We start from the raw sequence: 122,308 nt of genomic DNA, 5'->3' as shown, positions 1-122,308 counted from the left end.
TCATGCATTTCATTTACTTCAAATTCAAATGTGTGAATCATTTGCACATGAATAAATCCCATCTACACACAACACAATCTTAATGCCTTCTGCAGTGTGTACTCAATAGCACTCAGAGCGAGGCTACCCATATGTATGTAAACGATCTTGCTGCAAAGTCTGGGGCGAATAAAAGTTGAGTCTTTCCCGGAAGAACAGTGATAATAATGACGAGTACACAAAGCAGACAGATTGTGAGGGTTTTTTTTGTCAGCCTCATAACAGAAGCAGGGATCAGTTGTTGGAGCCCAGCTGAAGGGCCCTCCATCTACAAATACAGCCACGGCTCGATTCCTCTCAACTGACCCCTCCACCGATCCTCTCTGAGGGCCATGTTATCATGTGCACAGGCTAACGGCAGAAGCAAAGAAGAGAGACATGCATTGTAATGAGTAATGGGTATTCATCCCTCACTTAACAAAATTTTCCCCAGGCTCTGTGTAAAAAAGCATGATGTAAGGATCTGTCTTAGTCTGTCTCACACACATACAAACACACATACAAACACATATACAGACAGAGAAATCCAATCCAGAGCCAATAGATTGCAGTCAGCATTCTGCCCCTTTTCTACTGTCAAACTAGAGAAACTTACCAAAGCTACATTACTTTTATATCCATTATTCAAGATTGGTGTAAGATTTATGCAAGATTATAAAAGACCTTTCTTGTATTGCGCTTCACATGACAGTCAAGCGCTTTGAGTTGGACTTCAGTTTTGGAGAAAGCCTTTTCTGCAAGCCTCCTGATACATTAGTAATTGGCAGTGACTTTTAATGTAACATTAAAAGTATCTGCAATCGCAATAAAACTCTGAACATCAAACAAAATGTTAAAGTCACACAGCATAGAGCAACCTTACTACATCAGTTACTGGCTGGTGCATAAGGAATACTAGGAAAACAGGTAATTTACCCAAAACTATAACAATACATTATACTGCATTGTACATCAGCACAATCTGGGAAACCCCTGGGCCTTCAAATAGTTTTTGTGATATTAATAATTAATGATTTTAATTTTAGTTCATCCCTTATTCAATATAATCATACTTACTATATTAAAACTCTAAAAGCATTTTAAAATATTCTCATTTCATCATTCATTATTGCTTGGAAAAGGGTTAAACTCTCAGAACATGCTTTGGAAAATTGTCAAATCTATATTTTTAGTCATTGCTTGCAACACAGCCAAGTTATTTCTCCTATTGGTTAGGACTTCAGGAGCTGAACTGATGGAATAATGCATCAGATTTACCATCATCATTATTAAGGTGGGCAATGTAATCAACAGATCAATTGTTGGTCCCCTCTGTTTAGCCATGTAGCTCCAGTACAAAATTAAAGAAGCCAAAGCCATCATCAAACATGTCTTTATAAATCAACATCTGCGGCAAGTGGGAGACTATGTAAACTATATTTTTAATTTCAAAACATTGATTCAAGGTCCATCATACTTATTTGAAGCTGAGTCAAAATAGTGGTTTTGTGGACTGTTTGTTTTGGATCCTGACTATAAATATACAAGTGCTGGTCATAAAATTAGAATATCATGAAAAAGTTGATTTATTTCAGAAATTCCATTAAAAAAGTGAAACTTTTACATTATACTCATTCATTACACACAAACTGATATATTTCAAGTGTTTATTTCTTGTAATTTGATGATTACAACTGACAACTAATGAAAACCACAAATTCAATATCTCAGAAAATTAGAAGATTGTGAAAAGGTTCAATACTGAAGACACCTGGTGCCACACACTGATCAGCAAATTAACTCAACACACCTGCAAAGGCCTTTAAATGGTCTGCTGACTGCTGACTTGACAGTTGTCCAAAAGACAACGATTGACACTTTACACAAGCAGGACAAGACACAAAAGGTCATTGCTAAAGAGGCTGGCTATTCACAGAGCTCTGTGTCCAAGCACATTAATAGAGAGGTGAAAGGAAGGAAAAGATGTTGTTGGAAATACTGTACAAGCAATAGGGAAACTGGAGAGTTTCCCTAATCCACCCTGGAGAGGATTATGAAACAAAACCCATTCTAAAATGTGGGAGAGATTCACAAAGACTGGACTGCAGCTGGAGTCAGTGCTTCAAGAATCACCACACACAGACGTATGCAAGACACGGGTTTCAGCTGTCGCATTCCTTGTGTCAAGGCACTCTTGAAGAAGAGACAGCATCATAAGCGTCTCGCCTGGGCTAAAGATTAAAAGGACTGGACTGCTGCTGAGTGGTCCAAGGTTATGTTCTCTGATGAAAGTAAATTTTGCATTTCCTTTGGAAATCAAGATCTCAGAGTCTGGAGGAAGAGAGGAGAGGCACCGAATCCACGTTGCTTGAGATCCAGTGTAAAGTTTCCACAGTCAGTGATGGTTTGTGCTGCCATGTCATCTGCTGGTGTTGGTCCACTGTGTTTATTCAGGTCCAAGTTTAACGCAGCCATCTACCAGAACGTTTTAAAGGACTTCATGCTTCCTGCTGCTGACCAACTTTTTGGAGGTGCAGATATCATTTTCCAACAGGATTTGGCACCTGCACACTGTGGCAAAGCTACCAGTACCTGGTTTAAGAACCATGGTATCCCTGTTCTTAATTGGTCAGCAAACTCACCTGACCTTAATCCAGTAGGAAATCTATGGGGTATTGTGAAGAGGAAGATGCAATACCCCAGACCCAACAATGCAGAAGAGCTGAAGGCCACTATCTGAGCAGTGCCACAGACTGATCGACTCCATGCCACGCAGCATTGCTGCAGTAATTCAGGCAAAAGGAGCTCCAACTATGTATTGAGTACTGTACATGCCTATACTGTTCATGTTCATACTTTTCAGTTGGCCAGCATTTCTAAAAATCCTTTTCTTGTATTGGTCTTAAATAATATTAAAATTTTCTGAGATACTGAATTTGGGGTTTTCATTAGTTATAATCATCAAATTAAAAGAAATTCATTCATTCATTCATTCATTCATTGTTTGTAACCGCTTATCCAGTTCAGGGTCACGGTGGGTCCAGAGCCTACCTGGAATCATTGGGCACAAGGCGGGAATACACCCTGGAGGGGGCGCCAGTCCTTCACAGGGCAACATACACACATTCACTCACACCTAGGGACACTTTTGAGTCACCAAGCCACCTACCAACATCTGTTTTTTGGACTGTGGGAGGAAACCGGAGCACCCAGAGGAAACCCACGCAGACACAGGGAGAACACACCAAACTCCTCACAGAGTGTCACCCGAAGTGGGACTAAAACCCGCAACCTCCAGGTCCCTGGAGCTGTGTGACTGCAACACTACCAGCTGCGCCACTGTAAGAAATAAATAGTCTGTGTGTAATGAATATGTGTAATATACAAGTTTCACTTTTTGAATGGAATTACTGAGATAAATCTACTTTTTCATGATATACTAATTTTATGACCAGCACCTGGTGGATTTATTGTGAATATCTCAGAATATATAACACGTTATTTTCAGAAACATGTGTATGTGTGTGTTTGCCAGGCACTGTGTATTTGGGTGTGTGATTGTAGGTGTGTATTCCCATAGGAATTCATGTCTCTTAATCATTTAAACCAGACTCTGTTGACTAAATCGTGGCTTCAGAGCAGTGATAAGCTATTTTTACCTCTATGACACATGCACAGGAAGATAGCGACAACAGTCAGTGAACAGCGAGGACAGATGAAGGAGAAATGTAGAAGAAAAAGAGAAAGCAGATAAGGGAGAACCAGTGAGGGAGTGTAAGGATATGGATTCTTGTTTCTTTCAGTTGACAGTTGGTAAAATAAAAGAACAAATTTGTTATGTTTTAAGTTAGTCTTAATATTAACATACTGTAAAAATGACAGCTTGATGTACTTCATATGATAACATGGTATGAATATAATAACTCAATTATATTTAATATTCTCAATTAATATTGCATAATAACCAGACACTGTATCATAATTCCTTAGATATAATATCTATGTAATTCCAATAATCTCATTAGCTTCAGATTATCTTGCCATATTTCACAGCATTTCAGAATCTTATCTATAAAGTGGACCAACAAGCTAGACGTGTCCAACAGTGTCCAGTTAGTGGGCTCTGTGTTGAAAAAAGAGAGAGTACAGAGGGAAGGCTGAGAATGAGATCACACCATTATACCGATAAATGTATTTTCTGTTGATTTTTCCATACAGCCATTTTAAATTCATGTGGTCAATATGTGGCTCCCTGCCCCAGGTCTATGACCCATTCAAGTGAAAAATGCTCAGCGATTGTGAAGGTGAGGTTCAATCGATATGACCTGCTCTTTCTAATCTCATATGCAATAAAGTGGAGGAACACAGGTCTCAGAAATATCTAAAGCAGAAGTCTGATATCTCTGCAGTGGAGGATCTCAGAGCACCTCATACCCAGCCCCTCCAGGAGTGAGAGTGTGACACAGTGAAAGAGTTAAAGTGTATCAACACCAAAATAATAATTGAATAAATAGTTAAAAGAAGGTTAAATAGCATGCTCTCTTTCCTCCCTATTTAATATCTTGCATTCCCGATGTCACAGGGAGGTAATCGTACCTACTGAGGTGGATGAAGTAGTTTGTGAGCTGAAATAATGTGTGTTAGAAATGCTCTGTTGGACACAGACTATCAGCAGAAGGCTGAGTGTGATCTGGTGAGATTTCTCTAAAGTGAGGGGCACTTACATTACATCAACAAAGCTTTTCAATAGTTTAGGATCATGTCAATTCATAATAGTATAGTTATTATAGCCTACATAGTAGACCACACAATTCATCAACAATACACTACAATAACAACAGTCAACACCCAAAACTGAGGCTGAGGCCTCGGAGGTGAACTCAGAGAAGATGGTGGAGGACCTCTGGGCAATTTGCTGTGGGCACAGGACCCCATTGATGGGGAGGCAAGGGGAAGTGAAGTTTTTGACATGGGAAAGAAAGAAAAAAGGACTTAGGGTTTTAAACGTGTAGCAGGATTTGATTCAGGTTTTGTCCTTCACCCAAGCTGAAGTGATTTCATAACTCTTTCATTACAAGCATATTTGAACTGCTAAGTTCTGCTTGTGCTATCACAGATCTCCCCCACTCGACTCACACCAGGGTCAAGCACAAGTCTTGTGCCACCAATGGCAAGTTGTTGGCTGTTTCATAAGATTTGTTATGCATTTGGTTATGCTTGGGTTCTGCAGGGTATGAAGCTTTCCCTCACCTAAGTGCAAGACCACAGTGAGTTTCACAGTTCTACTGAGTATGGGGGAGTTTGATCTGTGGCAGTATAGGTAGACCAGGGACACCCCACACATAAATGTATGAATTCAGTAATTACTTGATTAAAAATATTAAAAACTTTTTAAATCATCTACAAAACCTAGATTTCTAGACTACTGTTAAAATTACTTTATTCAAGTTTAATTTCTGTCTAGCCTTCTAAGGACTGAGATCACTGTGTGGAGCATGTGATGATTAGTGCTCACCATACACAGCCCAAATATCAATGTGGATAGCATCAGTGTATAGAGATTTAGTTGCACCGGAAGTGGGTTTTCTGTGGGTTTTTCCTGTTTTTGCTTATAATCGCTGGTAAGTGTCACTTTTCCACCTAACTAGTGTTAACATGGGCCTTGCACATTGCCACATGTAGCTACAGATAATAACAGAACCTCTGCCTACAATGGTTTCCTTGCCACTGACAAACTGACAATGGAAAAAAAAAAGACAAAAGCAGTGTTAATCAATGGAGAATATGAAGCTTCTTTTGTTCTTTTCCTAATAACTTCTATTTTCTCTCTAAATTGGTTCTCAACTGGAGTCCTGTGGGATCCCTGCATTGTACTGTCATGTTGTTCCTTGTTCAGGTCATTTGGGTTTCATTATTAGTTGATGAAGCAGGTGTGACTTTATTAAGTGCTTTTCAACAACATGTAAAGAATTCAAATGCATAACCCAAACCTCAAATTCAAAGACAGGCCGTAAATACACATAAATAGGATTCAGGGAGGCTCAGAGATAAGGATACCAACCACATTGTCATTTCTAGACAAAAGTGCTATAGGAGGGTGGGAAGCAATGAAGTATAAGTTTGCTAATGTACTTAAGCAGAAAAGTACATCAAAGCAGTTTCAATTTTGTGAAACAGATGAAATATTTTTTTTTGTTCATGGCATGCACTCTAAGGGAAAAAAGTATAGTAGAAGTTCATTAAAGGTATAAACAATGTAAATGTACATTTAAAAAGGTACAACAGTGCTTTTAAAGTCCAGTTTTGTTCCCTAAAGCTCCGTTAGATTCTCTTCTCCAGAAGGTGAGGTGAATATTTGTAAGATTTCATTATAGTATAGTAATAGTAGAATCCTGGTGATGAAATGGGACCTATGTTATGAACACAAATGAACACAAATTTAAAATTTACAATTATAATAAAGTAAGGTACAATTATGTTCCCTATTTACAGGTACTGAAATGCACCCTTGAGGGTTTCACCCCTGTGACAGCGAAAGGTACCATCACAGTGACAGTTTTTCTGGCAGTGTACCTCAGACTTTTTCATTTCTAATTTTAACTAACCTGGGAGCATGTACGTTTATTTAAGTAAAACTATGTACAGCATATTCCAGCTTTAACAAAAATGCTTTTTAGGCAAACAATTTATCTGCCATCTCTGGTATTAGGTGCATGGTTTGTATCACAAGTAAATAGGCTGAACATACTAAGGAGGCCTGGCACTTTTTTGTGTGTGTGAATGCAATTTCATGGAAATTTGAATAATTTATTATGTAAACTTGAACTGAATCTGTGAATTGAATGCAGCTGTTCAATTTTTATAAATCACCCTCAAAGACAGATGCAAGACAGTTACGCAGTTAATCAATATCCATCAATAATTAGATCTGTATTATCCCTACTGTCATGTTCATGAATTTGGATTCATTTTAACTTGAATAGGAATCGACATTACACGGTTTCACACATTGCACTCTTCAGAAAAAAGGGTGAAAAGGGCATTTTAGACATTGTTTTCTCTGTAAGAGAACCATTTTCTTAGTGCTATAATATATCCTCAATATGGTTTCCATCAGCTGGAAAAATCATTGACTTTGGCAAAGAACCAGTTATCCTTTCAAAATTATTTCTTTATTGATTTTTTTTGTTTCTTTCTACACAGGGTCACTGCATTTACTAATGAAACTTTGAAGAACTATTTTAGGGTGAAGTCATTTGAATATTTCATTTATGCCCTGTTGCTGAACAAAAATGTACATAATTTCATGGGGCCAGATAGAACAAGACTGTCTTGGCACAATTGTGAGGCACACTGGATTAAATATGGGAGAGAACATATGTTTTGTATTGTGCATTCTCAGACGAGATCACCTACACTCTCAGGAAAAAAAGGAACAGTACTTTATTGTCACTAAAGGTACAAACATTGCAAATGTACAGCAGTAGTTTTAATGTCCAGTTTTGTTCCCTAATGGTATATTACATACTCTTCTCCAGAAGGAGAGGTCAATATTTGTAAGATTTCATTATATATCTGTGTGAAATAAAATAAGTCCTGCAGATGAAATTGGCATATACAGGGTGTGCCATTTATATGGATACACCTTAATAAAATGGGAATGGTTGGTGATATTAACTTCCTGTTGGTGGCACTGTTAGTACATGTGCTCACAAACAGGAAAATGTGTTCAAAGTGCTGCCCATTGTGTTGGATATTCACAGCATAGACAATTGCCTTCAGATGACCCCAAAGACAAAAGTCTAAGTGGGTCAGATCGGGAGACCTTGGGGGCCATTCAACAGGCCCACATCAACCAATCCACTTTCCAGGAAACTTTTCATCTAGGAATGCTCGGACCTGACACCCATAATGTGGTGGTGCACATTTTTGCTGGAAAAACTCAGGGAACGTGCCAGCTTCAGTGCATAAAGAGGAAAACACATCATCATGTAGCAATTTCACATATCCAGTGGCCTTGAGGTTTCCACTGATGAAGAATGTCCCCACTATCTTTGTACCCCATATACCACACCATACCATCAAGATGTGCAGCACCTGAAATTATGGATACTGGAAGCCTGTGCTAGCATTTCTTCTGTGGTGTTGCTATCAGTGTGTGAAGAGTGGGAGAAGAAGTTTGCATTGACAATCCAACATAATGGGCAGCACTTTGAACACATTTTATAAGTGGTAAGAAACTTGTAAATAACTAATGAAATAATAAAGTTACGTTAAAACCAAGTACACCATAGCTTTTCTTGTGAAATTCCCAAGTAGTCTGATATGTCACATGACCCTCTTTCCATTGAAAAAACCAAAGTTGGATCCAAAATGGCCAACTTCAAAATGGTCGCCATGGTCACCACCCATCTTGAACCCCCCCAGACTAATGTGCCACAAACAGGACATTAAAATCACCAACCATTCCAATTTTATTAAGGTGTATCCATATAAATGGCCCACCCAGTAGAATCAACACAATTTAAAAAAAAAAAAATACAATTATAAAAATAAGGCTCAAAATGTTCCCAAATTAAAAGTACAGCATACATACCCTTGAGGCTATACCACGGTGACAGTTTTTCTTTCAGTGTAGTTATGAATATACCTGGAGACATGTTAAATTAAAAAAATGGCAGTACTGAGAACATCACGTAATTACACAACAGTACTGGACCTGTGTTTATGTGAGCAAACAAAGCTGAGGTTACAAACATGTTTGTCACTGTGGTGTGGTCACATTGGTATATAAAAAGGAACAAGAACTGAAACTGTTCTGGACAGGGCTGTTTAGACAAGGGGAGAACAGTGATGTTTGATCCTCGTAGTATTTTGACCAAAACATGTCACAGACATTTCATTAAGACCCCAGGGAACTGTGTTAACTTGTGGAAAAAAAGAGTATAGTATGTTGCCTTTAATACAGAGGGATGGACTAAAGACAGCTAAATTAAGGTCCCTACAAAAGCACTAAGTAGATCCAACAGCGTATTATTGACCTACTTATTAAATATACCAATGAAATATACCATTTCATTTTAGTTATGTTATTAGTTTTCGCAGAATTACAGAATTAACACACCCTGTGATCCCTTGTTTTATGATATTTTTCCAGTCCTGGTCATTCTCTGTGGTTTGTCTTTATAGTTTCTTTCTCTCTCATTTTCATTCTTGGGGTTTCCTGTACATTTTATTTACCTGTGTTTAATCTTGTTGAACAAATCTACACTTCCTTCTTTGCTTCTCCCCATACAACTATGCTACTGTTGGTTGGTGGTTAGAGGAGTGATTAAAGTATAATAGAACATTAAAGGATTAAATAGTTATCAAAAAAACAAAACAGAAATCTGGCAATTTGTTAATACAGATGAAAATTTAATACAGCCATGAAAATTCATGACTGATGCAGTACTAATTATTCTGCAATAGCTCAGTATCAGCAGCAGCAGCCACATCACCATCATCAATGATATTGTCCTAATCAGCTCTTCAGAGAGACCTGATTCTCTAAGGGTCTTGATTGGGGGGCTTTTTGTTTCACTGCAACTCCAGCTGTGTGGACACAGCTAATCTCCCCCATTTCATCCTCTGAAGTTTTGGGAAATAGAACTCTTGGAAAACATTCCACAGCAATCCTCCATCCACTCTGCTCTTGTTTCAATTCTCTTTCTCTCTATCTTTTTGTTCCTCTGTTTCTCCTTCTTTCTTTACATTTCCTTCTCTCCCTCTCCCTCTCATCTCTTAATCCCAATGCAATCTGTCATTCCTTCTTCATGTCTATACTCACTCTCTGACTCTCTGGACTCATCTACATCACTTTCTCCTTCTGTCATTTCATATCCCTGTGTCTCTACTCTTTCTCTCTGCACCTGCTTCTTCACTCTCTCTTCAAATGCTTTACTCACACACAAATACATTTTCTATATACTCTCTTTCTCCTCTTCATTTGTGTTGGTCAGTTTTTTCTCCTCTCCTTCAGGCGGAGTTGGGGATGGCAAGAGTCAGTGGTCTGTGCTGAGTCATGAGGAAAGAAAAAGGAAAAGCAATTTCTTCATCCTCAAAACGATAAACACACTTACTTTTGCCCTTTTCCTTCAGCTGCCAGTCTACTTGGCATATGCTCGCTCTCTCCCTCTCCCCCACCCCTCTCTCTCTCTCAGAAGGGCCCATGTGATTATTTTTATAGAGTCCTTGTTAACATGCATTATGGCATCTAAGACAGACTCTCATAAAAAATACACACCCTGCTCCATAGACGCACAAACACACACAGACAAAATAGCACACACCTACACATACACATACGCATACAAATTCATACTCAGATGTATACACACAGCAATGAGCCAAACTGAAGTAGTCTTTGATGCATACATTACACATCAGATGCTTCAGAAGGCATTATCAATAAAATATTTAATGTGGCACAGCTTAAACAGCTCTATGAGTGCATTCTTTCTTTCTCTCTCTCTCTCTCTAACTCATTTTCTTTGTCTCTCTTCTATGTGGTAGTGTAGCAGGGTTAAGTAGGAGTTTCTGTGACTGGAGGTTTGCAAGTGTTGTTAATGAAGAGAGACTGAATGTCCAGGCTTGATCTCTCCACTCCTACACTTCTCTTCTGGGGAATATGGCGCAGATCATCCACTCTCTCGCATATAAATTCCACTGTACACACTGAATGAATATTGATGTTCATGCTCTTCATCACCACCAGATCTGTTCAAAGTTGAGCGTTGCTACGTCACCGGATGTGTGTGTTTATACAAGAGGGAGGGAGAGAGAGAGCTAGGTAAATTAATATTTTGTATGCAGGGATGCCAGTTCAAATCAGCACCATGTACATATTCATATATAGATATTGTTTTTCCCTTCTCCTTCAGTATTTCTATTCATTAAGCATTTTATTCATTGCAATTAGCTTCAATTGTTAATTACAATACATAGCGAGGAAGAAATTGGCAATGAGTAGGAGAGACAGAGAGAATTCAGAATGAACATGAATACAAAATAAGATTCATATGTTGTGGAATTATAAATAGAACATTTTGTAGGTCATGTATTGATAGGAACAGGAAGAAAAAAGTAGGAAAACAGCATAAAAAAAATGCTGGGCTCTCTTTTGTGATTCCACATCCCACTGAGCAGATGTTAAATTTCACTGGTGCAGTCTAGTCAAGTCTGGATGACTGGAGGAGTCTCAGATGAAACGGCAACTTTTAAAGAGCTCATGAAAAAAACATTAACAACAACAGTTCAAACAAAAAAAAAGTGCTTTGTTATTTATAGCTGACTGTAAAGGAGGAGTTTTTCAAGTATGTCTGATCTTGAGAAACAAAGGCCTTGAGGCTCGAAGTCAGTGAGTCAGGGAAAAGTCAGTTCTGCTGAAGTTGTGATTTGTGTCACTGTAAATTAAAGCCTTTTCGTTTAAATCTGAAAGAAGGTCGTTTTTTTTCCCCCTGGACTCTGGGTGTGAACACAGCCCCAGTGCTATGAATAGAGCTGTAATTACAGCGCTGAGTTAACGTATGCATGAGGCATCGACCGGCAACGGCAGATAGAGGGGTGTATGTGCAATTATAGGACTGCTCAAATCAATAATCTTGAACAAACATTTCTATATAATGCTATACATTACACTTCTCCGAACGCTTAGCCTGCAATTATGCTTCAGTACACAAGGGCAGGCAACACAGATGCTCAGTTATAGATTACATACTGTTTCTGTCTCAGATTTGCACGGCAGTGCTGACCATTACCATCATCATCATAATCATCAGGACTGGATTAGTATGTTATCTCCTCTGTTTTGTGATAACAAACTGATACCCAAAACAAACCTACAACATCCTTTGCACCTCTTTAACTGTAAATGCATCTTCAGTTCATATAGTCTCACAAGGGGGTGACCTAATCTCCTCTAGTCAATCTACTGGTAATAATAGTTAGGAGTCTGTGAAAACTTCAGTATAGGGTGGGCAGCTCCAAGGCACTTGGTGGTGACTGGAGCGTGGGCAGCTGGTCTGAAGCGTGAAGTGGCGGGATGACAGCACCAGCATCTCAGTTTACTGTAATTCCCTGTGTCCATGGATCCCCTGGATCTGCTGCCTTTATCTATGGGGGAGCATTAACTACCAAAAGCTAAAGTAAACAAATGAATTTTTAGCCTAGATTTGAAGATTTCTACTGTGTCTGAGTCCTGAACATTTTCTTTAAGATCATGCCAGGAACAGCTTAAGAAAAAGCTTTTCCTCCAGCTGAGGCCTTCTGAATTCTGGGAAACCTAGTGTCAAAACTGGTCTAAAATGTGACTACAGTAGTGTGTAGGTCCTGTTACATTTTGAGTAATACCAATAGAGTCTAGGATTAAAGTAAATGCCTTTTTTAGTGGGTCATCTGCCTTCTCAGAGTGGATATCGATATCTTATTCATATGGTTTAACCCACGTTTCTATGAGACAGAAAACGTCAAATTTATGATCACTTATAATATCATTTATGAAGACTGCTTTTGAGTTTAGTGATCTTATATTGATTAACATAAATTTTAGATCTGAAGTGTTGCTGCCATCATATGTGTATGATTCAATATTGATTAGGTTGTTGAAATGGGCTGATTGTGATTTTCGACTTTTACATTTGATTCAGGGGAAAGACACAGTCTCAATTCAGTTGAACCTAGGTGACGCCTGAAGGCATTTTGCAGATGGTCGGTTTAGCCTGTCTGTCTGTGGCCTGGTCCCGGCTCTGGATGGTCAGCTGCTGTTTACACTACTCTGCTGACTAACTAAAAGACTATGTACTATGCTGCAAGTAAGTAAGGCAGCACACTCCTGCGTGGGGTAGATACCAACCCTACCTATAAGACCAGGCTTGCCCTTGAAATGTAACCAATTGTCTATAAAGCCCATTTGATTTTTGGAACATCACTTAGACATCCAGCAGTTTAGCACTGAGAGTCTGCTGTAGGCTTTAGCGCTGTGCCCCACTGGGATGGGACTAGAGCAGATTATGGCATCGGACATCGTCTGATCCACTCTATAAATGATGCCCTTTTCCTTGGGCACCTCCAGCAGTAACACAGTGGGTAGAAATGCACTGTTACTTTAGAGTGTAGGCTATTTTGCAGAAAACTGTATAATATATAAATATGTAAAATAAACAAAACATACACTCAATGCTTTGTAATGGACAACACAGGGAAATCAGCATTTAACAAACTGGCTATTAATGAATGCTGCTGCAAATAATCTATTCCAAATACAAATCTGTTTCCTACTTTCCTACAAAACTGTTTCCTTCTATATATCCCAATGTTTGTGGACACTTCTTCTAATGAGTGAATTTAGCTAATATTTTATTGTTCAATTGGATACATTTTATTGTTTTTCTTATACATGTTGCAGGCCTCAAATTCAAAATGAGTGATTTTTTGCAAAAAAACAATATATTTTATCCATTTAAACATTTAATATCTTGTCTTTGTATTATATTCAACTGAATATAGGTTAAAAAGGATTTGCAAATCATCGTATTGTGTTTTTATTTATGTATTACACAACGTCCCAATTTAATTGGAATTGGGCTTGTAAATATATTACCATAATCACATATTTATCATAATTAATAAATATATTTTAAAAACAACCTTCATTTTCTCTGTCCTTTGCTCTGTGTTTTCAGTGGTTTGCAGTGCTGTATGGGAATGCTATAATCACTCACAGATAGATGTACATCTTGCCCACTGACATGGAGAAATAATGGCCGGTTCAAATCAGTAGAAGCAATCTTACACTCGTGAAGATTACAAAAACAAATAAAATATTTCAAGTGATACAAACACGTATTTTGCAAGTTGCACAAGTTTCACAAGAATTGTAGTGTTTGCTTTATTAAAAAAAGGAACAATAAGGATTGCAAAACCCAAGAAACAGTCGAGGTGCTGGGTGAGGGTGCACTTTCATTGCTGTCTAAAAATCTCAGACATGCCCCCTAGTTACTATTCTGCATTTATTACATAAACAATGTTGTCCCTTTCTGTAGTGTTGTGCCTTGTATTGCAGAATAAATCCTCATTGCACCTTTTGCACTCACTCATTCACCCAGTTACATTTAACAAACACTCCCCAGCCAAACATCATGCTAGAATAATTTTTCTCTACTCCCACAAAGGAATAAAACATGAAATTACATCAAGAGAAGGTAATTTCTGGGCTTTTCTTTGTTAATTGTGTGCTGTTAAATTCATTCAATATTCTAGCCTAAACATCACAAGATGCTTTAATACACTTGTTAATTGGATAAAGATGTGCTGATAATATAAAATCAGATTCTTTGAATTTTAAACACACTTCACACACATGTTTGTTCTGCTGTAAATCTACAAAACTACTGGTGCCTGCGACTAATTTCTGTTGTCACTGCTGTAAAAAAAAGAAAAAAAAAGAGAGTGAATACTCTCTAAATTGCTCTGGTTTGCATCAACACTGAGAACAACAGGTCAGTGCTAACACCCTGGGGAACTTAAATATAGATATCTGCTTTTAGATACAAGTTGTTAGCGTGTCTTGAAGAAACATTTAATTTCTTCTTCAACACATCTATGGTGACTTAAGTATCTCTTTATTTATAAAAATCACATTAGATAATTTCATAGAATAAACAAACTATTCTTATAGATTAAGACATATATAGGATACCTAGCCTCCTAGCCCCTTAATTATGTACCAGCACCCCTAAAAATAAAAAGTAAAATGTAGTTTTGGTGTTGTATTTAACAGCTGAAAAAATATTTAAATCATACAAAATATATGGTTATTCAAAAAATAAATAAATAAATGAATAAAAAATAAAAAATACAGCAACCTCCAACTTTGCATGGCAAATACTATGATCTACTTTTTCTCCCTCAAACCACTACACTCATTAGCAGAAATACTAATTGGTGAGTTATTGGTTATTTGGTGAGTTAGCTAAATCAAGTGAGAGAAGCTTGCTGTTGTGACATTGATAAGCCTGTGTTGATAGATGCTGTGGGTTCGATTCCCGCTCCGGGTGACTGTCTGTGAGGAGTTGGTGTGTTCTCCCCGTGTCCGCGTGGGTTTCCTCCGGGTGCTCCGGTTTCCTCCCACAGTCCAAAAACACACATTGCAGGTGGATTGGAGACTCGAAAGTGTCCGTAGGTGTGAGTGTGTGAGTGAATGTGTGTGTGTCTGTGTTGCCCTGTGAAGGACTGGCGTCCCCTCCAGGGTGTTCCCGCCTTGCGCCCGATGATTCCAGGTAGGCTCTGGACCCCCCGCAACCCTAAATTGGATAAGCGGTTACAGATAATGGATGGATGGATGGATGGATGGATGATAGATGCTGAACTGTAATTTTCTGTGTGTATATGTGTGTGTGTGTGTGTGTAGATAACTCCTAATCAGCCATGTATATTTGGTTATTTTTTTAAAGAAAAGTAAGTAAATAAGTAAGGTTTCAGTGACAGAATAAGTTAAAAATTTAGTATATTCATTGCCCACAGCATTGTGACCAGATGTTTTTATCTATTGTTTAATCCCTCATTATGTTTAACTTTTTGTCCAGTTTCTTTTGTAATACATCATTTTTTTTGTAATCCATCAATATATTTTGTAATAAACCAAGTGATTGCTCAGCACTAAAGGAAGCTTTCTCAGATTTGTTTTGTCTGTCCAGTCACAGTGTTTCCTCCAAATGTTCCAAAATGTCAGATGTTATTCTTTGTAAGTATGGAATTCATTCATTCATTGTCTGTAACTTTTTATCCACTTCAGGGCTGCAGAGGATTCGGATCCTACATGGAAAAACACTGGGCACAGGAACACACCCTGGAGTGGACACCAGTTCTTCAAAGGGTAACACACACTCACACCTATGGACACTTTTGAGTCATACCAATATGTGTTTTTGGACCGTGGGATGAAACCAGAGCACCTGGAGGAAACCCACATGGACACATTTTTTAAAATTTGATATTAGACCTTTGGAAGTCCTAGACCACTATGGTCACTGGTGCCAATAATATGGACAAAGAGTGGAGAAACAGGGAGGTGATTGGAATATTTTGTCTCACTGGTGTATACTTAAACAAGAAAATATAGCCACCTGAATCATAACCTCAAGAAAGAATAAGCACATTATAATTCTGAACCCTATACTCATATTAAAAGCAATCATGATGCTAATACAGATGCTTTGGATTCCATGCATTAATTAAATTAATGAATACATAACCTCTAAAAACATTTCATGGTTGTTTTCACACTACTTAGATATTTCTTCTGGAAGGCCTAAAAGGGCGTAAGTCACCAGTGTTAATGGTGTGGACATTTAAATGGCCTCTGTATGCTTTAGAGCTCTGTCCTTTTGTTATGTAACGTACTAAAGAAAGACCAGTGAAAATGCAGCCTTGTTAAGGGTGACAAAAGGAGCAGTGTTCATTAAAAAGAAAAGAAATAAAGCAAGACATGGCAGTTATGTATTCCTCTTCTGTTTCAGACACAAGTAAGAAGCCTTCCTTCAGCTCGACCGAGTTCAGTAATTACTTATTGTCTAGTTATTTTTATCCCCTTTTGTCCTTAATCCCTATTGAATTAAATTTACATTGTCTTTGCTGTAGGTCTAGTAATTAAAAGTATCACACTTAGCACAGATAGCGTGGAAGCTATGGCAGGCTCATGTACTGACATTTTTGGAGGCTGGTGCTCATGGAAAAAATGACAGCAAAAATGCAAATTAGATTATTCTTTTTTTTTTTTTTTGCATAATGTGGATGTGTTTATAAGATTTATCACATTTTAAATCTAGTATTAAGGGTTTTTCACATGGCATTAGTGCCAAAGCAGGGAATCCCAATCTCCTTTTTTTTTTATTTGCCGTATTGATACATTTATAAGGTAAAACGTTTTTGGACCTCATTTCAAATTCCTTTTTTAAATACAGGGCATTAGTGATGCAGCCTTGAGATTATTAGTGAAGTCAGGAACTTATGTGGGAAAATTAGTTCAGGGTTTCAAAAGCCACTTATTTTGATCCAAAACTTACTAGATAGTACTCCACATCTACACAGGGGTCCCACTGTTCCACAGCCTAGTGGTTTTATATGCCTTTAGTCTACTCTTGTCATGTGCAGCTTCTCCAGAGCATTCCCATTTAAATTCTTGTTTTTCTATGAAGATTATATAAAGAACAGCTGAAGGTCTGCTACCTTTAGTGTATATCATGTATATCATTACTATAAATTTATGCTATCTTTAAGAGCATTACTCTGTCTGATATGATATTGTGTTTTGTTATTTCATATTTTTCTCTCTGTACTTGATCTGTTTATTTATATAATTGAGCTTATTTAATTAGAAAATCCAGAAGTATCTTGACTTGGATTTGCATACTACTTTTCATTAGCATCTAAGGTCTACAAATCTATTGTTGTTGAGTTGTCAAGTGACCACAAAGTAGGCAATTAATATGCCAGAATATTAGATTTAATGAACAATTTAAAGAAATCACACCAAGAAAATATTTAAGACCATCACATTTCATACCCAATACACTTTGTCAATTCCGACAAATATAATTGTAGGCTAAAACCATAGTTCCACTTAAACACAGAGTGCATGACGACACATTTTTACACTGACAAAGCCTTTGTTACTTCAAATTCTGACTGCTTTGTTTGCGTAATATTGTGGCTGTTGGCCTAGGCTTTGCCCATTGTCAAACAATTTTTTACTTGTTACCTGATTTTTTAAAAATGTAAATATTTTTGAACGTTAAATATCAACCATTTACAAACTAGGCAAACTTTACAGATTTGTACACAGTTACTGCAACTCAAAATAAAACATAAGAATATCATAAAAATGAAGAGTGTATAAATGGTTAAAAATTAAAAGGATATCACATAAATAAAAAAAATCAAATAAATAAGTAAAAAGAAAGTAATAAGTGATAAAAACTACATCCATAAATGGTAATACAAATAGTATAATCATAAAATTACAATAAAATATAGCAAAAAACAAACAAACAAACAAACATACAAAACATTTAAATAAATAAATAAATAAATAAATTTTCTACAAATCTTCTTTTTCAAGTTATGACACTTTGTATCCTGGATGAATTCAAAACTCTGTGCTAAACATAGAGGACCAACTATGGAGTATAAACTGCTTCATTCAGAGCCTATGAAGCAATTTGATTCTTAACTTTAGTTTAATAGAAATATTATATAAAAAATCACGTTCTTGAATAGTTTTGCAACTTTTAGGTTGTAAAAATGACATTTGGCTCCTTTAATCTTCATTTAGACCTGAGGGGGTTCTTTTTATAATATTTTATATTATAATATTTATATCTTGGGTTGTTGACCACCATGCCATTAGAATCTATTTGGCATCTTACATCACATGCCATGAAACATAAATGCCACAAACAAGAAAAAAAATGTTAGAATGCCTCATTTGGGGTACATATTCTTTAAGAATCCAAGAAAACAAAATGTTTGATTTCAAATCAAAATATTCATTCATTCATTAATTTTCAGTAATCATGTCATCCTTATCAGGGTCACATTGGATCTAAAGTTTACCTGTCATTACTCACACCTGTGGACAGTCACAGAGCCAATCCACCTACCAACATGTTTGTTAGGTCTGTGTGAAAACATCAGATCCCCTGGAGAAAACCCACACAAACACAAGGAGAACATGCTCACAGCCAGTGACCTGAGGTGGGATTGAACCCACAACCCCAGGACTCTAGAGCTGTGTGTCAATGAAAACTGCTAATATTCTGAATGAAAGTCAGTGAGAAACAGTTTCATTGACAGCTCTTGCTTTCTTTTACTATGAGCAGAGATTAATGATTAAAGAACTGGAACCAAAGAGCTCTCTGACCAGAGAAAACAGTTATGAATATCTATAGAATCTTACACCTGATAAAATTATTACAGCATAAATTATAATACAGTATCACTGGCCCTAAAAGGTTTTATATATATATTACACTCTGTACACTGAACTATTTCATCTCACATTAAATAGATTAGCTCATTACAGTCACATTCTCCAAGTATCTCCAGAATCAAATATGCAGCTGCTTCAAAAATACAGTTCCCCATTCCAACCAAATGACACCAAAATATGTCAGTCCAGCCAAAGTTACTTTTTTGTTGAGAGAAATTAATCTTAATATATAGTGAAATATCAAACAAAATATCATATCTCCAAAAGGTAACTGTACAAGAGAAGTTAAAGCTTAAATATTAAATTTTATGTCATCTTTTGAATTTCTATTGGCCCATTCATAAATAAATAAAACATTTGTGTTTTGCCAAATTCTCAAAATATGTTTAAAACTTGAAAGGTGCCCAGGACAAGCATCTGCCAAAGGACGTAAATGTATATTTTGACTACATGTTTACCATATTTTTAGAAATATTTTGTTCAAGTCGTAAAAGTTTAAAGTTTACAAAGGTTGCCTACTTGAGGATAGTTAAACAATACACAAATGTAGGTAAGCAGAGGAACAGAGGAAATGTTTTAGCTGCTGCATTATTTTAAATAGAAGGAATCTAAGAGTAGTATTTCAGGCTTAAGAAGTGTTTACAAAAAAATAACACATGTGTTTCTTTGTTGCAAGGGCTCAGTTGACAGTTTCATTAGCGTCCTGGGATGTAAACAGACTTGTATCTCTCTAGCTGCAAGGCACTAGCGAATAGAGCAGAGAGGAATATTTGCACCATGCGGAGTGGACAACTATTAGAATCAAATCATCCACATCATTTGTTGCTCATTGTAGGAGCAGACGAGGTGCATCACTGACTTAGCATAAGCATTTCATATTCTCATTTTTTAACAAAAAAAAAAAAAAGCTTTCCAGCTTTTAGCTTTATGGCATTGTGTGGCTGTGGTGCTTATGAGGTTTTTTTTTTTTACCCATAATACACCTGCTAAGCTCAGAACCAGGATCTGAATTGTCTTCTGGAAGAAAACATTAACAAAACTACTCGTTTTCAAGAATATCCTACCTACAGACACTTTTGAGTCACCAATCCACCTACCAAAGTGTGTTTTCGGACTGTGGGAGGAAACCAGGGAGAACACACCAAACTCTTCACAGACAGTCACCTGGAGCAGGAATCAAACCCACAACCTCCAGGTCCCTGGAGCTGTGTGACTACCTGCTGCACCACCATGCCACCCTCTAAAACATAATGTCACATCAAATTACAGATGCACATTAAGAGACATATTGGTGTAAACGGGTGTTTAGATTGGTTAGATTTTTAATCCAAAAGCAATATTTCATGACATAATCTTTTACTATATCTGTGAACTTATACAAATTAATTCCTCTTCTGCAACCACTTCAGTCTTTTCATTGTCACTGTGAGTCAGGAGCCTACGAGCCTTCATTGTGTGCAGGGCAGGAACATACACTGAATGAACAAGGCACCTGCCCATCACAGGGATATGTGCCTAAAAATATCAGTAGTCACTTGAAAGCACATCTATATTTTTACACTGGCAAAATCATCCAAGATCCAAGTGACAAGTACTATGCAAGCCAACAATCCAGTATTCATGAACAGCCTGGTTTAATAAATCCTACTTCTAACACTCGAAGAATATTGTTTGGAACACATGTAGGTGTGAAATGCTGGGTGCTGTATAATGCAAGTTTTCTCCTAATAAGGAGTTCACACTGGCTTTTTAATTTCATCAGGCAGATTGAATGTGGTTTGTAAAAGCTGTTAAAAAACTAAATACAGCTAAATCTCAAAGTGAAAGCCATCAGAATAAAAAATTAATCAGTTTTGATTTTGCCTCTAAATGATTGCCAATTTCCAAATATATATAAATTTTATGTTGCTGCTGTCCAAGAAAATTGTTTAGCTTCATTTTTTCCATTTTTTTTAACACTGGAACCCACCAGTTGCTCCTTACTTTGTGGAGAAAATTATCACAAACATGGACCAATAGAAATTCTACTAAAGATACCACTGAGATACTGAATATGGGACATTTGATCAAATCCTCACAATGAATATCCTTACAACTTTGAGAAAGTCATCCCCACACGTGTCCGTCTCTTTTCAGGGCTTGACTCAAGCAATACTGAACATTCCTTTAGTGACCCTTCCTCCAGCCTGGTCAGAAAAGTTGACCCTCTTGGCAGAGACGCTGTAGGCACTCACTTCCTCCTGTTCGGTTTCATACTCTGGACTTTCATGGGAGGAATCCTTGATGACGCTGTAGTAAACAGGGGCGCTGTGTTTGGCAGCCTTCTCTGTGCTGGAGCCAGTCTCGCAGTGGCAGAGCTTCTTGAAAGCCGTGCGGAACTTCTGAGACATGGCGTTGTATATGATAGGGTTGATGGCGCTGTTAGTGTAGATGCTCATTCTGCAAAAGAGCAGGAACCAGGTGTTGAGGTAAGGAGGGTCCATCAGAGAGTTGACCACCACCAGGGTGCGATAAGGCATCCACAGCAAAGCAAAGAGGACCACCACCACTGCCAGCATCTTAGTCACCTACAGCAGAACAGAAGAGCAATGGACAGTAATGAAATTCAGGCAAGATGTAACCTTGGAGTAGTGGTCATTTTCTTTATGTTGTTAAGAAACAGCCATTATACTGACTCCTAGTGGCCTGGATGTGCCATAGATTCTGTATTAAACCTGTTTTATTTGCAGCCAACTCAGATTATCCTCTCTCCATTTTTGAAAATACCCATTTCCAGACGAATACAAAAATGGTTTCATCATCATGCCCTTCCAGTAGGGGCCATAGAACCTAAGACATCAAAACAACTTAAAGCATGAAACCAGTGGTGGACAAAGTACACAAACCATGTACTTGAGTACTTAAGTCTTGAAAGTTAAAGGACCTTGGTATTATGGTTCTAATGTCCAATAATAATTTTTGTAACAAGACTCATGTTTAATCAACACACAATAGGTGAAAAGACTCCAGTGTCACTCTTTGTTCACATGTCTTTTAACAGAATGTCATTTATTAGACACCAACGAACACAACAGAAACCACCAAAGATTAATAACAATGAATGTATATCAATTATAAAACCAAAACCAACAGAGATCACTATCTCCTGAGTATTAAGACTAAGTTATTTTATTAGAATTCAAATAAGATTCACTGAGCTTGCACACAGAGGAAGTTGTACTCCACATTTAACCCAATCCGTGCAGTGAAACACACATTTACACACACACTAGTGAACACTAGGGGGCAGTGAGGACACATGCCAGGAACAGTTGGAAGCTTGAGCCACGGCCCCCAGGGACAAGTTGGGGGTTAGGTGCTTTGCTCAAAGGGCACTTCAGTCATGACCTGCCAACTCTGGGGATCGAATCGACAATCTTCCGGTTACCAGCCCAGTTCCCTAAACACCAGGCCACAGCTGCCCCCATCAAACCTATGGCGTAGGGATCAGTTCAATGTGTTACCTACGGTGAAGGTTTGATGCAGAATTGCACCTCTCCAGAAATGTAGCTAACTACGCGCTGCAATGACTGTTATTGGTCTGCAGTTAGACGAACATAGATCAAGCTGAACTGAGGAAGCCCAAAAATATGAACTCCACACTACAGAGACTGCACACAGCTGCAAATTCACTGACAGAGACTTCCTCAGATATTGGTTTGGAAGTCACATAATGAAAAAAAAGGTTAAACAAAGGAAAAATACTCTAAAAAAAACCCCCAAAACTTCCTCCAAAAGTATAGGTTCTGCAGTGTTGAGCCAGGATTAGCATTGAGAGAGACTCCCTATTACAGCTCAGTGAAGCATCACAATAATTCTGAAGCTGTAATAGGGTCAAAAAATATTACAGTTCCCTTTAAGCTCTATGTTTTGTTTTCATATTTGGAAAGTAGGTTTTTTATTATTAAATAAATTTTAGTTTTTCTGGCATTTTGCTTAAAACTTGGTTTTGTTTTTTGGATTTGCCTTTTGGATCTGTTTATCTCGCTGTGCTAATTTCCGTCCGTCTCCTGGCAACGGTGCCTCGCAGAGAGCTGTGCGGAGCCCAGAGATTTTTTTCAGACATGTTACCATTTTACACACACATACACCAAAAGGAATGGCAGATTTTCATAATGTAGTGGTGTAAAAAGTAAAATATTTGAGTTTGAAATGTAGTGGAGTTAAAGTAAAAAGTCGCCCAAAATGGAAATACTTCAGTAAAGTACAGATACACAAAAAAAAAACACTTAAGTACAGTAACGAATTACATTTACTTTGTTACTGTCCACCACTGAAAGGAATACAGAGGTTTAATCCCACATACCTCCATACTCTCTATGTAGTGCACCACTCAAGTAATTAAATTATTGAATCTAGTGCATTATTATTTCTAATACATCATTTCATTTTATTCATTATTCATTATATTTATTCACTGCATGTATACAGTGTAGTTTTATAATTTATGTAACTAAATATAGAGAAAAGGAGCAGTTACATACATTTTAGCCAGACACAGACACGCTGTGTGATGTCAGCATTTCCAAAAAGATGACAAGAACATTGACAATGGTGTTTTCAAAAACCTTAATTTTCAGAGACCTAAAACACAATTCTTTGTGTGGATGCAAGTCCAAATCTCAGACAAAAACCTTTTTCTGAGATATAAATTAGTAATATTTTTAGTACAATAACTGAAGAATCTCCACATGTATTGCCAATATACATAATGAATTTGTTTTGCTTGTTGGCTGATAGAAATATGTTCATTCTACAGGCACATGTTGGCTGTTCCTGTAATTGAGAACATAATGAGAGAATCAAACAGTTGCTGTGTTACCCGTTAGAGACAGACATTCCATTAGCAGCTTTTGGTGGAATACTGCATCTGTCATGTTTGATGTCATGGTCCCTTGCCCCCCAGTTCTCCCCTAAATTCTTTCTGCGAAAAATGCCTGTCTAAGTCATGAGACAGCTTTTGTCTTAATTTACTATTTGTTATTATATAATAACATAACATTATAAGGTAATGTATGTGTAATTTTGAGCTGTGAAGTGATGTTAAAGCTAATCTTGTAAACTTGTAAATATACTTGCTATTGTGTATCTTGTAAATTATATGCGATTAATGTAGATGAATAAAAAAAGCAATCCACATATTTGATTGTTCAATTTTGACATAATACAAATCATTGATCCAGTTTTCCTGGATATTGGCTCTTCCAGTAGGTCTTTGGAAAATAGGAATTCCATTTCTCTGTAATAACAGCTTCTCCCTTTCTGGGAAGGCATTACACTGGATGGTACTAATGCTGAGTTAATGCTGGGTTACAAAAAGTGCTTCAACTCATCCCACCGATCTGGGTGGAGATCCATCACACCAGAGAACACAATTCCATTACAGCAGATGTCAGTGCCTGGAGGAAGCTTATAGCCCTGGAGTTGACACTTGGCAAAGGAGTCAAGCTACTCATGCTTCTATATGGAGACTATACAAACAGTGTGTTGATGAATGGTAAAGAGCTGAATTCTCTCTTTCAATTTACCTGTTTTCTAGAGGAAACTGCACCCTTGTTGGGTTTGCAGGAGACCTTCACCGTGCTGTTGGTCCGTCCCTGGTGAATGGAGTCATTCCCTCTTTCAGACAGATTTGAAGGGAGTGGGTTCATAAACAATATTCTAGCGATCAGCCCATAAAGCACTGTGGCCACAATGAGAGGAATCACATAGAACAAGGTGAAGTCCAGAAAGTAAATAGGCATGTAGAGGTTTCTGGACACCCGATAGCCACATCGGACAACCACTCCATCGGCATAAACCATCTCATGAGTATCAACGAGGAAAAACCACATGATGCAATAGAGGGAGGTGAAAATCCACACACAAGCGATAATCTTCTTGGCTCTGGATACAGTGCAAATGAACTGGGCCTTGATTGAGTGACATATTGCTATATAACGCTCAACAGTGAAAGCTGTGATAGAGCAAGAGGAGACATTGATGCCCAGATACTGCAGGTAGGTAATGCACAAGCAGCCGGCGTAGCCATAGATCCAAGATGAAACGACCTCAGAAATATTGGGCAGCCCTGCCGCCAACAGAACAATCAGATCTGCAATGGCCAAGCTGACCAGATAACAGTTGGTAGGAGTCATCATGTGCTTGGTTCGGAGGACCACCAAGACCACCATGATGTTGCCAGCTATTCCCACCCCACAGATCAGCAGAGTGAGGAATATAGTGATGACCTGAACTTCCAGAGAGTTCTGAGGCATCTTGGCCAAAGGTTCACTGTTGGTGAAGTTCATGATGGAGCTTAGTGTAACATTCTCCATTGTCGGTGGAACTGACCACTTCTTCTCATGTACTGAAGGGTCTCTGGAAGGATTTTTTTAGGATCAGACACAACTGAGAACCTGAACAGAAAAAAAGCATTAAAAATGTTTAGAAGTTCAACAAATATTTGAGAGACCCACTATGACCTCAAGTTAGCATTGGACAATATGCACATTATGAATTACTATGTCTATATTTTGGCAATGATATTGTTATAAACAACATTTCAAATAATGTCCTATACAGTTAAACAGGACAAACCATGCTGAAATGAAATAGGCAAAGGTCAGTTTAAAAGGAGCAATGATTATGAAAACGAAATATTCATTCAACATTTCTGCTGACTTTAGGTGTATTAATGATTAAGCAAGTTCCCTCTTTGCTGCAGTAACAACATGCTTCTGGAAAGGTTTTGCTAGATGCCGTAAAACTTTTATGGGCATTTATTAGCATTTAGTCCTGTGAACATTAGCGTGGTCAGATACTGATGCTGAATTATTAGTTGTGAATCACAAAAGCCACACAGTCCACTCCAGAAAAGACAGAACCTGATGCTTGGGGTTTTATACCCTACTAGTCCACCCTTGGTATTGAGCATATTGACCTGTTAAGTTGAACTGACAGCCAAAACCTTTCAGCGCTCAATGGGTTTTCCTACTGTGCTCCTATTGGACAAGTTTGATTTTAGGAATAAGTAATCTGTCTAATTGAGAACTGTCATGACGGAGGACTAAAAAAACACAAGAACAAATATGGAACTATGGAACAGAACTGATGATTCTGAATAGTTTAGTCTAACTTTCAGGCAAACTCTATTGGATGCTCTTGGCACTGCAGTGGTCATCAAAGAAGTTAAAGAGGGAACAGAAGGGTACTTACCATGACTACATCTTTTTCATCTGTAGCACTGAAGCTCCTCTGGTCTTGTGGAAAGGATGAGGGTGCGAGGTCAGGAACTGACCAAGGCAGTGTACAGTTCCTCAGTGTGATCTTCTCCAATGAAGTACAGCAGCAGCTCCTAATGAGGCAGCAGCATGCTGCAGAGTGCCAGCACTGTCTCTGCTCCCCTTTTTTTCCTCTCTCGCTCTCTTCTTCTAATCTATTCCTCTCTCTCTCTCTCTCTCTCTCTCTCTCTCTCTCATATCATCCAATAGCTACCCCTCCTTTTTTTTACCCCCTCTCTCTTATTCCTCACTCTCACTCCCACTCTTACTGTCACCACCCTTTCTTTTCTGTTGTCTCCCTCTAACAGTCCCTTTATTATCAAGCCTTATTTAAACTGTATTACAAATACCCAGATAAATAAAATGTATTTCATCAACCTATAGATTCTGCTTTTTTAAGCCATACATTTTTGGGCACCTTCTTTTTCAACCTTTTCTTTTCTGAAATCAAGGGTGAATTTAAAGAGCTTGTCCTCCTTTGAGGCAGTAACTGAGTCTACTCTTCCACAAATTATTTAAACTACATATCAGAACATTGCTTTGAGCATTTGGTGACATTGTGCCATGAAAATGTTGGTAAGGTCAGGTACTGATATTAAATGATTAGTCCATTTCATCACAAATCACAATCCATTTAATCACAAAAGTATTGGATGGTGCTTCATCACTCCACAGAATGCAGTTCAATAGCATCACAGCCCAATGCTTTTGGACTTTACATCCCTTCAGCTGACAACGGATATCAATTGACGAAAAGATGACAAGTGGTATGAGATTGAGATATGAGATTTGCATAGTTGTCTATATCAGTAATTGGGGCAATTGTAATTGTAAAATTAGCATCAATATACTATTTACAAATTCTAACATAGAACATCACCATATATGAATCATCTAAACCAAAAGATTTCGGACACCATATTTTCCCCAAGAACAGAACAAATTGATGCATATACTTTTGCAGCCCTTTTCCTTGATGGAACACATAACAAATGCAGTGATAAATAAATTCTACTTGCTACTACTTAATTTATAGGTTATATTTTGTTGAATAAAATAACAATTGCGTGGCGCAGGAGGTAGTGTTGCAGTTACACAGCACCAGGGAACTGTATGCCTGCTCCGGATGGCTGTCTGTGAAGATTTTGGTGTGTTCTCCCTGTGTCCCCGTGGGTTTCCTCCACATCAGTGGGTGGACTGACTACTCCAAAAGTGTCCGTAGGTGTGTAGGTGTGAGTGTGTGTCGCCCTGTGAAGGACTGGCAGCCCTCTCCAGGGTATGTTGTGCCCAGAGATTCTGGGTAGACTTGGACCCACTGCAACCCTGAACTGGATAAGCAGTTACAGATAATGAATGAATGAATGAATGAATGAATGAATGAATGAATGAAATGATATGTTACACCAACACTGCTTTAAAATGTATTTGCACACCTAATGTTTTACTGCAGTTATCTTCAATCATTTAGTTTTGCAGCGTAGTTGCTAACGAACCCGTTTTAACATTTAATACACCAATGATGTTATGGCTTTATACATGGAAATACCTCATTAATGTTTGAAAATATATATAAAAAAAACTCCCAGCATTTAAAGGTTAGTACTGCTTGATTGTGTTTTCACTGTTAAAAATGTAACTTAATTATAATTAGTAGGTACTGGATTTTAATGAAACCAGGGTGACATATCGAAAAATGATTTGCCAAACAAGAAACCAATTATACTGACTTCCCTTTGTTCCCTCCTTTGTCATTCCCTCTCTATCTTCTACTCTCTCTTTATCTGCCTCTGGGTGTCTTCACTTTCAGTGCTTCTTTGTTTCTTCTACTTTCCTCTGCCTCTGCGTGATTCTGTGAGCTGACCTCTCGCTCTGACTCACAGTCTTGCTCTAATTTTTGTGGGTCTGTACTGGTGGGCACTGAATTGCTGTTGTAATTTAGGAACCACACTTGTGTTTGTGTGTGTGTGTGTGTGTGTGTGTGTGTGTGTGTGTGAGAGAGAGAGAGAGAGAGAGAGAAAGAGAGAGAAAGAGAGAGAGAGAGCGCCTTTCATTTGATGTGTGAATTTGAAAAGATCCCACTGGCCATTCCATTTATCTTGTGTACACCTTCTCAGTATCCCACTCATTGTCAACCCCTTGATGTCCACTCCACCGTTAATGAGACTGTCACTCCAACGTTTGTAACTGATACAGATGTAAAGAAATGAACAGAACTTGTACATGCATCAATTTTGTTCTCCTGGTATGTAGCTTCAAAAGTACAAGGTACAATCCTCTTCACACAGGTGAAGAAGAATCACAGGAAGGGAATGAGTGTTCATTAAGGGAACTACTTCATTATTTTCAGCATTAGAAGATCAGACGGAGAAGTGCTGCTGGAGATTTTAAACAGTGTCTACTCACCATCCAGTCTTTTAGACACACCTACCTCATTAGTTCAACTTGTAGATGTAGCTCGCTTGTTGTCACACAGTGAGTGTTGGTCTTCCTAGTCTTTCATCAGTGGGCACAGGACACTGCCCACAGGACCCCTAGAACTTCAGCAGTGTCACATTTATCACTCAGAGCATTAATATTCAGACCCAAAGAGCAGAAACTATTGGGAAGCCGATTGCAGGTTTCGGCAAAGAACATCAAAGGGAGACCAGAGCTTGGATTAATATAGCAGCCCCAAAAATAGATGAATACACGTCTTTTTGGACAATTTGCAAACAGAGTGCAGAGATCCTGAGGGACTTTGGAGCTTTATCCCAAACAGGATCAGGTGCAGCAGTAGCTCCAGGCACAACTGTGAGGGGAGTGGGAAAAGGGACCAAAAATAAATAAATAAATAAAATAAATCCAAGCCTTTTAGCAGCTCTTCACAAGAATCGTACAGAAGAAGCGTACAGAGTGATCTGAGTTATGTACTGAACATAAAACTGTAAAATTGATGGTGCTGGTGATATAACTTATCTTTGTTGAACCATTAAAAATGACCCATAGAGGACAGAAGATCTAACACCTAAATTTTTTAACAAAATTACATTATAATCAATGCACTAGTGTTGACTAAAATCATAGATCAAGCTGTAATTAATGATCTAACTGATTCATTGTGTCACAGTCACACAGTCACACACCTCCAGGAACCTGGAGGTTGTGGGTTCAAATCTTGCTCCTGGTGACTCTCTTTGGTGTGTTCTCCCCATGTCCGTGTGGGTTTCCTCCGGGTGCTCCGGTTTCCTCCCGCGGTCCAAAAACACACGTTGGACTGGCGACCCAAAAGTATCCATAGGTGTGAGTGAATATGTCGCCCTTTGAAGGACTGGCGCCCCCTACAGGTTGTGATCTGGCCTGGCGTCCAGTGATTCTGGGTAGGCTCCGGACTCACTGCGACCCTGAACTGGATAAGCAGTTACAGACAATGAATGAATATTTATGCCAAAAAAATATAAATATGACTTTCTTTTCTGCTACAGCTCAGTAAGTACTGGGCATTAAACAGGTATTTATGGGATACAATAAAATCTAATATAATATATAATATACAAGCTATTTTCCATTCCCCAAAGAAAATTTTTACTCACAAAAATAAAAGCAGCATTTTGGCTTAACATATAAATACAGCTGATCTGTCTCACTTTCTCTCCCTTTTCTCCTCTATTCCACTCTCCCAGCCCTGTATACATACATAAACACACACACACACACACACACACACTCACACACAGAAACACACACACACACACACACACACACACACATATAAACTAAACTATCCTATATTTATAAGGTACAGTTACCTGGCTAATGCCTACAGCTTTGTGAATTGTAAGAGGAAATTTTACCAACATACACTTTGTTTCTTTAAATCAGTACTTTCCAGTGATATTTGCCACTGAGACATAAAGACAAAAAGACTACCATAACAAGAGGCACTTGCCTAATGAACCGAATAATCAGAAGAGTATCATTATCATTTGCATTTCCTATCATGCTGTTTTGATTAATCTACCCTTCTCTCCCCACCTTTGAGTGGAGTGTGAATGCCATTCAGTTTAGTAAAATTTGGTTCTCTTCACTGCTTCACAATGTGGCTCATCATGTTTAACTATCTCTCTTTTTCAAGCATGAAGAACAAAAATAAATAAATAAACAACTTAAAGTAAAGATAAAAGATAAATGTGTTCTGGAGCCTAAATTATTAAGTCACTCAGATTCTCCCCAGACTCACTCAAAGCTCAGTGGCTTACATTATAATGGATAACTTATTATATTCATGTTAAAATGTTTTTAATAGTCCTAGTGAGAACAGAAAAAAACATGCATGCATTTGCTTATTTTACAATATTTTAATTAAGTCAAAAACATATATTATATATATATTATCATTCTGTAGTTGTTAAAAAAAGAAAAAGTAAAACAAATGTAGAAGTAAATTGTCACCCAAGATTATCCATCCATCCATCCATTATCTGTAGCCGCTTATCCAATTCTAGGGTCGCGGGGGGTCCAGAGCCTACCTGGAATCATTGGGCGCAAGGCGGGAATACACCCTGGAGGGGGCTCACCCAAGATTTTCTGTAAATATTTCCCCAAAATTTCTGTAAACCATTTTAGACTACATACAGGTCTTTATTAATGTCTTACAAACTTATGGATTTTGTTTAGATTAGATTACATATTACAGTAAATTATTTTCTTTAAAATTCAATTCTTTGATTGCCATTAAAATTCCAATTATTTTATCCAATTATGATCCAGGTCTATTTTTATAATGAAGATGACAGGCCTTATTTGTTTTTGTGGATATTTTGTAGAGCACTGCTGTGTCTGATCCATTATTATCAGCACAGCACACTAACATACCAACACCCCACAAACGCATCAGTGTTTCTGCAGGGCTGAGAATTATCCGCCACCCAGATGATACCTGTTTTGTCCTGTGGGGGTCTTGAATGAGGTTAAATGGTGTTAAATGTTTGCAGAACAACAGATGAATAACAGTCTATGATTATAGGAAAACAAAGTGACCCTGTATGGACACAGGAGCAGAGAGAATAGAGAGGGAGTGTAGAAACTAGGAAGTAGTAGTAATATTATGGCTGGTTGGTTTATAGAAATTAAATGTCTCCTTGTACAGCTTATGACTACATTGTTCTTGGTCATGACAGCTAGAATTAAATTTGCAGCTACTGTGGTTTGAAAATAGCACTCTTTGCAATTTCAACATAAAAAGTATTAATCTTTCATCATCCGTCTCTTTCTCTCTCTCTCTCTCTCTCTCTCTCTCTCTCCCATACACACAAAACCACACACACACACGCTATCACATTATCAAAAAAAAAAAAAAAAAAATATATATATATATATATAAATCTTAACGGAATATCTATGATTGTGGGCAAATGCAGTTCTCAGGTTTGTTGATGTTCAGAAGCTGAAGGGTATGTTTGAGGGGGAAAAATGAGAGTTTGTTGGTGGCTGAAGTTTAACTTTTTTTATGTTTGTAATCACTGTTTGATTTACTACAGAAACTCATTTGTAACCCGTGTTGTTTGTGTTGTGGAGGTGGTGGACACCTATAAGTATCTGGGCTTACACCTAGACAATAAACTGGACTGGTCAGCCAACACTGAAGCACTCTACAAGAAAGGGCAGAGCAGGCTGTACTTCCTGAGGAGGTTGGGGTCCTTCAATGTCTGCAGTAAGCTCCTCAGGATGTTTTACCAGACTGTTGTTGCCAGTGTCCTCTTTTATGCTGTGGTATGCTGGGGAGGAAGCATAAAGAAGAGGGATGCTGGGCGACTAGACAGGCTGGTTAAGAAAGCTGGCTCTGTGGTGGGGGCTGAACTGGAGTGCATCACTTCCATATCAAACAAGAGGACCCTGAACAAACTGATTAGCATCTTGGACAATGAGTGCCATCCACTCCACAGTATCATAACCAAGCAGAAGAGCTTGATCAGCTGGAGACTTCGCTCACTGCCAGGCTCAACTGACAGACTGAGGAAGTCATTTGTCCCCAGGGCTATTGAGCTGTTCAATGCTTCACTAAAGGGGAGAGGAGAGTTGGACTTCTCTGCATAGTCTGTCTGTCCATCCAACACCACCACCACCTCCACCTCCTCCATATTGCACATGTGTACCTAACTGGACAATAGACAGGTCAACCACTGGACAAGTCAACCAACTCATCTACCTCATGTGTACCTTAATCTGACAGCTACAATAGTAGGTGTATACTTAATACAGGTACATTGCACTAAATTGCCTTGCACTATTTTATTTAATATATTTATTTCTAATTCTGAAACTGCACTGTTATTGCACTGTACTTATATTGCACATTCCATACCCATTGCATTATCCACACCTTTTCAACTTTTAAATCATATGCTGCACAAAAGAGATCATCCCCAGCTGCTCACAGTATCACAGATTCTTGCCAGGCTATGTTTGATTACTCTGACGATTGATTGATTGATTGATTATTCTTAAGCACACTGTCAGCTTCTTGGGTATTTGATTTTTTTTTTTTTTTTTGTTTTGTTTTTTTTTTTTTTAAACTCTATTAGTCCATTGCTGTTTAGTGATTCGTGTACGTGATGTCTAAGTCTGTAAGCTACTGAGACCTTTAATTTCCCCTGGGGATCAATAAAGTATCTATCTATCTATCTATCTATCTTGTTTATCTTTGTAGCAAATTCTTCAATGCAGGTAGCCGTCTCCTAAATTTGGAGACATTTCCACTAATGATCCGTAACAGTAAAAATAAATAATTATTACTTACCTATGGAGCAGGAATACTTCATAAACACATTAGACTAGTTTAGAGCAAGTAAACATGGTGAGAAAACCACTTCTGAATTTGTTTAAAAGTGGTTTTTGATCAATATAGTGAACGTTGTCTTTAAATATCACTTTCAAACAGGCATTAATTATGCAAAAATTATACTGGTATAAACACTTGTTCAGTTCTTGCTCTCTCTCTCTCTCTCTCTCTCTCTCTCTCTTTCTCTCTCTCTCCTGTACATCTACAGTGAGTATACTGACACCAAGTGGAAGTTCGGCAATATAACATTCTGCATTTTGCTCTATTGCAGCAGAAATCACAAGAAAGATACTTACTACATTACTACTATATAAAAACATATACATTTGTGAGATGATTACAAAATTTAAAAAGCTCCAAACCTAATGAGAAAAATGCTCTCAGAGGAGCATCTGTTCTAGGAAGGGACTAGGGAGTTAAAAAAACAGGATATTGAACAGACAACTAAAAAAGAGGCTAGACAGATGGTGGAAGCAGAAGTGGACAGTGGAGCAGGAGACTGGCCCTAAGACCAGGAGACCTAGTAAGCAAGTGACTGGGCCACAGTCTAAAGGTGAGGAGATGACAGCTTGCAGTAGGACAGTGTGGATATGAAAGCTGGCAATGGGACATGAGCAGAGTTGGAAATACTTAGATTTGCCACAGGTAGCACTTGCAGAGTCACCACTTGTTCCCACAAACTGTAAAAGTCTACAGGCCCTTGTTTGATGTTTTCTTGCCTGCAAAACTGCCTTGATTTCAAGGCTTGCAAGCCACAGTAAACCCTGAATCAGACCACAGTTAAAGTCCTGTTATTCTTGACTTTTCTCTTACATGCTACTAGCCTCTTTCAGCTGATATTTATACTGTTGTGCCTGAGGTTGATCTACCAGTTCCACTTCATCATATCTCTGCATCTTCACCTTTACACTTCCGGTTTCTGCCTCTGCAGGACACCTGCTTATTTGGCTCAACTTCTTGGTCAGAACTTTCTCAATTAGGAACTGGATTCTTTTCTCTTCCTGCTGCTGGAAGAAGGAAGAGGCCACTTTCCTGCGGAGTCGTCGGCTATAGACCTCCAGGAAAGCAAGACAATAGCTAAAGAGATAGAGCAGAGCTAATGAGACCAGCTCATCAGGGTTCAGCTCGCTGGGCTTGGCCTTGCACTGAGCTGCGTCAGAACCCACAGTGGCTCTGTAAGTTCTCCTGAAGTCCACCTCCACTGATTTACCGCAGGAAAACACCTGGCAGATGCTGGACCAATAATCAACCTATTAGAAAAGAAGAAGATAGGAGCACTATTGTTTATATACTATACCCATGCCAAAGGTTTTGTGTGTAATTCTATACTGTCGTAGGTAAATGTTTGGACAAGCCAGTCGATTTACATACTTTGTATATTTTCTAAGTGAAAACAAGTTAACACGTCTTTTACAGGGAGCTGAAATATGTCTTTTACCAGTTTGAGTGCATATTTACAATTTATTTGCTGTGATTAGATTCATGAAAATACATTTAAATATTTGCATAAGCTATGTGTAATATTTGTTTTCCAAGTATTGCAAATTGTGCATATTTTGTAGAAATATGTTTCTCTTATCATTAAAAATATGAACATTTTTATCTGACTGCATTTCCTATGCCCACAAAAACTTCACATGATAATTGTCCCCAAAAAACATGTATCTCAATTTTGTCCATTTTTAGTTTACTACATCATTTGAATATAGCAGCTGTCCTTCACATTGTGTGTAAATGTCACAGAAATACTCCAAAATGTCTTTTACCTTGATGTCCATTGAAAGTTTTTTTCCTTCTCATGTAAAGTTATTGTTTTTGAGATACATGTTATTCTTGGACTGTCACGATATGGATAACAAGCAATATTTGTTGCAAGAATGATGGAACCTACCTTAAAATGGACCTGTACACTAATATCAGTTGATGGTACATCCAAAAGCCATGTTCCACCTGTTACTACACCATAAAGCACGATTTTGTCGAGCATTATCAGCATGACCGTAATCAGCACATAGAGTGTGATGTGCAAAATGGGAACTAGGCACCTAATCAGTTCTCTTTTTGTCATTCTGAAGCTCGTCGAATTCACCCCATTCTTCACATCCTTTGCTTCTACTTGGATCCCTCTGTCCTTTGCAGTTCTTCGAAGCAGCCCCGTGATGTAGACATTATCAAACCTAACTGAGGTTAGGTAAGACTTCAGGTAAAGGGTGGACTCCAGGAAAAGGTAGATTACGAAAACAGCAGCCAATATTCTGCTGGACTGCAGTTTCACTCTCTCAAGTTGCTGTTGGGCCTTTGAGAAATCCTCTTCAATGTGTTTGCTTAAGTTGTTCAGACTTTCCCTCAATGTGTTCACTTTAATATCTGTGGTGTGGTTGAAGTTCTGAAGCTTTTCCATAAAGCTGATTTCGTGGTTTTTAATGACCTGAATTTTGCCAACCATATCATTCTTTATGCTGTTGCTGAGTTGAGATGAGTTGAGAAGACTATGAGCGAGATTCTCCGAGGTGCATTTCATAAGGTGCGTGATTGTGGCTATGTTGGCAGCAATGTTTGGAAAAATGTAAAGTACAACAGTCATCGCACACATGGATAGAATGAGTTTGCGTCCCTGTCTGGTGCCCAGTGTGGGAATCATCAAAGTAAATGCACAGCGGAAAGGGTGAACGAGGAAACATAAGATGAAGACAGCTGCTGAGTAGATCCCTGAGGAGATGCCTGCGATGAGGCGGTCATACAGCAGACGTTCACTCAGCCAACGGAACAGCAGGGCACCTGTACCCACTGAGATACCAAGACACATGAACAGGAGAGTGAAGATCTGTCCGGCATTTTGTGGAGTTGGAATGGAGTAGGAAAACCAGAGAAACTCCATGCTGTTTCTTATAGACCCTCTGCCAGAAACACCAGAGAGCATCAGTTAGATGATAGATGTTAGAGGACGTGGACCCAGGGGATTGCAAAAGTGTTTCTACAAAGAACATATCAATGCAAACCATTCATAGCCCTCCTAGACATGTTGGGTTGGATGTGTAGCTAGATGCAACAACATACATTGTACATCCTTTGCCATACATAATCACATTATTTACGCTTTTTTTATTATTATAAATTAATGTACATGTGAGTGATGCCCTTTGTTTTTTACTAAATAAAAACAATATAGAAATATTGTAACTGATCAGGCATACTGAAAAAACCCCAAATAATTAAACCAGATGGAGGCTCACAAATTTAAAAAAGTGTCACACTATGAAAAGGTTCAAGAGCCACTGAGTTAGATGCTAAAAATGATGAATAATGCGCTACCATTTCTAATTTGTCTCTCAATGTTAGTAAAAGCCAGTTCTTCACAACACAGATAATGAAACAATATCATATTTTGTCTTAACAGAGTCAACAATAAGTATCTTAAAAAGAAAATAATCTCAACTGTCATACAGCTAAACAGCTAAACATTTTCAACACAAAAATAACTACTTTTGTTTGTATTCTGAAGACATTTTAACACAGGTTTAAGTCAGGGCTATGTTACACCCCATGAATAATGTTACTGAATTCATAAATTTCCTTCTGAGATCAAGCCGAGAATTTTTTAAACATACACGCAAGTATAGATGCCAGAATAAGAAGAATGTCTTGGTTAAAAGAACCATTTTTGGCTCCTTAAAAAGCCTTTCAGTGTATAAGTAACTGAGATGTGCAAATAACCTTACATTTTAGAGAAATCATATGTCCATGTTCAATAATCATTATTCATTGTTATGACAACAATGTCAAGATATGACTGGCAAACTAATCAATTATAATTAATTTAATAACTGTAAGTATTTAGGGACCAGTCTCTTAAAATGTTTAGTTAATTGAACTTCTAATAATATGTTAATAGAACAATGATCTATAATTTTATTATTAGAAGTCAGTTTAACTACAAATTTAATAGAATTTAATAGTTATCAGTAAAGTAAAGGAACATCTAAACAACAGTAATAAAATAAAACAACACTCAACCTGAATGTGTTCCAGAAATTCCACAGGGACATTTTTTGCTGTAATTGCTGATGGAAGGTTAGAGCCATTTGATAAAATGCAAATAATCCAGTCATATTTGTCAACATCTTATGGAAGTAGCTACTGCCCACAATCACACACCACTTGTTAACACACCCACTACGCACACACACACATACACACACACACGCAATGTCATGAGTCACATTGTTGCTCAGATTCACATGAATATTCTGTGTTATCTGACACATTTTACACCTACATGCACTTTGGGTCTCAGGACAAGTAGAGAATTCTTTGAATCCTTGTATTTCTGTGATTTGTTCCTCTGTCCTGCTAGCTCTAGCTCAGAGGATAGAAATTTTAAGACTTCAAGTCCATTTCTATTCCATTCCCTTTAAGGCTTCCTCAGTATAACCTCTGACTTCTCTGAATACAGGGGACACCTTGCTTTAAGTCATGAAATTGTTGTAGTAAAACTTAAATAAAATTCAACAAAATTCTATAAGATCAAGGATTTGTGTTTGCATCTCGTAAAAGGGAAGTGTGACACATACACAGCTGGTTTAGAACATGAACTTCTCTAAGAGAAACTGGAAGTGGATTAGATGGTTGTTTGCACACAGCTACTTTTATGGTAAAATGAAGATAAGCTAATGATAAACAAGACTAATTTCGCATGTATGGCAACTTTTCTTTAAAGGAAGTTGAAAATCGGGTGTTGGAGCTTCATAATGCGAAGTGTTGGCATCTGCATTATTAGTAGCCTTAAAACTATGATTAACAATGAAACAAAATCTGAATAATACAAACCGGATTCCAAAAAAGTTGGGACACTAAACAAATTGTGAATAAAAACTGAATGCAATGATGTGGAGGTGCCAACATCTAATATTTTATTCAGAATAGAACACAAATCACAGATCAAAAGTTTAAACTGAGAGAATGTACCATTTTAAGGGAAAATATGTTGTTTCAAAATTTCATGGTGTCAACAAATCCCAAAAAAACACTCCATTTTAAATGACCCCTGGCCCAGTGCAAACGTCTGAGCTTGTGGAGCTTGCTTAGAAATGGCTTCCTCTTTGCACTGTAGAGTTTCAGCTGGCAACGGCGGATGGCACGGTGGATTGTGTTCACTGACAATGCTTTCTGGAAGTATTCCTGAGCCCATTCTGTTATTTCCTTGACAGTGGCATTCCTGTTTGAGGTGCAGTGACGTTTAAGGGCCTAGAGATCACGACCATCCAGTAGAGTTTTACTGCCTTGACCCTTACGCACAGCAATTGTTCCAGATTATCTGAATCTTTTGATGATGTTATGCACGGTTGATGGTGATAACTTAAACGTCTTTGCTATTTTACGCTGGGTAACACCATTCTGGTATTGCTGCACTATCTTTCTGTGCAACAATAGTGGAATTGGTGATCCTCTTACCATCTTGGCTTCAGAGACACACTGACACTCTGAGAAGCTCTTTTTATACTCAATCATGTTGTCAATTGACCTAATTAGTGTTAATTGGTCTTCCAGCTGTTCATTATATGCTCAATTTCCTTTTTCCAGCCACTTATTGCTACTTGTCCCAACTTTTTTGGGATTTATTGACACTGTGAAATTTTGAATCAACATATTTTTCCTTTAAAATGTTACATTTACTCAGATTAGACTTTTGATCTGTCATCTATGTTCTATTACGAATAAAATATTGACATTTGCCATCTCCACATCATTGCATTCAGTTTATATTCACAATTTGTTTAGTGTCCCAACTTTTTTGGAATCCGGTTTGTACACTGATTTTTTAAAAAGAAATATTTAGTCTATTATGTCCAAAAAGCCATTGAAACTGTATAGAAACGACTCAAAATTTTAACCCACGTTAAAAATGAAGATATATGAATATGCATGAACACTGAAAGATCACTATCTACACTCATTGTCCATTTTATCAGCTCCGCTGACAACACAGGAGCACTTTGTGGATCTACAATTACAGACAGTAGTCCAGCTATTTCTCTGCATACTTTCTTATCCCCATTTCACCAATGGTCAACACCCACCAGAGTACCACCACAGAGCCACCAGATGACACTGGTGATGAATGTTTTTGGTTGGTGGACTACTGAACACTGAAGGTTTTAGAAGTCAAGCAGCACTGCTGTGTCTGATCCACTCATGCCAGCCCAGCACACATTCACCTCATCAGTGTCACTGCAGCTCTGAGTATAGTTCACCACCCAAATCATACTTGCTCTGTGGTAGGACTTATTGCATATTCATGAAAACAAAGATGTTAGCCAGTTTTAAGGAATTAAAGAGAGAGAGAGAGAGAGAGAGAGAGAGAGAGAGAGAGAGAGAGCGTGAGAGAGAGAGAGAGAGAGAGAGAGAGAGAGAGAGAGAGAGAGAGAGAGAGAGAACACACGCAGGAAACAGATCATAATATTTATTTTATTGGAGTTTTATTGCTTCTTTTTGACTGGAAAATATATATATATTACTAACTTTGAATTGAATATATTAAAAATTACATATGACAATGAGAGTTTCAAGGGCATTTTACTTCAGGACACCTTTCATAAGGCCACAAAGGTACATAAGTTTTTCTTAACAACTAACAACAGTTGTACACCCACTTAAATAAGGGCATATTCCAACAAGTTGGAATCAGTTGACATGTGATTTTTGTTCAAAATAGGCCTTTGTAGAAGTGTATGCAGATTTAAGTCATCATAAAAGGGTTATTCAGGTGTGAAAGATGACCTATAGTAATGTGTAATTGAAGTTTCTGTGTCACTAACATCTTACAGTTCTACACTTTATATAAAATGCAATTAACATCACTTCAAATATTTTACTCTGCTGGCTCTTTTAACAAGTGTACAACCAAAAATTATATTACATATATATATTTACAGAACGTAGCATTTTACCCAGAGCAACGAGCAACTTTGAAACTTAATCAGGTTAGATGTAGAACAATGAATTACAGAATCCTGCTCGAGCTAAGAATCAAATCCTAACATACTACAATAAGTTCCACCTCCAGTCCCTCAATCATGGCATCTAACTACTGACACATTGAAAAAAAGCAAATATTATCTTCAGCTTTTGCTTTTAAAATCCTTGGCCTAAAGCACAAGTATGATTTCAAGTTACTGTTGCAAATACATAGTGTTTTGTTTTGACAAAAGTATTTACATTCACTAGCTTTTTTAGAGATACATGTTTGTTTTTGAACAGTTATAATACAGCAATCATTTACACTGCATCTTTATACACACTGACACTGTTGGTGTGTGTGTGTGTGTGTGTTTATGAGAAATTGTTATATTGGTTTTAGTGGTCAGCAAAGCATACAGCTCATGACCTATTACAGTTCACATCATTTTTTTTACAGAGTTTCCTCTTTCTAGTCCATTATAACTTTTCTCAAACTGACTCAGACTGAAAAATACCAAAATAAAGAGCTGTGATTGTCTTCATCATCAACTCTAACAGAGTGTCACTCACTCAAACAAGAAAATCACAGATCACAAGGCGAACATGTCAGACTCTCGGGAAAGTAGAATTAAATCATAACCAACAACAAAAACATCAGCTAACATAAGCTAACACTGATTCTAATATACTGTACAATTATTTAAACGTGTTAAGGCAATTACAGCTTTGAATTGACATGAATCCATGTCTCAAAAATGTATAATTTAATTTAACCAACATTTTCTGTAAGTTCCTGCTTGAAGCTCTAGTGGGCACTGTTCTATAGGTTTTGTTGTTCACAGTCAAACAGTTGTGATTTTGCTTCATGAGTGGAAAATGCAGATAAAAACACTTAATCTGCTTAAAACAATGGGGCATGTGGAGGAAATGGGAAATATTAATAGGTGGGGAGTAGTTCAAACGTAGTTTAAATGACTTTAAATGTAAAATTTTGAAATTTGTAAAAAAAAAAGTCAAAATTTGTAAAAAAAAATGACCTCAGAGAGAGAGAGAGAGAGAGAGAGAGAGAGAGAGAGAGAGAGAGAGAGAGAGAGAGTTTAATTTTGTTACATCAACTGCAGTTCTACTATGCAGTACCTAAAATAATTTTGTAGCTGATATTTTGTACTTGCCCAAGGGCACTTTTAGATTTATTTGCCTCATGATTGGTTTGCAATTCACCAAATTACTCATTCACATTTCACAAAAAGGCCACTATTCAGTGCTTCATGTAAATGACACCATGTGTCCTTGTTCATTCGCTTTATATAAGATATTTAGAGTGTCTGTAGGTTAAAATTTTACAGAAAGAAGATATATATATATATATATATATATACAGAAGAGAAAGGGTTGAGTTACACAACAGTAATTTTACCAAAATATTATGTCATTGTTTCATTGTGTACATTCATTACATTCATGTTATTAATTTCATAAAGACTTAGTCTCATATAAGATAAATAATAAAAAGCACAAATAAAGGAAAAAAAATTAACATGTTATTTCTTTTTGGCATAAGACACAGGAATCCATTATCAACAGCCGTGGATTCACTATGCCTGATAATGCGAAAATGAACACAAAAGTTTGGCAGCACTGTTGTTTTTCTAAGAGTACACATTTCTAAACAAAATTTATTATGCCTACGTCATATATTTTCCTGCCTTGCACCAAAATATTCTTGGTATGCTCTGAAACCACCATAACCCTGATCTGTAGCAGCTATAGACAGGTGAATAAAATAAAGATTGTTACATTTTAATTTTCACACAGAAAATCAACGAATTCTGACAAGTTTTGTCGACATGTTTGCCACATAGCCCTCTGCATATGTGCTCTCTATCCAGTAACATTAAGTGGATGTAAAGTAGGTATAAGTTCTGTAGTATTAAGGGGTCTGGCCCAGTCTGGGTAGGTGTGTAAGCTGAACATGTTAAGCCCCCATGTGTTCATGGCCAGAGACACACACACAATGCCCAGAATGTTCATCATAAAACCAGTCTTCACCTGTAAAAACAGCAACATGAGATGTTTATCAGAGCTGCAGCGGCCTCCCAAGTACTACAACTGCATTTGCAAACAGCAGGAAAACAAACAGCAACAATTCTCTATTGACAATGGACATGGACCAAGGTTTTTCTTCATTAACAATAACTGTATTTGAAGATTTTCTAGAATTGCTAGAATGACTAATGAGAAATTGTTGAATGAGATGACGGAGAAATGAAAAATGAAAACTGTATGTATTTCCTTATATAAAGGTTCTAAGGATGTGAGTGCATTCAGAATACGAAGAGTTTACTTTAATGTACAAGGACACTGTATGGACTAGATACTGGATAGACATTCTGTAGAGCATGTATATTCTCCATAGAAAAGAAGAAGCCTAAGGTCACCATGCTGCTTAGTGTGGGCTCTGTATAAAGCCCCACATAGTTGGTCTTTGAAGGAATGGAACCACTTTTTCTGCATGTTGGAGCTCCATCCAGAACCTTTGGGATGATTATGAGTGCTATTTCCTATCCATAAATAATCCAAAATCACACCTCCCTAATATTTTTGTGGCTGAATGCCTTAATATCATCACATTAATTCCTAGTCTGTTAGTCCATTCTAATTATTATAATTAGTCTTATAATAATAAGTCTTAACCTTCCCAAAAGTTTTAAAGCTGTTACTGCAGCAATATATCTGGTCTAAATGCTATAAATGAAACATGAACTAATGGCCAAAATGTGAAAACTAGCATTAAGCAAAGGTCAGCATAATCTTAATTGTATTAGGTTGTTGTTTTGCTACTCACCATGTCTTTAACCATCAGGTGACCAGAAGCGAAGGCAATAGAGTTAGGTGGAGTTGACACAGGAAGCATAAATGCATATGAGCAGCCGACCGTCGCAGGTATCATGAAATACAGAGGGTTCACTTTCACACGAATGGCCTGGAAAGAACCAAAACAGGAATTGAAAATGGAACCCACAAAACTGGCTCCTCAAGGGTTGTTTAGGAAAGCCAGTGGATTTATAGAACCATGACTCAGAGAACTCAGAGAACCACCTGAATACTTCAGGAAAAACTGGGCTTGTAAAGATAATCAGTTTAATAGAGGTATACATGGTCTACCTTCATCAAAAGTCCTAATAAAGCAGTGAAATTTCTTTTTATATGTGATATAAAACAACACCCCCCCTCTCAATCCCCTCCAGGGACATGAATCACTTAAGATCATATAGGTCAGAGAGCTTTCAGATTGAGGTGTTCTCAGGGTGAGACACAGACCACACCTGGTGTTGTAAAACCATTACATTTTTCTTTTTTGTTTAACTTATAATGTCTCTTTAAAACTAAGATATGTAGAATGTAACCTTTCAGAGATTATAAAATATTAATCACAAATTCAACAAGCTGAACCAAGGCTCTTTCTGTAGTGTAAGCATTATCACCAGAAATTTATTGCTAACTTATTTTAACATTGCATTTAATTAGTTTCACTTTAATTAAACACAGATAATGCTAATATCAACACATAACGGAGGTGTATTCAGTAAATTGACCTAAGCAATGATTGCAGCTATAGTCTGAGTTCTGACTAACCAGTTCAGCGATGACGGGGAGAAAAATGATGATGGTGGCTGTATTGCTGGCAAACTCAGTGAAGCAGGCAATGAAGGCTGTGATGAGAATCACAGCCACAGCAGGAGGAACCTGAGCAAGTGGTTGTAAATGCCCCCCGATCCAGGCAGCTAGACCAGACTCCTGAAGAAAAATATACAAAACAGACTGAACTGAGCAGAATGAAACTTAGCAGAAATCAGCTGGATTGAATAATTATGAAAACAGGTAGGATGATATCTATTTTTTAAATAATGGTAACTGCTAGTTTTAGACTGGACTAGTATTTAAAGCTGTTAAATTGCTGTTTAGACTGTTAATGTTGTTTAACGCTCTTATTATGTCTTATGTATAAATTTACATTGTGTGCATGTATAACTCAAACACTCTCATCAAGTTTTATATATCAATAATTAAATATATATTATAATTCAAGAAATGTATACATAAACCATAATTACATTATTAAACAGGCCACCTGACCACCACTAACACCCTGTCCATCCAACTGTGTAATTAGATTCAATGCCAACACACGCAAACACAACATATGTGATATGGTCTGTACGCACATGATGCTTTACTATGGACTGTTTCTTTGCAATAGAACTATTTAGATGGATGCCTTATTGTGCCTTTACTATACATGTTATGTATTTATGTTTGTTTTTATGTTATGTTTTTCAGTATTCGTACTTTTATATTTAATCATTATACAGCCAAAATGGAAGGACTAAAGGATAAGAAGCTCATTGTGCAGTGTAACTGTGGTTGACTGCACACACGACAATAAAGCTCTTGTATTTTGAATCTTGAATTTACCAACTCACTGTGTGAGACCTGATCACACTGAAGACCACACATCTCACAGGGTGGGGCAGGGTGGCTGACCTGACCACATTCCATTCACACGCATGTGCTGTTTGAATTTACACTTTGCTTTAAGATTCTTTTCCCATATAGAGATTGTATTTTACAGACAGATTGTTAAGAGGACCAGAAAGGTAGAAAGAGCGGGTCAGCGTACCTCACAGCCTTTAGCCATAGCGAAGCCTCCACCCAACAGAAGGATGATGTTCCAGGGCACACATTCCTGAACTCTTTTCCATGATAGCAGAGGCACATAGGGAGTGGTAGTAGCTGTAGGGAAAAGTGGTGGGGAAAAAAATAGAATTAGGTTTCGTATTGAGCCCCTCAAATATACTAACTCTGTAATGGGCATTGTCATTTTTACAAAATAAAATCAATTTAGAAGGATGTACAGTTTATTTTGGGGTGCTGAGATATCAAAACAGAAAAATAAATAGATTCTATTTTAGGTTCAACAGATAGATGCAATATTCTGGAGCGGTTGCACGGTTGAGCCTGAGTTCACTAGACACAGCACCAAGTGTCATCCAGAGAGGTATAAAGCCCCACCAGTGGGTTGTGGAGTAACATTAACCACCGTTAAAAATCATTAAGAAATATCTATTCATACTAAATCAGTATGACCTCCCAAATGCTCTGGTGGCATTATGCAATGAAATCCTCACAACAGTGTCCTGACATCTATTGCTAAACCTTCCCAGATTAGAAACAGAAATGTTAGCAAAAGGGGCAAAAAATGTCCTTAATGTCAGAAGAAACATGAGTTACTTCTGGACATTTACCATGTTTATGATTTTAAGGATTTTAGTCCCACAATCATAAGTAAATAACAAAGGTCACTTGTTTGTCTGTAAAGTGTTATGCAACATTTGCCGTAGCATAGCATCTGAAGCTAACTCAGAAATAGATTTACAGAAAATCTTTTTAAAAAATAACTAGGAAGTCTGTTTAACACTATGAAATATTGGGACGCATTTTTGCGAGATTACAGTAATCTGTAAGAACAGAGGAACTACAGTGTGAGCTTTCAGCAGGACGCTCTAAGCTAAATCATTAACATTCCTCACCTTATTTACTGAGCCCCATAACACTGCCCTGCAACAGCACATTTAAACAACCTCCAGAAACATCCCCAAGACAACCTGTTTAGCCCCTGCTCTAGGCTGCGATTCATTGTGGAAAAGTACTGAGTTAGCAGTGACCTGGACCTTTTCAAAGCTGGATTTTAAAGGAGCAATCAATTGTCTTTACCTCCATAAAATTAGCAATCAGTATTGAACTTTATAGATAATGAATGAAATGAGTATTGAATCTTCTAGTTGTTGTTCTAGATTATGATTTACAGACAGACAACACTTGGCATTTGCAGTTGCTCCAGAGCTCCATGTTTTACCTAAAGTGCTTCTTTTCAGATTTTACAAGCTGTGTGGACAAGTGATCATGTGTCCAAAAGGGGTGAATTTTAAGTAGCTGATTTCACTAATTATAATGTTTATCTATGTATCTTAATAATAAACTGAGCTAGATTTCAGCAATTTCAGTGAATAACAGACCTCGAGGGTTGAACCACCACTGTAATGAGGGACACTGGGAGGGAAAGAAGAAGAGGATGGAGATAATGATGACTCCAGTGACGGCATCTGACACGTACCTGCATCCACAACACAGCCAAGAGGAGTAAAACAATTGAGGAGAGAAAATAAACAATAATAAACAATATGATTTACATTTGTTATTCGAGCCCCTGCTGAATGTCTGCAAGTCGATCAGTAAGTGAACACTGTTCTCACACTCCGTTTTGCAGTCCACCTTCATTATCCAATATTGAAGCTATTATCTTTCATGTTTTCCAGCTCAGGCCTCATGGGCTGATGATGCTCCAAGTTAATGCTTGAGGGAGTAGATTTAGCTATTCATATTAGTCACTGTATTAGTCATACTGAATCAGGATTCTTTGAAAATGTGGTAATCAACAGCCTCTGCCTTTGTCCAGAAGTTTTTTTTCTTCAAAGTAAGCTCATTAGGGTGTGTGTTGTGTTTCAGTGTTATTGCAGCTGAGGATCTTGCTGGGCCAGTGCAAGTTCAAGTTCAAGTTCTCCCACACTCTCTCTTTCTCACTCTCCCTGTGTGTGTGTGTGTGTGTGTGTGTGTGTGTGTGTGTGCATTTAGTACTCTTCTAACAAGTCACTTCAATAGCACTGTATTTACACCTACTCTATGAACACGAGAAGGGGCTCTGCTGAAGAATAAGTATGGCTATGAGTGATTTCTGTGGCACATTTTTTTCTGAGCTGAACACATCTGTTTAGTGGCAATACACATTATTTAGAAAAGCACAGTATAAATTTATATTTCTTTCTTTTAATTCATCATAATAAGTATCATTAAAGTCTGTAATTATATATCAGATTACACTAATTTATATTATAGGTCATTACATTATTACAAATTATACTCATTAGATGAGTGTCATAATTGCATTTATTTGTTTTTTGAAGGCCTATTTATACTGAAGCTCATATTTCTCTGAATATTATGATGATCAGTAATAATAAGGTAAGTAAGCTTCTCAGCTCCTCACAATGCAAACATCACATTACCACCTTTTATATATAACAATCTGACATTTTGTATAAGTATAATGTATAATCCTCGTGCTTGCTCATCCTAGAGCTAGCATCACCACAAACAAACAGTTAATTTGCTGTGTTAAATCTGTGAAGTTTTCTATTTCTCCCTCTCTCTGATGTAGTCTTCTCTCAGGGTGAATCAGGCAGAGTTAAAGCATGGACAGACACCCTGTGGTCACAGAAATGTCAGTTTATTGGAGACTCTGAAACTGAGAGCTTGGCCGGATCCCTGCACATCGCTGTCTCTGTGCATTAGAGTGATGAGGAGAAGAGGAGCCGAGGAGACATTAGTGATGACACTGACACACTCTGATACATTTTCAGTCCTTCCCTGACTGACACCTTCCTTTACTCTCTGTATCTGTTTCCACATTCATTTTATGAAAATTGTAACCATAGCAAGTTCTGAAAGGAAATGTGTAATCAACACTGGGTTGTCAAGTTTGGTGGAGGGAAACCATCATGAAGTAAATGAATGCAATTAGAGCTACTCTATATGGAATTAAATGGGACAACTATCATCATATGAAGGGACAGCTCATGGCCCATGGCTGTGGAATTGGCAGGTATGATTGTCAGGTGTTCAAATACTTTATGCACATAATGTAACATGTTGGTAAGGTCCAAGAAAATGTGTATGTTTATCCTGCACAAATACAACAATGCATTAAAATATAATGGGGAGAATCTATATTAAAGCAGTAACCATATTCACATTTTAATAAATGTCTTTTTGGAAACTAAGCACAAATAAACTAGGACTAAATGTCAGCCCGCCAGTAAACATCATGGTAAGAATAAGCACAATAGACAAAATTCGAGGAAATAAGACATTTGCTTTATAACCTGCTTTTTTCAAATGGAAAGGTCACTAAAGATACTTTAATTTAATAACAAAACTGAAAGCTGGTTATTTGCTAATGGAAATACTCAGTTTGCTTCAGTGCTTCAGCTGCTGTTTTTAGCCTCCATCACCTTGCCATTAAAAACACCTTTTTTTTTACTTGAAGAGGTGACTCAATTATTAAATCTCTCCAGCTTCTTCTTCCCTATTTAATCACACATGCAACTAGGCAATTGCACATGTGTGTGTGAAACAAATATAGAGACGGAGTGGCTGTAAGTCATGTTTATCTGGGTTTAAAGTTCTGAAGTATGTTTGACTTGGATTTTATGGCCTGTTGTCAATATAGCAAACCAGTTTTACACCGTCCACAGTCCAGAGAAGTGTTGGTAGCTCTGTATGGCATCAAAATAGGTTCTATTTTGAGTTTAATATTCTTGAAGAATTTGTTTTTGCTTTCATTCTACCTTTTCTCAGTTGCGCTTCTCTTTTTTATTATTTTCATTTTCTGAGCAGTCTTATTGGTTGAGAATATCTACCTTAATCTCATCATAAACCATTTATTGTAATAATGTCCTTAAAGTCCCCCTTAAGTTGAATTATACACATAAAAACTCATCACTCTTCATTATATTTAGATATATACAAGTTATTTTCAGGACTAAAACCTCTAATGTCTTTAAATCAGTTTAAATATATTTCCTTTATGTTAATTCAGTGTGACTGGAGATACAGATTCAATTCACTTATTCTCTCCTCTATCTCCAAACACCTCTCCACCACTGACCTCCAGCTTGAAAGTTAATAGGATTTTTTTTAGGTTTATGATGTAAGAAACCCTTGCTGCCTGAATCTTTGGAGCTTGGCAGTTTCAAAGCAGACATGCTCAGCTATGGCACTGACTGCTTTTTTCACTAATAATATGTCTTTAGGCATTTAATAATAGTACTGTTAACAAGGCTAAGAACTTGATTTTCACTGGAGCGTAAGGGTAAGTTTAAGGTCACCATGCCCCCAGTGTAAAATGTAGATTAGAAGGGTATTAAGCCCTTTAAACCATGGCTCTGGAGCACTGGAACTGTCTTTTCTGGGAGGCTGGGAAAAAAAACATCTTTGGGATTGACATTGGTGAGGTTTAATGCTGACTACACCTACATTTCAGAAGTAACATATGTGCAGTTGTCCACCAACATATGGCTTGGTCATTTTGAAATAATCTCATCACATACTCAAAGTGAGTATATTGTAATTATAAAGACTGCTGAACAGGAGGAGAGCAGAAATGTGAATTTATAGAATTGTGGCTGTTTATTTTCCTTTCTGTATCCCAAGAAGAGCCCCTCAAGCTTTAAATTTAAAACTGATAATTGCAAACTCAAAAGGCCTGATAAATGCAAACGCAATGGGTAAAATGTAATATTCTTTTGTGACATTTATGAAGTTTTTACAAACCACTTTAAGTAAGAATGTTAACTGTGTTACATTTGCCACATAGAACAAGAAGTGGTAATGGAGGTTTATCATGAACATACTTGAAAAATGGATCTGTACTGGGATTTCTTACCCTTTGTTGAAGAATACGGACCATCCAGTGACAAATTTGGGGTCCCTGGTGAAAAGGAGGATGGCGAATAGAATGAAAAAGAATGAGATCGATACCTCTGCAAAGCTGTAGATAAGAGGAGAAGAAATAATGGGTGGGGGGAAAGTCTGCATCAGTTCAGTAGAAAAGCAAGCATCAAGGGACAATGCTCAAACAATAGAAAAACCAAGTTTCCTGAAATGGTGGGAGCCTACAGCAGTGTAGGCCAAATTTCACTTCATTCTCAGTGTATTGTTCATCACACTGCAAAAGTTTGCTTTTTGGAACTTTCTGGAATATATGTTGGCTACAGTGGGGCAAAGGCATTTGCAGATTTCTGAACACTGATGTTCTGATTGCATATTCATACCAAATATGCATTACATATCTGTTTTCTATGTAAAATAATAGAACAATATGTAATGTTGTAAATTATATCAATTCAATTTGTAGCATCATATTTGCAATATGTTATGTTCTACATAATTTGCAGCTCGCAGTAGAAACATTAAATATACAGACAATACTCTAAAATTCTTCCAGGCTTACTTGATGGGTCCAAGCTTTTTGTAGTCCTCATCAATGACCGCTCTAGCCTTGGCCTCTGCAGCTGCACGGTCATCCTGTTTGTTTATACACAGTCTAAACACACACATAGTGACAGTGGATGGAATAATTGAGTGCACATTCTACATACCAACACAGGTTTATGTGGATGTACATTTACAGTAGATTGTTATTTGTGTGTACCGTGTGTTAAGTCCTCCATAGAGAAAGGAAATCCAGATCCATGAAACAAAAAGGAACACAATCATGAGCGGGAAAGCGAAGACAAACCATGATCCGAAATTGATCAAGTCACACTCTGGAAAATAACTGCAAAACACACATAGTTCAGTCTAAACATGTTTAAGGATATTGTAAACCTATGTACATATACTTATGAAAATGTATATTATATATTATATATATTAAATACAAACACACACACACACACACACACACACACACACACACACACACACACACAAGATTGTCATAGAAATCCAGTGCTTTGTGTATAATGAATATCCCCTTCAATTTCTCACTAGTCCTTTATATTCAGTCCTTTTAAAAAACTTGCTTTAAATGGAACAAAGTACACTGCAAGTGTTTGTTCATGTGAAGAGTGAGAGTGGTTTGTCTGGAACTAGACCAAGATCACTGAACTAATTATTTGCCCAGTGTTAATGGGGAATATTATACATCTTACTGGGGTCATTGGGATCAAAATGTAGAACACCAGTCAGTAGAACCGCAACTGTGTTTGGTGGACTGGTCATGTCCCTCCTCCTGGAAATCTATAAACACGAACCATGTGGCTTGCATTTCTTTGAAAAAAACGGACTCTGGGCCATCATTGTAATAACCCCTCTGACATTTCAGCACCATCCTGATTAGTCACCAAATAGATGATAAGGTTCATGATCAGTACAAGTGACCTTACACATTACTGTTGTACAGTTAGTCTGTCATGCTGTTTGTAAGAAACCAATGGTACACTCTGTTCTTCAGGTTCTGGAAGCAGCAAATATGAGACAATTTATTTCTAGAAAACAGTCAAATCTAACTGGACTAAATAATCATATAAAACTACAATAATCACTGTTTTGAACACAGACCCTAAATGCCCCTATACAAATTGGTTTGCTGAAAACTAGCAACTGATTTCTCTCGGTTAGTGCTCAATGAATGCTAATAAATGCTGATCAAACTCCAAAAGCCAATGCTCACATCCATTGCACTATGAGGATATGACTGCTAGCGTATTTAAAGGAATACTGCAGAAACTTTCACTCTAATTGCTATCTGCCATATCTCTGCAGTGGATTACCAAGAACAATTATTTACATGGATTTCCCTGTACTTTAAAAAAATCCTCAAAAGCTTGTTAAAAATCCCTCACACATTACAGAAGTCTGTGGACAGTTGTTTTGTTAAATCTATATGATAATCACAAAATGTAATGCTATTGAATATAACTATAATAGAAAATAATATAATTATTTATTTATATATATATATATGTATATGTTATATTTCTTGTAATTCATTGATATAAAAATCAGTATAAAGTATAAGACTATATAAAATGCAGAAGTGACGGGAAGTCCTTTGTACTGTTTAACTCTAGTGTTCGACAGTGTTCGATTAAACTTTTCAGTGTTAGCTTTTGATTTTATGTTTTCTTTAATTAATTTTATTTAGTTTACTTTGTCTTGTGAATGAGCAGTCCTCAAAGCATGTCCCTGCTAGTTGTACTGTTATGTGCATGTATGTGACAATACATTTTGATATGATTTCATCTGCAGCAATGAGTTTACACTACAAATAGAGCAGAAAAGATTAGGAAAAAACTCTAATAGTCCTTTAATTTCCTCATCCCAAACGTACACCACCAGTCAAACTAACCTCTTCAGCTGCCCAACAAGAATGAGGTTGGGAGCAGTTCCTGTAAGGGTGGCGGTTCCCCCAATACTGGCAGCGTAGGGAATACAGATGAGGAATCCTTTCCACACTTTAAGCTGATATTCTGCTTCTTTCCTCACCTCCTCTGGACTCTTCTGATCTCTGTCGATTCCATCAGCCCTGACAGGTCAGTACATGGACACTTTATCAATAAATTACAGTATATTTACGACATGTGGCTTGTGGTGTTATATAGAGAAACTCGCAAACTCACACATTAGACACAGGTCCTGATTGCAATTCTTGGCATAATATTTAACACAGATGATGCAACGTGTTATGCAATTATGTCAACAAAAACTTGGATCATTGGCAGCATCTGTACTACATTCACAGTCACTGACTGACAGATAGCAATTTTGATCTGAGGTTCTGACTTGACTAGAATCCATAGTATTAGAGTCACTATTCACAGAGCAGTCTTCCTAGATAACATCCTAGATTGATTCAGGGGTTTATCAGCAGTGTCTTGCACACTCTTACCTGTCTTCTCTGGTCAGTGTGTGCTTCTCTGAGGGCAGCACATGAAGCTTCACCTGAGACTGACCTGCAAAATAACACAAGATAAAGTTTTACTGGTCTTTTTGTGTCCTCAAATATGTTGAGGTTTTAGGTTTATGTCCAATAATGTTTATACTTAAAAGTTAAATAATAATAATACTTAATAATAAAATGCAAGTGGAATGATAAATGATTAATGATACATAACATGTCTGAATCATAATACCAATGCTATATTATGATTCACACCACCTTTAATAGAGAAATGAAAACATTTAAAAATTTGTCATTACACATGTGTATTTTCTTATTAGAAAATTAAAAGTGAAGGGCAAAAATATCATAACAGGATAATTAAAGGCATTTTCAAAATATTTTGACCCAAACACAATACAATATTAGAGTCATGATTAAAACAACCATTAAACATGTCCTAGATCCAATTACTAAAACCAACATTGTTTACATTAACAAGTTACAATTAGTTTACATTAACAAACACACTGTATAAACTAAAATACATGTTTAAATAAACTACATGTTAAAATCTGATATAATTCTAGCATTGCATCAGAGTACGGTGTCTATAAATATTTCAGGATACAACAAAGTAGAGATTGCATGTAGAATAATCCACTGACTTATGGCAAGGGACTCCACAAATCAAATAAAAAATTATTCACATATATAGAGAAAACTGATCTCCGAAGTCAGTGGGGATAGTCTTCCATGGTTTTGAAATCTGCTGTAAACAGTTCCAATTTGATTTATGTTTGGCCCTAGGAACAGTTTATTGCTCCTGGTTTAAAGACCGTTGAATGTTCACCTTAATAACAAGACGTAAGAGCTCAGTAATGCATTCTGGGACTAAATGAGCATTAGAATGCGTGGATCACAAGCAGCCAACAGATATTTTGAATAAATTGCAGGTGACTCAGGCTGGTGAACATTTATGACAATAGTCCATATAGGAGGAAACAAAGGCATACAATGTTTCATAAAAAATTTTAACTTAAAAAGACACGATGCGCATTGCGAAACTTGCTGGAGGGGAGTCAAAATTCACATTGATTTCTCAACAAAAGGGCTTAACTTTTAACCCCACACAATCAAGAAATAACAGTACATTTATGGATCTCCTGAACCATGTTTAGAACTTATGTTTTGTCTTTGTTCAACCTGACGAAGTTACAAGGCATCCACATTTTATTGGCCGTCCGATCACTAAAGCCATATATCTGGCTTATCATCATGAAAATGAAAAGTAACATTAAAAATTTGAATAAGATTGTCTTATAAGCATGCTCTAAAAGAGAGATGCATCATGTGCTCCAGGGTCTACAGATGATAACATTTTTAAAAAGACAGGGGAAAACTGCAAACTATTTCCTAATCTGTTAAAAAGGCCAGCCTGGGCACAGTATATTCTCAAATATCCATCCATCCATTATCTGTAACCGCTTATCCAATTTAGGGTCGCGGGGGGTCCAGAGCCTACCTGGAATCATCGGGCGCAAGGCGGGAATACACCCTGGAGGGGGCGCCAGTCCTTCACAGGGCAACACAGACACACATTCACTCACACACTCACACCTACGGACACTTTCGAGTCACCAATCCACCTGCAACGTGTGTTTTTGGACTGTGGGAGGAAACCGGAGCACCCGGAGGAAACCCACGCGGACACGGGGAGAACACACCAACTCCTCACAGACAGTCACCCGGAGCGGGAATCGAACCCACAACCTCCAGGCCCCTGGAGCTGTGTGAAATATGCACATTGTTATACACATAAAAAGATCTGAATGTTGGCAATAGTGTTTTTCCAGAAACACTGTTTGGAGATACATCAAAGCTCATGTGACATGAATCTTTTAATGTGTAATACTACAGAACTGTGTCAGTACTGAGGACAATGTGACTGCAAGCTCATTGCTCAAAGTTCACAAACTGGTTTATGTATTATTTCACCATGTCTGAGGGTCTCTGGAATTGTTGCTTACTGTTTGACTCGAAATCAACAAAACATTCTTCATGGCAAAGGAACAAACCCATTAAATGAATGCCATTTTGGTTTTTAGAAAGCTATTAATGAACAAATTTGCTGACGATATTATGATGCTAGTTTTTTTTGTTTGTTTGTTTTTTGTTTGTTTGTGACAGTCAAAAACAACAATTTACTAACAATTTACTAACAACTTTTTTGAGGAAAATTTGTGTTAGTAAGCTATCTGGCTAATATGCAAGTAATACAAATTACCTTACATTATGTTACAGGTAACAATGTCCACAACAATGATCCACATTCTGGCTGCCTGTTGTAGTAGCTAGCCATAAAAGCTAGAAAAAAATTAAACTGAGCTAGAAAAATTAAACTCAGCCCCACTTTTGAGTCTATTCAGGTCTCAGAGTTCTTGTTATGTTTCAAAACCTATTCAAATTTAAACCTTGTTTAGTAAGGACCCTGTCACACTATATTTTGGTTTACCAGCTCTTTTCAGTGGAAATTCTGCATTTCTTTGATTTGAAAATGGATGACTGAAAAATGTAGACTGAGTTTGCTGTTCTGATATCTCCATGCTCTTGTATTATGTGCCTGAAAAACATGCAAGATCCTCTTTTAGTGGTGGCACATGTACGTATGAAAGACGTGACATGGCCAAAAACCTTTTGCCTTAAAAAATTAAGGTTATACAATCACATTTATGTTCTCTATAAAAGGAAACTGTATGAAGTCTAATGGGTGAAATAACTCAAATAAAACTCAAATGTTCACAAATACTAGCAATACTATAGAAACATATGTGTAATATTACCTGTTATTTCAGACACCTAAAATAGTTTTATTCATAGGCAAAAGGAAAACAATGCACTGTAAGAATGTTATGAGATGAATGAGAAAAATATTGATCTCATAAATATGTGAGTGAGAATATCTCTCCTGAAAACCTTAATCCCATATGTGCGAAAGCTTGTTATTCAGTAATTATACTGAATGCAAATTGAACTGTGGACCTCATGTCAAAAAAAAAAAAAAACACAATCATAATAATGTTTTCCCGACCATACAATGGTTTAAATTAGCTTTAATGCCTTGTATGCAAGTTCCCCAGAGCTCTAATTAAATGACATTTTGTTGAATTTCTAAGTACAAATAAGCTTAATCATCCACTTCATTAATTCATTCATTCATTCATTCATTGTCTGTAACCACTTATCCAGTTCAGGGTCACAGTGGGTCCGGAGTCTACCTGGAATCATTGGGCGCAAGGCGGGAACACCCCTGGAGGAGACGCCAGTCCTTCACAGGGCAACACACACTTACACATTCACTCATACACTCACACCTATGGACCCTTTTGAATCACCAATCCACCAATCCTCCAGGAAACTGAAGCACCCGGAGGAAACCCATGCGGACACAGGGAGAACACATCAAACTCCTCACAGACAGTCACCTGGAGCGGGACTCAAACCCACCACCTCCAGGTCCCTGGAGCTGTGTGACTGAGACACTATCTGCTGTGTCACTGTGCCAACCTCATCCACTTCAACCTATCCAATTTCTATTTATTTGCAGAATTTAACATAATAGAGAAAAACTAAACAAAATATCTACAAAATGACTTTTAATGAAGCCACATTTATCCAAAATATGAAAGGTATGTATAGTGTTGTATCCTGGCCAGTAAGTGTGAATTCATTCATTCATACATTCATCTTCTGTATATACTTTGTTCTGTTCAGTGTCATGGTGGGTATGGAGCATACCCAAAGTCATTGGGAACATAGCAGGAACGGAACCTTGGCAACATTTAGGAAATTAACAATGTAAATTCACAAGGAGTGCCACAACTTTTGCACAGAACTCTACATCTGTGTCTGCACAAAAACACCCAGATCTATAAAGACAGAGCACAAAGACACACACCCACACATCTCTCACTCACCCTCTGGGTCTTCCTTGACTTTGCAGTTCTCTTTAAGGGTCTCCAGGTCACCGAACAGACTTTCAAGAATGGCATTAGCAATGGGCAGCATCATGGCCGTGGTGGCAGTGTTGCTCAGCCACATGGACAAGAAAGAAGATGTTATCATCATCCCAAGAATCAGCCTGGAAAAAGTAGACACCCATGTTTATCAGTGACTTATAATGGACATATAAGAACACAGCATAGAAAGAAATGAAGGACTGGAATATTTAGATATGTCGAAATGTTCTACACCAATCTCTGTTCCAGCATGGGCCGGTAGGGAACCTAAACGATTCTTCTATGGCATCGCTTAAATAATGGTTTGTGGAAATGTATACCCTTTCCCGTATTCTAAAATATTTCACTGGAAATAAAAAGATAAAAAAATAAATAAAATAAAACTAAGGATCCAACATAAATATTACTAAAAACATACGGTGAGTAAGTCAGGCTCTTAGTGTTTCTTAATGTTGTACACACCTTTAGAAGAATTTAAACTTCCCACCCTCATGTGTCAAGTATTGTACTGTGCAAAACCACAGCAGCATATTCACAATGGAATTCAATAAGAGTGAATTATAACTCCACTGACAAAGTGGTGTACCATAATATAAATGAATTATTACTGTATGATCACATCATCTGTCCAAACCTTTCCAAATGATTACGCAGTCAGCATGTGACCAGCAATATGTGTTAAGATCATAAATTTTCAAGGTTGACTGTTTACTTTTTTAATGTGCATTATTTAAAGACTTTGAAATTCAGAGCACAGTGCTCTGTCTAGTCACAGTGAATTCGAGTTGAAAAGCTCTGGCTTAAAGTCTGGATGGCAAGAGGTTTCTAAAGAGGTGCTTTGGTGGGCATGGCAACCAGGAGAGAGAAAATTCACTTTAAGCTGCAGTAGCATGAAATTCATTGCAATACCAATGTCAGATAAGGCAGAGAATGAAGGTGTAAACTTAAAGATCACTACACATTATTGTAGTGACTTGAGCTAAGGCACCTGAGGCCAAGGCATCATCCCTAAAAGGTTTTAATTTTTCAGTTTTTCCGTTGACTAAAAGATTTCAGATTACATCTTTCTCCTGAAGAGATTGGGCCATGGACTATAACCTTTTCACTAAAGAAACTGCTGAACAAGGACAGCATCCTCTAAGTCACATTGTGAAGTGTTCTACAGAGATTTCTACAGTACAGGTCTGTCCGAAGCTGACCTTCTCCCAAGGAATCACAAACTGCATCTCAGACAGGTTTAAATGCCATAGTTTTCTCAGTGCCTACTGACCAAGAGATGATCACAACTTAAATTGCTCATCTGCTTCAGTCTCTTCCAGCAAAACTCTCTCCATGATTTTGTATACATTAACACATTGCGACTACTACACCATCTGTTGTTAGTTCACCCATATTTCACATTCCAGTTCGTGAACTAAATTTGGAAACATTCAGCGCATTTCCACCGACATAAACCGGTTCATGACCCTGAAAATTCAGTCCCAGCTGGAACCAAAGAACAGTAGGTTCTTCAGTGCAAACTATGGCTGAATAAAAGGAAATAAAACAGGAACACACTCCATTTGTGTGTGTTTCTGGGGCTGTGTTTGGCATAACCCCACGTGCGTTGGCAAGATCCGCGACTCGGCGTTGGTTAATTCACATTCTCAACAGGACGGCTCAAAACTCTGCAACATTTACACATGTATTATATGTCACAGAGAGAGGAGGACTGCTAAATGTATCTTATTTCACATGAGTGTGTGTATTTGCCTGAAATATCGTAAAGGGAATTGGTGGGGAGACATTTTGTGGCGTAGTGTTTTTATAAACTATATATAGCTGCACACAGCCTCCTTAAAGTTCATGTGATTTAACCTGTTACGTTGAATAAATAAGTAATTGTAATTCTTCAAATCAACAAAATGTTCTTGATCTTCCTTGTTCTTTGGTGGTAGATCATCTAGTATTTATTTTGAAATAAACTGAACAAGAAAAACACAGAAGCCGGTGTTATATGTTATGAACAAAACTTTGTGCTCCTTTTGTCATTTTCCTGCACTCCATATTTTCTGTGCTTGCCTAGTTTCTTTTTTCCTTGTTTTGCTCGTTATGGTTTTAATTGTTTCAGGCAAAATTGAATACTGTATAAAGAGAAGACGGAATAAACATAAAATACAGTTTTTATTATTTTATTCATTAATGAAAAAAGTTACCCAACACCAATTACTTAATTACCAACACCAGATGCTTAACTGAATTGTGAGGGCAAAATTCCTTCAAATGAACATGACGGGATGTACTTCAGTTATAGAAAGTGTTTGGTTTTTAAATATAGGACAGCATTTTCTCACATTCTACTTGTCTTATTTTACATTATAAGTCAGCTGTTTTATTACAGACTTATATGAATGTTTACCTGCAAAGCCAGAGGGAATCTGAGCAACTTTCTGCCATAGGTTCCTGAACAATAACCCATGGTTTATTGGACATCTATCCATATAGGTCTAACGATTCTATATATACTTAAGTACTCTGAGAAAGAACTGAAAGTATTAGGCTGACATACGGAGGCCATATGAATGCCTCCATAATCAGCCCATTACAGCTATAAATAATATGTACAGACAACAGTACATTTTTTTAGACTGTCAATCTCACCAGGCTGGTTTCACTCCAACAATCTTAAGCACTTTGAGGGCAATGCGGCGATGCAGACCCCACTCCTCAATTGCAGACGCCATCACCAGCCCACTCAGGAACAAGAAATTGGTCTCCAAGAAGTACTGAGGGCACACCTTCTTGGAAGGCAGGATGCCCATGGTGGGGAAGAGACACACAGGTAGCATAGCTGTCACTGCCAGAGGAAGAGCTTCAGTACACCAGTACAGAGCCATCAGCAGAACCACATAAAGACATTTACCCTCCTAGAAGATACACAACAAAAAGATATGGGTGGTGTTAAGATTAGAAATGTGGACAGAATGAATTGAGAGACAGATGAATGGAAGAATGGCTAGATAGACTGATTGCTGGATGAATGGGTGGATGAATGAGCAGATGTATGTATTCATCTATTCGTGACTGAACGGTAGATGGAGGGTAAGGGTAAGTTTTATCTTAACTGCATCAAGGAATGAAACAAAATGCCACATGTCTAAGGTGTGTGTGTGTGTGTGTGTGTGTGGGGGGGGGGGTAATGTTAAAGTAGAGTGGGTGCAATTTTTGATTGTCACTCATAAGTCACACATTATTGACCCACAGCCAAGTCTGGTTACGTGGTGTCTGGTTACATGGTGTATCCATGTAATCCATGTGACTGGCTGGTCAATCAGGTAATGTGTGACTTATGGGTGACATGGGAAAACTGAACATATTTAACATTTAACGACAGTTTGGTATACACTAATCCTGATACATACATTTATAAGTCTTGTCTTTGGTAAAAATTTAAAAATCTTATGAGTACTTAATATTTAATCACATCTAAAATACAAAAAACAACATAAATATAAAAAATGATTTTATTGACTTTTCATGTCATGCATTCTTTGTGATGGTGTATAAACACATACACACACTTATAGTCCTTATAGACACTGACATGCCCAAACACACATGCCCAGAGTGATCCGCAACCATCCTCATGCTTGGAGAACGTCTCGGTGTTAAGTTCCTTGCTCATGGGAACCTCAGCCATTGAAGTTGAAGAAGTAGACAGTGCTGTTCTTTAACCAAAACCACCCACCTTTCTTCCCAAGTCTCCTTCTCTAACTTTTAGTCCATGACTACCCCCAGGTCACAGCTGACCTTTTAAAAGGGAAATATTGTGAATACCTCAATACTTTATTGCATTAGCAAATCCCTTTATGTCTCTGGAAGGCTGACTAAGTCAGAAAACAATGGATAAAACAAGACATTCTGGTATTGCTTAGGCAAAAATACAAGAGCACCAAGCAGAAATCACCAAAAAGAAAGCTTCTGCCTGTTCGTTTCTTGCTGTTGTTCTTTTGATCATTTAAATGAAGAAGGTGAGGGGCTGGACAGGGCTGTTTAGACACCACAACATAATGGTGTTGTGGTGGTTGATCCTTTAGTACTTCTGTTGTTTTGACAGAAGTACCAAAATATCAGATTTCCTTAAGACCCCAGGGAACTATGTTAACATGCATACAAAGGATAAAATATGTTATATTTAACTGTAAAAAAAAAAATGTGATCACCCCTGGGGAAATATAAAATTACTCTAATTTTGTTTTACAATTGATTTACTTTTTCTGAATTTAATAAAAAGTAAAATGCCAAGATTTTCAAATATTATACTTTATAATACTTTGTTTTCCTCTTTTCCAGATTGTTTAACTCAGCAAATAAATATAAATTGTGTAGTAAAACATACAGAAATTTCTGTAATGAAGTTTGTTTCCTGTACAGGTTGTTTAAGCATTTATATTCACTAAATCAGCAAATCAAATAAATTGTCCAGAGTTACTCAGACTGTGCACATGATTTTGTGTGCTCAATGGTTTAAATTTACTAATCTACAGTACTACTGAATTAACGACTGATGCCAAATTTTTGTCAAGACCTTTTAAATAAATGAACTGAAAAAAACAAAAACAAAAAAATAAAAACAAATACTAAAAAAATCTTTTGAGGCAATTAACCCTGTTAATGAATGTAAAACTGATCTCAAGACATCAAAGGCCATATGTAACTTCCTGCTTAGAGGTCCTTACTCACTCCAATCATTCATTCTATAAGCAACAAATACAAAATGAACACTTAATTAGGTTTTATCGGGAAGAAAATATGAAAGATGCCAAGGTGAACAGAACAAATTCATATTCATTATTATATGCATAAGCTTTGGTGGAATCTAAAAACGAAATTAAATTAAAGAACTAAAACTAATTATAATACAGTGCAATTAACCGTAATGGTAATAATGAATATTTATGACACAAATTTCAATTCCTAGTTGTATACAACAGTTTGAAAAACACTCTGGCTGTTGTACAGATTTTACTGATTTAAAAAATGAATCAAATTACAGGCCAGTAACTGTCCTGAATGAATAAAAAATAAATAGCAAGCGTGCGTTAAAAAGCCCTTGATTCTCGTGGGCGTGGAGCAACCCTGGAAACGTGTGTTTGATTACATCCTCAGTTGACTGACAGACCATAATGATTCAGATTAGCTTTGCTCTACAGATAAAACAGAAAAGGCTGAGGTAAGAAAACAATGGCATTGGTTGGTGAAGGTTGTGTGCCATTGGGATGTGCTGAGTACGTGTTGTTATCGATGTTGAGCTGCTGGCTGTAGAACGTAAGGCCATATCACTCATGCCCTCGCGCGCTGTTGTCTGGCGTTAAATACTTCGTGACACGGAGAATAAGTGCGCTCGTGAATGCAGCTTACCTTCGCCGGCAACACGAAGAGCAACGGCAACAGCAGTAGCGGCGCCATGAGCAGCACGAGCTGCTTGCGGACACTCCATAACTTCTTGAAAAACTTGACGAAGTCCATCACAGTTACTATTCTATCCTCTGGGGGAAAGGAAACGCGCTTTAAAGGATCCAGGCGCTTTTTTCCAGCTTTATCGCGTTTTCTTTGTTGATTTTTAGCGCGCCGGGAGAAGATTAACCATTGGTTTACAGGTTAACTCCTGGTGCGTAATCCACGACTTGAGTTTTCCTCTTTTTTAACTGTGGGCAAGATTCTAAGGTCCAAACAGACCACTCTAAGTGACCATAGATTCTCACCTGAGCCTGAGAAAGTAAGGATTCATTCATGTAGCTCTCCTTCGTTTAGGTTCTGCATTGGTGTCCAATCAGGGTGGGCCATAGGACTGATTGATGGTAAAGATTGCATAGACGAGAGAAAGTCATTGTTGAAGCCATGTCATCAGGTCTAACGCCTAAAAGTGGTCAGTGTGCATAAAATTCACACGGTTAGTTGGTGTTTCGTGTTTACATAAAAACCCTATTGATTCCCTTTTAATGGGAACATGGAACATTCACACAAACACAATGGAACATTCACAGAAACGCAACCGACCGCCAGACAGCCACAAAAGGGAAACAGGCATTCAAGCAGAGAAATATTCACACAATATAAGAAATGTGCTAATATACAGAGAAACAAACAAAAAGTATTGTATCCTAAGAATAAGTATGTGAGGGAGTTATAAGTGAGTTTCATGAAATGCCTCAGATCAAAATATGTATAAAAAATGTGAGATGAGATTTAATTCTGAAAGGTATTAAGTGTCCATTACAGTTTACAAAATTGTTTCTACTGATGATGCACCTCTATTCACACATACAAAAAATCAACAGTATGTATTGACCAGGGCCAAAAACATTTGCACATGATATCACATGTGTACTGTAGCACACATGCCCTCTGTCCCTGCCATAATCTCTGTGATGATTAGCTCAGTTTGTATTGAGTGCTACAGTGTGTGGTGATGAGACATGGGTTTTCACAGCCTCAGCAGCTCATTCGTTTCACCCAGGAGGATTTCAGCTCATAAACCCTTAACCACATTAAGAATAGAAGTTACTAATGGTCATTTGGGCTGACACCACAAGTAAAGTGGGCTGGCCCTTAACAGTGGCTGGAAGAGGATATTGAACCCTCAGCTTTCCCACTGATTGTTAGATATAAAATAAAAGAAATAAAAGAGATGAAACAGCTCCAAATACTGACTTGATTAAGTAGGTCGGTTTAGTAGAGATATAATGTGGATATATATTTGACATTCATCCTAAGGGTGGACCGTATTGTTATGGATATTATTCTGATCAGCAATAGGCTTCTCAGACTATTGTTTTTTTGGACATGAATGAAGTGTGTAATATTTATAGAGCAAACATTATTCTGGATATAATACAGGACTAATGTGAAATCCCTGGAGACAATCAATTCTTTGCTTGTCTGAGATGGTTTAAGCAGGTTTAGTTGGTCATACTGGTAGACCAACATACCAGTTTCTCATACAGAACATTTTTATTGGTGGTAGTTGGGTGGGGTGTGGGGGGTGCTTTAAAAACAAACAGTAATCTGTACCTTGAGATCTATATCAGAAAAAAAAAACAAAAAGAAAAAAAACACTATTATTCTCTACGATCAGGTATACGCCTTCAGCTGGAGGAAAGTGTGGAGAGTAAGACCTGTTTGAATTTGGATTGAAGGCGAATGCTCTCTATTTTGTATCTTAGCTGCATTACACCCTCTACAGGGCAATCAGTTAACACATTTCAGGGAATTTTAAGGCTGTGTTATTTTTAGTTTGACATAATATTTAGAGTATATATATATATTATTATTATTATTTTTATTTTTATTTTTTTTACCTAAATTTTGATTTCTAAACAGTATTTTTATCCTGGGTTTCTATGTAGAATTTACTGATTTTAAATAGTATTGATGTAATTAACATTGTAACATCTAAATCATAAATTAAATCATCTCATTAGCACATGTTTATTTATGTATTTATTGCAATATAGAAGAGCAAAACATTATTATTTATTGATATAACAGAAGCAGCCATTTTGTATATGAATTGTTAGATGTCAATATCAGCCCAGGATTCTCATATTGATGAAGCCTTTTTTAATTTTACTGAATTTCAGTACACATACTAGTGCAAAGAAAATGACATTTCTAGGTCTACCCTTACATTAAAACAGTTTATTTCTTATTTATGACTCTTAGCAACATGATGGAATATTATTGTTTCTTAATCATCTTTCATTCATTTTCGCAAATGTGATTGTTTATCCCCTGCTGTGTTATGGTGTGTGTTGCACAATTACACAGTTATGCAGTGTGTAATGAAACCTGATTTTACAGTGACATTATAAAATAAACCTAGGCTACATGTTAGGGTTAAACCAGTTACGTGATTTGATTTGGAATGATATAAGTACAGATGTGTTTTTAGTGTGTGTGTGTGTGTGTGTGTGTGTGTGTGTGTGTGTGTGTGTGTGCGTGCGTGTAAACGTATCTATCAGACCATGGTGTAGCACTGTATTAACATCTCCTTGACAACATATTCAGTAATCCTGCTAGTGGCAAATCATAACTGTGTTTGTGTGTTTGAACCCACACGAGGGTTCATATCATAGCAGGCCGATAAGTAGTGAAAAAATAGCCATTTATATTTTTAATTATCTTCAGGTCCTTTAACATCATTGTGCCTCCATAATTACTACTTTGCTTTAGTTGCTTGGTGATGAGAAAGAGAATTGGATACATTTCTAAGGCATCTCTCAGGAGAAACAGTTTCACTGTAGTTGCACATATGCAAAATCTCCTAAAAAAAGAACTTGATAAGAAGATAAAAGGTTTGAGTCAGATGAATGTCACATCTGGATGAGGACATGCTGATAATAATATGTACTTCAGATGGAGCCTATTAATAAGCCTCCTCATAATAGAGCTTTAGAAACAATTAAAGTAATGCTGAAATGTAAAAATGTAGTCATGTTTATACCTAAATTATGAATTAATTCATTCATTCATTGTCTGTAACTGCTTGTCCAGTTCAGTGTCGCGGTGGGTCTGGAGCCTAACCAGAATCACAGGGCGCAAGGTGGGATTATACCTAAATTAAGCTAATATAATGGATTTGTTAGGGATTATTTTTTACTTTGTAAATTTTTTTAATATAAAATGCGACCATTATGAGATGGGGACGTCTTTGTAAATCCTGAATGAGGCAGCATTTGGTCCATAAAGCAGGCTCCCCATAGAGGAGCAGTAATGTTTTATTATTATTATTAATATTATTGTTATTGTTGTTGTTATTATTATTGTTATAAAAAACAGCACAGATTATCAACAGCAAATATGAGTCACTATCCCACTTTTACCACCAACTATAGTGTAAATATTCATGTTTTTATGTCTTGTGATTATGATCTCAGGTTGATAATAGAATCTTATATTGATATCAAAAATAGACCCTTAAAGTGTCTAACAAATACGGTAGTCATGGCTGTATTTTAACATGTTTTCTAACTGTGATGCAGATTTTATTCTCAGAGGCACACATGAGAGAAACTATATGATCTGTTTGCAGTTTCATGTGACCCTTTTATTATACCCCTCAATCCCATCCCCCGTTCCCACCAACCATTCCCCACCTTACATGATACCGCTCCTCTCACACCTTTTTCTCCCCTTCCTTTTTCTTTCTTATCTCTTTCTTTCTTTGATCATCTTCCTCAATGCTCTTACCCCACCTCAAACTCCTCTTCTTCCTCCTATTCCCTTCGCCCATTTCTCCAATGTATATAAGGCCCTTAAAATATTTGGTGTTAGACTGACCACAGTCACAGACTGAACTGAGAACAGACTGGATTGGGTACAGAATGAACTGGCTATAGACTGAACTGGTGACAAACTGATGACCAAGCTGTGCCCGTGCTTTTCTGCATGCATGTGAGGAAACTTCTGAACCACAAGTTTCCAACCTTCAGATCATCCTGAGATAGAATGCAATCACCCAGTTGTACTCATACTTGATCCTGTGTATGTGTAAATAAACTCCAGTCAACGCCGAACTCCAGTCTCCTGACTATTCAGTGCCGAACTTGGTGCCATGACCCGGATGGCATACTGAATCCTTCTTGGTGAGTAACGTTATTACGAACTAAAGACAAATTCGGGCAGAACCTTCTCCTATGCAGAATAGGATATAAGGAATAAGAGTCATTAAAGGTATCCTGAAATTGTAACTGTGTTGTTACTGTTATCCCCTCAGGTGAGAGAAGACCAGTAGTTTGTAACTGTTGTTACTGTTATCCTCTCTATATGAGGGAAGACTGGTATTTTATAACTGTTTAGATTTTCTGATCAAAAGAGGCCTGTGTGTGTGTTTGCTGAAACACTAGCATTTCACTGGTAAAAAACATTTTTGTGGATGTCTTTATATATTCTGATTAGAGGAAACAGTACTTAAGATTACTGTTAGCTTAACTATTGAGGGAAGCTTTTGTTTTGTTTGTTTGTTTGCTTGTTTTTTTTGTGTTGCCTCACCATGACCTCAAATGGCCAAAATGCTCATAAATATTGTAAAGACTCCTAGAAACCTGTTAACTACAGAAACAGCACATTAGTTAAGGGTGGGACCGAAATGCCTCAGTGGACCGAATCAGATTTTGAAAAGGTAATTGACAGCATAGTCAATAAGCACATCAATGAGCAAAAGAGCAGTCAGTACTTTTTATCTAAAGGCTTTTCTGCAGACACAGAATGGAATCTTGAAGAATGTAGATCAGCTTTAGGATATGGTATCAAACATGACTCTGCTAAAGAGTACCTTTATGTCATTAAGCAGTACTGGAAGTACAAACTGAAGTCCATGGAACACAAGCTATTAGAATCTGAGGGGAAGACCTCTGAACTAGCTGATGAATGTAAAAAGCATAATGCACAGAAAACCTGTGAAAAACATCAGAGATCATTGAAATCCCTTGAACTGCAACATGCCAAATGTAAAAGTCAGTCTTGTCCTTCACCAATAGGCCTTCTACAAAAGACGTCTAGCTATTCAGATTTAATTATTCCAGCAACAGCCAGATTGTATCCACAATTGGCTGCAACCAGCATGGGTGAAGAGACTGGCTATTCTGATGGCAGTGACTTTTCATCTTCTGAGGAGGACTCTGAGCATGGGCCAATTAATAGCCATGGTAAAGTGACTGTCACAAGGAAAGCTCAAATGAGGCCAGTGACAATCACATCCTCTGAGGTACTTCACAAGAGAGGTGAAGTTAACAAAATGAGGCTAGACATTAGCCATGTTCCTTTAGATGCAGCAACCCTGGACAACCTGTCCAAGGAGTTTAAACCTCCAAAACATATAGGTCTTGAATTTATAGATCTCATGCAGAAAAAAGGATGCTGTACTCTCTGCACCCCAGTGATGCTGTGGCCATAGCAAGCCAAGTCCTCAACTTAACAGTCAGCAGATATCTTGCTAAAAAGGTGTCCGATGGTTTGGGTGACAAAGGCCAGAATATTAAAAAAGGCTGGAAAGATTTCAATGACTGGATTAGACACAAATGCCGCAAAACTACTGATTAGGGGCAAATAACTAAATGCAGGCAGAAAAAGGAAGAATCAGCTGCAGATTTCTTTGAAATGTTTGGAAGAGTTTTCTTGCGTCACTCAGGTATAAACACAAACAATAGTGGCAACTTTGATGATACAACTGAAGGTCCTCTGTTTAGACAGCTGGTAGAATTTTTGAGACCAGATCTTAGACAGGCCCTGGTGACATCAATTTCCAACTGGCGTAATGTTAAATGGGGTAAAATTAAAAGTGAAATTGACAGGCTGGACCTTGACTTACATTCAGCCCATGTGCCAGATTCCATACATGTCCTCTCAGAAAACAGTTCTATCTTAGGTTCCAGTAAGAAGTTCCCTAGCCAGAAAAAGGAGTGCCATTATTGTCATAACAATGGCCATTCTGTTGCAAAAAGCAGGCAGATAACTCCAAAAAGGGTGTGGGGTGAACATGAATCTTAATGGTTTTTCACAGGGCAGCACAGCAGGAGCTCCTTTTGAGGAAACTTATCCCTGATGATTAAGATAATGCATGCAGTCACAGAGAAGTTGTCTTTGATATTCAAAACTCTGCTAGGAGTCACAGGGATATCAAACTGACCAACAACAGCTTAAGATCATCTGTGTTCTATAAACTTTCCAGAATCGTTTCATTACTTGAGGCCACAGATGAAGAGTTCCTGATACAGATGTAAGGGCGCTTTCTGATTTAATTTGCAAGCACAACTTTCAGATATTCTGGGTTGATGTAATTAAGGCAAATGATAATTAAGAAAAGCTTTTTGAAGGACTTTGCTTTTTTGCATGCATGTGAGGAAACCAGTGAACCTCTAGTTTCAAACTTTAGATCATCCTGGGATAGAATGCCACCCAGTTGTACACACCCAGTTGTACACATACATGTGTACATCATCCTGTGTATGTATAAATAAACTCCAGTCAACGCCAAACTCCAGTCTCCCGACTCTTCAATGCTGAATATCTAACACACATCAAGGATCACTGTAAACAAAAAAAGAATGTATAGATTACCAAAATGTCCAATGTTTTTCCTGAACTGGCATGAGCTGACATGAGTTTGCATGTTAAACTTCTATCATGACATAATGTTCGTCATGTATGGATTGTAGGCAATTGTATATCATATCCACAGAATTCTTCTTTGTTAGAATTCAGAATTCATGTTCTATTTGTTTTCAAAAATCTTTGTTTTGAATCATGTGTAGTGCATTAGGTAGGGAAAAGGGATATGAGAATCATCCATAGTCAACAACACAATCATCATTTTTAAATATGGAAAAAAATGGATTAATGACGTTTTCAAGACAGAATCCATGACTGGCTCATTAGCATTTTTTTAACATACAGTAGGAACACACTGAATTTTAATTGACTGCTTTAAATATGAAACAAGAAAAAACAGCCCAGCCGTGATGTAATATGTGCAAACATAATTACACCTGAATTTTTTTATGCTCAGTTTTTCTTCAGTGTCAGTCACTGCCAAAGTAATGATCATTTCACAGTGATTGAATATATGACTTATATTGTGAATTGACTGTAAACAAGAAGTGAACAAAATGGGAAAAGACAATCTTTGAAAGACTTTGATTTAAGTAAACAGTTTTGAGCTTCAAATTTTAAGGCAAAATTACTGAAGATGTCTGGCTGTCCTGTGAAATTGCCCTAAAGAAAGTCACTTAAATATCCCCATGCAACTAGAGAAAGGAATGCCAAGAATGTTTTGAAACACACAGGAAAGGACTGCTATGTAAAGGTTAGGTCATTATGAACAGCAATCTGTTATGACAGGTATGATGAGAAGAAATACTAAATGACATCATGAAGTAACATTCAGGGTCATGCATGAAATAAGACAGATAAACTGTTTAAAGTGCATACATTGACCTTTATTAGAGATTACAGATGGAAGAGCTCCTGAATTATATGCACATCCATGCTACTTCAAGGTTTTAACATCATTCTTAACTGTACATGAAATTTGTGATATGAATAGGTTTAATTAACTGGTACCTTTATGTAATAGCATTTTCTAATAATGTCGTTAGCAGCTAATACAAGGATCAGATTTAGTCTTGCCTGAAATGTCACAGTACACAGTGTTACGCTCATTATTATATTCTATCACACTTCATTCATAAAATTGTTCTAGCAAATCAAATCTTCAGAAGAGGTTTTAAAAAGTGTAAAACATGCAAATGAGCAGCCCAGTGGATCATTGAGTATTATTATTAAAAATTGTTTTTTTTGTTTTTTTTTTTTAATTATTTAAATCAGTTATCTAAAAAGATGGAATAAGAAAAAGAAAATATTTTTACACTTTTTATATTACACAATAACTGAATGGAAAATATGAACATTACAATGAAATAGTGACCGATTTGTGGAATTGGAGACAATTTGAAGGGGAAAATTTCTTAATATTGATTGCTTAGTTTTGGATGATCTATGCAACTTCATGACATAACTAATATGAGGCAGGTAAGTGCATTTGGCTTGTTTGAATAATACTGAACCTATACCAGCATGTTATAGTGTGCCACATTGTGGTGAACAGTAAGTTCCCTCTTACTTTGATTCACTCGTGTACTGACCATAACTTCATCCTGCTCATGGTCACAATGGCTCCAGACCCAACCCATCATCATCATCATCATCATCTTTTCTGCTTATCCATGCAGTAGACCCAACCCAGTGACAATGATCAGAGGACAAGAACACATCCTGGACATGGTACCTGCCCATCACAGGGTATCATTCACTGAACCAGTCACTCACATACACCTGTGGACAGTTTTGCACTGCCAAACCACCCACAACGTGTTTTTAGTAACATTATTTCCCCCAAAGGGTTCTCTCACTCATACAAATAATTTAATTAAAGTGTTACAATCATTTCCATGGCCACGGGTATATAAAACCAAGCACCCAGACATGCTTCTAAAAACATTTGTGAAAGAATGGGTCGCTCTCAGGAGCTCGATAAATTCCAGCATAGTACCGCAAGTCGTGAAAATTCCTCCCTACCAAATATTCCACAATCAACTGTCATTGGCATTAAAATAAAGTGGAAGTGATTCTACAGGAATTCTGACACAAAGTGGTAGGCCATGTAAAATGAGAGAGTTGTGTCTGCAGATGCTGAGGCGCATAGTGCTTTCAGCAGAATCATTCACTATAGACCTCCTTAACTCAAGAACAGTGCATAAAGAGCTTTGTGGAACGGGTTTCTATGGCTGAGCGGCTGTATTCTATCTTTATATCACCAAGAGAAATGCAAAGCTTCGGATTCAGGGGCATAAAGCACGCTGCCACCGAAATCTACAGTGATGGAGAGGTGTTCTCTGGAGTGAAAAATCAGGAAAACAGTACTTCTCTGACTGCATTGTGCTGTGGGGTTGTTTTTCAGGAGTTGGTCTCGGCCCTTTATTTCCAGTAAAAGGAATTCAGTGCTTCAGCATACCAAGAGATTTTGGACAATTTCATATTTTCATACAAGTTTGGCCTTCCTGTTCCAACATGGCTGTAAAGAAGTGCACCAAGCAAGGTCCATAAAGACATTAATGAGTGAGTTTGGTGTGGAAGAACTTGACTAGGCAGTCTGACCTCAACCTGATAGAACACCTTTGGGACGAGTTAGAGGAGACAGCTAGCCAGGCCTTCTCATCCAACATCAGTTTTCATAAGTATATAAGACAGGTGCTGACCTCACAATGTACTTATGGAAGAATGGTCAAATATTTCCATAAACACATTAAACTCAAACATAATTTATCCATCCATCCATTATCTGTAACCGCTTATCCAATTTAGGGTCGCGGGGGTCCAGAGCCTACCTGGAATCATTGGGCGCAAGGCAGGAATACACCCTGGAGGGGGCGCCAGTCCTTCACAGGGCAACACAGACATTCACTCACACACTCAAACCTACGGACACTTTCAAGTCGCCAATCCACCTTGCAACGTGTGTTTTTGGACTGTGGGAGGAAACCGGAGCACCCGGAGGAAACCCACGCAGACACGGGGAGAACACACCAACTCCTCACAGACAGTCACCCGGAGCGGGAATCGAACCCACAACCTCCAGGCCCCTGGAGCTGTGTGACTGCGACACTACCTGCTGCGCCACCGTGCCGCCCCCCAGCTCAGTATAATTATACAACATGTATACAATGTATAATTATACATGTAATGGAACTTATGGAAGCCCATCACATATCAATATATTCTGCTTTGAATTTCAAATTTGACGCAGAATATGAGGCATCTACTACCTAGATTGAGAAATTGAGTCATCTTATATATATATATATATATACTTAAATCTTTGCCCTACAGTATCCATAATGACCTTTCCTTGCTCTGGTCTTTCACATAGTCTGGATAAGGCAGAGGTTCTTTTAAATGTCACGTCTATTCCGGCTTCATTTCAGTGTAAAAAGGTACATGAAAATAGTTTGGGTTTTTTTCCAGAGTATTACGTGCTCATTTGTTCACCTGAAGTAAATGATTGTTTCACATTCTAGAGCTCTATTTTCCCTGATCAAGTGGCTACAGCTGGACTGGGCCAAAACAATCATTTAGATTTGCCGAGCTCCATCAAACCTGTCACTTAGATTGGTGTATTTGTTTAAATGCTGGATTGTTTCTTTTTTGGGTGTTTTTTTTTTCTCAGAAGGCAGCCAGTAGGAATTAGCTTGATGAGAGATGGATTGTGCAGTGAAGTGTGCGTGCAGTATGGACTTGATGGGTGTTTGTGAGACTGATGCTAAAGCCATGAGCTTCAGAGGTGAGAAGTGCATGTGATCAATAACCTAGTGGTTTGTACACATTAACTGATCTGAGACAATGAAGAAAAGGGCAGTTTAACTAAAAATGGGCAAACCTTTGTATATATATATATATATATACTTTACAATCGCAGCTTCAAAATCATTGTGATGCTCTGCAGAAATTGCCCTATGTAACTTTTGGAGGAGGGTAGGAAACCAACTTCCTCCTCTGATACACTGATTTCAGTGCTCTGTGCTCTAAAAATGGATTCCACATAGTATCTAAAGCACTGCTCTCTTCAATTTTTTTATTCAATTCTGGTACACAGATAAAACTAATAATAATATCAAATAACAGACTAATGTCTTTAACCCACCAAAGAATAGTGAGGAATTTACAGATAGGATCTTTTTAACTGCATGCTGGGGTAATCTATTTCTGTCACTTCAAGGTCACAGTCATATAACCTTGTTTTAAAATGACTCTTCTGCACTACTTTATTACATCAACACGGGTCAGGACTTCTGGGTTTCATAGACATTGATGCACAGAGTTCTCTGTACTAGTTTGTGCTTTTTAAACTGCTCCGGAATGAAGATTTTCTACTGAATACTTGGTTCATAATAATGAGTCATCGGTCTTATATATATAGCCAGAGACAGAGAGAGGGTATTTAAGATAAATCACAGTAGTTGGAACAGAAACTTTGGAACAGTAAACTAATTTATGGAGTAAAGGAACACCTTTTGGATCAGGTAGAGTGTTGTTTATGATCCAAAATGTATCATCAAAAAACAGCACCTGGTCTCACCTGTTCATGCACACATTTATGCAGATGAATGCAATCAAATTCTTGTTGAAATATGTAGCTGAGTGTCTTTCTAGAAGAGATGAGGCTATTCTTGAAGCAGTTCCTATAGCACTCGTGAATTCTGAAGAAACATTTGTTGAGATGGTGTCTATCAACTTGTGTACTGACCATTTTTATGTCCTTTATTAACTATATTCTTTCACATTTTATAATATATCAATTTATTTAACTTACTCACCTGTACACACATTTCAGTCTATAAAATTCAATGCATAACTATCTTGTTAAGGTTTCTGAGGGTTTCCGCTGAAATAATATCATATATCATCAATCCATGACATTAGAATGAGCTCCTTTATGACAAGAATTTCATAATTAACGTTTACTCAATGTATTTTCACCATTCCGTTTTTCTCTTTCACTCGCAAGCATCTGACCAAGGACACACGCCCCACCTCCCTTTCCTATTCATCACATCTCAGAAACACACATTCAACACACTCACATGACCACGGAGGAAGAAAAAGCTACAGGGGTAGTGTGGGGTGGGGGGGGGGGGTTCACACTCAGTAGCGGTGGAAGAGTCTGAGGCTTTAGAGCATCACTGCATCTCCTCAGGAGGACCAAACAGAGAGCAGCACAAGGGGATTTCTCTAAAAGACCACTGGACCAATAGCTGATTTCTTACATTTTAATTTCTATTTCTACCGACATCAACTTTTCTCTTCCTCTCTCTTGCCTTCACTCTCTTTCTCACTCCTGCTTGCTCTCCATCAGTCTTCTAAGTTATTTTCTGCCTCCCTCTTTCTTTTCTTTTGTCTTTTCTTGTGAATGGTTCTTCAGTCATTCTTGTACTACACAAGTTCCTCTCTTTTCTTCCTCACTCTATTTTCCATATCTCCCTTGTGCTTCTATTTACTTTGTATTTGTCTTCACTGTGTCCTTTCTGATCTTTCTGCTTGTCTGTTATTCTATCTTTCACTTAATCTGTCTTATCCCACTGGCCCTCTATTCTTTCAATCTTCTCATTCCTCTACATTGTCCCCTCATTTCTCTGCTTTTCACTTTTGTTCATTCTTGTCCATTTCTTCTCTGTCCTTAATTTTCCACTTTTCTCCAAACGTTTTTGGATCTGACTATCGCCCTGTAACTCCTAATGAACGGATCTTACGGTTACATGCTCCTCCTGCAGGGACGCTCTTCAATTAACCTCACAGAAGGAGAACTTGCCAATGGAACTACAACACCTATGGGCTCCAACAGCAGTACCTCCTCTCCACCAGCAGGGGCACTGTGCCAGCAGGTTCAGATCCAGGCAGAGGTTTTCCTGGCCCTTGGTATTGTCAGCCTGCTGGAGAATATCCTGGTCATCTTGGCAGTGGCAAAGAACAAGAATCTCCACTCCCCAATGTACTTTTTTCTTTGTAGTTTGGCGGCAGCTGACATGCTAGTCAGTGTCTCTAACTCTCTGGAGACCATTGTGATCACCATCTTGAGGAACAATCTCCTGGAGCTGAGCGATTCTTTTGTGAGGCTGATGGACAATGTCTTTGACTCTATGATCTGCATATCGCTGGTTGCTTCCATCTGCAACCTCTTGGCCATCGCTGTTGACCGCTACGTCACCATCTTCTATGCCCTGCGCTACCACAGCATCGTGACTGTCCGCAGGGCATTGAACGCCATTGCTGCAATCTGGATGGTGTGCATCATTTGCGGAATTGTCTTCATCATCTACTCTGAGAGCAAGACAGTCATCATTTGTCTGATCACTATGTTCTTTGCCATGCTAGCCCTGATGGCCACCCTATACGTGCACATGTTCCTCCTGGCCAGGCTCCATGTCCAGCGCATTGCTGCACTGCCCCCTGCAGCCATCCCCAGTGGCCACCCAGCGCCGCGGCAACACACATGCATGAAGGGGGCGGTAACCATCACCATCCTGCTGGGAGTATTCTTCTGCTGCTGGGCTCCATTTTTCTTGCACCTCATCCTGCTGGTGGCCTGTCCCCAGCACCCACTCTGTGTGTGCTATATGTCCCATTTCACAACTTACCTGGTGCTCATCATGTGCAACTCTGTCATCGACCCCATCATCTATGCCTTCCGCAGCCTGGAGATGAGAAAAACCTTCAAGGAGATTCTCTGCTGCTTTGGCACCGGTTGCCAAGCACCAATCTGTGAGAGTGAGCAAGAGACGGAGACAGAGAGGCAGGGAGAGAGACACCAAGAGAGGGAGAAGGAGAGTGAGACAGAGTAAGATATGAGTGTAGGCAGGAAGAAAATGACATGGATGCCTTGAAGAGGGTGCTATTCAAGTGGATGATGGTGTAGCATATATTTGAAAAAATCAGAACTTATGTTTGGAGACTATTGGAGGTCAAACATGTGGGATTTATTATTCACTTCAGTACTGACAGGGTGATCATGTTTGCTTTATTCTGATGATGGCTTTAGAATTAAAAATGAATGTTAAATTCTTAGCGAACATTAAATAATATGGATTACACACATACCTTTGTTTATTTATTAATTTAAAGTCAAAACAATAAATTATTATTTTTATTTATTTATTTGTATCACTGAAAACCCTACAGAAAGCATCATCAAAATCTCACGTTTTTCATTCTGTGATGCTGAGGTCTGGGCCATAGGGCAGTCAGTCTATATTTGTGTGGGTGTGGGTGTGGGTGTTTGTGTGTGTGTGTGTGTGTGTGTGTATGTATGTGTGTGTGGGTGTGGGTGTTTGTGTGTGTGTGTGTGTGTGTGTGGGTGTGGGTGTGGGTGTTTGTTTGTGTGTGTGTGTGTGTGTGTGTGTGTGTGTGGGTGTGGGTGTTTGTGTGTGTGTGTGTGTGTATGTATGTGTGTGTATGTTATATGTATATTTGTACTGTCTGCCTTGTGAATCCACCCCATACATGTCCTCTTTTTAAAAACCCAAAAATGGTCACCCTAATTAAGATACACTCTTTTTATATATATTATGCATTACTGTGAGCCTCTACTAAAACTTTATGCTAAAAGTCAGTAATTCTTGTCCTTTTTCACAATATTGTTCCATGAAAAGTGACTCTTGCACAAATGAGAAATGCATCTTGCCTTGTTTTCATTATGATTATTATTTTATTTCAAAGGAAGTGTATGTTTATGTGATTGTATGCATCTCATCTGCCTCATATTTCTGGCTGTTTTCTTCTATTTATAAGATATATTTAATTGTAGCTTTCTACCAAGAATGTGTGCTCTGAATATAATGTTCTGTTTGTGTGCACTCAATTTCTCAATCTCATGTAAAACCCACTAAATAAATCATGTGAATATAACACAATTAAATTCATTCAGCTGTGTTAAATAATGTCATGACACTTTAAATGATGTTTTCATGTCTGTTTTTGTCTTGTTTAAAATGTTTAATATGGATATTAATATTTAATTATCCAACTAATTTGGAGTTTTATTTGTGCCTTTCATTAATGTTTGATATATAAATAATGCAGAAATAAAGCTTAAAGACTTGTATGAAACTTTGCTGAAACGTGTGAAGATCTGAAGATGGCAGCAGTTCACTGATCTTTTTTGTGTGAACAGACAACAAAGGATAATAACAACTGTGCTCAAAAACTAGTGAAGTCTGAAATCAGTCGCGTCATACACTTTCAGAAAAGCTGTCATGGTGTTGGTAACATCAAGGCTACATATTTAGTACCTATTAGTATTCTAATACCTTAATTAGAGAACACAGTTGTACCATTTTCTAATATAATTGTAGATTTTAAAGTTCTGTTGGCAGCACAGTGGTGCAACAGGTAGTGCTACTGTCACACAGTTCCATGGTCCTGGGTTTGTGGGTTTGAGCACCACTCTGGGTCACTGTAAGGAAATTGGTGTGTTCTTCCTGTGTCAGAATTGGTTGCCTCCAGGTGCACCAGTTTCCTATTATACTCTTGAAAAAAATATAGTAGAAGTACATTATTGGTCACTAAAGTAACAGACAGTGTAAATGTACCTTTTAAAGTACAGCAGTGGTTTAAAGTTCAGTTTTGTTCCCTAAAGTTGCATTACATTGTTTTCTCCAGAAGGAGATGTGAATATTTGTAACCTTTCATTAAAATAAAATAACATAATATAAGTCCTGGGGGTGAAATGGGGCATAAAAATTCAACAGTTTATTCATTCATTCATTCATTGTCTGTAACTGCTTTTCCAGTTCAGGGTCACGGTGGGTCCAGAGCCTACCTGGAATCACTGGGCACAAGGTGGGAACACACCCTGGAGCAGGTGCCAGTCCGCCACAGGGTGACACACACTAACACATTCACTCACACCTACGGACACTTTTGAGTAGTCAATCCACCTACCAACGTGTGTTTTTGGACTGTGGGGGGAAACCAGATCACCTGGAGGAAACCCATACAGACACAGGGAGAACACACCACACTCCTCACAGATACCCAGAACAGAACTTGAACCCACAATCTCCAGGTTCCTGGAGCTGTATGTGACACTACCTGCTTTGCCGCCTAAACAAACAATTACGTTCCCTAATTAAAGTTACAGAATAAGTACTTGAGGGTACCACCACAGTTTTTCTGACAGTTATTTAATTAATATGTCCTTTTTTTAGACAGTTCTATAATGAAAACTTACAAATCTTCACCTCTCCTTCTGGAAAAAAAGGGATGTACAGTGCCTTTAGTGAACACAATTGAACTCTAAAACCAACGTTGTACCTTTAAAGGAGCATTTACACTGTTTGCAGCTTTAGTGATGATAATGTATCTCTACCGTGAGAGTGTACCACGTACAGTGCACAAACAATATATGAGTTATATCCGATTAACCTTTAAAATAGCAGAACTGTCAGTAAACTGACTGTCAGCAGAATTTACTGGCACCAACTTAAATGTTATCGATGAAATATGGCATAGCTGCTGCACTGCTTTGACTGGAATGGAAAATTAGAACTTAACGATGACCAAGTAAGTTTCGTTGTAAACAGAAGCTTTCCACCCTTACCTTCTCATCGAGAACACATGGTTTACAGTAAGTGATTCACCCCAAGTAGAATCTTTTCCAAAATCACTAAAATTGATCACTGGGATTCTGGGATGTGTTCACACTTACAATATTTCATTCAACATCTAATTGTTATAACACTTTACACAATGTACAAATCAGAAAGCTAATGCTAAAGTACAGCCTCAATATGACAGAAGTACCGCTAGTATACGTAAAAATTGTGACGCTGTTAGTCTCTTCCTCTTGTCATATTTTGAAAATATAGATGCTACAAAATATAGATGTGTTGGATTGATATTCGATTAACTGAATAGAAGATGTTTTCATCATTTTTTCTACAAACTGTCCCTCAATAAGTCCTGTCAATAGGAAAATTGTTGATTTCAGAAGAATATTTTAACAAATGTTAGTTGTTTCTGGCAACCTTTCACATTTTGCTCAAATTTATGTTTTTGAGAGCAATTAACAGCCTTGTTAAAATGTGTTACTGTTATTATTTAATACACAGAAAGACAAACAGGAAGAAAGATAGATACATACATATATTCTGAGCTACAGAATGTAGCTGATGGATTCATTCATTCATTCATTATCTGTAAGAGCTTATCCAGTTCAGGGTCGCGGTGGGTCCAGAGCCTACCTGGAATCATTGCGCGCAAGGCGGGAATACACCCTGGAGGGGACGCCAGTCCTTCACAGTGTAACACACACACACACACACACACACATTCACTCACACACTCACACCTACGGACACTTTTGAGTCACCAATTCACCTACTAACGTGTGTTTTTGGACTGTGGGAGGAAACCGGAGCACCCGGAGGAAACCCATGCAGACACGGGGAGAACACACCAACTCCTCACAGTCACCCAGAGCAGGAATTGAACCCACAATCTCCAGGTCCCTGGAGCTGTGTGACTGCGACACTACCTGCTGCGCCACCCCATTCTGAGCCACTCTGCTTTAATTAATATAAACAAATATCTGCCTTCATGGTACTACAGCTAGCTGACAATTGTCAGAATGGGATTTCATTAAGTGATTTTTGATTCTTAGTCACGTTTGCTCTTAACAGGGAAACTAATAAGGAAACTAATCATTCTGGCTAAACACAAGAAACTGCTAACATAAATGTGTCTGACCATCACCTCCATGACTACAGTGTTCTTTAGACCATTTATATCTATGAGCCAGACATAAAATGGTGCTCAATATAAGAGGAAATATACAAAATAATAGGCCTAAACTGGCACTGACTTCATGGATGTCACGTTGAAGCATCTGATTTTGTATCTTCCCAATCTCCCAGGTTTTTTCCTATAATACACAGTCTTATTACCAGAATGATGTACTGTGTTAGCGGTTTATGATGACGCAGACAACCTATTCACTCGCTCTGGATCTAATGAATCATGCGGATGGCCCATTATTTGTTAATTCCTTTTCAGTGAGTTTTTCTGCCATGTTTCATATGAGGTGAGACATCACTATTTAAAATTTATATATAGAAAGACAAGGTTTTATGCCTCGGGAATTGCAGGTAAGAGTTTTTTCAGTGAGAGATTTGAAAATATATTTCAAAAACTGTAAACAGATTCCAGATTTGTATTCTCACAGTATCCTTGGCTTTGCATGTTAGTGGGGGTGAATCAAAGTGAACTGACAGCAATCCTGGTATGGTAATATTCATTCATTCATTCTTCATTGTTTGTAACTGCTTATCCAGTTCAGGGTCATGGAGAAACACACCCTGGAGTGGGCACCAGTCCTTCATAGCGTAGTGTGACACACACTGACACTTTTGGGTCACCAATCCACCCACCAACATGTGATTTTGGACCATCGAAGAAACCCATGGGGACACGGGGAGAACACACCAAACTCCTCACAGACAGTCACCCAGAGCGGGACTTGAACCGACAACCTCCAATTACCTGAAGCTGTGTGACTGCGACACTACCTGCTGCACCACAGCGCCGCCCTGTATGATAATATAACATTAAGAAAATATAAACTTACATGCCTTTTATTTGTAATAATTTTTCCCAGAGGGATTTTACCTCGTGCATAAAGGATTACCCCTTTTTCTTGGGGCTTCCGTGTGATCATGAATAGCAGTCAGCACATGGGGGCGCTATTGAGTATCCTTTATATTATACACTCTTAGAAGGTCAAGCAGCGCCTGGGTTGACTGATAGGATATATTTGGCCACTGGATAGAGGTAAGAGTCCAAACACCCAAATAAATGGGTCCATCATCCACACATGTTTACCTCCCTACTTAAGAGCTGCTTTCAAATTTTGAGGTGCTCAGTTTTTGTTTTAAAGTTCTGGCAAAAATTTCTCTGGTGATTAAAGGTGGTCTATGTTTTCTGCACTTGGGCACCATGGTACATACATCATATATTTGGTCAAACCTATCAGGAATTAGCCTCCTGCAAAACCCAGTGCTAGATTTTTAACCATAGATCTTGGGCAAAATGCAGTAAATAAAACACATGAAGAGCTACTGAATCTTACCAACTTTTTCTTAAGTAAAATTAAATCGATTGATGCTTACCACTTTTTGTGGACTGTAAATGCAAGCAGTACATGCTTTGTAAGGATTTGTTATTATGAGATGATACTTTATTTTTTTTATAGAAAATGTATTACTTACTGGAACTTTCTTTTATATAATGGGATTGTAGCCAAGGCTGCAATTTGGCTTTAGATACTAAAAATTAAAGACAGCTTTGAAGAAGTTATCAGAAATAGCCAAAGGGTGGATCAGTGTTTGTAAAAAAGGAGATCACAGATAAGTTGGGGAAAGGCACTATAAAGGTGAGATATTTGTGCAAAACACAGAAAAGGGGAACTTCCTACCTCATGACCACTGAGAGTGATGTTGTGGTGGCTTAGAGGAAAAGACTGGGCTGGGCCCTGTTTGAGACTCTAATGGACAGCCGTAGCATATTCTACAAAGTATCTTGTATATGATTATGATTATATGACAATACTTTGTTCAGTATTTACTAAATGTAGTCTGACCAGCTCTCATTAAATAAAAGTTCATCTTTACTAGTGCGTCTCGAAATAGAGACAAGACTAGTCAGGTTTTCCAGACAATAACGTCCAATTATAGAAATGCAGAGCTTAGCAGAAACATGAACCAAGAACCGCTCAGAATATGTTCTTTAATGTAATGTTCACCCGTAATAATACAAAGTCTTTGAAAAAGTCCAGATTAGTAGTATTTAGTACGGTTCATAGTGTAATGTGTTGGAAAATCTCTGGTTTATTGCCTCTGGGTCTTTTTTCTTTAATCTGTTTTCGAAATTTCCATTGCATTACCATAATTCTGCAGATGTGCTTTTTTTTAGGATAAAGATAAAATCTTCATTTTTGTTTTTTTAATTTGTGTCATCATTTGACAATATCATCTAAAGTTACATTGTGTCAAGATTCTATGAGGAATGGATAAAAAAAAACATACACATTATATAAGCATTATTTTAATACGTCTCTTCCTTTATTAAATAACATATAGGTTCTTTAAACTTTTGTAATGTTCTTCACACAAATTTGCAAATAGATGCAAATATGTATCTCTCATTAATATGCCATTTTAACACACAGGGGTTATTCTGCGTGAATGTTCAAAATATGCAAATATAAATAATATAATTAAAAAATAATAATAATAATAATGAAAAACTGTACAATTAAAATAAGTAAAAACAATGGTCCAGGAAATCCACTCATCATAAAGAAAGCTTTAGAATAAATAGGCCAGGGGAAAACAGCTGACAGTGTTTTTTTTTTTCTTTTACAGACCTGCTGAACAACAACCATGGAACATGTGAAAAATGTTGTTACTGTTCAAATGTGCAGAATAGAAACATACATCAGTTGATTTAGTCATCAATGTTGAGTGCAACATTTCTGTTTTCAATTCCATAAGTTTCTGCTTCTTCTGTGTTTCTTAATCGCCACCACAATCTATTCACAAAAACAGTAGACATTTATCATTAGTTTTAGTAATGTCAGAGTGCCAATTGTCTCTTTTTGTTCAGCACATTCAGCTGCAACTTTCTAAAAGGAGGCCCAATGTAAGTAATAGCATTATGAATACAATGAGATGGAAATATTCAGAAACCAAGTATGCCTACAGAGAGTCATGGTGTAATTCATATATCTCAGAGTGGGTTTTTAAACATTTTATTCATCAAACACATCCTGCCACACACTGCACTGTTTTACACACATTTTCACTTAGGAGGAAGTGAAAATTTAAATGGAAAATATAAATATTAAAAGGTCAAGAAAATTTATCCTCAGTTCCTCCTTCAGTGGAAACCAGGGTTAGTGTTATGGGCGAGGGGATTTCCTAACTGAAAAATATTCATTCATTGGTCTCAGCACTTTGGTAGTGGAATTTGAAGATTTTCTTTTCCATATAGAACAATAAAGAGTTAAAGAAACAGACTAAAAGGTTTGCACATGACACATCATCTGTAGAAGTATTAACTTTAAAGTTACTGGTGTTTGCCTAGCTGATTCAGTACTGTACATATGTGCAGAAGTTTAATTCACTTGAAGAATTTAACATAATGGAAAAGGAACACCTGAAACAAAATATAAATTATGACATAAACTGTGTGCGTGTGTGTTCTTTGTACATGCACACACTGGTCATATTAATTAATAGACATTGAATAATCTCTGGAATTTTCACTTACAATTCTCAACAAAACATTACAGTTATCCAAGTGTCCAAATTATAGGATTATATTTAAATATGTTTAAGAGAAATAACTAAAACTCCATATAGTGTTTAGTATAGGGTTTAGTACCACTCATATAAAAAGGCTGCAGGCTTTGAACCAAACTATTTATATATATGAGACAGAAAACGGTTCTAACACTTAATTTGTTTACTCTCACCTTTTCGTTCTTCCGTTCTTCACATTTACAAGCATTTAATAGCTGGTGTTTTCACAGCCCTGCAGACACAGTTCTATTGTAACAAACCTTGAGAATTTAATGAAGAACTTATTCATTCATTCATTATCTGTAACCGCTTGTCCAGTTCAGGGTTGCGGTGGATCCAGAGCCTACCCGGAATCAATGGGCTGAAGACAGGAGCACCAGTCCTTCACAGTGCAACACACACACACACACAAACGTTTTGAGTAGCCTATCCACCTAACAATGTGAGTTTTTGGACCATGGGAGGAAGCCAGACCACCTGGAGAAAACCCACGTGAACATGGGGAGAACACACCAAACTCCTCACAAACAGTCACCTGGAGCAGGATTGAACCTACAACCTCCAGATCCCTGGAGCTGTGTGAATGCGACACTACCTGCTACGAGACAGTGCCGCCCTTTGTTATATATTAATTTATTATGTATATTCTAAATATTAGAGGCAGTGTAAAACATTCTCCAAAAGAACCTAAAGGGGGTGAACGGCTCTATTAAAAATCTTAGTTTCTGAAGAAATATAATGTAAGCTTTCAGATCATGTAAAGTCTTTACCAATAAAGAAGCCCTAGCTTTTAACAAATTACAAATGTTGTATGCAGGGGGAATTTTCAAATGTTACATCCCTATAAAAGTATGTGAATGTATAACACTTACCGACACACATAGAGCACAGAGCAGAACTTTGATCAGGCCTATAGTCCCAAAGCCCACAAAGGCCAAAAGACCGTTCACCTCCACTGGCTTTAACCGAGAGACCTCTGAAAGGTTCCTCCCAAGACTTGTGGACTGAGTAACAATCTGAGTGGTGAGGACTGGAGTTTCTGTTGTCTTAGTAACACACTCTAGAAAATGGAAAAAACAAACAATGTATGACCCTTCTCAGACTAGGGATTAGATGCCCTTTCCAACATGGTCATATCAGTTCATATTCACAAAAATCCAATAATACATAATGTTAATACCTGGAGGACATCACACACAATACATTCTTTCTACTTGGAATTCTCTAGATAGAGCACTGAGCATTCATTCATTCTCATTTAAATATATATGTTCGTGTACTATTGTATAAGAAAAAAGGTAGGTCATAAATATTCAGGGGCAATGCAGTAACAAAGCTTAACATATTCATTCATAGAGAAATTAAAATAAATCTTTTCTTAGAACCTGGGACAAAAAAGGAAAAATTATGTATTGAACTACTTTAAATTGGTTCACACTCAAAAATACATTTATTACGCCCCAATTATGTAGTAAGAAGAGTAACTATGGTGTGTAGGTGAAGGAAGAGCAATAAGTGAGGCATGGCAGGATACTAAATCACTACTAATATGTAATTTACATTATATGAATTACACTTAATATATAGAGTATACTAGTCATGTTATTTTTGTCACTCTTCTAAAACAACAAAAATATATTTCTCTGATCTGCCTGCCTGAACTCCATCCATTATCTGTAAGCGCTTATCCAATTTAGGGTCGCGGGGGGTCCAGAGCCTACCTGGAATCATCGGGCGCAAGGCGGGAATACACCCTGGAGGGGACGCCAGTCCTTCACAGGGCAACACAGACACACACACATTCGAGTCGCCAATCCACCTGCAACGTGTGTTTTTGGACTGTGGGAGGAAACCGGAGCACCCGGAGGAAACCCACGCGGACACGGGGAGAACACACCAACTCCTCACAGACAGTCACCCGGAGCTGGAATCGAACCCACAACCTCCAGGCCCCTGGAGCTGTGTGACTGCGACACTACCTGCTGCACCACCGTGCCGCCCCTGCCTGAACTCAATGAGTTTAAATTATTTAAAAAATGTAAAATAAAAGTCACTAATCTAAACAAACAACCAGGCCATGTCAAATCACTAATAAAAATTATGCAATAGCGCAATATATACCAATATATAGTATTACAAATTAACATACTTGTAAATGGTAAGAATTTAACTTATGCAACAATAAGCATATGAATATTTTTAAAGTGTACTTACAGAATTGCGGAAATAACATATGACTAATACACTTAGTATATATTAAGTCTAATTAATGTAATTTAAATGACATATTATTAATGGTTTAGTACAAATTAGTGGCTCAAAAATAGTACACTTAAAGTACACTTTCTTTTTCCACAAGGGGTGGTACCTGCCGTACTTCCTAGCGTGTTTAATACAGACAAAAAATACCTATGTGTGCACAATGTATATGCATGCACCTCCTACTTGTTCTACCCTCCTAGGGAAGAAGGACAAACCTATCAACTGGCAAAGCAAAGTGCACAAAGGGACTAAACACCATCAACAACACTAACAAACAGTGTGTGTTTTCAGATAAAAAAAAAAGGACACGGCTATAATAACTAATACAAATGGGTCAGAAGAATAAGAGACAAACAAGAACAAGGTATCAAAACAACAAACTTCCAACAAACAGCCAAACAACTGAAAAAGATGAAATACCTGAGATATTTAGAAAAACATGTGACTGATTACTTTTATGTCCAACGCTTGCAGTAATCAAGCACTTGTACATTCCTGTATGGTTGAAAGTAACATTTTTCAGGACAAGAGCATTCTCCTCTGTGAGGGACACTGTATTGGCATAGCCTGAATATGGCACTGGTTCATTGGTCCCTTTTTGTCTCCTAATTATACCCTGTTCAGGAGTGCCCTGAAAAACAAAAACCAGAGAAACCACTTTATTAAAACCGTTATATTACAGCAGGAACATGCTAAAATAGACTTAATTTAAGATGAAAACTTACATAATAAAGCATGTATCTCAACTTTTGTGAATTTTGAGTTTACTGCATCATTTGAAAATATGTGAAAATATCAATGACTCACAGTGTAAGAGTGCATGGGTATGTATGTACCACACCCTCTCAAAGTAGGAAGAAGTTGTCTTCCCAAACAGGGTTGGTGTGTTTACATTCATTAATTTATTTCATATTCATTCATTCATTCATGGTCCATAACCCCTTATCCAGTTCAGGGTCGCGGTGGGTCCGGATCCTACCTGGAATCACTGGGCGCAAGGGAGGAACACACCCTGGAGGGGGCGCCAGTCCTTCAGAGGGTGACACACTCTCACAAATTCACTCACACACACCTATGGGCACTTTTGAGTGGCCAATCCACCTGTTTTTGAACAGTGGGAGGAAACCCACATGGACACGGGGAGAACACACCAAACCTCTCACAGACAGTCACCTGAAGATGGATTTGAACCCACAACCTCCAGGTCCCTGGAGCTGTGTGAATGTGACACTTTATTATATATACATTTATTCATTCATTCATTCATTCATTATCTGTAACCGTTTATCCAATTCAGGGTCGCGGTGGGTCCAGAGCCTACCTGGAATCATTGGGCACAAGGCGGGATTACACCCTGGAGGGGGCGCCAGTCCTTCACAGGGCAACACAGGCACAGACACACATCCACTCACACACTCACACCTATGGACACTTTTGAGTCGCCAATCCACCTACTAACGTGTGTTTTTGGACTGTGGGAGGAAACCGGAGCTACATTTATTATATTTTAATTATTCCTACTTGGAAACCACTTCATTTTGAGCAGGTCTAGATCCTACCCAGAATCACAGAGCATGTGACAGGAAAACAACCTGGACAGGGCACCAGTCCAATGCAGAGCATCACACTTTTACACACTCACTCACATACACATCTGAGCAGTTTCACAATATTTTACATATATAAAATATTTTACATATTTATGTTTTACATGTTTATAGCTGGGTAGTAAGCTTCGGCGCATGCTTTTTCATAAATAATAATTATTATTATTTTATACTTTATTGCATCAATTACAATGTTTTTAAAACAATTCAATATGCTCCCAGTTTAAAGTGCTAATTCCAGGTGTTTGGGTGGAATTACCTTGTACCAGGTAATGGATGTATATACATGACTATAAGACTTGGCTGTACAGGGCAGGACAGCTTCACTGTTGCAGTCAAAGTGGATCACTTGTGTGTCTTCACTGGAGAAACTCAGATTTGTACAAATACCTACAGAGAAGACTGGAGAAATACCAAAAAAAAAACAAAAAAAAAAAACAGGGAAATTAAGTTCTAACATTAAGTTAAACTTAATTTAACTCTAAAAAATCAAATAAATGATTATTATTTTTATGCTTTTCATTATAGCTGTATGCAATTGTTGATAGTTCCTGGTCAAATGGAATATTTAGTTGATTTTAAGAGGTGAAAATTAGTTAACAAATCGTTTTCAGTACACACAAGTGTTTACCCAAATTTCTATCTAAACTAAAGTAAAAGCAAACAAATAAATAAACAATAATGTTGAATTAAAATGTGCCAAACTGTTATCTGAATGTGAGCTTTTTGGCCATTGCATCTTTTTTAACTGCTACAAAATCCATGTAATTTTGACAGCTCATCACACTAGAGGAGAACACTAACAATAACCATGGTTTAACATCATGCTGAGTGATGAAGTAAGAGTGATACATAAATGAGCCTAGTTGTGCTCTACTTTACTCAAAGCCTGGTAAATCCATGACACTGTCGGAGGTGGAATTCACAATTTCCTCATGATATGACATATATGTATACAGTAAAGTTATTCAGGTTCCACATTTATTTAACGTATATTTTTAAGTGTTATTTGACTAAATGTGCCAAGCATTTTGTACACATCCTGTTTACAAGATGGTAAAAAGAGAGGTTTGGCCTGACACCCATTCTGTGGAAATTTAAAAAGTAGGCTGTGTAACCTTTTAACATTTCTAATTAAAAACTCATTCCTTTCTGTGAATTGGTCAGACCACAAAAAGGAAGTGAACCGTTCTTCCGCAGTAGGATCTTTTAACTGTAAAATGCATCCCAAAGCCACAACACATGCTAAAGACGAAACACTAAACTTTCACTTTTGTTACGGTTTTCTAGTACACAGTGTTGTATTCATGACTTACACACTTAAATCTGGATTCCGCTTTCTCACTACATTACTTCAAATGTATTGGGTTAAGAGGTGCACACACATCACATAATTTACATTTAAATTGTTTTCTGTAAATGTGTTTTAAGAAAGTCGACTGTATTTCATTAAATTCATGTTCACCTGGTTCTAGGCCTAATCAGATCTTGATTTCCAGAGGGTGTTCAATAAGTTCTCTGTATAGGTATGATAGGTATAGGTAAACACATGAAATTGTTTATGTTTTTATTTTCCTATGTAATCACCCTCAACCTCCATACATTAAGCAATTTGTCTTTTCTCGAAAAATGATGATTTATCTAAATTCTTCTTTGAGATCAAACTTCAAATAAACAAAAAAAAAAAAAAAAACACGGGTAAATATCACTATGGGTTGAGTCCAGGCTGTAGGGTGAAGGGCTGAACAGTCACACAAAGTACCACACTCAATTTTCATCAAAATACATAGTTTCTTTATATATCTTTATAATTAATTTTTACAATTACCTGCAGGAATAATAGAATGCATCAATACAGAATATGTATGGAATACCCCTTATAAATGTTCTTTCTCATACCACGTTGGGATAACCCAAGCAAGTTCTCTAGTATGTAACTCCTTATTGTATCAGATTCCATTCCAATCATGTGCATGATTTTGGATCATATCAGCATTTTATGTCCTGTTTGGATGTATGCCAGTGACAAAGCTTATAAAAATGTTTGTTCCAACACAGTTATGTTAACAGTGGATTGATTAATCTTAAGCTCAGCAAAGTAAGTTTGACTTGTCAGCTTTATTTCACCTTGAAGTTACAGCCATCACAATTTCATGCCATTACAGCAGTTTCAGTTACAGAAGTTATAAACATTTCATATTTATTTTTAAAAAATACTAAAGTGACACCAAGCTCTGAGCTGACAACAGCGTTTAAATCTATGCCTTAAAAACATGGACAAATAAATGCATAGAAAAGCACATTACTGAATCAATATTCTAGGCAATGAGAGTAGCTGCTCACCCAGTATCTTCCAGTAGCCCATTTTGTTGTTATTTTATCGAAAGATTGTCCTCCTACAGTTCACTTCAGTCATATTTGTTAGACATGCGGTAGCAGCGAAGTAGTGGGGGTGGAGCAGTTATGCAAGAGCACACGATTAGAGAGATCCCCTTTGCAACGTATGTTCAAAAGCATTTAGAATAATTAGTCTTTATTTGGAAAATTATATATTGATACATAAAAAAAAATCTTCACATTAAAATGTAATGATGAAGTTGTCTAAAGACCACTATCTATAAAATATGAGGCTATAAAAAGGTTCTTTTAGTTTGATATCTCTGCTGGTATCTTTGGGACATGCAGGAAGGTTTATTTTATTTTTATTATTTTTAAATAATTGTTTTAAAAAATTTTTCAATGTATTATTTTTTCACTTAAAAATATGGATGTTTTCAGAATCAAGAGGGGTGCCTGACTGTCTCTCTATAATAAAAGTGACACTTTTAAATAAATTAATATATTGTTGATTTAAAAATTAAAAACAGACAATGTATAAAAAGACAATACACAACATTTTTCAAAACTTTTAATTAATATTAAAGAAAAAGTAGCTGTTAAACTGGAGCAAAGGTAAAAGCTGTGATTTTGTTAATTAATAAAAACATAAACCACCATCACTAAACCTTCACACTGAGCAAGACTTCACCACTGCTGTGGACTGAATTTCTTTGAAGATTTTTTGTTTTTCTGTTCCACTTCGTCCTTTTCCAGCAAAGATAAACAATGGCTATACTAACAGACACAAGCAGAACTGAGATTATAAGGAACAAGGGAATATTATTTATTGGTGGCCTAGTCATCTCACCCACTGTATTCCACTGAAGAGGTTTTGAACAGCCTGGACACAAATAAGAAATGAAGAAAACAAAATAAGCATCACATCAGTAATAAGCAAACTACCACGTAAAGTAAATCGTATGCCTGATCTGATCTGTCTGATTACTCTAAACTGCACTGTACACTTCAGTGTAGTAAAACAATAGCAGGTGCAAAAAAACAATTCTAGGAGGGTAAAGTATTTTTAAACATTTTCTCTTGAGCTACTTAACACATCTAGCATCTATGGAAATAAAACAAAGTGCTAAAAAATTGCTAACACTCTAGAAATTCGTGTCATTGTAAACAGTCAAAAAGAAGTAGAATCGTGTGTGTGTTTTTTCTCTTAAGTCCCGGAGTAAATGGTTATTTATTCATCTCTATTTATCTATTACAGAATATAGGACATTTGTTGCTCTGCAACCCTTTCCCCATTTCACCTTATTTTTCTATGATCAGGACTCCAACAGCACCACCACATCTGTGTGGTGGATCATCCTTACAGCTGCAGAGACATTGATATGGTGGTGGTATGTTATTGTGTCCACAATGATGGTATGAATGGATCGGACACGGCAGTGTTGCTGGAGTTGTTAAATACCTCAGTGTCACTGCTGACCTGAGAATAGTCCACCAACCAAACATATGCAGGCAACAGCGTCCTGTGGGTGGCGTCCATTGAATTCTGATAAAGGACTAGAGGACAATCAAAACAAACCACGCAGCAACAGATGGGCCAATGTCTCTGACTGTTTATCTGCAAGGTGAGCCAAGGTTAGTTTGTATAACAGAATGGATAGTGAGTGTACACCGTGTTTAAAAAACTTCAGCTGCACTGCTGTGTCTGATCCACTCGTACCAGATCACCACAGACTCATGCACCACCAGTGTCACAGCAGCTATGAGAATGATCCACCACCCAAATCATTCCTGCTCTGTGAGGGTTCTGATCATTGAGGAACAGGGTGAAACTGGGCAAACAATGTGTTTTCATCCAAAACGATTGCCATTGTACCACTGTTATTGACTTTGTTATGTATTCAAAGAGATGTTTAGGCTTTTTTGCTGCCAAAATTTCAGCCCATCCCTAGTGCACACACAGACAGTAGAACTATGAAAATCTCACCAAGTGGATAGAACCCAAAATTTCCATCCTGAATTTGATGACCAACTGGAGGCCACAAAGTGCAGCGGTAATTGCCACAGTCCCTCTCTCCAAACTCCGGGATCAGCAGAGAATAATCCTCACCCACTTCATAAGAATGTTTGGCAAATTTATAAAGAACGGTCTCACTGGTACGTAAGTCTTTAATCACAAGACCTGTTAACTCATTAGATTCTTCTTCAACCTATCAGAAATCAAGTACAAGTAATAAGTGCACTGTTCATTTTCTTGTCTAAATGATTGAACTGTATAGAATATTATTCCGAAGAACTGAATAAATAAATATTACTGTTCCTGCAATTTTTAAAATCTTCATATTAATTTCATTACTTTTTTGTAATTTTATTACAAGACACCAAAATTGTAAGAGTTAACATGAATAAAGGAAACAAATCAATATTTTGATTTCAGTATTCAGTAAATTCATTTTGTGCTTTTTAATTATTCCTGCTTGAATGATGAGCTTCGTCTTTGGAAGCAAATCTGTCTCATCAGACTTTGAAATATTACCACCTTTGAATTTGTAGCACTGCATTGTTTTGCACTGAAATTATGCATCTGAATTTTGTTGCTTTTGAATTTAAGTCTTGGGATCTTTGGTTCAAGTCCCATCTGGGTGGAGTTTCCATGCACAGTGCAAAAACATGGAGGGAGGGGAGTTTCCATGTTCTCCCCGTGTCTGCGTGGGTTTCCTCCCACAGTGCAAAACCATGGAGGGTAGGTAAATTGGCTTCTCTAATAACTGTCGCTGTGTGTGAGTGAAAGAGTGTGTATGTGAATGAATGTCTGTATGTGTGAGTGCCCAGATATGGATTGACGCTTTATCCTCGGTGAAATCCTAGTGTCCGATGCAGTCCTCCGGGTGGACGGTTATTCCTGGTCGAGAGTACGCTGTGGCTGCCGCTTCTCGCCAGTGTGTGTGTGTGTGTGTGGTCTGAGCAGAGTGGATTGTAAAGCGTCCTTGGGTATCTAGAAAGGCGCTATACAAGTGTAACGATAGATAGAGACAGATTTGCTTCCTTATTCGTCCAAGCCCCCATCACAAGCTCACCAGAAGAGAAAGAAATGCCTCCATCTTGTGGATTTATACAGAAAATTATTTTTAAGACTTTTTCCATTTAAAATGGACTTCTTGTATACACTTCTACGTTGCATTTTAGTAGTCCTCCGAGCTGTACAAAACAGGATTTATGAGTTTAGTTAATCAGCCCAGACGTGAGTAAATACACACCTTATACCAGCTTATTTTCCGGTACTGCAGTCCCTTCTCAGTGTTTGCTGTGCACGGAATCCTTGTTTGTTTAATGCGTTGACCATCGTGTACCGACACAGTCAGACAAACAAAGCTGAAAACTGTAGAGAATAATTCAGAAAGAGTTTACATTTTAGAATACGCTCTCTGTCGTCATACTTTTATGTATTTCCACTGTATTCCCTACATTGAGTAACACATATGTTACTTTCACTTTTTGTTGTTTGTTTACGTCTGACAGGGAAAACCCTTCTGCAACAAAAGTGGACATCTATATCATGTTTACGGTTAATGACGCAACACGGCGACTTACGTATAACGAGGCCTACTTCGTGCATTTTCTTTTCTTCACTTTTTGCAGCAAGTTTTGTTTTTTCGCCAGCTGGCAACATAAAACTTCGCTTCCTGTTCCTCATTGGCTGATCGCTGCAGAATTTAAAGTAGCAAAACATCACGCCCCCATGAACTCAGAAACAAACGAAGGAATTTAAAACTTAGTTTTAATATAGGAAAATACAAAAATAATTTAACAAACAAATGAACACACAAAAGAAAAAAACAAAACCAAGTTATGAAAATAACTGACCTGATCCTGCAAATTTTCAACTCAACAATGGTAGTTCTGACGTAGCAATAATTATTTCAGTTCTTTCCATTGATTTTGATGAATCAATCGGTGGAATATCCAAAAAAGAAACAGGCTGAGTTTAAAACAATTTTTTTATTACAGGGTAAATATTTCAGCAATACCATCTTATACTCCTTTTCAGATACATACACACAAATTATATATATGACCATTGGACAATAAGATTCCATGGACATAATTCCATAATTATAATACAGAATGCATCAAGTTATACTAGCAATCTGGATTTTTTTTTTACAATTACTCATTATTCTTCAAGTAGCACAAATTTAACACAAATTCTGTGATAAACCAATTTTAATCTAGGCTTCATGGAATAAACAATTCCAAGGAAGATGTGTCACAGTGAGATAACTATAACGCTATATTTATATAACGCTATCTGTATTTGACAGATATGTTAAGGAGTAAAGCTAATAATAAAATGTTAGGAAAAATGAAAAAGCCTAGACGATAAAATGTAAAATGGTCATCTAAAAAAAAACAACAACAAACAAACAATATATATACACACACAATTTACTGCAACCATTTAATGTATATAGACGAAAAAAACAGTGATAAATATTCACAGAAAGACACAAGGTAAAGAGTTGAAATCAACTATTTAAAACAATATAAAAAAAACAAACAAATTTGCATAATTTGTACCTCTAAGAAAAGCACAAACCATAAGCACAGCACACCAGTCCTTAGTCCACATGTCAGTGCTACAGAAAATGGCTTCGTACAGCCTCTAAAATGCTAGCCACGCCTCTTCCTGTGACAATGGCTCATGGTCTTTGAAGTTGTGTGCCTAGGGAAATTTCAACAGTGCCCAGAATGCAAGTTTCATGGGACTTCCTCTTTATAGAACAAAATATACTGGTCATGCCAATAAAACTTATTGAACTGAATATAATACATAACTGCATGGCGACAAAGAGCCTGAAGTGTGCATTGTTAGTAATTACTACTGCAAGTGCCTTCTCAGTTTTTAGAGCTCAGAATGATTCATCTTAGCCTTAGTGCTGGCCTTGCAGCAGTAACACTATTGAACCTGGGTAAACATACTGTCTCATTTCACTGTGTACGTACAGTATAGTTGTATAGTATAATACATTTTTGTTGCTGTACAAAAATGCTTTCTCTAAAAAGGTAACATTTCTAAGGAAAAAAAGGATATAATCCATGTGCATATTTACAGAAAATTCAGAGGAATGTAATTAAAATGAATAAAAGGAAAATTACATTTCCAACAATCATTCAGTGATCAATATGTGTATATTTTAATTATTTGTATATTTTTGTATTTGGTCTGCAGCAGTTGTTTTGGTCTGTTCATTATGAAATTCATTCATTCATTCATTGTCATTAACCGCTTATCAAATTCAGGGTCGCGGTGGGTCCGGAGCCTACCCGGACTCACTGGGCGCAAGGCAGCAACTCACCCTTGAAGGAACACCAGTCCTTCACAGGGCGACACACTCACATATTCACACCTACAGACACTTTTGAGTCGCCAATACATGGCACGGTGGTGCCGCAGGTAGTGTTGCTGTCACATGACTCCAGGGTCCTGGGGTTGTGGATTTGAGCCCTGCTCTGTGTGAGGAGATTGGTGTGTCTTCCCGGTGTCTTCATGGATTTCCTCCGGGTGCTCCGGTTTCCTCCCAAGATCGAAAAACACACTGGTAGGTGGATTGGCGACTCAAAAGTGTCCACAGGAGTGAATGTGTTACTGTGTGTTGCCCTGTGAAGGACTGGCACCTCATCCAGGGTGTGTTCCTGCCCATGATTCTGAGTAAGCTCTGGAGCCACCGTGACCCTAATCTGGATATGTGGTTACGGACAATAAATGAATGAATAAATGAATAATAGATTTTATTATATATATATATATATATATATATATATATATATATATATATATATATATATATATATATATATATATATATATATATACACAGACACAGGGGTTGGAAAATGAAACTGAAAAGGCCTCCTTTTGCGGGTAATACAGTGTCAATTCGTCTTGGGAATGACATATACAAGTCCTGCACTGTGGTCAGAGAGATTTTAAGCCATTCTTCTTGCAGGATAGTGGCCAGGTCACTACGTGATGCTGGTGGATGGGAGATGTTCAACTTCACTTTCATGTTCATCAAACCAATCTTTCACCAGTCTTGCTGTGTGTATTGATGCATTGTCGTCATGATACACGGCACCGCAATGTTTGAACCATTGGATGCACATGGTCTTATTGGTGCAATGTGCAATTAATGAAGATTGGCCACCAGGCTGCTCCAATTTATCCATGAAACCTCCCACACTAAAATGACAGATGTTTCAGTTTCATTGTCTAACCCCTGTATATATATTTTTATTATATAATTTCTTTTGACTATTGAGAAAAAATACATATATTTTAAAGTGCATGCACCTGTCATGAAAAGCAGGTACAGGAAGTGAAATGGCATATAAATGTAGAAATTGCATAACTTCTTCCTGTTTTAATCGTACATTGAAATTTTATACTCCGAATGTCGTTGTCTTCTGTTACTTCCATTTCTTCTGAACGTCTTGCAAACCTAAGCATTTGCAGGTGCAAATAGCAAGCAAAACAAAGATTACTCACCTACACAGGAAAAGGGGCAGGGGTGATTTATGTTACAGGCTTTCTTGTAGTAAATGTCAGCTCATGTTAGTTTGTCAGCTAATTTTAAAAAACTAAACAACTTATATATTTTACTGCTGACTTTAATGGGAATAAGAAATCTGCAATATTTATATTGACCATGCCAGTAATGCTGGTTGGCACAACTCTACAGAATAAAAACCCCTCTGTAGACATGTAGTTGATTCAGTTCAGCTCAATACATTACAACACAAGCCTGAACTGAACATATCACTGTCTGTTTTGTTTACAGTATATAAAACAGAAAACATTTGCAGTACAGCATCCAATACAATGTTATAAACTTTTATATAATTATGATTATTAAAATAAAAATTTGTCATGAAGGTTTGTTTTATTCTGTTTGCAGGTGAAGTGTATTTTGCATTAAAATGTGTCAGAGTGTACTGAGTACATAGTGTATTTGTTACTGGGAGTATGCAGCACGTAAGAATGCCTAACTCTATTAGGTCTACACATATAGTTTCTGAGTCCATGGAAACGGAATTTGGAGCACAATATTTCTGGAAGTCAAAGGTCCTCCAGTTCTCTCACCCCACTACCTATAGATAAGTTATTTTAAACAAGAGGCAGAGGTTTGGCCTTGTTTGGACTGGGAGCAGTTTATATAAGTTGGATGTTTGAGCTAAAGAGGAGAGAGACAAATTAGCGCACTCTCTGTACAGGTTCTTCTGAGCTTGTAAAGACACTGTTCTTTTGTGTATTAAATAAAAACTTTATTTGCAACTCAAGATGTGTCTGCGGAAAATCTTCGTCACCTTCAACACACCACTCCCGAAGAAAATACACAACACAAGCACAAAATGTATATTTATACATATGTGATAGTCAGCCAAAAACCAGAAATTGATCAAAGACTGGCCCACAGGAAGAGACCACAGATCAAGAACAGGCCTATACTCACCAGGATACTTATAAAGCAGAGTCCAACTTTAACCAGGGAGAAGAGAAAAAATGGCAACATCACCCACAAACCAGCAAACTCCACCACATTGGGATAACATGAAGGCTTTATGTCTACAGTGGTGGCACAGTATGGAGCCACAGTTGTACACTCTGAAAATTAGAGAATATTAGGTCTTAGTAAATCTTAACACTGTAGGATCTTGTCATGCCCACGCATAAACAATATTCAAAAATTTGGACACTCCCTAGTCATATTGTCCATGTGAAATTAAGGTACCAGAGGTACCTATAAATATGCATTTTAAAGTATGCTTATTTAAAAATTCTTTAACTATTACCCCCTGCTTTTTCATTTATTTGCACTTATTTGGTATAAAACTAAAACTAATGCAGAGAGCACACAATAGTTTACCAGTATGAAATCAACACTACCATTAATTTGAACAGGGGCACACTATATAGTGGTTGGGATTGTGGAGCTAAGAGTATTGGCAATGCTTCTTTCACACACTACACTATGTCAACCATTTAATATAAAAATAACCAAAAGATGCGAAAAAAGATTTGCATAGTTCTTTCTATACTATGAATATACTATGAGTTTGGTCATTTAACTAGTACAAAATTATTCAAGTCTACTGTAATATAAATTAAATGGTGAAATCACACATACCTGATACATTGAGTGAGATATATGACTCTGCATCTCTAGCTCCTATATCTGCTGCCAAGAAACACTGATATATTCCAGAGTCATTGGGCTGAACTGCCTGAAACACCAGGGCCTCGCCCACTCCCAGAGATACAGATGATGATTTGTTATAAAATGTCATATCGTTGTTCTTTCTTTTAATGATGGCAGTGTTGTCTTTATACCAGACAACGTAACGGTACTTGTACGTTTGATCTCTTACAGCACAGGGCAGTGAAATATCTTCATTGCAATTTGCATGGATTTGGTCCACACCCTCCAACATCCCACAGTGTAAAACAATCACCAAAATCCCTGCTGGAACAAGAGTTGCATTTTAATTATGTAAATGATAAAGCTGTTCCAAAAAATATGTATTTAAATATTTTACTGTTTAAAAACCACTGATGCAAAGTACTAAAATGTTGCACTTTAAAGTAGATTTTGCTAGATGTGAGTGATGCAAAATCCTGAAATAGTGCCCCATATGGAACATTTTGGCAAGTGACTGAATGAGTGATTGGGTAAGTGAATTTATGGGTGGTTTGGTGGCAAACCAGTTCATTGAGGTACTTAAGATCTAAAAACATGCCTCAAATGATGCAGGGAAGGAAAACACTATAGGGGGTGCCAGTCCCTCACAGGGCGACACACACTCTCACATTCACTCACACACTCACACCTATGGACACTTTTTGAGAAGCCAATCCACCTACCAACTTGTGTTTCTGGCCCATGGAAGAAAACCAGAGCATGTGGAGAAAACTCAAGCAGACACAGGGAGATCACGCCAAATTCCTCACAGACAGTCACCTGAAGCAGGACTCAAAACTCCCAAACCCAGGATCCTGGAGATGTATGTCAGTGACACTACCTGTGCTCTAATGATCGTACCCAATTTTATTTGAAAAATAATCATTTCACTGATGATCAGTCAGATTAATTATATATATATATGCACATATTATGGTTGGAAGTAATTTCATCATTGAAATCTCTGCTACTGCCTGAAATCGCTGCTACTGTTCGCTTATCTGTTCAGGAGAAAATAAACATCTATGAATCTGTACTAGTCCTGCTATGCTCTGAGCTCTATAATATTTGAAATGCATCAGCAAAATTTCTCCTTATTTTTCCAGTTGTTTAGAGTGTTTTAAAAGGATGCAGAGGATATTTAGGTCCAGCAGAATATAATATTTCCTTTTTCTTGCTTGTTTCCATGGCCCCGGACACGGCGTTTGTCTACAGGGTGGGTCATTTATATGGATACACCTTAATAAAATGGGAATGGTTGGTAATATTAACTTCCTGTTTGTGGCACATTAGTATATGGGAGGAGGGAAACTTTTAAAGATGGGTGGTGACCCATCTTGAAAACCATTCCCATTTTATTAAGTTATATCCATATAAATGGCCCACCCTGTACTATTTCATACATGGCAACCTGGGGTGTGGAAACTGGGAATTGGGCAGTGGTGGCCCAAAATATAGAGAGATCCGGTATGAAACAGATACTTCATAAAGATGAACATACGTGCTGTAGCACTACTGTCAGAGATGCCTGTGCTTTCACTTTACATAGTTCCTAATCTCTAATGAAGTATCCTAGTCATTATTTTGATTTAACACAGTAAATATATTACATATTGCTTCTTTAATTAAAAAAAAACAATAATTTATTCAGAGTGATTTTAGACCATATATAGTGATCTAAATTATTACCTTATAAATATAAAACCCAAAATTTGAAATTATTGGTTCATCTTTTTCATAAATAAATCTCAGTAAGTTTTCTTACAATGCCCAATCTCACAGGACAAAATTACAAAAATAGTTATATTCTCCTTTAATTTTTCCTGCTCCAATGCACATGATTTAAGAGATAAAATGCCCAGAGCAGGGGTCTTTAAAATTAGACTTGGAGAAACATATTTTCAAATTGCACAAACGGAAAAGGGCATGTTTTAAAGCAGACACTGAAGTTCTAACGAACAGACTGACCACATCCTGTTTCAGTGGAATCAGGTGGGCTTATAGCACTGCATGAGAATCAACCAAAAGAGCATTAACCTACTGCATACACACTAAAAGGGGTAAATGGAAAGTATGATGTAAAATCATTCAGAGTGGTCTGCTGTGAAATGTGTTTTTTAATCTGTTGGTGATGCCTGAAAACTTTAATCTGTTGGTGATGCCTGATATTCAGTCTTCATTTAATTTACTCTTCAGAATTACTTATTAATACTGATTATGATCTATTTGGTCCTTACCTTGGCATGCTCTTAACAAATTATTTTGTGGACATAGCTGTTTAGTTGTGAATAGGCAGCTTGTATAATCACCACAGAAGAGTATGAAATGGAATGAGATGCATTGGAGCAGCTGCATGTGACACTCATTTCAGCATTACTCAAATTTTAAATAGAGGGGTACAACGCCACCCAACATGTAGCTGTGTAGCAGAGGAATCACATTTTCTGAAGTGATAAAATACTTTTCAGAAGAAATGGAATGAGTTGGTGTGAACCAGAACTAATTAGCCATTGTTTAATTCACTAACGCTTTTGGGAATGAAGTCCATCAAATTCTGAGAGTAGTGTTTCTGCACCTAGCGTCTAAGTTTCTGTATCTAGAAAAGTGGAAGTTATTACTGCAGCAAAGGGGGACACATTCTCAGTTAACATTGTTCATATAAGAAATCACACTGGACTGGACAAGCTGATTTTCACAAAACTTTTGACCTTTTAAGTTTATTGTTTGTGAAAAATATACTGGACCTGTTTCCAGTCAACAAATATATTTTGTAGCAGATTAGGGGGTATTATTTTGCAGAGTTTGTGAAGGCAAGGCAAGTTTATTTATAAAAACACCTTCCATACAAACGCAATTCAAAATGCTTTACAGAAGAAAGCAGAAAGTGGAGAAACAAGGCACAGTCCTTAAGACATGCAGACATTTAAATCATGTTTAGATATCATTCTTCTTGCATAATTTTGGATGAAAATAATCACTTAGAGGTTTGCTGCTGTAGCTCATGGTTTTAGAAGTGTGACAATTTCGGAAATGGAAAGTGTACTTCCATCTTTCAATATTACTTCTATAAATCAGGAAAATACCATGCCAAATGCTCACACACACACACACACACACACACACACAAAGTAATAATGGCAACAAACTTGTTCATGACAAAATTTAGGCATTAACTTCAACATCAATTTTATGTCACTTTGTCTAAGTATAGGTGTTGTTTCTAATTATACACGAATTTGCCATAACATTGACCACCCCTTAAATTTATACCCATTCTCACAGCTCCATTGACCATACAGGGGAATTTTATAGTTCTACATTTAAAGAGTGGTTCCATTTTTGCCCTGCATACATTGTGTGCCTTTATTCACTCTGTTCTTTAATGGTCAGGAGTCCTAAATGACCACAAGGGAACAGGTATGGTTTGGCTAGTGGAATATTCTCAGTGCTGCAATGACACTGATGTGGTGGTGGTGTGGTTAGGGTGTGTTGTGTGGAGTGGATAAGACACAGCAGTGCTGCTAAAGTTTTAATCCCCTTAATGTTATAGTTACTGTTACAGTCATAGCATCACAATACACACCAACAATCACATCTTCTGTGTCACTGCAGTGCAGAGAATGATCCAAACCCAAAATTATATCTGATTTGTGACTGTTCTGACTATTGGAATTACAGGGTGAAAGAGCCAAACAAAGTACACAGTGCAATAGGTAGACTAAAGCCTGTAAGGTCAGTTGAGCGAATGGACAGTGAATTTTAGCAACAAGGACGTTGTCATAATGTTGGCTGATGAGTGTATGTACACACGGATTGTTCATGGTTTATAATAGACTGTGCATTAACTGGTTTGGGTAAAACTATTCTATACAACAAAATATCTATATTTTCTTACAATTTTATAATTATTTCATCCTTTTAATACAATTTAGGTTTATCTTTATTTTCCATGCTTTATAATCTATTACATGGAACAAAGGAAATTATTTCTAAGTATAACTACAGTTTATTTTATTGGTTAATATTTAAATTTCAATACTTACGACCAGATGTTCACTCTTAAACTTTGTTGACTAATACATTAATATTGAAATAAATGTCAAAATAACTGCAATAAAATTGAACTCACCCAGAAAGCCTTGATGCATCATTAGTTCTTCTAATTTATAAGATATCTAAAGATGATCAATCTCTCTCTATATAAATGAATAAAACTAAAGTTAGAATCTACATTTTGTTCCTCAACTCCCTGTTAATTTGGAGGTCTGTTAAATTTTTGTTGCTAAAACACATTATCTATGAACAACCTCCCATAATAAAGACACTGCTTGGTCCCTATTCCTGAAGTCCCACCTAGTGGGCTTTTGAACCAGATGGACAAGCTCTTCACATAAAAAGAAAGTTCTTTAGTATCCGTACTGGAGGCCTAGCTTAATTTCTTTAAGAGGCTAGGCTCTTTGGGTGCGCTGGAGGAAAATAAGCCCTTATTCTTATTTTGCAGAACTAGGTATGACAAACCTGGCAGGGGGCGTGGCTGAGACACTCGCATCAAAAGCAAAACTATGTTTTGTGCATTTGTATATTTGACTTCCTCCATAGTAAGTTGATTCATAAATATGATCTCACACAGCACAGAGGAATTTGTGTGTCACAACATTCAGAATTAATGATCTAGTTTATCAAGATAAAGAGAACACTCTAAACTGAGAGTGCTGTGCAAAACACTTGAGCACCTGACAACATTATTTAAAAAAGTTATTTAATGTTTTAAAAGCTTTTACAAGGTGTCATAAGAAAGCATTATAATATATATATATAAATACATATACACACACTTTAAAATGGTCAGTAACACCTGAATCATTTCATAAAAAGTCATTTTTCAGCTCAAATCATTTGAACAAACTTCAGTAGTTTGAAGTAATACAAAACTCAGAAGAACTTTAACTATTTCGCTGTTTCATTATTTTTAGAATCATAATTTTAATACTACAATTTGGCAATCTATGAGGACTATTTAAAATAAATTGTGGCCAAATTAAGAATTTTCCCCAAAATATGATTAAATTTCTTTTGTTTCACCCTCGGAATTTTGGAGGATTTTGCTTCCTTTTTGCACAGTAACTCAAAACCCCAAGAAGCATACATACAGAATTCCAATTGTTATGAAAACCCAAGTATGTAAAGCAGACCCATGAGTCTTCATGTCCACTGCCTGGCTGGCAAACCGTGCACTCGGTTTAGCATTTTTGTTTTGGATCATTTCTTCTTTTCTACTTTGGCAACCTGTAAGACAAAGAGAAAAAGAGGACGTAATGCAGGGCGATACAAAAATGCAAAGTTAAAAAATGCAATGTAATATGCAATCAAATACTTCTACTAATATCTAGTTTTTCATAATTGTCCTATTATGACAGTCATAATAAACAAATAATTATATTTTAAAAATATAATACATCTATTGGCCTACAGGTGTCAAAGTTTTTTTTTAATGGACGCCTTACAGACCATAAATATTATTTAGATAATTATTATTTAGTATTGTTTAGATTTTATTGAAACAAATCAATTTCCTAAGTATTGTTTACTACTTTTACTGGTAAAATGAGTGGTTGTTAATTTCAGCTGTATAAATGTAGTCTACTTTGGTTCTGACCTTGAGGGAGACTGTAATCACTGGCCTGAATTTTAAAGCCTACAGGTGGCCAAAGAGTGCAACGATATTTCTCACAGTCAGTCCCTCTCTTCTCTCTGGTCTCTTGATGAAGTCTCAGGGAGAAATCATTCCCAATTTGATATGAGTGATCAACATTTTTGTATAGAACTGTGACGTTTTTGAGGAGGTCTTTCATAACAAGACCAATGACAGAGCTAGAATTTGATATCTGTAAACAGAAAGATGACAACAATGAGGCAGATTAAAGGATTTGCAGTGGATGTATGTTGTTTTCGTTATTAAATGCTAATACTGACCTTGTACCAAATTATTTTATGATACTGAACGCCATTTTCCAATTGGGCTTGACAAGGGATTTGAAAAGACAAAGACATCTCAACATAAAAGAAAAGCAGCAGGGCTGTGGAGGGGGGAAAATACATGATTGAATATTTGGAACATAGTGTTTTAACCTAAATAAATAACACAGCTCTGCCTAGCAGTCAGAAAGTATAAATCATTTAGTTATTATTATTTGTAGCTGGAAAGAACAGACACCCTGATATATGCAGGGGACACACTAGAGTGGAAACCTACTTACACAAACGGCGTCGCATTTCGGTTATTTTCGTCAGTTTACACGGAACGTCTTAACAAGAAACTCACAAAACCTTTCAAAATGAAACTGAAGGAGGGGATTTACATCACATCAACCGCTGTGTGCTCGTGAATCAGCTGCTGACTCACTGGTCATACTGAAATAAAAGTACTTTTTAGCTTACGGAAACACAGCTGTAAAGAGTTTTTTGTATTGCTCTTTTTTAAAATACGAACTTTATTCAGATCTCCCGATCCTCAATATTCCGTCAACACTTTTCAGCCGTGTAACCGTGTAAATGTTTGTTTTAGCCTGTTTGAATTTAACCATGAAGCACAGCGAAATTAGATCTTATTTAGATAAAGTTGGGTTTGATGAAAAACAATGTGTGCTGTTCTCATTACCTCGAGTGTTTTTCCTGTACAGTTTATTTATTTTTTTCTAGAATATACAAGAAGAATGCACTCCTTCTTAAAATGAATGTCAGATAATGGCATGTTATTTTTGTAACTTTAAATTTGAATGAAACATTATATTGTAACATTTTTTTCGAAATACGATTAGCTTAGTCGCTTCTAACATCAAATAAAAAATATAATATATATAAAAATAATATCTTCAAATAATACCAATTGATTGTTTAATACATCTTTAAAGTTATACTGTAACATGGCCTTGGGCAGCTAGTAGAAAGAGTAGTAGATGTTTGCACAATAAACGTGTTGATTGCTAAGTAGTTTGGGATGTAATTATTAAAAATCCCTGTAAAGGATTTCTGTTTGGACCTTCTAATAATCAGCTGCTTTTGGCGGGTCACAGGTCTGTGCTGGAGTTCCTTCCTGTGTACTACCGAAATCGAACCCTAGATGGAGCTGTATAGTTGGATATCAGAGGTTGCTATCCGAAGTTCAAAATAAAAGTCATTTAAAAAAATGACATAATTTTGAAGAAAAAATACATCAGAGAACGGGACAACAGAGCAGCCAACAAAAAATTGTAGAGTAGATTATGTGTATAGTATACTTTTACAGCACAACACAATTTGGTTTACAAAAGGTAATCACTGTTTTGAGCCATAACATTGTTATCGAATTTTGCATCATTTTAATATAAATTGTGTTTTAACTTCTAGAAATGTATTTTTAACCTTGGCTTATTCGAGTTTGTAGTTAAGGAACAGGAGAGAGCAGGGATTCCTCATACAAGTTCTAAAAACTCCACAGCCTTCATGTTTTTGAATTTCCACAGCTCTGCACACAAATGTTTCTTTTGATTAATGGAACTTCAACTGAATGCTTGGTTGAGCATACTCTTAGAGATTAAATATTGTTTATTTATTCTCTAAGAGCATAGTGTTCAGTGAAATGTTCCCATTTAAAACTATGGAATAAAAAATTAATAATGTAGCATATGTTAATCTTTGTAGCACATTGATTGAATGGGATTTGACTAAATAAATGATTTATTCATTCAGTCATTATCTGTAACCGCTTATCCAGTTCAGGGTCACGGTGGGTCTGGAGCCTACCCAGAATCACTGTGTGCAATGCAGTAACACACCCTGGAGGGGGCGTCAGGCCTTTGCTTTTCAGGGCAACACTAAGTAAATTAGATAGAATTATATATTGATGTTTTGTTATACTGAATGCTGCAGTTTGGAACATATATAAAATTTTGTATTGTTCTTTTCTTGGACCACAGCACTAGGAATTGAGGAGCTGGCGTTGAAGATTTGCCTTAACTGTAATACACAGCCAATCCTATTCACCTACAATTTGTTCTGCAGAAGAGTCTTCCCGTCTTCCTCTAATATATCTATGTCTAGCTACCCCCCACCCCTCCACCCACACACACACACACACCCACCCACACACACACACACACACACACACACACACACACACACACAACCACCACCACCAATTCCAACTCTCTGAAGTTACTGGTTTCCTCTGAGCCCCATTTGTAGTTCACAAATGGTTAAAGCACACAGCCGTAAACCCGTGTTTCCTCAGTAGTAAATTACATGGGTATCTGTCTTATAGGTGAACTTTCTCCTCTCTTCTCTTCTGTTCTTCCTTTTCTCTTCTGTTTACATTATCATTCAAATTTCTCTTTTCTTCCCTTCCCTTTTACCTTCTTCTATTTATTTTTTCCTCTGTTCTGTCTTCTTTTCTCTCTTCTCTTCTCTTGATCCTAAGGAAATATTCACTTTGCTGTTCTGGGGGGTATAGTCTAAAAACATTCTGATATCCATCCTGTTGTTCTCCTTTTTTGGGGATCCCCTGATCCCCTGTTTTGTGCATGTCACTCTTGTTGACAGAGAAATGAAGGATGAGAGTTATTAATAGAAGACTGAGCAAATGGAAAGAGGAAGAGACAGAGCAGCATGATCACACCATCTGGATAAAACAATACCTGCATTACTGCAGGATGGAGCACAATGGGGGAGAGGGGGATGAAGAGGGGGTGGGGTGCACACAAGGAGAGACAGTGGTGGTGGGGGGGGGGTCTGTTTGTTGTCAGTCAGAAAATGCTTCTTTCAATTGCTTACACACAAAACCTGATATTTAATATAGCTTTTTTAATATTTCATGCAGATTTTGCTTTTTTTGAGTGCAGTTGTACAATGTATAATGAAATATGTCTTCTGCATTTAACTCTGGCTGTGAACACACAAACACACACACACACACACACACACATTTGATACTTATTCATTATTAAACACTTTATTGGTCATTAATAATCATTTGTAACACAGAGATGTGGGTTTCATATTGATTTCATATGTTAAGGTACACCATATTATGTACAAAATGTCACTCTGCTGGTGGGTAATTCATTAAATGGTTAAACATATTAACAAATATGGGCTGAAGCTGACAGGCTTAATGTTGATTGACAATGTAAGGTCAGTATCTTTTAACATTGTAGATGGATATGGGTTCACCGTTTGGCAAACAACAGGCCACTGTTGCCCTTTCTATTTATGTGTAATAACTGATTATTAATATAACTACATTACTTAATGACAACATATTTATTAACAATTAATGCATTGATTTTATACCATTTATAAACATTTGTAAGTGTAGTCCTATTCTAAAGTGGTACAGAAACTGAACGTTAGAAAAACAAAAAACAAATAAATTATTATTAGACACCTGTCAGTAAGAGCTTGGTCTTGTATCGGTGGTATAATTGCCCAGAGTCAATGGCACAATGGTTGCGAGGTGACAGACTCCTCTAAGTTTAATAGATACAGCAACTAAAAGTGAAATGCAACTTTTAAGAGTTTTTCAAATGGTCAGTTGAACTCTGCTCACTAGGTTCTGCTGTGTTATTCTCTCGGTTTGCATTCCTTTTACACCATTGATATGCACAGGTGCTTTTAAAGACACACTCAGGGTGTGTTTTCTACTAACATGTGCAGGTGTGTGTGTGTGTGTGCAGCTGAGATATTTATCACTCTTTCCAAAAAATATAATGATTTTTAAACTATTGTTATGGAATTGTGTTAATGGTTGTGTTAATGATTGTGTGCGTGTGTGTGTGTGTGTGTTTGTGTGTGTCTGAGAACATGGTGGAATGCTGTTTGCAAGACTGCAGGATTAGGTCCCTGAGGCTGTTAATATGGGTGTGAGTGGGAATATGTCTGAGACAGAGGAATGAACTGTGTGTGTCAATAGTATGCGCATAGTGACTTTAAAAGTAACTTGAATGTACATGGAGTATGCAATTAGCTCCTGCTTCTTTCTCCAATCAACCCTAATCCATCAAAAAGAGGTTGGAATCTGTGTAGGTTTATGATGTAAGAAACCCTGGCTGTCCACATAGCCTCCCATTTGCCACTGTCTTTGAAAAACTGCCATTTCAAAGCAGAAATGCTCAGCTATGGTGTTGATTGCTAATTTGTTACATTTAATAACTATTCTAACATAAATACAGCATAAAACCCAGATTACTAGGTGCACATTTCTATCAACATATAATTATTGATTATATGAATATAATTTAAAATTATGTATATTTTTATGAGATGGGAATGCCTAGGAAAATTATTATGCTTTGAAATGTCCTTTTTTATACAATAACACTAATTATCATATGCAATTCTTGCAGTGGGTCTCCAGTATGTCCTAAGTATGAGCCTGGGTATGATTTCAGCTACATGAACAAGAGAATGTAAAATGTGTGGCTGTGTAAGTGTAAAAAAAAATTGTGTGTGTGTGCATACATTCTACAGTAGGTCCCTAAGGTTGTTAGTAGGCTCAGCTGTGTTTGTATGTGTATGGATCCATGTTTCTGTCAGTGAGCTTGTTCAGAGTGCACTCCATGGCCCTTGATTGAGGATATCCTCTGGATGATGATTCCCTACACACACACACACACACAAAGTGAGAGAGAGAGAGTGAGAGAGAGAGAGAGTGAGAGAGAGAGAGAGAGAGAGAGAGAGAGAAACGCCCTGAACAGTTCCTTCAGGATAATCACACAGCCTTTGCACAGCTGGGAGACTTTCCCATGTGAAAACATAGCAACTATTGCGTTTGCACACACACACACACACACACACACAGACACACACACACAAAAACACATAAAATATATGCGTTGTGTGTGTATATATATATATATATATATATATATATTAGAAAAGTATTACATTCTTCAGTGTTAAGTTTAGGTTATTCAAATGATAATAAAGTGTACACACATGCATGTGACATCCCCACCCTTTGCAGCTATAGTAGCTTCAACTCTTCTTGAAAGGCTTTACACAAGGTATAGGAGTGTAAATGTATGTTAATGGGAATTTTTGACCATTCTTCTAAAAGTGCATTTGTGAGGTCAGACACTGATGTTGGATGAGAAGGCCTGGCTTGCAGTCTCCGTTCTAAATCACCCAAAAGTGTTCTATAAGGAGTTTGGGTCAGGATTCTGTGCAGGCCAGTCAGGTTCTTCCACACCAAACCCACTCATCCTTGTCTTTATGGACCTTGCTTTGTGAACTGGTGAACAGTCCTGTTGGAAGGGGCCATCCTCAGACTGTCCACACAAAGTTGGTAGCATGAAATTGTTTAAGTGTTCGTTTCTCTGCAACTAAGGGGCCAAGGCTAACTCCTGAAAAACGGCCACACACCATAATCTCCCCACCCCAAAAAACTTTGCACTTGACACAATGCAGTCAAAAATTGTTCTCCTCGTCCTTCGGATTGCCACACTGGGATGCGTGACTGCTCTATAGTCCAGTGGCAGCATGCTTTACATCACTGCATCCGACACTGTGCATTGTGCTTGGTGATGTAAGGCTTGGATGCAGCTGCTTGGCCATGGAAATCCATTTAATGAAGCTCTCTACGCAGATTATTGACCCTCTTCTGACCCTGCTCTGTTATTTTACATGGCTTACCACTTTGTGGCTGAGTTGCTGTTGTTCCCAATCACTTCCACTTTGTTTTAATACCACTGACAGTTGACTATGGAATATATGGTAGTGAGGAAATTTCATGACTAGATCTTATTACAGTACCACACTGGAATTCACTGAGCTCCTGAGAGTAACCCATTCTTTCCCAAATGTTTGTAAAAGCAGTCTGCATGCCTAGGCACTTGGTTTGATACACTTGTGGCCATGGACGTGATTGGAACACTTGAATTCAATGATTTGTATGGGGTTTGCTTACTCTAATTTTGTCTCATAGCATTTAATAATAATGTAATGTGCATAATCATAATGTGCAATTATTTGTCATTGTACAATGTACAATGATATGTGCATTTAACCCGTCTGTGGCAGTGAACACACACACACACACACACTAGTGCACTAGGGGCTGTGAGCATTTGGTGGGTTCAGTGTCTTGCTCAAGGGCACTTCAGCCATGGATGTTCCCACCGGTCCTGGAGTCAGAATCGGCAACCTTATGGTACCAAGCCCTGTGCTCTAACCATTAGGCCAAGGCCTTGATAAATAAAATGATGTACTACAACTACACTAAATATTCAGCTTTGTGGTTCACAAGGTTGTTCAGTACTGCATATATTAGAATACCTCACAAAAAACTGAATGTGACTGACAAGTTCCATGAGTTCTTGAACAAAATCTAACACAAGGTGGCAGTGAGAATTATTTCATTTTGAACTGTTGTCAGTTGGTTGTTACTAAGTGTCTGCACATAGGGATAAAAAATTTAAAATATAATCATTTGTATTTGTTGACAGTTAATTGTCAGTAACAAATGTGTATGGATCAGGTTCTCTGTCCAATCCTGCAGTTTTGGCAGTTTTGGTTGACATCAACCCAGTACTCATTTACAAACTGAAACATCACTGGGTTCTGTTCCTAGTAAACGAGTTGGTTTGGTTGTAATTAGGAGGACGGTATGATGCTAAATGGATGAAAGGTAGTGATGATGATGATGATGATGATGATGATGATGGCTGCTCTTCTCTCCCCACCCTCCTACTGCGTGTCTCAATTGTTCAATTGTTTTCTTTCGGAAGCTTTGTCCGCACGATAGTGTAAGTGACTCCTGACCTCAAGGTCAGTTGTGTGTGTGTTTAATGTTTGAGAGGGTCACGTCTGTACACCGACGGAATTCTGAGCTGATCACAATGTCCCGCAATTCCCAACCCAGGGAATTCCTCTGGCACTTCCCCACCCTTTAGCATACAGCATAAACAATGTTGGTGTGTGTGTGTGTGTGTGTATGTGTGTGTGCATGTGGAAGAAAGGAAGAGACACAGAGAGATTGCAAATAAGTATAGTACTACTTTCTTCCAAACTCCCTCCTTCTCTTCGTATCTCAGAGGATCCTGAAAAATCGGAAGTAGAAATGATGCCAAACCTGAGAGAGAGAGAGAGAGAGAGAGAGAGAGAAAGAGAGAGAGAGAGAGAGAGAGAGAGAGAGAGAGAGAGAGAGAGAGATTTACAATACAGTTCATGTCTGTAAGCCATTAGCGTCTGTGCTGTGCAGGTTGACTGAATGGCTATCCCCTGGTTAATGTGTGTCTGAAATATGGTTTTGTGTGTGTGTGTGAGTGTGTGTGTGTGTGTGCGTGTGCGTGTGCGTGTGTGTGTGTGTGTGAGATTCTTTCATTGGATGTGATTAAATTATTCCAATTGTTAGCAGCAAACTCAGCCATAGAGCTGCTCCTCATTCACATGTTTTGTCCTGATGGATCTTCTCAAAATGAAAAAATGTCTAATCCCAGAATCTATTATTGGTAAAGCACACACTAGAATAATAATTGTCAAATGGTCATTCAGAGCGAGTTTTCTGGGCAGTGTTGACACTTGGACCTAATTACATTATATGGAGGTCCCTATAGAAGAGCATTTGTTAGTGTAGAATGAAGCTTGATCTCTGTCTGATGCTGGTGTTACAGACATAATAGTGACAACTGTTTTTTTGAATACAGCTTATATGCATAGTATTGTTGTAGGAGAAGACAAAAAGGGATCCATGGTGAAGCACCAGAAACTACAGTAATACTAATAACATGTTGTAGGGAACTGTCATCCTGCTGATCATGGGTGAGTGCATTATAGGCCAGATATAAGAGGGGTTTCATATCTATAAAAGGCTTTACGAGATTTTCATATGAGAGCCACAATGTATTTTAAATACCATTTCCTTTTCTATACCCAAAAATGTAGTTTGCTTTATGTTTTCTCTTCAAACCCGGGGCAGTGTTTAATCACTAGAGGATAAGGTTGTGTTCCACACCCATACAGTGAATGCTGGGTTTACAAGTTACAGACTATAGAAGGCAAATATGACCAACTTCCTGTCTTGTCACAAAATAAGAACAGGAAGTAACCTCCACTGTTGGTCCAAGCACTTACAGCAGAAAAATACATTTTCCCACTTCAAGCAGTAACATGAACTTTAACTTCTTGTTGCCATGGAAAATTCAGGCCGAACAAATCTTTCAGCATCTCACTCAAATATGCATTTTATAGATTAAGTGGCCAAAAGACTATGTGGTATTAGAAGAAGAAGAGGGAAATTACTTCTCTGCGTTTGACCCATCCATGGCAATGAACACACCAGCACACAATAGTGAGCAATTCTTCACACAACCAGTGCAGGGGGCTGCCAAACACCTCGGTGCCCGGGGAGCAGTGCCTTGCTGAGGAGCACTTCAACCATGAATACATTTTCTTTTACCGGCCCCGGGAATTGAATCGGCAACTGGTTGACACCTGCTCATCTTTTGCAGTCAAGGATATTGAGACAATAGTGACCCTTGCTGTAGTAACAGCTTCTATTGTCTTGAGAAAAGATCTTAATCTAAAATGTAATGCAAAATAATCCCTAAAGAAAACTGTTATTTTTCCAGGTTAAACATATGTTTACCATGTAGTCCCATATCTGCCATATATAGTAAAGTTACACAATATACTCGAAAGTGAGCTTGGGACTCCCCATAAAAAGCAGAAATTACAAAAGGACAAAGTCTTAAATTTGCTTAAAGAGAAAGTCCATCTTTCCTAGATTTCTATAGATTTCTACATGTTTATCTCTTTCTTTTAAAAATTTGTTTCTGTACAACATACTATTTTTCATTATAACAATCTGAATGCTGAATGACTTTGTTTACATCTTATCTGTTGAATTCTGCAGGAGAATATCTGCAGAAATCTAGGAAAGGACTTTTCCTTTAAGCAAATTTAAGACTGCCCTTTTGTAATTTCTCATTGCCTAAAGAAATATATATATATATATATATATGTATTTTTGTATATCTACCAGCTGTGACAGCTGTGACCTGGGCCCTCAACCTGCAGACAGAATTGGCTGTTTGCAAAAGGGGGAAAATGAAAAAAAAATAAAGCAGATACTTGTCTTGCTTTCTTCCTCCTTCTCTACTTTTTTCATTCATTTGTTCGCTGTGGTTTGGCTTCAGGGAGCTATCCATCTGCTGGGTCAGGCGGATGATGTCAGGACTTCAGTTGACCCACAGCAAGGTATGTGAGCGTGTGTGTGTGTGTGTGTGTGTGTGCGTGTGTGTGTGTGTGGTGCAGGGATATGTCCGTGGTGGGGTCGGACATGCATGTTTTGCTTTCCTGCATCTTAGACTTCTTCCTGCAGAACAGAAGCCTCAGGGAGTCATCACAGATCGGATGCTTGGGCCAGTGGTACACCCACACACACGCGCACACACACACACACCCAAACACTCACCCACACACACACTGATATGCATCCACATGCAGCAAACAGACAGAGAGAAGATCCTCATTATTCCTCTCCAGTGAAAAGTAATGGAGTTTCCATACACACTTCAGCACCAGGGAGTCTCCCTCAGTTCTTCCTAAACCATTTACTCCACAGTCTGGTTCTTGTCTGACAGGTCCCAAACAGGTCCAAGCTGTGTGTGTGTGTGTGTGTGAGTTCTCTGTCTAGAGGAGACCACAAGGTGACCCTGACAATGTAAGGCATTACATTTAAAGTTGATGTTCTACAGTTAGAAGTTGGTTTAGGATTATGTTTATGGTTAGCATAACATTGCAATTAATTTATAGTATGTTCCTGGATGCTCTTTTTATTCCTGCAACAAAATTTAATCATATTGTATTTTGGGAAAGTTTTACAGTAGTCTTTATTTTTGCCTCTTTCCGAGCTTGCAACTTACATTTCTTATAATTTCTCATAACTTTTGTTTGTATGTAGTGTATATAATACATACCGGATAAAAATATAACTGCACGTCCAGACATTGTATTAAAAACAAGTGTGTGTATGTGGGTGTGTATGGTGCCTCTGAGACCATCTATTGTGTATGTGCGTGTGTGTGTGTGTGTGTCTTCAAACTGGCTGGACCCACATTTCCTTGTCATAGCTTAAGCAGTAAAGTCCTCCTTGGAGACGAGTGTAACTAGGCAACATTTCAGTAGTTAATAAACAAATGGGAGTGGGTGAGAGCAGATAATGTGCTTCCAATCACGTTGTGGTTACAGGAGAACAGTCCAGACAGAGTGTTTTCTTCAAGTGTCAAAAAGCATGATTTAGGCCTTTATCAAAACTCCTTTGAAATATTTTCCCATATTTTTGGAAATTATTCTTTGTTTTTGTTTGGGACATTATTCAGGAAAATCTTTCCCATGTTACCCATATTTATTGCAGCTGTAGATCTGTTATTGAATCATAGCACGAAGGCGCCCTGGTCAACATGTGAGGTGAGACTACTGATTTTTATGAATATTAGGTTCAGCTTTATAATTTAAAAAATGTTGATCCTATCAATTATTTGCATTTTAATGATGTGCAATTGGTTCGATTTAACTAAGCAAGATTTCACTTTTTGATAAATGACATGCCATAATTTAGAAAGTTCCATGAAGTATGTGCCTTACTTTATCAATTTTAATGGTCCATAACATGGAAAAACAAACATATTGTTCAGTCCCCAAACATAGCATTTACTCCCCAGTGAAGGCAGTCCATTTAAGGAATCTAACCTTCAGACATTGAATTCACTGTTTTTGTGATGTCACAAAAACAAGTTTGCTTGCATACACTATATTGACAAAAGTATCACGTAAATATGAACTTAAAGTATAATATGATGTTGGCCCACCCAAATGCAGGGAAGGCTTTCAACAAAGTTTAGCGGCTTGTTAATGGAAATTTTTATCCATTCTTCCAGAAGCGTATTTGTGAGGTCAGACATTGATGTTGGACGAAAAGGCCTGGCTTGCATTCTCTGCTCTAACTCATCCCAAGGATTTTCTGTTGAGGTGAGGTCAGGCCAGTCAAGTTCTTCCACATCAAACTCACTTATCTATGTCTTTATGGACCTTGCTTTGTGCACTTGTGCGCAGTCACGTTGGAACAGGAAATTGTTCGCACAAATTTCTGCACATTAAATTGTCCAAAATCTCTTGTTATGCTAAAGCATTAAGTATTCTTTTATCTGGAACTAAGGGGCCTAGCCCACCTCCTGAAAAACAACCCCCCCACCAATGGTACTCAGACAAGTACCATTCTACTGGCACCACCAAAAACCTAGACTCATCGATCAGATTGCCAGATGGAGAAGCGTGATTCGTCAAGCCAGAGAACACATTTCCAGTGCTCTAGAATGCTGCACACCACTGCATCCAACACTTTGCATTGCGCTTGGTGAAGTAAGGCTTGGATGTAGCTGCTCTCTACACACTGTTCTTGAGCTAATCTGAGGGCCACATGAAGTTTGGAGATACTCAGTCATTAACTCTGCAGAACGTTGGCAACTTCTGCACATTATGCACCTCAGAATCCACTGACCCCTTGTGGCTTACCACTTAGTGGCTGAGATGCTGTCGTTCCCAGTCACTTCCACTTTGTTATAATACCACTGACAGTGGAATGTGTAATATTTAGTAGCAAGGAAATTTCACGACTGGACTTGTTGCACAGGTGGCATCCCTTCACAGTACCACTCTGGAATTCACTGAGCTCTTGAGAGTGACTCATTCTTTCACATATGTTAGTAGAAGTAGTCTAGATGCTTGGTTTCATAAACTCGAAAGTGGTTGGTACACCTAAATTAAATTATTTGGATGGGTGAGTGTATACTTTTGGCAAATATTGTGTACATTCGATTATGCCAGCTACAGTCTTGTGCATTGAAGTTCTAAGCAGTGAGACACAGTACAAGGCAGGCAATCAAAAGCAAGCACATTTACTGCTGCAGGTTGGAAATGGTTCTGTAAAAATACAATATTTTATAATACATAGATTTACTAAAAATGTAGATGTGGGTCTGTAGGAAAATGTAGCATATGGACCCTTAATTTGAATGGTTTACGTAAATATGGAATGTGCAAGCAGTTGTTTTCATCAATCACAAACAAAAGTAGACATCATGGAGAAAGAGGCATGTTTACTCTGTAGGGAAGCTGGAAGTAAGGGCATGGTTGCATTTGCCAATAAAATCTCATAATTCTTCAACATCCTTTCATTACATCAAAGTCTTTCACTTAAAGCCATTCCGCTTTGCACATCCTTCCTTTAATTCTGATACATGTGGAATAAATGCAGCAGACAATGGACAAAGCACTAAACATACATCAAGTGAAATGGGGTTGAACTGAAATGACCCATAAGGCCAATCATGAATTACTGAAACTGTGCCATGAGCCTTTCACAACTGGATCTGTGTGAACTAGCAGATAGAAGGAGAACCTTTATTATTTAATCTTATTAAATCTTGATGACAACAATCTTATTATGGTTGGTATAGTTAGTGCATAATGCCACTAATCTCCACTTGACAGATGAGAGTTCAGTTATTAGCTTCATCAAGAACACTACCAACTCAACAAACAATAGACTACTGCAAACTCTTAATGTCACATTCGCCTACATATGTAATATGATTAATAGTTTGCTCTGGATATAATTATGTGAAATGATGTAAATATAAAAGTCCATGTGGGCAGAACACAGAGTGTAGTCTGCTGGATGCATAAAACACTTCAATTAGTTCAAGCTTATTTAAGGCATCTGATAAATTTGTTAATCTTAATGTATTACATGTAAAGCTTTACCAAATATCATGAAACTAACATGTGATTAAGTTATCAACTCCAGCTTGGAAACTTTGTAAACGTGGGCAGGTGGGGGTTGGCAAATATTATTACTTTCCATAGCACATTATAGCCCATTACAATGGTTTCTATGTTAATTCATGTCTGATGTAGGTTGTACTGATTGAGTAACGGCAGATACAATATATTGGAATTAACCTTTAAATCAACACACTCTGTGCCAGTGTTCTTGTCGGGAAACTGTGTTGAACTGGGTGAGTGTGCTGTGAGTCATAGGATGCTGAAAAGTGTTTTTCTGCGTCACTATAGAGAAAAAGGCAACCTTTTCCCTGCAGTCAGTTCTGGTGAAATATTATCATATCTGCTTCCTATATCATATCAGTTCCATGATTCTAAAATATATTTCATCTACTGGGCATATGAGAATAAATCTATGTAGTTCAAGCTAAGGCCAAGCACACTCTCCCATTAGTTAGGACTTCAGAATTTAAAAAGAAAGCCTAAAGTGTCAGGATAACTCTAACATAATAGGACACTGACAGTAGAATCAACCAGTCATCATGTTTCATTCCCAGTGGCTTCCAATTTCAGGAGAAAAACGGCACTCTAGTCCTTCTATTAGTTCTAGATCCATCATTGTGAAAATGGCTGGTATTGTAAATACAGTCAGTTATGTAGTTGCAGCTGCAACATACAAAATTTATTTATGCCTCAAGCTTAAAAAAGCATGTTTTAAATATATTTGTGTGTTATTCAAAAATGTATAGCGCCAGATCTTTCATTGTTGTTGAACATGCTTTGACAAATGTGGACAGATCTCATGGACTAGCACTAAATGTCATGTTCCGCAGCACCATTATTGTCAAATGTATTTGTGTTGTAATACTATAGATTTAGTGTAATATACTGAATATTCAATATATGAATTAATTAATCTTTTTTTCATATGGAACTGATGTATGAGTGTGTTGATTTCCACTTTACTTGTGGACTGATTATCATTACTGTTAAATCTGCTTCTTTTGACATCAGAATGTGATTTTACATTAATACAAAAATAAAAGTGAAGCAAAATTATAAAAATAATCTAAATGCCTTCACACATAAAAATTAACATTAAAATATTTATAAAGAAAATCATTATAAGCAAATTTGTTATTCTGACTGTGTCTGCTTTTTTTTATCAATTTTTGAAGTCTTGAAATTGGAATAGATATTTAATGGCACTATTTATAAACAGCTATCAAATTCAGAGGTTCAGTGACCTTGACGTTCAACCAAGATCTTCCACTCTCAGCCCATGCTCCCATAGACCTTCTTCCACTACAACTGTACCAAGAACACTGTCTTACACTCTCTCTCTCTCTCTCTCTCTCTCTCTCTCTCTCTCTCTCTCTCTCTCTCTCTCTCTCTCTCTCACACACACACACACACACACACACACAGTGCAGCAATACCCCCTTTCTCTTCATTTCATCCCTTCATTTTTTCCTCTCCCTCTCTCACTCCCAGATCCACTAGTGATTTATACTGCTCACAGACACACAGCTGTGTCAGAGTCCACACAATGACCAAGGGCTACTATTTACCATGACTAATCCATCCCAGACTTCAAACGAGAGAGAGAGAGAGAGAGAGAGAGAGAGAGAGAGAGAGAGAGAGAGAGAGAGAAAGAGAGGAATGAGTTAAAGCGTGAGATTTTAAAAAATGCACAAGTCATTGACATTTGAGCTCATGACCCCACTGACTCACAAACACACTTGCAAAACAAGTAGTAAGCACTTTGTAAAACTAAAAAAATGCATGATGGTAGAATGGAAAAGAGGTAGAAAAAAAGGTAAAAAGGGGGGCCAGGACTGGTATATTACTGAAGCAGAATAAATGAAAATAGTTAAAATATTTCAGAGTCTGATTTCTAACAACTGCATTTCACACTGACACTGCTCCAGCGTGGCCATATATATATTAAAGAAATAATCTTGCCTTTAATATCTTAGGTCTCTCTCTGCCCCTGCTATACTTTGGAGTTTTAACCATTTTCCTTGCATTTAATAACACATTTAAAAAATAATGATTACAAGTCATACCATGGGCATGTGCTGAAGCAGGTGTCGATTGAATTTTTTGTTGCATTCTGACCAGAAAGGGTTACAGAGGTGGCAGGTAGGAATTAGACTGAAAAATGTGTTATTCCTTTAATGCGAGTTGTTATTTGTATAAGTATAGCAGCCACAGCCGTAATTCATCAATAGCCTTCTATCCGCAGTTTTTCATGAGAAGAAAAATAATACATATTTTACTTTTATGAATTCAGTGTCAATACATTTTGGACCATTTCTATTTGTCCATTCATCATTAAATTTCACGCAACATAAAGTCAAGCTGCAATGTCCATGTCATGCCAGAAAATGAAAAATGGAGAAAGACAGTTTTGTTTTGGCAGCAATTATATATAAGCTATAAACTGTACAAGTGGATGCGCATCACTTATTGGAAAAAAAAAAGAAAATAGTGGAACATATATTGTTTGGGGTTTAGCTTTTGGGATTAAAGTAATCAAAATATCCAGTACATGCATAAAAGCCTGAGAGTTTGTCATTTAGTAAACTTAGTGCCATCACATAAGGTGCCATCCCATTAACCAATAAATGTGAGAACATTTTTCCATAACTGTCATTATTATAGTGGTTATTCCATTGATTTCCATGATTTCTGCATCTTTACAATATTAAGATAAAAGGTCTGAGAAATCCTCAGTGTTATCTGTGGTGGTAGGAACCAGACATCTGGAGCATTTATTGCCTCTAAAATCTACTTCATAGAAAGCTATTGGAAATGGTTATGAATGTGTTGCATAAGACATTGTTTTATGTTTGTATTTAACTTTTGCCTGAAACAATTTTTTAAAATGCATTAATAATGAAGAAGTCCACATGGATATTATTATTTTTGTTTTCAGATTTACTATTATTTTACCCCTACAATCATAACCATTCATTCATTATCTGTAACCGCTTATCCAATTCAGGGTCGCGGTGGGTCCAGAGCCTACCTGGAATCATTGGGCGCAAGGCAGGAATACACCCTGGAGGGGGCGCCAGTCCTTCACAGGGCAACACAGACACACATTCACTCACTATGGACACTTTTGAGTCGCCACCTACCAACGTGTGTTTTTGGACTGTGGGAGGAAACCGGAGCACCCGGAGGAAACCCACACAGACACGGGGAGAACACAGCAACTCCTCACAGACAGTCACCTGGAGCAGGACTTGAACCCACAACCTCCAGGCCCCTGGAGCTGTGTGACTGCGACACTACATGCTGCGCCACCGTGCCGCCCCAATCATAACCAACCAAACTATATGTTTAGGTTCACTGGTCATTTTATATAGCAAAGTAAATGGCTATTTTCCATTACAGAAGTTGTGATACCTGGTTCCAGCCATTATTAAATCTAGATAAATGATGGCACATTTCTCTGCATTTAACCATTTCCTATCAGAATTCTCCAAATAACCCATACACACCAAAAATACTCTCATATAAACTTTCTGAAATTATTACATGTCAGTTAATATTATGTAATTATTTCAATAGCTCTATAAGAATATCGACAATCACCATTAACGTTTATGTAATCATATTAGGGTATTCTAACAACCTTTATTCACCCTCAGCCACATGGCATTTTACTGGACTGCCCAAGCCCTTTTAGACCCTGCCAATCTTCATGCCCCAATACAAAAGGAATCTTACTGTTCTTTTCCTGTTTTTCACTTTTGTGCCCGCAGCCAGTGAGAAGAAAAAAGCGGCATGACGTCTTACATATGACTTACACTCACAGCTAAACAGACTCATCAGTAGATATAGTTATACAACCTTATATCATTACTCAACAAAGTGCAGATACATGTATTCCATCTCTAATTCTACTCGAGTAAAAGTACACAGAAATACAGAAGCACTTATGTCTCAGAAGTAAAAAGAAAAATATGTTAAATCACATCATTTTGAGAAGCGATTTCTAATAAGAAGACTGCAGTTTTAACTTTAAATATTAATATATATATATTAAACATTCTACATTAAAATGTGGAGTTAAATGAAATACATTTTTAAGTTTATAGAACATGTATAATAAGTTAACTCATTTAAAGAATCATTTTTACAGCAGTGTCTGTGACTACAGATATAAACTGTGGTTTCATGACTGCAATCACACATATGAAATGTTTAGTGTGAATCAAAAGTCACAGGAAATGCTTTTATTTCTTTGATATGCTACATGACCACCTTCCCATTGGGAAAATTGCCCTTGATCCAATATGGCGGCTTTCAAGATGGCGGCCATGTTCCAGACATAGCCTAAAGGATAGGTCCCCTCACCCATTACTTGCTGGGATATACAGATAAAAGTGTGTCCTGCGACTTTTGACTCACTCTGTACTATAATTTAGAGTGATTTTACTTTTTCTATTTGAAAGTACATTTACGTGTAGAAAAAGAACATTTCAGAAAGTCAAAAATATTCTTTTGTTACTCTTGTGTAGGTAGGAGATGTATTCCAAGTCAGTATTATGTTAATATTCATTATTGCAGTAATACATTTCATAATTGTCAGTGGAATGTCACAAACCCATCAGCTGCACATTGCACTTAGTCCACAAATAGTTTTATTATATCTCAGAGCCACTGTGAGAATTCTTGAGCACTTCAATGGTTGGCCAAAAAAAGCTCTCCTCAAGGGGGTAATAATTGTATAATATTTTCATAACCTTTATCATTTACAGCAAACTAAACCTTGAAGGAAAATGCTGTACCAGCCAAAGCACAGTAAATTAAGTTAAATAGCAAAAATGAAATATGATTATACCCATATTTACACCTGGCATAGATGAAACAACCGTATACAAACATATGAATCTGTAGATAATTACAAATGTAGCCAAGCTGAAATACGCTTGCAGCTATAACATGACGCTTAGATATTATTCATGATACACATCGCACAACACAGACTTTTATTCAGCGTTTTACATAATGGTACTAAATAAAGTTAAATTGTATTAATTATGCTATTCGTGCTCTGCATGTACCAAATATATAATAAATAAGATTAGCTGCAAACCTCTGAATTATGGCAATCAGCCATGTATCTTTAAAAGCCTGAACATTAGTACTGTTAAGTGTATATAGATATATTTATATTTATTATATATATTTTTTAATTGCCATCCAATTAAAGTAAAATAAAATTAATACCGATACATTTTCAATTAATCTTAACCTTGGGAAAAAATCAGGCTTAAATTCCTCTAAAAAAATCAGAACCTATCTTTTAATATGTTTATAGCTATATGAAAATGATAAATATGTTGTATTTACTGTGTTAACTATTAAAATAAAAATGGTGTACTGTGTATAAGGACTCCATTAAAGCATATTTCTCAGCCTCATGCTTCAGTAGAAAGAAGAAATTGGAAGAACGATGAAAAAAGAACAGGTCCTGCAGGGAGCATTGTTTTTATGATCACTTTTGGAAACAGCTTTTAGAAAGATGAGAGTGATAAACAATGACAGGTCGTTTTTTCCTCTTTCACTATAACAGTGATCATAAAAACTGCAGATGAACTTATAATAAAAACAGGGGGAGTTATACATCTGATAAAAATATACTTTATTTTTATACTGGGATACAAACCTCGTGTTCACACAAATGTACAAAAATCCATAGATTCTCTTTTTTTAATGTTAATGCACTGCATGTTTAAACACAATAAACACAATAAACAATAAACAAACCAACAACAAGAAGGAATTCCCCTCAAGAGCTGTGTGTGTCCTGCATCACTTACGGCTGCTGTAAGTGTCAAAGTTTGAGCCTCTGCTCTTCTCATTGCGCGCTACTGTGCGCGC

General features: G+C 37.4%; 7 protein-coding genes across 8 annotated transcripts in view; 1 reads left to right on the top strand and 6 right to left on the bottom strand.

Annotated features, from left to right (window-relative positions):
• Nucleotides 1-21,100: 21,100 nt before the first annotated feature.
• LOC136666408 (thyrotropin-releasing hormone receptor) lies at nt 21,101-25,401 on the bottom strand. The gene is made up of 2 exons (XM_066644578.1): nt 24,613-25,401; nt 21,101-21,612 (listed from the first exon to the last, which is right to left on the bottom strand). The coding sequence occupies exons 1-2, from the start codon at nt 25,399-25,401 to the stop codon at nt 21,190-21,192; spliced, it is 1,212 nt and encodes a 403-aa protein (XP_066500675.1). The 3' UTR covers nt 21,101-21,189.
• An 8,553-nt stretch (nt 25,402-33,954) lies between these two features.
• Nucleotides 33,955-37,223, bottom strand: ocstamp (osteoclast stimulatory transmembrane protein). Its single transcript, XM_066644941.1, has 3 exons — nt 37,178-37,223; nt 35,055-36,060; nt 33,955-34,413 (listed from the first exon to the last, which is right to left on the bottom strand). The coding sequence occupies exons 1-3, from the start codon at nt 37,207-37,209 to the stop codon at nt 33,973-33,975; spliced, it is 1,479 nt and encodes a 492-aa protein (XP_066501038.1). The 5' UTR covers nt 37,210-37,223; the 3' UTR covers nt 33,955-33,972.
• A 4,331-nt stretch (nt 37,224-41,554) lies between these two features.
• Nucleotides 41,555-62,227, bottom strand: slc13a3 (solute carrier family 13 member 3). 2 transcript variants are annotated; one of them, XM_066643694.1, is made up of 13 exons: nt 62,102-62,227; nt 59,342-59,607; nt 56,660-56,823; nt 52,692-52,755; nt 52,152-52,328; nt 50,451-50,576; nt 50,250-50,342; nt 49,683-49,787; nt 46,198-46,295; nt 44,802-44,914; nt 43,757-43,918; nt 42,966-43,103; nt 41,555-42,169 (listed from the first exon to the last, which is right to left on the bottom strand). In XM_066643694.1, the coding sequence occupies exons 1-13, from the start codon at nt 62,207-62,209 to the stop codon at nt 42,002-42,004; spliced, it is 1,782 nt and encodes a 593-aa protein (XP_066499791.1). In that variant the 5' UTR covers nt 62,210-62,227; the 3' UTR covers nt 41,555-42,001. The 2 variants fall into 2 exon arrangements, with proteins under 2 accessions (XP_066499791.1, XP_066499792.1); XM_066643695.1 differs by having other exon boundaries at nt 52,152-52,310.
• A 12,302-nt stretch (nt 62,228-74,529) lies between these two features.
• mc3r (melanocortin 3 receptor) lies at nt 74,530-75,633 on the top strand. The gene has a single exon (XM_066643877.1). The coding sequence runs from the start codon at nt 74,530-74,532 to the stop codon at nt 75,631-75,633; it is 1,104 nt and encodes a 367-aa protein (XP_066499974.1).
• Nucleotides 75,634-81,928: 6,295 nt separating this feature from the next.
• LOC136666417 (uncharacterized) lies at nt 81,929-89,777 on the bottom strand. The gene is made up of 5 exons (XM_066644592.1): nt 89,361-89,777; nt 87,277-87,419; nt 85,831-86,041; nt 84,021-84,208; nt 81,929-82,376 (listed from the first exon to the last, which is right to left on the bottom strand). The coding sequence occupies exons 1-5, from the start codon at nt 89,380-89,382 to the stop codon at nt 82,326-82,328; spliced, it is 615 nt and encodes a 204-aa protein (XP_066500689.1). The 5' UTR covers nt 89,383-89,777; the 3' UTR covers nt 81,929-82,325.
• A 131-nt stretch (nt 89,778-89,908) lies between these two features.
• LOC136666416 (uncharacterized) lies at nt 89,909-95,064 on the bottom strand. The gene is made up of 6 exons (XM_066644591.1): nt 93,933-95,064; nt 93,219-93,280; nt 92,946-93,058; nt 92,612-92,733; nt 91,342-91,564; nt 89,909-90,237 (listed from the first exon to the last, which is right to left on the bottom strand). Exons 3-6 carry the CDS (start codon nt 93,046-93,048, stop codon nt 90,017-90,019), a joined length of 669 nt encoding a protein of 222 aa, XP_066500688.1. The 5' UTR covers nt 93,049-93,058; nt 93,219-93,280; nt 93,933-95,064; the 3' UTR covers nt 89,909-90,016.
• A 27,188-nt stretch (nt 95,065-122,252) lies between these two features.
• Nucleotides 122,253-122,308, bottom strand: part of tcf15 (transcription factor 15) — a 2,261-nt gene continuing 2,205 nt past the window's right edge. Inside the window, exon 2 of the mRNA XM_066644825.1 lies at nt 122,253-122,308. This exon is cut by the window's right edge and continues 114 nt beyond it. The gene's annotated coding sequence lies outside the window, so the exon portion shown is untranslated.

The sequence above is a fragment of the Hoplias malabaricus genome, chromosome 14 (assembly GCF_029633855.1).
Source record: "Hoplias malabaricus isolate fHopMal1 chromosome 14, fHopMal1.hap1, whole genome shotgun sequence".
Lineage (NCBI taxonomy): Eukaryota > Metazoa > Chordata > Actinopteri > Characiformes > Erythrinidae > Hoplias > Hoplias malabaricus.
This window is presented reverse-complemented; position numbering and strand designations above follow the sequence as displayed.

Bases quoted from the DNA above. Each gene is read 5' to 3' on its own strand.
- ocstamp (XM_066644941.1), bottom strand. From the start codon at position 37,209: ATGTCCCTGTGGAATTTCTGGAACACATTCAG. The intron at 36,061-37,177 runs GTTGAGTGTTGT...TGTTTCTGGCAG, and splicing joins AATTTCTGGAACACATTCAG to AGGGTCTATAAGAAACAGCA. The intron at 34,414-35,054 runs GTAGGTTCCATC...CTTTTCTAATAG, and splicing joins GTGTACAGGTCCATTTTAAG to GTTGATTATTGGTCCAGCAT.
- LOC136666417 (XM_066644592.1), bottom strand. From the start codon at position 89,382: ATGGGCTACTGGAAGATACTGG. The intron at 84,209-85,830 runs GTATTTCATCTT...TCCATTTTCTAG, and splicing joins TGTTTTTCTAAATATCTCAG to AGTGTGTTACTAAGACAACA. The intron at 82,377-84,020 runs GTAAGTGTTATA...TTTTGTGAATAG, and splicing joins TCTGTGCTCTATGTGTGTCG to ATTGTGGTGGCGATTAAGAA.
- LOC136666416 (XM_066644591.1), bottom strand. From the start codon at position 93,048: ATGAGGAACAGGAAGCGAAGTTTTATGTTGCCAGCTGGCGAAAAAACA. The intron at 92,734-92,945 runs GTAAGTCGCCGT...TATTCTCTACAG, and splicing joins CGAAGTAGGCCTCGTTATAC to TTTTCAGCTTTGTTTGTCTG. The intron at 90,238-91,341 runs GTGAGATTTTCA...ATTTGTGTCCAG, and splicing joins TTTTGGGTTCTATCCACTTG to GCTGTTCAAAACCTCTTCAG.
- slc13a3 (XM_066643694.1), bottom strand. From the start codon at position 62,209: ATGGACTTCGTCAAGTTTTTCAAGAAGTTATGGAGTGTCCGCAAGCAG. The intron at 56,824-59,341 runs GTGAGATTGACA...TACTTTTTCCAG, and splicing joins GTTGGAGTGAAACCAGCCTG to GCTGATTCTTGGGATGATGA. The intron at 52,756-56,659 runs GTGAGTGAGAGA...GTTATTTTGCAG, and splicing joins AGTCAAGGAAGACCCAGAGG to GTCAGTCTCAGGTGAAGCTT.
- LOC136666408 (XM_066644578.1), bottom strand. From the start codon at position 25,401: ATGGAGAATGTTACACTAAGCTCCATCATGAACTTCACCAACAGTGAA. The intron at 21,613-24,612 runs GTAAATTGAAAG...GTTCTGCTGTAG, and splicing joins CAGTTTCCTCTAGAAAACAG to GTGACTAAGATGCTGGCAGT.
- mc3r (XM_066643877.1), top strand. From the start codon at position 74,530: ATGAACGGATCTTACGGTTACATGCTCCTCCTGCAGGGACGCTCTTCA.